A 121,896-nucleotide genomic window follows, 5' to 3' on the forward strand; every position below is an offset into this window, starting at 1 on the left:
AATTAGAGAACTAAGTGATTCAATGAAACATAATAATATCCATAACATAGGTTCCAGAAGAGTTCCAGAAGAAGAAGAAGAAGAGAGAAAGGGGTAAGAGGTTTACTTAAACAAATTATAGTTGAGATCTTCCCTAATCTGGGGAAGGAAAAGGACCTCCAAATCCAGGAGGCACAGAGAACTGCCTTCAGATTTAACAGGAGTAGATCTCCATGGCAGATCATAGTGAAACTAGCAAAATACAAAGATAAAGACAGAATTCTGAAAGCAGCTAGGGACAAACAGGCCTTAACCTACAAGGGTAGACACGTAAGGGTAGTAGCAGACCTGTCCAGTGAAACTTGGCAGGCCAGAAAGGAGTGGCAGAAAATATTCAATGTGCTGATTAGAAAAAATATGCAGCCAAGAATCTTTTATCCAGCAAGGCTGTCATTCAGAATAGAGGAGAGATAAAGGCTTTCCCAGACAAAAACTGAAGGTGTTTGTGACCACTAAACCAGCCCTGCAAGAATCTCTAAGGGGGTCTCTGAGTGGAATGCTGAAAAGACTACAAAGGACCAGAGACATCACCACAAGGATGAGAAGTACAGATAAACACAATGACACTAAATCCATATCTTTTAATAATAAATCTGAATGTAATGTGCTAAATGCCACAATCAAAAGACATAGGGTATCAGGATAGGTAAAAAACCAAGATCCATCTATGTGCTATCTGCAAGAGACTCCTTTTAGACCTAAGGACACCTTCAGATTGAAAGTGAGGGGATTTTTCATCTCTGGAAGATCTGTCTGTCATGCTACTGTAAGTCAAAAGAAAGCTGGAGTAGCCATACTTATATCAGACAAACTAGATTTTAAACTAAAGGCTGTAACAAGAGATGAAGAATTACATTATATCATAATTATGGAGTCTATTTATCAAGAAGAGCTAACAAATGTAAATGTTTCTTCCCCCAACTTGAAAGCACAAGTATATAAATCAATTAATCACAAACCTAAGCAATCTTATTGATAAGAATATAGTAATCTAGGCAGAATATAGCATCTAAGCAGAAAATCAATAAAGAAATAATGGCCTTGAATGATACACTGGACCAGATGGACTTGACAGATATATTCAGAATTTTTCATCCCAAAGCAGCAGAATATACATTTTTCTTGAGTGCACATGGAATATTCCCTTAGATAGATCACATACTGAGTCACAAAACACCTCTCAATAAATATAAAAAATTTGAGATCATACCATGCATATTTGCAAATAACACACTATGAAACTTGGAATCAACAACAAGAAAAATTTGGAAAGCCTCCAAATGCATGGAGGTTAAATAACATCCTACTAAATAATGAATGGGTCAACCAAGCAATTGAAGAAGAAATTTAAAAATATATGGAAGCAAATGAAAATAAAAACACAAGAGTTCAAATCCTTTGGGATGCAGCAAAAGCAGTCCTAAGAGGAAAATACATTGCAATCCAGACCTATCTCAAGAAATAAGAAAAATCCCAAAAACAAAACATAACTTCACACCTAAAGGAACTGGAAATAGAGCAGCAAAGGAAACCCCAAAGCCAGCAGAAATAAACAATATAGAATTAAAAACACAAACAAACAGTAGAACAGATCAATGAATCTAAGAGCTGGTTTTTTGAAAGAATAAACAAAATTGATAAACTCCTAGCCAGACTTCTCAAAAAGAAGAGAGAGAATACAAATAGATAAAATCACGAATGAAAGGCAAGAGGTCACAACTAACACCACAGAAATACAAACAATTAGAGAATGCTTTGAAAAATTATATGCCAACAAACTGGACAACCTGGAAGAAATGGACAAATTCCTAGACACCCACACACTACCAAAACTCAAATGAGAAGAAATAGAAAATTTTAACAGTCCCATAACTATTGAAGAAATTGAATCAGTTACCAAAATCTCCCAATAAATAGTAGTCCTGGGCCAGATGGCTTCCCAGGGGAATTCTATCAGACATTTAAAGCAGAGTTAATACATACTTTTCTCAAGCTGTTCCAAAAAATAAAGAGGGAAGGAAAGCTTCCAGACTCATTCTATGAAGCCAGCATTACCTTGATTCCCAAACCAGAGACCCCACTAAAAAGGAGAATTATAGGCCAATATCCCTGATGAACATGGATGCAAAAATTCTCAACAAGATACTAGCAAATCAAATCCAACAGAATATTAAAAGAATTATTCACCATGATCAAGTGGGATTCATTCCTGGGATGTAGGGGTGGTTCAATATTCGCAAATCAACCAATGTGATACATCATATTAATAGAAGAAAGGATAAGAACATGATCCTGTCAATAGATGCAGAAAAAGCATTTGACAAAATACAGCATCTTTTATTAATAAAAACCCTCAAGAAAATTGGGATAGAAGGAACATACCTTAACATCACAAAAGCCATATATGAAAAGCCCACAGCTACTATCATCCTCAATGGAGAAAAACTGAGCGCTTTCCCTTTGAGATCAGGAAACTGACAGGGATGTCCACTCTCACCACTGTTGTTTAACATAGTGTTGGAAGTTCTAGCCTCAGCAATCAGACAACAAAATGAAATACAAAGCATCAAAACTGGGAAAGAAGTCAAACTTTCACTTTTTGCAGATGATATGAAACTCTACATGGAAAACCTGAAAGACTCCACCAAAAAGCTGCTAGAACTCATATGAGTTCAGCAAAGTTGCAAGATATAAAACCAGTGTACAGAAATAGGTTGCATTTCCATAGAACAATAATGAGGCAACAGAAAGAGAAATCAAGAAAGCAATCCCATTTACAATTGCACCAAGAACCATAATTTACCCAGGAATAAACCTAACCAAATATGTAAAAGATATGTATGCTGAAAACTATAGAAAACTTATGCAAGAACTGAAGAAGCCTCAAAGAAATGGAAAAACATTCCATGCTCATAGATAGGAAAACAAATACTGTTAAAATGTCAATACTACCCAAAGCAAACTACATATTCAATGCAATCCAAATCAAAATTGCACCAGCATTCTTTTCAGAGCTAGAAAAAACAATCCTAAAATTTATATGGAACCACAGAAGACCCCAAAAGGCAAAGTAATGCTAAAAAAGAAAACCAAATGGGAGGCATCACAATCCTGGACTTTAGCCTCTACTACAAAGCTGTAATCATCAAGACAGTATGGTATTGGCACAAAAACAGATACATAGACCAATGGAATGAAATCAAACATCATCCAATGAAAAAAGACAGTCTCTTTAGCAAACGGTGCTGGGAGAACTGGACAGCAACATGCAGAAGAATGAAACTGGACCATACCTTACACCATACACAAAAATAAAAAAATGGATGAAAGATCTAAATGTGAGGCAGGAAACCATCAAAACCCTAGGGGAGAAAACTGGCAACAACCTCCTTGACCTCAGCCACAGCAACTTCTTATTCAACACCTCTCCAAAGACCAGGGAAATAAAACTTCTGCACTGCAAAGGAAACAATCAACAAATATAAAAGGCAACTGACAGAATGGGAGAAGATATTTGTAAATGACATATAGGATAAAGGGTTAGTATCCAAAATCTATAAAGAACTTATCAAACTCAACACCCAAAAAACAATCAAGTGAAGAAATAGGCAAAAGACATGAATAGACACTTTTCCAAAGAAGACACCCAGCTGGCCAACAGACACGTGAAAAGATGTTCAACATCACTCATCAGCAGGGAAATAAAAGTGAAAACCACACTGTGATACCACCTCACACCAGTCAGAGTGGCCAAAATAACAACTCAGGAAACAATAGATGTTGGCAAAAATGTGGAGAAATGGGAACGCTTTTGCACTGTTGGTGGGAATGCAAACTGGGCAGCCACCCTGGAAAACAGTGTGGAGTTTTCTCAAAAAATTAAAAATAGAATTACCCTACGACCCAGCAATAGCACTACTAGGAATTTACCCAAGGGATACAGGAATGCTGACTCATAGGGGGCACATGTACCCCAATGTTTATAGCAGCGCTTTCAAGAATAGCCAAAGTATGGAAAGAACCCAATGTCCATCAACTGATGAATGGATAAAGAAGATGTAGTTTATATATACAATGGAATACTACTTAGCAATGAAAAAGAATGAAATCTTGTCATTTGCAACAACATGGATGGAACTGGAGGGTATTCTGCATGAAATAAGTCAGTCAAAGACAGATATCATACATGTTCACTTCTATGTGGAATTTGAGAACTTAACAGAAGACCATGGGGGAAGGGAAGGGGAAAAAATAGTGTCAAACAGAGATGGAAGCAAACCATAAGAGACTTAAATACAGAGAACAAACTGAGGGTGTTGGGGGAGGGGCGGGAGAGAGTGGGAAATGGGTGATGGGCACTGAGGAGAGCTCTTGTTGAAATGAACATTGGGTGTTCTATGTAAGTGATGAATCATGGGAATCTACTCCTGAAGCCAAGCACACACTGTATACATTGTATGTTAGCTAACTTGACAATAAATTATACTTAAAAAAAAATAATAGGGGCATCTGGGTGGCTCAGTTGATTAAGTGGCCAACTTCGGCTTGGGCCGTGATCTGGCAGTTCGTGGGTTTGAGACCCGCATTAGGCTCTGTGGTAACAGTTAGAAGCCTGGAACCTGCTTTGGATCCTGTGTCTCCTTCTCTCTCTGCTGTTCCCCCACTCACTTTCTATCTCTCTCTGTCTCTCAGGGGTGCATAGACATTTAAGAAAATTGTTTTGAAATAAAAATAATAATAATAATTTAAAAAGAAAAGAAAAAAAAGAGAGACGCTAAATCACAAGGCCCATAAAGGGGTAGATCTGGAAGTTTTATAAGGTGTCTCTCTCCTGATTCAAGGGCCCTGCAGCTTGGTAGGCAGTGACTTGAACATCACAGCCATGTTTTCTATGCTGTGAATTCTGATTAACAGTTCCACGAGGGCTGATAGGCTTTTGGGAAACAAAATAGGGAGATCATCTAAGTCATAGAGTAACAATCTTACAATGCAAGGCTACAGGACCTAAGAACCCAGCAGCAGACCCGTGAACCTTTTTATTGAACAGAACAAAGATTCTGGCTTAACTGCTTACATAAATCATTATTGTTCTGCTTAATGGGGCTGCCATAAACCTAATAACCTGAAGGATTTGAAAGCAATTTAATGAAAAATACACTGGCATTTTAGAGGAAAGTAATTTGGCCCAGGGGGACGGTTTGGATACAAGGTAGATTTATCCTTTGTAGTCAACAATAAGCCCTGTTACCTGGGTGAAGTCACACATTAGCACAGATGAGTTTATCTGATAAGCTGCTGCCAGCAAAGAGCAAAACCCAAAGACATGTAGAAGGGCACAGGAGAAGTGGTTTTTATGGAGTCTGAGAAGCGGTAAGGGGGAAGGAAGGAAGATTAGCCGTCTTGCAGAGAGATAAGGACTCCCTCAAGAATTATGGAATTGCTAGGGAAGCTTATTGGTTTTGTTATTTGTTTTCTTGTTTATTTATTTAGGAGATTTCCTTTGTACTTATTAAATGCGTATTACATGATCTTCTGGTTGTCAGTCCAAATTAGAACGTGATCTCGTATGGATCTAAAGATTGAGTAATGTGGAAAACTGTTCTTGGATGATTGTACAACCGGCATCCACACATTCTGATCTTTATAGCCCGAAGGGTTAGTAGGCCTCAGACAATCCACGGTTATAGCTATTTCCCCTGGAGCCATATGACAGTGTTTAAAATTCCTGATTTACGGCTCTTTGTACTCTTTGTACTTGGGTGTTTTATTGCTTGCTTGTTTGTATTGTGGAGACCAGCTAGGCTCTGAATCCTCCTATGGGCTCTGTTTGGCCTCCTCTAATCTAGTATCAGGCCGAATCCCTACTCCACAACTGAACCATTAGAGAAACTTGCTCATTTGGCCACAGTGATTAATAAGAGATGATTGCGCACGCGCACACACACACACACACACACACACACACACACAAAGATGAGCACACAAATCAAGTCAAGCCCATCTGCGCCATCAGCTGATTTTTTCCAACTTAAGCTAATCACAAAGCTGTTAGGATATAATACTGTAAAGTGTTGACAGTCACATTATAGCAGATGGAGAAATTCAGTGAGCATCAGGAGAGAATGAAGCTGATACACTAGCAATAGAGAATCAATAAAGCATGTGCATCAGTGGTGTTTAAATTCTCCTTCAAGCTCCCAGGTCCCAGATTCATGCAGCTCAAACCCTTTCAACAAGTGCTTCTGTCACTTACAATCAAATTCCTTGCTTAAAATAGTTTTTAATGTGGGTATAAAGCTGGTGATTCTAATGTGAGTGAAATTTCCTAACCATCCTCCAACTCTGTTCTGAATCCATCACTTATGAAAACCAAAACCATACACAACCCCTCCAAAGACATTAGTCAATTCCTGCAAAGTTTACATTATCTCCACCACTCCTGCAATGGGGACCCAGCATTGATGGGGGCCCAACATCCTGCATATTTCATGTATCACTCCATGAACAAACCCCAGCACATGACAGCCTCTTCTATCAACAACCTCTCTAAAAATCACATTTGTGAGTTTAGAAGACTGCACTACAGGTTTGATGAAGGCTGTGTCCTGAGGCACAGCCATGTTGCATATCTCATTGCCTTTTAACATCATTTCATTCTCTCCCATCTCCTACCCTTTTCTTTCTCCTTTTTCCCTTTCTCATTAGTAATACTAAGAAAATTAAATCCATTTCCCTGTACATGGAGATTTATTAATCACAATCTGTTGCCTTTACATCTCACTTATTCAACTTCACTTCGAATGTCTTTTTTTTTAAAATAAAACATGAACAAAACTTTATAACCCATATAACAAGGGGATCTGGTGGTATAGTGTCAACATTCATTCATTTGTACATTTTTGTTACTAATTTAATGTATACCAGACAATGGTAAAAAATTTCAGTGGTTCCTGTTGTCTGTTAGATCTGTGGTTTTCAACTGTAATTGATTCACCTAGAAACCTGTATTTTTCTTCCAAGATTTTATTTAAATTAAAGTTAGTTAACATAATGTAGTGTTGGTTTTTATGGGTAGAATTTAGTGATTCTTCACTTTCACGTAACACCCAGTGCTCCTCACAAGTGCCCTCCTTAATACCCATCAACCATTTAGCCCATCCCCACCCACCTCCTCCCAGCAATCCTCAGTTTGTTCTCTATAGTTGAGCCTCTTATGGTTTGCCTCCCTTTCTGTTTTTATCTTATTTTTCTTCCCTTCCTCTATGTTCATCTTAGTGAACATATGAGTAACATCATATGTAATTGTCTCTCTGACTTATTTTGCTTAGCATAATATACTCTATTTCTGTCCGTGTCATTGCAAATGACAAGATTTCATTCTTTTTGATGACTGAGCAATATTCCATCTTACATACATATCACATCTTCTTTATCCATTCATCAGTCAGTGAACATTTGGGTTCTTTCCACAGTTTGGTTATTGTTGATAGTGCAGATAAAGATCAGGGTACACGTGTCCCATCAAAACAGTATTTTTGTAACCTTTGGATAAATACCTAGTAATGCAATTGCTGGGTGGTGGGGTAGTCCTATTTTTAACTTTTTGAGAAAAACTTTATACTGTTTTCCAGAGGGGCTGCACCAGTTTGCACTCCCACCAACAGTGCAAGAGGATTCCTGTTTCTGCATTCTCACCAACATTTGTTGTTTCCTGAGTTTTAATTTTAGCCATTCTGACGGGGGTGAGGTGGTATCTCATTGTGGTTTTGATTTGTATTTCCATGATGGTGAGTGATGTTGAGCATTTTTTCATGGTGTCTGTTAGCCATTTGTATGTCTTCTTTGGAGAAATGTCTGTTTATTTCTTCTGCCCATTTCTTAACCAGATTATTTATTTTTGTGGTGTTGAGTTTGATAAGTTATTTATAGATTTTGGACACTAACCCTTATGCAATATGCCATTTGCAAATATCTTCTGTCATTCTGTCAGTTGCCTTTTAGAGCTGTTGATTGTCTCCTTCACTGTGGAGTTTTTTATCTTGATGAAGTCCCAGTCATTTATTTTTGCTTTTGTTTCCCTTGCTTCAGGAGGTGTGTCTAGTAAGAAGTTTCTCCAACTGAGGTCAGAGAATTTTTGCCTGCTTTCTCCTCTAGGATTTTCATGGTTTCCTGTCTCACCTTTAGGTCTTTCATCCATTTTCAATTTATTTTTGTGCATGGTGTAAGAAAGTTGTCCAGTTGCATTCTTCTGCATGTTGGTGTGCAGTTTTCCCAACATTTGCTGAGGAGACTGTCTTTTTTCAATTGGATATTCTTTTCTGCTTTGTTGAAGATTAGTTGGTCATACATTTGTGGGTTCAATGCTGGGTTCTCTATTCTATTCCATTGATCTATATGCCTGTTTTTTATGCCAGTACCATAGTTTGTAATACAGCTTGAAGTCCAGAATTATAAGGACTCCTACTTTGCTTTTCCTTTCCAACATTACTTTGGCAATTTGGGGTCTTTTCTGGTTTCATACAAATTTTAGAATTATTTGTTCTAGCTCCATGAAAACTGCTGGTGTTTCCAAATGTCTTATTAGGATAACTTCTTAATAAAATTCTCTTCCAAAGTCTGATGCCAGCTAGGATTTTAACATATTGTATAACATTTTCTGCTAATTTCTTTTTAAAAAGTAAGGTTTTGGATATTTGAGGTAATAAATCATACCCAATTTCATATTCTACATTATTCACTTCACTTTAGACCATAAGCATTTTCCCATGTGAATAAAAGTTCTTCATAATAATATTTAATATCTTCATAGTATTTTATTGTATGAATATATGCTAGTGTACTTACAAAATTATTATTTCCATCTGAGTGAAGGAAAAAGCAAAATAATATCAATATATAATTGTTTTTAAAATATGATTTTAAATATAGTTCTTAGAGAAAATTAAGGAGTACAGTTGCCAAAGCCTCTCTTTAAACCACTTACAATGCTTATGGCAATGTTGAATTTTCTTATTTATTAAAAGTTACATTTCCAACTCAACCCATTATATTTGGTTTTTGATGACAATAACTGACTGCAGTTTCTAATTTCACATCAGTTTAAAAAGTTAGTATGCTTGCCTTCAGACCGAGGATCAATGCTGGTTAACACCAAAGTGAGAACACTTGCTAAGGGACAGATGAGTTGTACTGCTTTCTTTAGCTACCTACAATGAGTCAATTCTTAGGAGTCATCATTCCAGAGTCCTACCAGGAATGTTGTAGAAACCACTAGTTAAATTGCTACAAAGAAGTTCACTCCTTTCGAAAATCTGTCACTGCCTCCGACTCTGCAGTGGGCAGATTTGACAAATAGGTCAACAGGCTCTCCTGCTTTCTTAATGACTCATGGATGCTGGGTAAATCTGGGGGCTTAGGTGGCTGCTATCTTTGTAAAACATGGTCTTTGGGTAATTAAATCAGTACCTTTAGCCCAGTATTCAACATAGATTGAAATTATTCCTTGAGAACTAAAATACTCAAGGTTAAAATAGGGGGGAGATGGGGAGCCAAAACCTGGAGAAAAGAGAATAAAAAAACTATGCAAGAAGGATTGCTTAATGAAGGTTTTTCAGAAACAGTTGGATAGTAGTTTTTCTTCTCATCATCCCAAACTTTAATAACCCTGTTAGGCCTCATTAGGAATTATCATACAGCTGGGGCTGGCCATTTGTCAGATCACTGGGGAAACCATTAAAAAGCATGCACCTGGAAGAAATTCAAAAGCAATGGTATGGAAACCACAAGTGAAATTATCTAGACCCACTGCAACAAGCATGGGGTGAAATCATGAATTTCTAAAATCGTAAACCAAATTTTCTCATTGATTAAACATTTTTAATTTATTTTTTGACTTAAATATGTTTAATTACTCACTTTCCCAAAGCCTCTGTATCTGAAGATATTGAATACAGATAACCCCAAGAAAAGTTAACCAAGCAATAAAATAAAAGCAATAATTGAGAAATATGATTATGTCCAAAATTCCATCTGTTTAAAATTCTAGAGACTTGGGACATATATGACAAGAAATCACCACCACCACCACCATCATCAAGAAGTATGTGAACAATTCACTACCTGTGCACGTAAAGCAGATTTAAAAAGTGGTTAAGAGCTCCCTAGAGTCCATACTGCCTCGGTTCAAATCCAGGCTCTGCCACTTACTGCTATATAACTAAGGCAGGTTATTTAAATTCCATGTCCTAGTTTCCTCTTTAGTAGAATAATAGGATTGTTACGAGAAAAGAGTTAATATGTAAAGTACTAGAACAATGGCTGGTACATAGTAGGTGCTATTTACATATTAGCTGTAATATTGTTATTACCTTTAAGAAATAGATTTTTGAAATGCCTGTGGCTCCTATGTACTTTAAGGCAAAGATTCCAACCTGTAATTTAGATGAATGTGTAAATTTAACATAGTGTTGTTAGTCTATCTTCTATTTCAATATCCCAAGGGGTTTATTTGTTGTTTTTGAAAGAATTTTCTGTCCTTAACTTACAGAAAGTTTTCAAAGAAATTTAAAAGGTTGGACCTCTAGCACAGGATCTCCCAACTTAAAGACGATGTGTTCCTTCTACAACTTGCCCCTAATCTTGAGTGTATGAATCTAAGCAGTCTGGTTGCAGTAGCCAGGTGCTGAACCACTATATCATGATCTATTGCTGCTATTACTAACATGCAAATATCTAGCCAACTTCATTCCATCTCCCCTCATCCCTGAGACTTTTAGAATCAAGCTTTCTGGTTTTACCAGTTGCCCCTGTGAGATAGTCTACCTTACTCCCATATAACTGCACCCACTTTGCAGCTGCTCTCAGATACAGTGCTTCAATGTCACGTACTGTGTCTGTCCTTGGAGAATCTCTGGCTTCCAATCTCATTGATTCTCTTTGCTCCTAACACTAGTGCCTACAGCCATGAAGAGAACCTTTCTCCATGCCTCTTAGGCATCAGGAGCTCAGTTCAGTTCTTGTCCCTTTTCCTCACTGGTATCCCACCACTAAATCATCTGTCTACACTGCTCTTTACCCTGTTCCAATAGCAAAGGACAGGTGGAAAACCCGGATAGCTAAGCAGAAATCTGACTAGAAAACAAATGCAATTATTCTTCTTTGATACCTCCAAGCTTTACAAGGAATTCTCAGCATCTCCTTAGGGAGGAAAATTTGTCAGGCATTCTCTCTCTCTCCCTTCTCCAACTGGGAAATTTCTCTTTCCATCTAAGTTCTCTAAAATTACCTGGAGGTAGTAGGAGTATGAATGCTGGTAGTATAGGTTCTGGGAACACTGGCCTCTCAGCAAGCCCTGGTGCCCTCAACAGCTGGTTCCTCAAGGCTACAAGTAACCTGTTTAACAATCTTTATTCTCTTTCTGTGAGCTTAGAAGCCAATTATAGGGGAAAAAACTTATCTAACATCCAATATCATGCTGTTGTAATTATTTATTTATCAGTTGTGTATTCTTTAAGACACTATAAAGCCTTTTGAGGAAACCAGCATATATGGATAATTAGGCACTCTATATAATCTATAATCATCACAACTCTGTGGGGAATGTATTATTGTCCCCATTTTACAGAGTAGGTATTGGAGAAAAGCCAACTCCCTAAATCATGTTTATTTTACTAAACAAAACTTGAAGATCTGTGTTCACATTTTGATCATCTTTGACACTTAGCAAAGTTACTCAAAAACATAGCATATTTTCAAAGTTCATACATGCTGTAGTATGTATGCCTTTTTGTTGCCAAATAATATCCCATTGTATGGATCTATCACATATTTATCCATCCATCCATTTGTTATACTTTTGACTATTATGAGTAATGCTACTATGAATATTTATGTACTAGTTTTTATTTCTTTTGGGTTTATACCCAGGCTTGGGATTGGTGGGTCCTATGGTAATTCTGTGCTTAACCTTTTAAGGAACTGCCAGGCTGTTTTCCTTTTAGCTCTCTGTTTTGTTTGCCATTCTTGATTTCTCAGTTGTTTTTCCTCCTACCTGGTTCCAACTGGGTTCCCGAAGTACCAGTAAAATCTATTATACCAACATTAGAGGATACACTTCATACTTTTATTACCTTGTACTTCCATTAAGATATCCTCATTCTTTTTTCCTTTAGCAAGGTATGTATTTGCAGACAGAGAAAAACACTGAAAACATATGTGCTTTTGAGTAAAGGACCAGAGAAGAATAACATTTATTTCAGAGTTGTTCGTTTCATAATTTCAGTGACTGAATTAACATTGCATGCCAAACCATATTTTTCCTGGGGGAAATACACATGGCAGTTAAAAGAGCAATATTTGTTTTAATGTCAAGAATATATTCAATCTTCTTCAATATTCCCCTGGTACCATTTTTCCAGAAATAAATACCTTTATTGGATATTTTAGCAAACATTAAAATGAATTTCAAATTAAAAAAATAATTATAGAAAACATTTAAATGGCTTAAAAATACAATATTCTACAGATTTTTCTCCCATTTAGAGTAAATTTGTAGTGTGGGAACATGGAAAAAATGGCAAAGTCAGAAAATATAGTTTCAGAATTGAAGGATCTCATAAATCTTTTATCTTCCCTCCCTAGTACCAAATAAGTTGTTGTCTAAATTTATGTTCATAAATATACATTTTTGAGGGGAGTAGCAGAACTATTTTGACATGGAAAAAATTTCCCCTTTTCAAAAGCACTTGTAATTTATTTACATACCCATATTTACTGCTGCTGTTGATAAAAACATAATTTAACTATCATCCATAAACTCAGATGTAAAAATCTAGAATAAAATCTCAATGTGAAGAGCATAGTTACATATTAAAAGAATTTCTCATCTTGGAATCAGGCTTTTTTTGACCAAAAGTCTTAGGCAAAAAGATAACTTATGACTCAAATTACCCAAACATCCAAGAATAGATCTAGCTTTATGCACTACTAGGTACACTAGATGATATAATCAGGGTCTATTTTCTCTCACACAGCCTCTTAGCTCCATCCCTCTGTTGGTCCCATATTTTGAGACATTCCCAACTTACTATAGTGACAAATTTGGTTCTGTTTATATCGCTTTATTCTCCCATCCAGCAGCATGTCTTTGTGCCAGAAGTTACAGTAAATGCTCATCGTGAATCATTGGTTCTGAATGAATCAGGTGTCCTTTTATGAGCCAATCACCATAACCAGTGCATGGCAAAGTACTGATTAGTTTAGCTTCAAGTGATGGTGCTAAGAATGGAGCCAGTGACATACAAGCACATGGTTTCAGAAAGAAATTACGGGATAGCTACCAAAATAAAGGGGCATGGATACTGATGCCCAAAATATAGGAAACGTGTACTAAAATGCTATTGCAATACAAGTTATTAATAAAAGAATAGAGTAAAAAACATGATTATACCAATAGAATGACATTTTGATAAAATTCAAAACCTAATTCTTAAAATTTTAATAGCATTATGGACATAATTCATTGATATAAACTGCACATTTAAAGCATACTCTTGAATAAAGTTTGACTTACATATTCCCTCATAAAACTATCACAATTAAGACAACACATCTACTACCTCAAAATGTTTCCTTATGACCCTTTATAATCTTCCTTTAACCCCTCCCACTTAGCAACCTCTGATCTGTTTCTTATCAATATAAATTTGTTGGCACTTTATAGAATTTTATACAAATTAAGTAATTTAGTACATACTTTGGCTTGTTTCACTCAGCATAATTATTTTCTGATTCATCCATGTTAATTATATCAATAGTTTTTTATTACCATGTCACAGTCTATTGCATAGATATCTCACAGTGAATTTATTCATCTGTGATGGACATTTGGTTTATTCTCAGGTTTGACTATTACAAATTATTTGGCCATGTAGAAGTCTTTGCATGGGAATATACTTTCATTTCTCTTGGGTAAGAGAATGGGTAAGTGAAATGGTTCAACCATGAGGTAGATATGTTTAACATTCTAGAAAATTGCCTATTTTCCAAAGTGATTTTCCATTTCACAATTCCAGTCAACAGTGTATGAGAATTCCAGTTACTCCTTGCCAATGCTAGATATGGTCAGTCTTAAATTTGAGGCATTTCAATAGCTATGTAGTCATATCTTATTACATTTTCATTTTGCAATTTTCTAACAAGTAATAATGTTGAGTATCTTTTCATTTGCATACTTACTACTCCCATATCTCCTTTGATGTGATGTCTGTTTAATACTTTGGCCCATTTAAAAACATTTATTCATTTGATTATTTTTTTTAAGTTTATTTATTTGTTTTTGAGAGAGACAGAGCAAGTGGGGGAGAGGCAGATAGAGAGGGAGAGAATCCCAAGCAGGCTCTGTGTCAGCTGACTTGGGGCTTCAACCCACGAAATCATGAGACCATGGCCTGAGATAAAACCAAGAGTTGGACGCTTAACCGACTGAGCCACCCAGGTGCTCCTCGTTTGATTATTTTCTTACCGATTTTTGATGAGTTTGAGTGAGTTATTTATAACTTTGGATACTAGTCCTTTATTAGATAAGTGATTTACAAAAGTTTTTCCCAGTCTGTGGCTTGTCTTTCATTCTAAATCTTACAAAGAACGTAATTTCTTAAAGTTCAATTAATCAATTTTCTCTTCAATGGATCTTCCTTTTTGGTGTCCTAAGCAAGAAATCTTTGCCTAGCCTCATGTTACAAAGATTTTCTTTTATTTTCTAGAAGTTACAAAGTTAAAGTGTAAATTTTAAATCTATGATCCATTTTAATTTTGGTACAAGGCTGTTTCTTATGACCACTATAATAAATTACCACAAAATTGGTGACTTAAAATTATAGAAACATATATTCTCATAGATCTGAGGTCAGAAATTAAAAATCAACATGTCAGGAAGGCCATACTCTCTTTGCATGATCTGGAGGAGAATCCATTATTTGCCTTTTCTAGCTTCTGGTGGCTGTCAGGATACTTAACTTGTGGACATCACTCCAATTTTGGTGTGCATCTTCACATAACCTCTTCTCTGTGTTTATAATCTCCCTCTATCTCTTTCTTATAAAGGCACTGTCATTGGATTTAGGGTCCACCTAGATATCCAGGATAATCTCTCCATGTAAAATCTTTAACATCATCATTTTTTCTTTATATGGTAATATTTATAGGTTTCAGGGATTATTACCTGATACCTTTGGGTAACCATTATTCACTCTAATAAAAAGGTGAAAATAGATATCCAATTGTTCCAACACCATTTTGGGAGATGAAATTATCCTTTCTCCAGTGAATTGCCTTCATATTTTTGTCTAAATTCAATTGATCATGTATGTCCATATATCTACATCTGTACTTGGACTCTCCATTTTATCAAGCACTTCATCTGTTTTGATGCCAATACCATGTTGTCCATTGTCTTGATTACTATAGCTTTATAATAAACCTTAAAATCTGGTGGTTTAAGACTTTTTTATTCTTTTTGGTATTCTAGGTCCTTTGTACCATATTTTACCTAAAAAGAAAAAAGCATGTTAGGACTGTTTGATTGATTGAATCAAGTCTATAGATAAACCTGTGGAAACATCTCACCACAACTAACTGGGCTACTGTTTTTACATCAGTTTCTGATTGTTGGTTGGTAGAATATGGAAATAGTTGAGTTTTGTATATTGATATTGTTTCCTGCAACTTTAATAAACTAACAGTTGTAGTAGTTTGTTTTTATTTTGTATTTATTTATAAATTCCAAAGGATTTTCAACACAAATGATCATGTTAAATGTGGAGAAAGACAGCTTTACTTCTTTTCAAATCTGGATGTCTTTTATTTTTCTTGCCTGCGTGTACAAATTAGAACCTGGTAGTACAATTTTGAATAGAAGTGGTGACAGCAGACATTCTTACCCTGTTTCTGATCTTGGTGGGAAGGATAGGGGAGTGCAGCAGTGGGGAAAGTGCTAAGTCTTTCACCATAAAGTATTATGTTACCTGTATCAGGTTGAAGAATTTCCCTTTTATTTCCAGTTTGCTGTAAGTTTTTCAGGAGAATGTTAGATTTTATCCAAAACTTTTTAAATACCTACAGATAAGATCTTATGTTTGTTAGTTTTTTTAGTCCATTGATATGGTAAATTTCATTGAGGTGTATTTAAAATCTAAAACCAAACTTTCATTGCTCAGATAATCTCTACCTGGCCATAATGTAGTATCCTTTTTATATCCTTTATATAATCCTTTAAGTTGCTAAAATCGTGATAAGAATTGTTGCATTCATGTTCATGAAGGATATTATTATATAGTTTTATTGTATTGTCTCTGCTGGGTTTTGGTATCAGGATAATGCTGGATTTTTTAAATAGATGGGGAATATTCCCTCTTTTTCAATTTTCTAAAAGTTTGTGTAGAATTGATATTACTTCTTCAAATATTTGGTAGAATTCACTTGTGGTGCCATCTGGTCTGTGAGTCTTTGTGGGAAGATTCTTAACTATAAGTTTCATTTTAGACATAGATATAAAGCTTCTTGACTCAGCTTTGGTCACTTGTGTCTTTTAAAGAATTTGTCCATGTTTTATGAATTGTTCCAATTATTGGAATAAAGTTGTTTATAATATTCTCATATTTTAAAATATCTGTAGAATTTGTAGTAATTTCACTTCTCTCATTCCTTTATATTGGTAATTTTTTAATGAAATTTATTGTCAAATTGGTTTCCATACAACACCCAGTGCTCATCCCAACAAGTGCCCTCCTCAATGCCCATCACCCACTTTCCCCTCCCTCCCACCCCCCATCAACCCTCAGTTTATTCTCAGTTTTTAAGAGTCTCTTATTGTTTGCCTCCTTCCCTCTCTGTAACTTTTTTCCCCCTTACCCTCCCCCATGGTCTTCTGTTAAGTTTCTCAGGATCCACATAAGAGTGAAAACATAGGGTATCTATCTTTCTCTGTATGACTTATTTCACTTAGCATAACACTCTCAAGTTCCACCCAAGTTGCTCAAAAGGCCAGATTTCATTCTTTCTTATTGCCAAGTAGTGTTCCATTGTATATATAAACCACAACTTCTTTATCCATTCATCAGTTGATGGACAGTTAGGCTTTTCCATAATGTGGCTATTGTTGAAAGTGCTGCTATAAACATTGGGGTACAAGTGCCCCTATGCATCAGCACTCCTGTATCCCTGGGGTAAATTCCTAGCAGTGCTACTGCTGGGTCATAGGGTAGGTCTATTTTTAATTTTTTGAGGAACCTCCACACTGTTTTCCAGAGTGGCTGCACCAGTTTGCATTCCCACCAAGAGTGCAAGAGGGTTCCCATTTCTCCACATCCTCTCCAGTATGTACAGTCTCCTGATTTTTCATTTTAGCCACTCTGACTGGCATGAGGTGATATCTGAGTGTGGTTTTGATTTGTATTTCCCTGATGAGGAGTGACGCTGAGCATCTTTTCATGTGCCTGTTGGCCATCTGGATGTCTTCTGTAGAGAAGTGTCTATTCACGTCTTCTGCCCATTTCTTCACTGGATTATTTGTTTTTCAGGTGTGGAGTTTGGTGAGTTCTTTATAGATTTTGGATACTAGCCCTTGTCTGATATGTCATTAGCAAATATCTTTTCCCATTCTGTTGACTGCCTTTTAGTTTTGTTGATTGTTTCCTTTGCAGTGCAGAAGCTTTTTATCTTGATGAGGTCCCAATAGTTCATTTTTGCTTTTAATTCCCTTGCCTTTTAAGACGTGTCAAGTAAGAAATTGGTGTGGTTGAGGTCAGAGAGGTTTTCTCCTGCTTTCTTCTCTAAGGTTTTGATGGTTTCCTGTCTCACATTCAGGTCCTTCATTCGTTTTGAGTTTATTTTTGTGAATGGCATAAAAAAGTGGTCTAGTATCCTTCTTCTGCATGTTGCTGTCCAGTTCTCCCAGCACCATTTGCTAAAGAGGCTTTTTTTCATTGGATATTCTTTCCTGCTTTGTCAAAGATTAGTTGGCTATACTTTTGTTGGTCCAATTCTGGAGTTGGCAAAAATGGAGTCAAGCTTTCACTTGTTGCAGATGACATATTATACATGGAAAACCCAATAGACTCCACCAAAATCTGCTAGAACAGATACATGAATTCAGCAAAGTCGCAGGATACAAAATTAATGTACAGAAATCAGTTTCATTCTTATACACTAATAATGAAGCAACAGAAAGACAAATAAAGAAACTGATCCCATTCACAATTTTACCGAGAAGCATAAAATACCTAGGAATAAACCTAACCAAAGATGTAAAAGATCTGTATGCTGAAAACTATAGAAGGTTTATGAAGGAAACTGAAGAAGATACAAAGAAATGGAAAAACATTCCATGCTCATGGATTGGAAGGATATTGTTAAAATGTCAATACTACCCAAAGCAATCTACACATTCAGTGCAATATCAATCAAAATTGCACCAGCATTCTTCTCGAAGCTAGAACAAGCAATCCTAAAATTTGTATGGAACCACAAAAGACCCCGAATAGCCAAAGTAATATTGAAGAAGACCAAAGCAGGAGGCATCACAATCCCAGACTTTAGCCTCAACTACAAAGCTGTAATCATCAAGACAGCATGGTACTGGCACAAAAACAGACACATAGACCAATGGAATAGAATATATTGGTAATTTTTATCCTCCTTTTTTCTTTTCCTGATGAGCTTGGCTGCAGGTAATTTTATCAATTCTTACTAAGAGCCAAGTTTTGGTTTCAATGATTTTCTTGATTCCTATTTCATTGATTTATAATCTAATAATTACTATTTCTTTTTTGCCACTTACTTTGGGTTGAGCTTCCACTTTTTCTAGTTTTTGAAATTGGAAGCTAAGGTCATTGACTTGAGATCTTTCTTCTTTTCTAACAAAAGCATTCAGTGCTACAAATTGCCTTTAAATACTGCTATAACAACATCACAAATTTTAATAGTTCTCATTTATATTCATTTTGAACACTTTCTGATTACTGCTTGATATTTTTTATTTGAATTATTTACAAGTCTGTATGTAATTTCACAGTATTTGGCGATTTTCTAAAGGGCTTTATGTTACTGATTTCTAATTTAATTCTATTTTGCTCAGAGGACATGTCTTGATACTTGTTGATTTATTGGCTTTTGTTTTATGGTCCAGAACACAGTCTATCTTGATAAATATGATGTTTGCACTTAAGAATGTTTATTAAGATTAAGAATATTACTCGGGGCGCCTGGGTGGCTCCATTGGTTAAGCATCTGACTTCGGCTTAGGTCATGATCTTGTGGTTTGTGGGTTCAAGCCTCACGTCAGGCTCTGTGCTGACACCTCAGAGCCTGGAGCCTGTTTCAGATTCTCCCCATCTCTCGGCCCCTCCTCTGCTCATGCTCTGCCTCTCTCTTCTCTGAATAATAAATAAATGCTAAAAAAATTTTTTTAAATAAAAAAAGAGTATTCTGTTGTTGGATAGTATGTTTTTATAAATTTCAATCAAGTCAACTTGGTTGATAGCTTAACTTGAATTTTCTATATCCTTGTTGATTTTCTGCCTGCTTATTTTTATCAATGACCAAAAGAAGTGTATTCCAATCTTCACTGTAATTATTGATTTTTTGTTTATTCTTATAGTTTATTAGTCTTTGCTTTGTGTATCTTTAAGCTTTGTTATTAGATACATAAACTTTAAACATTTTTTTATGTCCTCTTGCATAACTGACCCTTGTCATGAAATGGTCTTCTTTATCCTTGGTATAATTCTTTGGTCTAAAATTGATTTTGTGTGATATTAATATAGCCACTCCAGATTTATTTTATAGTGATTATTTCACTAAGTATATATGAATACACATGTAATATACATTACATATTATTACATATGTATAATTTATACCAAAATGTATTAAAATGGATCCAATTGTACATGTTAAATAAGCATAATTTATTGTGTACAAACCATACTTCAATAAGGTTTAAAATTTCCAGTATAATTAACATGGTGTTGTGTTAGTTTTAGATGTACAATGGAGTGATTCATCAGTTCTGTATATTACTCCATGTTCATCATGGTAAGTGTACTGTTAGTTCCCCTCACCTATTTCACCTATCCCCTCACCCACCTCCCCCTGCCAACCACCAGTTTTCTGTTTTTAACAGTCTGTTTTTTTGGTCTGTAACTTTTTTCTTTGTTCATTTGTTTTGTTTCTTAAATTCCACATAAGTAAAATCATATATTTGTCTTTTTATGACTGACTGATTTCACTTAGCGTTATACTGTCCAGATCCATCCATTTTCCATCCAGATTTCATTCTTCTTTATGGCTGAGTAATATTCCGTTATATATAATGGTGTGTGTGTGTGTGTGTGTGTGTGTGTGTGTGTGTGTGTGTGTGGCACACACACCACTTCTTTCTCCATTTATCTATTGATGGACACTTGGGTTGCTTCCATAGTTTGGTATTGTAAATAATGCTACAGTAAACATAGGGGTGCATATATCTTTGAATTAGTGTTTTGGTATTCTTTGGGTAAATACCCGGTAATGGGATTACTAGATCATATGGTAACCTGCTTTTAATTTTTTGAGGAACCTCCATACTATTTTCTACAGTGGCTGCACCAGTTTGCATTCTCACCGCCAGTGCACAAAGATTCCTTTTATTCTACACCCTGCCAACATTTGCTTCTTGTGTTTTTGATTCTAGTCATTCTGATAGGTGTGAGGTGATACTTTGTTGTGGTTTTGATTTGCATTTTCCTGATGATTAGTGATGTTGAGCATCTTTTCATGTTGGCCATCTGTGTCATCTTTGGATAAATCTCTTCATGTCTTCTTACCATTTTTTATTTTTTATTTTTTAAGTTTATTTATTTTGAGAAAGTGTGAGTGGAGGAGGGGCAGAGAGAGAGGGAGAGAAAGAGAATCCCAAGCAGGCTCCACACTGTTAGTGTAAAGCCCAATGTGGGGCTTGAACTCACAAACCATGAGATCATGACCTGAGCCAAATTCAGATGCTTAACCAACTGAGCCACCCAGTTGCCCCATCTTCCCATTTTTTAATTGGGTTATTGAGAAGTTTTTGGGTTATTTTTGGTTGAGTTGAGTGTTAGTGGAGTTACACATTTTGGATACTAACCTCTTTTTGAACATGTTGTTTGCAAATATCTTCTATTATTGTTTTGTTGATTGTTTCTTTTGATGCATAGAAACATTTTCTTTTGATGTAGTCCCAACAGTTTATTTTTGTTTTTGTTTCTCTTGCCTCTGGAGGCACAACTAGAAAAATGTTGCTATGGCTGACATCATTGAAATTACTACCTATCTCTCTTCTAGGATTTTTATGGTTTCAGGTATCACATTTAGGTCTTTAATGCATTTTGAGTTTATTTTTGTGTACAGTGTAAGAAAGTGGTCCAGTTTCATTCTTTTGCATATAGCTGTCCAGTTTTCCCAACACCATTTATTAAAGAGATTTCTTCCTTTTGTATATTCTTGCCTCCTTTGTCAAAGATTAATTGACCATATAATTGCGGGTTTCATTCTGGGGTCTTTATTCTGTTCTACTGATCTATGTGTCTACTTTTATGCCAGTACTGTATTGCTTTGATTACTGCAGCTTTGTAGTATATCTTGAAATCAGGAATTATGATACCATGTTTTGTTCTTTTTCAAAATTGCTTTGGTTATTCAGGGTCTTTTGTGGTTCTATACAAGTTTTAGTATTATTTATTCTAGTTCTGTGAAAAATGCTGTTGATTTTTTGACAGGAATTGCATTAAATGTGTGGATTCCTTTGGTTAGTGTGGACATTTTAACAATATTTGTTCTTCCAATCCACAGGCATGGAATATCTTTCCATTTGTTTGTGTCATCTTTAATTTCTTTCATTGGTATTTTAGTTTTCAGAGTACAAGTTTTTCACATCTTTGCTTAAGTTTATTCCCAAGTATTTTAATATGTGGTGCAATTGTAAAAGGGATTCTTAATTTCTCTTTTGGTTATTTCATTATTAGTGTATATAAATGCCATGAATTCTATATATGGATTTTGTATCCTGCAACGTTACTAAATTCGTTTATCAGTTCTAGTAGGTTTTTGATGGAGTCTTTAGGATTTTGTATATATGTAGTGTCATGTCATCTGCAAATTGTGAAAGTTTTATTTCTTCCTTACCCATTTTTATGCCTTTTATTATTTTTTTTGTTTGATTGCTGTGGCTAGGACTTCTAGTACTATGGTAAATAGAAGTGGTGAGAGTGGACATCCTTGTCTTATTCCTGATCTTAAGAGGAAATCTCTCATTTTTTCACCATAGAGCAAAGTGCTAGCTGTGGGTTTTTCTTATATGGCCTTTATTTATTATGTTGAAGTAGGTTCCCTTTAAACCTAGTTTATTGTGGGTTTTATCCCTTCTGTACTTTGTTGAATGTGTTTTCTTTATCATTGAAATGATTATGGTTTTTATCCCTTCTCTTTTTTTTTTTTAATTTTTTTTTCAACGTTTATTTATTTTTGGGACAGAGAGAGAGCATGAACGGGGGAGGGGCAGAGAGAGAGGGAGACACAGAATCAGAAACAGGCTCCAGGCTCCGAGCCATCAGCCCAGAGCCTGACGCGGGGCTTGAACTCACGGACCGCGAGATCGTGACCTGGCTGAAGTCAGATGCTTAACCGACTGCGCCACCCAGGCGCCCCTTATCCCTTCTCTTTTGATGTGATGTATAACATTGATTGATTTGCAAATATTGAACCACCCTTGCATCCTAGGAATAAATACCACTTGAGTATGGTGGATTATTATTTTTTTTTAATGTTTGTTGGATTTGGTTTGCTAGTATTTTATTGAGGACTTTTGCATCTGTGTTTATCAGAGTTCTATGCTTTTTTATTTTTTGTAATATTTTTATCTGGTTTGGGTTATCAGGATAATGCTGACCTCACAGAATGAATTTGGAAGCTTTTCTTCCTCTTCTATTTTTTGGGATAGTTTGAGAAGAATAAATATTAACTCTTATTTAAATGGCTGGTAGAATTCACCTGTGAATCACTCTGGTCCTAGACCACTGTTTGTTGGCAATTTTTTTTATTACTACATCAATTTTATCCCTAATAATCAATATATTCAAATTTTCTGTTTCTTCCTGATTTGGTAGGTTATAGGTTTCTAAAAATTTATCCATTTCTTTTGGTTGTCCAATTTGTTGGCATATAATATTTCATAGTATTTTCTTATAATTCTTTATTTCTATAATGTCAGTTATTTCTCCTCTTGCATTTCGGATTTTGTTTATTTGAGGTTGGTCTCTCTCAGTGTCTCTCACTCTCTCTTTGAATCTGACTAAAGTTTTGTCAATTTTGGTGATCTTTCCTAAGAACCAGCTCTTTGTTTTATTAATCTGTTCTATTTTGTTATTGTTTCTGCCATTTATTTTGGCTCTAATCTTTAATATTTCCTTCCTTCTATTGGTTTTGGGTTTTGTTTGTTCTTTTTCTAGCTCCTGTAGGTGTAAGGTTAGGTTTTTTATGTGAAATTTTTCTTGCTTCTTGAGGTAGACCTGTATTACTATAAATTTCCCTCTTAGAACAGCTTTTTCTGCATCCCAAAGATTTTGGACCATGTGTTTTCATTTTCATTTGTCTCCATTTATTTTTTATTTCTTCTTTGAGTTTTTGGTTTCCTCATTCATTGCTTCATGTTATTTAACTTCAATGTAGTTGTGTTCTTCCCAGATTTTTTCTTGTGGTTGATTTCTAGGTTTATAGGATTAGGTCAGAAAAGATGCATAGTATGACTTTAATCTTTCTTAATCTGTTGAGACTTGTGTTTTGGACCAATGTATAATCCAGTTTGTTCCATGCGCACTTGCAAAGACTGTGTATTCTGCTGTTTTAGGATGGAGTGTTTTGAATGTATCCATTAAATTCATCTGGCCCAATGTGTCATTCAAAGCCCCTATTTTCTTGTTGATTTTGTTTGGATGATCTATTCATGTAGGTGAGGTGTTAAATTCCCCTACTATTATTTTATTACTATCGATTACTTCCTTTATTTTTGTTATTAGCTACTTTATGTACTTGGGTTCTCTCATATTGGGGGCATAAATATTTACACATATATTTGTATATTGTATATAATATATATATTTTATATATAGTTATATTTTTTGTTGGATTGTTTCCTTTATGATTATGTAATGTCCTTCCCTGTCTCTTGTTATAATCTTTGTTTTAAAATCTATTTTGTCTGGGGGCGCCTGGGTGGCGCAGTCGGTTAAGCGTCCGACTTCAGCCAGGTCACGATCTCGCGGTCCGTGAGTTCGAGCCCCGCATCGGGATCTGGGCTGATGGCTCAGAGCCTGGAGTCTGTTTCCGTTTCTGTGTCTCCCTCTCTCTCTGCCCCTCGCCCGTTCATGCTCTGTCTCTCTCTGTCCCAAAAATAAATAAACGTTGAAAAAAAAATTAAAATCTATTTTGTCTGACATAAGTATTGCTACCCCAGCTTTCTTTTCACTTCCATTTGCATGATAAATGCTTTTCCCACCCTCTTCATTTTAAATCTGCTTGTGTCTTTAGGCCTGAAATGAGTCTTTTCATAGGCAGCATATAGATAGATGGGTCTTGCTTTTTTATCCATTCTATCACCCTCTGTCTTTTGATTGGAACATTTAGTTCATTAACATGCAAAGTAATTATTAATAAGTATGTACTTACCACCATTTTGTTACTTGTTTTATGGTTGTTTTTGTAGTTCTTCCATGTTCTAGTTCTTGCTCTTCTCTCTCATGGTTTGCTGGTTTCCTTCAGTTATCTACTTGGATTCCTTTATCTTTATTTTTTGTGTATCTATTACTGGTTTTTGATTTGTGGTTACCATTATGTTTATATATAACATCTCATACACATAGCAGTCTATATGAATTTGATGGTCACTTAAGTTTGAACCATTCTAAAAGCACTAAACTTTTACTCCTCTTCCCCCAGTATGTAGTGTCATACTCTACATCATTTTATTTTGTGAATCCCTTGATGGATTTTTATAGATATACTTAATTTTCCTGCTTTTGTGCTTTCTAATTTTCTTACTCCTGCTTATGGTCTTTCATTTCCAGAGTCCCCTTTAAAATTTCTTGTAAGACTGGTTTAGTGGTGATGAATTACTTCCACTTTTGTTTGTCTGAGAAACCTCTCCTATTCTGAATGATAGCCTTGCTGGATAGAGTATTCTTGGTTGCAGGTTTTTTTCTTTCATAACTTGGAATATATCAGGACAATCCCTTCTGGTCTGCAAATTTTCTGCTGAAATATCAGCTGATATAGCCTTATGGGATTTCCCTTGTATGTAACTTTTTTCTTCCTGCTTTTAAAATTCTCTCTTTATCACCATTTTTGCCATTTTAATTACTATGTGTCTTGGCATGGACCTCCCTGGGTTGATTTTATTGGGGGCTTTCTGTGCCTCTAAGATTGAGATTTCTGTTTCCTTCCCCAGATCGGGAAATTTACAGCTATTATTTCTTAAAATAAATTTTCTGCCCTCTTTTCTCTTTCTTCTTCTGGAATCCCTATAATGGGAAAGTTACTACGCTTAATGGTGTTGTTGAGATCCCTTAATCTCTTTTCATTTTTTATTCTTTTTTCTCTCTCTTGTTCAGCTGGATAGCTTTCTATTACTCTGTACTCCAGGTTGCTGATCCATTCTTTTTTCTCTAGTACTATTTATTGAGTACTTCATCTCTGATTGGTTCTTTTTTCATCTTTCTATCTCTTTGTTGAGAGTCTCACTGAAGCCCTCCATTCTTTACTCCAGTCCAGAGAATAGCATTGTGACTATTACTTTAAATTCTTTATCAGGTATATTACTTATATCCATTTCATTTAAGTCTCTTGCTGTGCTTTTTTTCCCCTGTTTCCTCACTGGGGACATACTCCTCTGTCTTCTCATTTTGCCTAACTCTGGGTCTATTTCTGTGTGTTAGGAAAGTCAGCTATGTCTCCTGCTCTTGAAAATATTGGACTTACAAAGCAGAGGTCTTGGAGTGTCCTGCACTACAGTGTTCCCTGTTTACCAGAACCTGGCAGTTCAGGGTTGTCATCCTGTGTTTTGCATGCACCCTACTCTTGTGGCTGAGTTGCATTTGCCTTTAGTCCAGTCAGCTGCAATGGCTCTCTTTGTCTATTGTGGCAGGGTTTGGTTCCTGTGTTAGTGGGCCAGTATGGGACTGCTTTGGGCTTGAGTAGGGTCAGACCAGGCATTTGCCAGAGCTGTAGCAGCACAGAACTGCAGGGTGCTTCCTGGTGTTGTCCCTGAGACGTTGTCATTGTTAGGAGAGGCCTGCAGTCCACTGCTGGGACCACAGGAAGGGTGTGTGGTGGTGGTTATCTTTTCCTCTCCCTGAGCAGGAGTCACTTTATGGTGGTGCTGACCCACCGGGGCTGCTTGCACACTGCCAAGCTTGTGACGCATCTTTGGATGGACTCATACCAAGGGTGTTTTGGAGGGGGCAAGTCCATAGGAGAATGCAGGGCTTGGGTCATGCAGTGTTAGGTTGGTGCTGGTTTGCTGTGGGAGGAATCTGAGATGGGGGCAGAACTGCACAAGTATGCAGGTCCAGGGCATACTGTTAGCAAGCTAAGTGGAAAGTGTTCAAGCTATGCTCATTCCCACAGGTGTCCATGTATCTAGGCTGTGGGAGGGGGTGGGGAGTGAGAGGAGAGACCCCCCCCCCCACCAGCTCCTTTTTTCTTGGAGAACTACCCATCAGCATGGGCCTCAAGATTAGCAAACAAATCTCCCTCCTGTACCCCCAGGAGTCTTTCAATTTGCTGTTTCTGTGCTGTATCTAAGTGGGGCTGTTTGTGGTACTGCCTCTTCAAAGGCAGGGACAGTTTCCTGTCACTCTCTGGCTCTCAGAGCTGAGCTCATGATTTGTAAAGTTCCAGGTTTTAAGCCTCACTGTAAGAACTTCAAAAGTTAAGCCCCTCTGGTTTTCAAAGTCAAATGTTAGGGTGTTCATCTTGCCTGTGCAGGTCCCCTGTGCCTGAGGTGCCTGGTGCAGGGCCTGCTCCTTTTGCCTTTTGTGCCCATGGTGTCCCTCCTGTGGACAGTTGCCTAAACACTTTGGCTCTGAACCATGTCTCTGCCCTTCCTACCCTCTTCAATATGGCCTTTTCTTTACATTTAGCTAAGGACAGTCTGTTCTGCCAGTCTTTGGGTCATTTTCTGGGTTATTTACACTGATGTGGGTTTTATCTAGGTATGTCCATGGAACAAGGTAAGCCTAGGATCCTCCTATGCTACCATCTTCCCCAGAAGTCAAAAAAGTTCACTTTAAAAGCTGATGCAGGGGCACCTGGGTGACTCAGTTAAGTGTCCAACTTCAGCTCAGATCATGATCTCACAGTTCGTGAGTCTGAGCACCACGTCAGGCTCTTTGCTGACATCTCAGAGCCTCGAGCCTTCTTCAGATTCTGTGTCTCCCTCTCTCTCTGCCCATCCCCACTTGCGCTCTCTCTCAAAAAACGAATAAACATTAAACAATAAATAAAACAAAAGCTCATGCAATGACATGTATGAACATCTGAAATGGTAATAATTATACATTTTAGATATCAATGACACAGTATAGTTTTCTAAAATAAAAATTTTCAATAATTTTTTAAAGACAATTGAGTATAGCCCTTAATTATAAATGACATTCAGAGTATGCACATACCTCTTAGACTTTACATCAGTGTGTTGCAAATAGGTTACAGGTCACCTAGATATTTAATCCCTTGGTCCTTAGATAGCCAAGTCACTTCTGGCCAAGAGCACCCCTAGTGTGCTATAAGTATAATTTTCTGTGTGCCATGAAGTGAGGGGAAAAGGCCAGAAATCTACATTGTTTGGACATAGTATGGGGTACATGTAATAGAATTCAAAAATGGTTCCATTTCTTCGCCTTCCTCATATCTAGGTCCTCTGCCATGGAACTTTGCAGGGTACTCCACTCTAACTCTGGGATAAGCTATGTGATCTGCTTTGGCCAGTATGATATGAGAAAATGTGACACAAGCAGAGGCTTGATAAATACTTGTGCAACTGATCTTGCCGGTCACATTCTGACACAGTCATATTGTATGCCTGGGTTAGTCTGCTGAAGGAAAGGACAGGTGGAACAGAATCTCAAGATGGATGTGGCTGGTAATGGATCCAACACAAGTGACTTCTCTTGGAACATGGCTTGCCTCCTTTTAAACCCAAAACACTTGTTCAAAGCAAAGTCATGGGGTTGGCTCTTTTTATTTCCTTCCCATGGCAGAAACTTAGGAAACAAGGCAACATACAATCTTAACTTTCCTATTTCCTTTGAGGCACTAAGGGATATTTCCCTCTTTAATATATACATTAACGATTCAAAAAATACGTTTTTATGAACAAAGAAAGAGTTCTCATGGGCATATCTATCCTTTTGGAAAACACACAGATCCTGTTGTAAATTGCCCAGGTGTTAAAATTTAACTGCATCTTTCTCCTATGAGAAAGTGGAGAAGTATTACTTACATACTGGGTGTCAGGGAGTTTTCAGACCCATAAAGAGGGATGTAACTTCAAGCTTTTAATAAACATTGATATATACTATTCTAATGTAAAAATATTACAATTTAGTTACTTCCCTAAGATGGAAATTTAGATTTCTCCAAATTTTTATTAGAAACATCACCACAATGCATATTCTTATATATACTGCGCTGGGCACATGTTGAGTGTCTTCCAGTATTTCTGGGATTATGGAAAATGCACTATTTATTTGAATACATATTTATAACTGTCCTTTGGTACCCACTGACACTCCCACCAACAGTGTAGGAGAGTTCCCATTTTCCCCCACCTTGGTCAATATGTCGTATTTTAAAAATTTACATTTTTTTACCAATTTCCCTGATTACTTGGGAGACTGAGCATCTTTTTAAAAGTAAATTGGCTATCAATATCTTTTATCTGCTTCCCTATTTTGCAGTTTTTTTATTATGAAAAAATAGTGTTTTGACATTCTAGATTTTTCTAGATTTTAACCCTTCTCTATTATGCGTTGACAAATATCTTCTCTGTTTTCTTTTACCACTGTTATAGAATCAGGTCATAAAGAAATTTTACATCTTATAATCCTTTAGTTTCTCTCATATTTTTTGTTTTCTGGGTCTGAGATTATACACATTTAAGTAAATAAAAAAATATGTCTATTTACGGATCCAATGATATACCAACTTGTTTACCACTTCATAATGTATCTTGGTACCTGATTGGTTACCTTTTATCTTCATTGTTTTTGCTCATAATTCCTTCATACTAATTTGAGAGGGGTTATTTTTCATTTATTATTCCAACATTCTAATATTAGGCATAATTTTTACCAGCTAAATTACATTTACTTGTTTGGTAAGACACCCTTAGTACTAAGATGTAATTAAAATATTCTTCCAGTAATCAGCAATGACTAGTACAATACTAGTTTTATTATATTATTTGTCATACATAAACTTACCATTTGTTTTATCTCTTTAATCACATATAAAATGTTAGAAATGCCTGTGCAATGGTGATTTAATCTGTATAGTAATTTCATTTGTATGCAGAAACCTGACAGTTGTGTATTACTTGAAAGCATCAGTTTTTACCATTCTTAATTTTTGAATTCCCTTATCCTCTTTCTCCCCTTCCTATTGGCAACACTTCTGCCTGCTTCTTGTATGGGTTCCAGACTTGGTCAGACTTCTAACAGAACCACTACTCCACCTACCCCCTCCCACTTTTTTTTTTCCTCCAAAGAGAAATTTTACCTGGAAAACTCTGTAAGGTAGACTCTTTGTCTCTTTATACTTAGCAATGCATTATCCTCAACATTGGAAACATGAGGCTATGGTATATAGTTGATGCTTACTAAATGTTGAAATAATGATTTTTTTTTTAAAGAATATAGGGTTTTTAAAATTTTTTTAAATTTTAATTATTTTTTTCAATATATGAAATTTATTGTCAAATTGGTTTCCATACAACACCCAGTGCTCATCCCAAAAGGTGCCCTCCTCAATACCCATCACCCACCCTCCCCTCCCTCCCACCCCCCATCAACCCTCAGTTTGTTCTCAGTTTTTAAGAGCCTCTTATGCTTTGGCTCTCTCCCCACTCTAACCTCTTTTTTTCCTTCCCCTCCCCCATGGGTTTCTGTTAAGTTTCTCAGGATCCACATAAGAGTAAAAACATAGGGTATCTGTTTTTCTCTGTATGGCTTATTTCACTTAACATCACACTCTCCAGTTCCATCCACGTTGCTACAAAGGGCCATATTTCATTCTTTCTCATTGCCACGTAGTACTCCATTGTGTATATAAACCACAATTTCTTTATCCATTCATCAGTTGATGGACATTTAGGCTCTTTCCATAATTTGGCTATTGTTGAGAGTGCTGCTATAAACATTGGGGTACAAGTGCCCCTATGCATCAGTACTCCTGTATCCCTGGGGTAAATTCCTAGCAGTGCTATTGCTGGGTCATAGGGTAGGTCTATTTTTAATTTTTTGAGGAACCTCCACACTGTTTTCCAGAGCGGCTGCACCAATTTGCATTCCCACCAACAGTGCAAGAGGGTTCCCGTTTCTCCACATCCTCTCCAGCATCTATAGTCTCCTGATTTGTTCATTTTGGCCACTTTGGCGTGAGGTGATATCTGAGTGTGGTTTTGATTTGTATGAAATAATGAATATTGTTAAGTGACTCTTAATATGAAAAGTACATAAAGTACTACTTTATTACTATAAGTTCCTGCTCATAATTTACGATAAAAATCGACAAAATACGAGGTAGTTGTATTATGCCATAGACTTATAGCATATGCCTTATTATTTTTTTAAATTTTAGTTAACATACAATATTGGTTTCAGGAGTAGAATTCAGTGATTCATCACTTGCATACAATAGTGCTCATCATAAGTGCCCTCCTTAGTACCCATCACTCATCCAGCCCATCTCTCACCTACCTCCCCCTTTCAACCCATAGTTCTCTATCATTAAGAGACTCTTGTGGTGAGCCTTATTTGTGTGTTTATTTTTTAAAGTGTAGAAAATTGTTTCAGTTGATTTATAGGCTTATGGGATTCTTAAAACATTTCGAGAAATCAGAGCTTAGAATCACTGCTCTGGATGTATTACTCTCTTAAGATAGGTCAAGATGCAAAAATCAGGACTACTTATCCTGATAGTTTCCAATTCAACATTATGTTAAAGATCACAGGAAGAAAAGAAAATTTGTTACTACCTGGAACTTTGTGTGTATATGCATACATACACACATAGCCATATGGTTAACTAAGGAGCACATTAATCTGCATTTTTCTTATATTTCCTAAGAGGGTACTTATGATCCTTGGGGAAAAATTTAAAGATTTAAATCTCCTGTCACATAATAAAATTTTTAATAATTCACTGTCTCAATACTCTTTGGTGTCATTAAGTTCTACAGCACAGAAAAGTTCTGGAAATACAGTTTTGTGTCTTGTTTTTCTGTGTTCTGACCTTATGATGCTCGAAACCCAGTCCACCTCATTCCTAAATACTAAGAGCACTGTTAGGACTCTGGCTTTCATTACCAGTTCTCTGGACTTCCCCAATTTTTTATGTAGCATCCATCTTTTTCCTCCAAAGTAAACAATTTTCCAGGTAAATGCAAACCCCCAAAAATCCAAGGAAATGAAAAACTACAATTCATGACACAATATATTTAATGTATAAACAGGGTTATTTTTTTTTAATGTTTATTTTGAGAGAGAGAGCATGAGCAGGGGAGAGGCAGAGAGAGAGGGAGACACAGAATCTGATGCAGACTCCAGGTTTCAAGCTGTCAGCACAAAGCCCGACGTGGGACTTGACTCAAGAACTGTGAGATCATGACCTGAGCTCAAGTCGGACACTTGATTGAGCCATCTGGGTGCCCCAGGGTTATTTTTCTTGACTGTAGAAGTTTAAGGAGAACTACCAGGATAAATCATAATTTGTGTGACAGACTGTCACATTAAATGGTGCCAATGAATTATACCTCCTGCTGTATTCCTGTGCAGTCCCTCTCACACTGACTCTAGACTTGACCATGTGACTTGCTTTGTTCAATGGAAGAAGAGCAAATGTGATGGAAACACAGGCTTGATAAGCTCTTGTGTATCAGTCTTGCCCTCTTGCAATGTCTGCTCTATCACAGGAATAAGACAAGTCTAGCCTACTGGAGCCATGCAGAACAGAGACAGCCACATCAGTGAACCATAGATTTTCAAACAGTCTTGTTTTAATGAGTTTTGAGGTGGTTTGTTGTATAACAATGGCTAAGAGCTACACTTTATGGAACTTTATCATCTCTCTTTGTCTATGCCTGTTGGAAGAGCAAATGAATAAAAATTAAATAAATGGAAAAAAATTTTTGGAAAAAAACCCCAAATCTTAGTATTTCAGCAAACTTTAACAATACTGGACCTGCTGTACTTCTGTTCTATTTCCCCCCTCTACCTCAGCTATTCAGTCCACTTAAATGAGTATTTACAAGAACCAACAGTTTAACTGTAATCCAAAAGTTCTATAGGTACAGAAGGAAGAAACTATCAATGAACAAAGAGTATGTGATAAATATTTTTATTTTTAAACACTGAATTGTACATCTTTCATATAAAAGATGAAATTCCAGACTGTTTTTAAAAAAATCATTCTAATACTTTACATTTTTTACAGAAGTAAATTTTCTCTAAATTTGCAGCTTCATTCCATAGCTTTTATAGAATCATAATCTCTTGAATATACTTCCAATTTCCTTTAAAAAATAAAAAATTCATATAAGATAATTTATTTAACATAGTAAAACTTAACAGGCTATAGTATAACTACTAAGCTTTCTGGCTACCACTGAATACTTTTCTCAGTACAGAAAAGCCAACATGTTGGGGTGATCAATTCTCTGTATTTACTTTTATTAAAAACAGGTTTTTGGTAGTGAGAACAAATAATCTCTCATTTGTTGCTTGAAAGCCTAAAATAGGATCATTGGTTTCTAGGCTTGCTACTTGCTGCTTAGCAACCTGCCCTACTTGCCGGCCTTCCTTTCTGTTGTAAAGTACAGTGGACATGGGAGTGGGCTGGCGGTAGATGAACACTCGACGAAGGCACTCACACAGGGCTGCATACGAGTAGTTTGGAGCACAAGCAAAAAATTTTTTGTCTCTCTTTGATGCTTGGACGTAGCCTGTTATGAAACAAATAAAAACCCATATATTAAAAAGAAGGAAAATGTGATTACACATTTAGTATTTCCCAGTTTTTATTATAAATTAAAATGCCTCAATAAAATATACACCATAAATATTCAACAGTGTTTGAATTCTGAACCGTTAATGACTACTTACAATTTCTCCCAATTGGTGCCAAAATAGAGCTTTAATTCTTAAGGAACAAAATAGGTAGGGTTTTATCTCTTTAAGAAAAACACAATATAGTTCCTTATTTCTGTGAATAATTAGGACACTAAAAATCTAAAAATCAAAAGGACTAAAAACATGTCAAACTATCTTTAAATGCCAAATAATTAAGCTCATCAATCACAGATGTGGCATTACAGAATCTTTTTTATCAAATAAATGGGAAAATATTTATAGGATACCACTATAAAGTTATTTCAGGAGTGTGTTCATAACATAGCCCCCAAGCCTAAAAATGCTAATGTGACAATGCATTCTCTTATTATTTCTATTATGTTAGTGGTATTTTTATACACCAGTGCCCACAGTGTAACAGGATTTTGTTGTACTTCAGCTCCCAGAAGTAGAACCTTGAGATCACTACAAGTTGGAATGAAAATTTAAGCATCTAATTTTAAAAACTTAATTAGAACATCCCTTGAAAACTAATTAAACTCTGTAAAATCTTATTCTTGTCTTTTAAAAAAATTATTTTTACAGGTTAAAAGGGTATTTATGTTCTGAAGTATAAATTAGGATTTTCAGACTGGGACATGGTTACTGAATGTTATAACATGTGGGATAAAAACAGAATACTAACATAAAGTGATCTCATCAAATAACGAGCAAAGGAACTCTAGGTAGAGCACAGGAAGATCAATATTGGTTTTATCATTAAACAGGGTTTGAAGAGGAAACAGTGAAGAGGATGTAGATATCTGAGTATTTTAGAATTAGCTCTCTGGGCTAACCTTGAGAAAATTAACAATGTATATAATGAGACTACATATCAAATGTAATGTTGATTTAACTTAAGCAGAATTCTAAACAGACTTAGGGATACAAATGGAGAATCTAAGCATATAAAAATTATGTGACAGAGATTTCCTTACTGAAAAAAGATTCAGAATTAAAAAAGAGGAATTATATAGAGGCCAGAAATTTTATATTCAAATTTTTCAATAAAACTCTTTATTTCAGGTCATAAAAATCCATTTGGAGTCTGAATTAACCAGCTTAGCAGCCTACATTATTAACTATAAAGGATAATTGACCAATCTCCTCTATAATTAAGGTTGTATTCAGAATATATAATTTTACTTCCTGTTCCCAGTTTAAAATAATCACTCAATAAAGCAGTAACTGTGCCTAATTTATATAAAAAAACTTCTCCCATACAATACTAATATAGTTTGACATAAAATCAATTATTGCGTAAGTCTACAATTATGTATCTTAACATTTTTCAAGCCCTAGTTTTAAAATGCATTTCCTTAGAGCAATTCTATGTTTTTGATGATTACTCTGAAGAAACATGAATACAAGTTCCATGTAGGGTATTGTCAAACCCACTGTTCATATTCTAATACCACATAGCTTATTTGGAATAAACAAATGACTGATTAGAAGAATCAAGTGGTGAGATAACCACTTTGATTTCTATTCTGTGCTGATCTTCTGTACAAGCATAAAAATAGATTGGTTCTGTTCCAAAAGTACTAACATTCATCAACTATAGTAAAAGCAACCAAATACAGCACAAATCAATCCAAAGGTAATTAAGACAGATCAAATTAAAAAAAAAAAAGAAAAAGAAAAAGAAAAAAGAAATGAACTTAAAAAAAAATGACCCTACTTTCTGACATAATGGAAAATGCTGTCAAAGAGCTTGCTTTATACCTAAAGCATTGAAAGTTGCAATGTGCTCCCACATATCATCTTGTTTGCTGGAGTGTGGTTGCCAGAGTAGGGCATCAACATCATGGCGTAAACAGAAGCAGGGCATTTCTTTAGGATCCACTATGACAGAGAAAAGGTACTGGTTGCTTCCAAGATTCACCTAAAATAGTGACAAAAAATAATTTACTCAACAAATTAATAATGATGATGCCAATAACTGACACACAGCTCTATATGTCAGCAAGTTTTCTAAACTGTTTATACAGGCAGTTTGATTACCTCTTCAGAAATGCCCCTGGGAGAAATGTGCTACTGTTATATCCATTTTAAAGTTCAGCAAAGTCACTTGCCCAAGGTCAACCTGGTAATAAGTTGTGGAGCTGAGACTGAACCCAGCATCTATGTTCCTAACCACTACACTATGCTGCCTCTTAACTCTTAGTATCCTAGTTTAAAACACAATATAAAACACTCATTTATAGGCAGAATACTTTTTAAACCACAGAATTACAAATATGAAGTTCACAAATGGGAACTTGTAACAATTACTAAGTACAATGATAGCTAAGATTTATGAGCATGTGCTATATATACAAGGCATGTTATAAATATTCAACAATCAACACGCTTGTTATTATCTGCACTTAAGAGATAAAAGAACATGGAGAGTTTGAGAACTTGTTCTAGGCTACAAAGAAAAACCACAAAGCTGAGATCAAACTCAAATCTGTTTACAAATTATTTAAGTTGATGTACTGTTTAATTTCAGTATCAATGTCAAGAATGTTTACTATGCTAATAATTTTTATTGCAATACTCATGACTAAAGGAATTCATTTTTAATACAAAACCATCGGATTGAGATTCATATTTGAATTCTACCTATAGGAATACTTCTTTTAATGAAAATTGGTGAAATGATATTCTGTCTAGAAATGTTATCATCAGTTAAAAATGCCTAAATACCACACCAACAAAAATCACATCAAATGTAGAAAACATGCATAGTACTTGATAAATATTGAATTGCTTTCATGAGTTTCAGGGAAGACTGGAGAATAAAATGTTGGGTTCCAATGAGAGAGACCTGACCTGTATTCAGTAGGGAAAACTGTGAAGTGGCTCTCCAGGAAGAGGATTTATTGGTACAGCTGAGCAGGCATAGGCTCCTGGTCACAGGAGAATTCTGTGACAGAGCAACCCAATTTCTTTTGCCCCAGCAGTGCCTGGGGATAGAACTTTTGTCTTCCTCAGAAGAGGAAGAGGATAGCAGACAGTGTTCACAGACTATACATGTTTTTTATGTAAATACACCTACAACGATGTTTACTGCAGCTTTGTTTATATAACATTGAAACACTTAAAACTGGTACGTTTTTCTTGGGATAAAAAAAAATGGGCCCCTTATTCTGACTTAAATATTTCTTCTCTTCCACTCTCACTTACTTTATACATATCTCCATTAGAGTCAAAGTACTACATTTTGTTTATTTTTGAGAGAAAGAGTGAGCACGAGTGGGAGGGAGGGGCAGAGAGAGAGGGAGACAGAGAATCCCGAGCAGGCTCTGCACTGTCAGTGCAGAGTCTGATGTGGGGCTTGAACCCACCAAACTATGAGATTGTGACCTGAGCTGCAATCAAGAGCTGGACCCTCAACCAAAGGAGCCACCTAGGCATCCCAAAATCCCATTAAAATATTTTTCTTTTGTTTATTTTGAGAGTGAGTGAATGGGGGAGAGGGGTGAGGGTCGGTGGGAGGAGAGAGGGTGAGAACCCCAAGAAGGCTCAACACTGTCAGCATGGAGCCCAACATGGCAGGCTTGGACCCATGAACTGTGAGATCATGACCTGAGGCGAAACCAATAAGAATCGGATGCTTAACCAACTGAGCCAGGTAGGCACCCCCACCCCTGCAAAAGCCCATTTTATAGTAATTATTATTATTTATTTTTAATTGAAGCATAGTTGACATATAATACAATATTAATTTTAGGTATATGACACAGTGACCCAACAATCATATACATTACAAAATGCTCACCATGATTAGTTACAAAAGTCACCAAAGTTGTTATAATTTGATTGACTATATTATTCCCTATGCTGTACTTTTGATCCCTGTGTGTACTTCTTAATCCCCTTCACCTATTTTGTCTATCTTCTAACCCCCATTCCCTCTGTCAATCATCAGTTCTCTGTATTTAGGAATCTATTGTTGTTTGTTCATTTGTTTTGTTTTTAGAGATTCCATATATGAGATCATATATTTGTCTGACTTATTTCACTTAGCATAATGCCATCAAAATGCATCTATGTTGTCACAAATGGCAAGATTTCCTTCTTTTTCATGGATAAAAAGTATCCCATTGTATGTATATACATATTTTTAAAATCCATTGATCCATCAATGTACACATATTGTTCTCCTATGTTGGCTCTTGACTATCATAAATAATGCTACCATAAGCATGGGGGTTAGTACTTTTTTTGATTTTGTGTTTTTACTTCCTTTGAATAAATACCCAAAAGTGGAATAACTGGATTATGTGGTTATTTCTATTTCTAATTTTTTGAGGAACCTCCATTCTTGTATTTTGCATAATGGTTTCACCAATGTACATTCCAACAAGGAGTGCAAAAGCGTTCCCTTTTCTCCACATCCTCACCAACACTTACTTCTTTTTCATACTGGCCATTCTCACTGGTGTGAGGTGATGATTCCCTGTGGTTTTGATTTGCACAGGGCTCTACGCTGGCACACGGAGCCTGCTTGGGGTTCTCCTCCTCTCTCTGTCCCTCCCCCACTTATGCTGTATCTCAAAATAAATCAATACACTTAAAAAATAAAATAAAATGGGCTTTGGGAGAACATGCTGTGGTGGTGATTAAGAACATGGGTTTGGAAGCACATCTGAACTGAAATCCCAGTTGCCACTTACTAGCTTCCTAACTTAAATCTCTTCACCTCTTAAGTTTGAGCTTCCTCTTCTATAAAATGGGATCATATTCCTAATTCTTAAGTAGTGAAGATTAAATAAGGTAGTTGGTAAAATAATAGAAAATATGTATATATTGTGTTCTGCCTCTGGGTCCTGGCACACAGTTTCTGAAACTCTTATAATTTCCTAAGTGAGAAGAACACTAGGAACATCTTTTGTTGTAATATTTGATCTTTGATCCAGGTTCCTGACACATAGCTCCTAACCCCTTGGTATTTGACTCTAAGTTATAGGAGTGTCTTTTGTTCTAACGAGATGACTCTTGGTGGGCTCCTGGATGGCTTCAGGATAGGGGGTGTTTGCCAGAAAGACCACACCATGATTAGGAGCTTGGAACTTTCAGCTCCACCTCCCAACCTTTAGGATAGGATCATGACTGATCATGCCTGTGTGATGAAACCTTCACAAAAGTCCCAAAAGTACAGGCTTCATAGAGCTTCTGAGTTGCTGAACACATGGAAGTACTAGGAAGATGGCATGTCTGGTGAGGGAATGGAGGTTTTGTGACCTTCCTCTATAGTTTGCATTATGCATCTCTTTCATCTGGATGTTCATTATAATCCTTTATTGTATTTTTTATAATAAACTGGTCAATGTGCATTTTGTTAACTGTCTTGGCAAACTATAGAACCCAAGGAGAGGGTTGTTGAAACCCTGATGTATGGCCAGTCACAGGTATAGATGAACCTGGGATTTGTGACTGGCAGCTGAAGTGGGAGTTTGGGAGAGTCTTGCGGGAGTGAGGCCTCAGCCTGTGGGATGTGACACTACCTGCAAGTAGATTGTGTAGGATATCCTACTAGTCTCAGAAAACTACTTGATGTGTGGAAAACCCACACATCTGGTATCAGTAATGTTCTGTGTGGTAGCATTGTGAGAGTAAAGAAGAAACCCAGGGAATTGTTTTTCTTTATACAGTTGTAGATGCATATCAACCCAATACTTAATGCATAGTAAGAACAGTGTAAATTTTAGCAATTTATTCTATGTACAGAATGCTTGAATTCTGAATTCAATAATAAGCTTTGGAATTAAAGTTTCAGGTCATTAACTTTTCAGTCTGGCCTCATAAAAATACTCTGTTTCTGAACAGACAGAATCTTTTTCTTGATACTCATTTTTAATTTAATTTGGCAATAGCAGTTATTAGAGGTTCTTTAAATGTCTTTACTTTGACATTTAATCTTCAAAAGTCTTTAATTGCTAAGTGTTCTACAAAGAAAAAAAAAGTATCAATTGACTACTTGAAATGCATTTCAAAATTTTCTCTAGAGAATATTTTACTCTAATTGTCGTTTTCACTAGTACTTTAAAGATAAACACAATCTTTTCTTTAATAAACATGAAAATAGAAGGAATGTGGAATTGTATTTTATTGGCCAGTTTATGGGTTTAGGATTTTTTTTTAAGGCAATAAATTTGGCATTAGCAAAGAATGAGTTTTCCAAATTAGTAAATTGTCTAGTGTAAATGAGTTCTTCTAGGTGCTAAGACTATGTTTCAAGCCTTTTTAAAATGAAATCTTGCTAAAATTTATTATTTGTGCATCTTACATAGAACATTCTGAAGAGAAAGTAACATTTTATTGATGGTTGAATGTCATCAGGGTAAACATTAATGTATATGTCTATGATAATACCCTTAGAGACATCTGAAATGAGTAGAGTTCTTTAACACTACACTAAGTAACCTCAGCCTTCTCCATTTTAAAAACGTATTTTCTGGTTATGCGTGGTTTGTTTTTGTTCCTTCCTTCCACTGCTAATAAGCTATTGGGGGCTACTTCTTTTGTCAGCATTTGCCCAAAGCAGCCATCCTTTCCTTCTTTCTTATTTGCTGTCCCATTTTGCTCTTGGATACCAAATTGTGACCGTGGGCTTTGTGGTACCTGTTCCTGACTATCCAGGGAAACTTAGAGCATCTTACTCTTGACTCTTACAAGTTATTTGCCCATGCCAGGTAAATGGATAATGTTTCACTTTCCCCATTTTGTCTGCTTCAGATATTTTTGTTTTTCTGCATTTTCTTATGTTGATGCTTTTTTTTCTATAGGATCATACAAAAGTGCACTTGATTTTAAGTGTACGTTTTTAGTTATCACACTTCATTTCATTTACTTAATTCACTTAGCAAAACTAGTTACTTTAGTTTGTAACCTTAATACTGATTTGTTTTGCTTTTGGGTAAAATTATGTAGTGTGGATTTTTAGAGTTTGCAGGGAACAGAGAAAACCTCTGGAATTATCTTGAGGTGGATGTTTAACGTGAACATATGTGAAGATCATAGGGAACAGTGGAAACAATCAGATCTCATGAAGAACTGGGTCATTCTACAAACAAATGCACTGGCAAGTCAGGTCTAAAGGAGAAGTGGAATGTTGTTTAGAAAATAGTACCTAGTTTTGATGAACATGTAATCTACTTATCTCTTGAGAACCAAATGTCCCTTGTTCTGTACTTCACTGTGGTCTCATTGTGATCATATCACCATCTTCTTTCCTTCTGCTACTCATACCTGTATCCACCTCAGTCACTTTCTACCTCCTACCATGGTTTCTACTTACTTTATTCTCTCTGGGTATGTCTTTTGCCCTTCTGTTGGCTGAATAATTGTGTTTATTGTTCATTTTGGCATTTAGACTTCCCAAACAAGATTATTTTATTGTTTTGGCCAGCCAGCATCCAGTATGGGAAGCACCTGTTCAAGAAAACACTTTAATCTTGGATAAAAGACGGTTGCCTCTGAGATGCCCACCCTTGATTTTTTTTTTTTTAGCATAGGTCAGAGGAATGGAGTTTTACAGTACACAATTTGCCTACTTGTGTATATGGAACCTCTTGTGAATAATGAACCATCACTAATTTACTGATTATAAGTTGAAGTTCTAGGCTTTTTAGGCATGTTTATTGATAGTAAGCAAAGGAATTCCAGATTCTGCCTAGGATGAAGAAAGCTAGAAATAATGTCACTCCAAATGTAACAAGAAAAGGCTGGGTAATTTGTAGAATCATTACTTTTAAAAAATTCATCAGAGAGCTGAGGTTACAAGGAAACCAACTAGCTTGAAATCTGAGGAAAACCAGGTGTCACCAAGGAGATGGGCTAGGAGAACTGTTCCATCTGAGCATAGAAAGAAGAAAGAACTGCATAATTGAGAATTCAACTAACAAATTGCCAAAAGCCTAGTGTGGGACAGCAAGTATAGAATTCTTTGGATTTACACATTTTCTTATGATCCTTGACCAGTTCCTAGCAAAAAAGACCAGGAGAAAGGGAGCTGCTCTGATGGTACCGAGTTTTAGGAAGGAAGTGTCTTTCTCTGTGGAAAAATCAGAATGTCCTTCTTGGATTTTTTTCTGTAAGTGTCAAAAGTCTTAAACCATTGGGAGAGAGCATTAAATCTTAGCATCCCAACGGCTCAGAAGACGACCTGTTGCAGATGAGGCGAAAAAAAATTAAAATTTTTAAAAACACCATCTCTGTGCCTGGAGGAGAAATTAAATCATCCTGGGCCTAGACTATTACAAATTTTCTAGAGGAAGGACAGTATCACTAAAAAGTCCCAAGCCCTGAAACCCAAGAACACATGGCCCAGGACTGAGGCTGAGCCAAGAGTCTGAACCCCTCATCCGTGCAACACCCCCCACCCCCCAATCAGGCTGGGAAGCACCAAGTAAGTGACAACAGCAGTCTACCACTAGAGAAGGAGTAAGAGCATAGAGAGATTCTCTCTGAGAGGCAGATGTACAGTGAAAGCCCAAAGCTTAGGGCAAATTAGGAGAGTTGGGGAAAATCTTCCATCAACTCAGCCTCCACCAGAGTGTAACTTAACACTAGGGGAATTTGAAGCGAGGGATGCACTGAGGGTAACCATAACAACAAAACTCAAGGTTAGATCAGCCTTTTTACAACTCTCCTGTCATAACCACCCACATTAATGACCCAGCAGAAGTATGTCCACTCCCAGGCATAAATACTATTTACTCAGTCTCTACTGCTCTCACATCCAGTATTCAATCAAAAATTGTAAGGCACAAAAAAATGAAGAAAGTAAAAACATCCCACTGTCAAGAAACAAAGCAGACCAGGTAACCAGATTCAGATGATCTATATTTTGGAACTACAAGACAAGGAACTTAAAATAACTATGGGATTTTAAAGAGTTTAATGGAAGAGATGAGTTATGTACATAAATAAATGCAGAATTAGAGCAGAGAGAAACTGCAAAGGGTGAAAAAAAAAATCCTAGGGGAAAAAAAACACAGCAAGAGAAAAAGGCTTCAACAAACTCATCAGTATACTCTATGGAAAAAGAATTAGTGACTTTGAAAATAGGTTATTAAAAATTAGTAGAACCTAAACCAAAGTGGGGGATGGGGCAGGGATTAAAAACAAAAAACTAGGCATCTAAATGCTGTCAGGCAATATTAAACAGTCTAACACACATCTGATTGGAATCCTAGAAGAGATATGGAACATTCACCAAAATAGACCATATTCTGTCCTATAAAAAACACATTTAAAAAATAAGAATCATAAACACAATGTTCTCTGAGCATAACAGAATTAAATTAGATATTAGTAGGGGCACTTGGGTGGCTCAGTTGCTTAAGCATCTGACTCTTGATTTTCACCCAGGTCACAATCTCTCAGTTCATGAGTTCAAGCCCCACATCAGACTCTGTACTGACAGTGCAGGGCATGCTTGAGGTTCTCTTTCCTTCTCTCTCAGCCCTTCCCCACTCACACATGCTCTCTCAAAATAAATAAACATTTTAAAAAATTAGATATTAGTAAAAAAGAAAAATTTGGAAAATCCACAAATAATCTGGAAATTAAACAACATGTTTCTGAATAACCCATGAGTCATAGTGGACCTCACAAAGGAGATTAGGAAATTTTGTACTGAATGAAAATGAAGCATAGTACATGTGAGATGCAACTAAAACAATGTTTAGAGGGAATTTTATAGCATTACAGGTTATATTAGAAAAGAAAAAATGAAGTAGTATGAGCAACTCTTTCATATATTTGATAATTTAAGTTAAATTCCTTGAAAGACAAGCATTACATTTCACTCAAGGAGAAATAGATAACCTCAGTAGTCCTGTATCTGTTAACAGGATTGAATTTATTGTTAAAAACCTTCCAACAAAGAAATCTCCAGACCTAGAATGCTTCACTGGTGTGTTTTACCAAAGAAACAATATCAAACTGTTCCAGGAAACAAAAGAAAGGAACAACTCTCAACTTATTTTATGAGGCCAGCATTACTCTGAGAGCCAAAGATATGACAAGAAAAGAGAAACTATTATTCCTGATGAATGTAATGCAAAAAATCTCAGTAAAATATTAGTAAATCAAATCCAGTAATAAGTAAAAAGGATAATACATCATGACCAAATATAGTGTGTCTTGGGAATTCAGGGCTGATTCATCATTCAAATTATCAATCAGTGAAATTCAGCATTACCAACAGACCGAAGAAAAATATTTTAGCCTCCATTTATGATAAAAATGCTTGGCAAACTAGAAATTAAAGGCAACTGCCTCCCTGAGGAACCTAGAATTAACACTGTACTTTATGGTAAAAGACAAAATGCTCCTCCCCACTAAGACTGCTAAGAGGAAAGGGTATTTGCCCTCATTACTCCTAGTCAGTATCATGCTGGAAATCCAAGCTATTGAAGTAAGGCAAGAAAAAGTAGGAAAAAGCATACAATGGAATATTACTCAGCGATCAAAAAGAATTGAAATCTTGCCATCTGCAACAATGTGGATGGAACTGAGTATATTATGATAAGTGAAATAAGTCAATCAGAGAAAGACAAATATATGATTTCACTCATATGTGGAATTTAAGAAACAAAACAAATGAACACAGGGGAAGGGAAGAAAAAATAAAAGAGAGGAAGGCAAACCATAAGAGACTCCTAAATACAGAAAACAAACTGAGGTTGCTAGAGGAATACTGAGTAGGGAGGATGGGCTAAATGGGTGATGGGCATTAGGGAAGGCACTTGGGATGAGCACTGGGTGTTGTATTTAAGTGGTGGATCACTAAATTTTTCTCCTGATACAATTATTACACTATATGTTAACTAAATTAGATTTAAATAAAATATTGAAAAGCATAAATAATTATCAAGAGATTCTACTACTATCATGAGAAAGTGAAACCAGACTTTTTTAGGTGTTATCCTAAATCACCGTTTATACACAATTCCTTTAGCTACTCTTAGTTTGCAACCTTTGAATAGAATTATAAGCCTATTTTCCTATCATGGCCACTGACCAACTGAGGAGGGATCAAACATCTTTTAGTGGCATTTTTTTTTTTTTTTTTTAGTGGCATGACCTACTTACCTTGGGGAATACTAGGCAGGCTGGAATTTATTAAGTAAAATGAATATTATACAATCTCTTACTACACAGAGAAGAATTCTAAATTATTTACTTCATCTAAAGGGTATGTTTTGTCTTACAGTATACTATTATTTGCAGTTAGTATCATCAGACTAGTTAATCTTGATTTTAAAACTTCCAGAAACTTGGTTTTGAGTATATTTAAAGCATCCAAAGCTTATTTCAAGAATAACTTGTTCACTTTTTATCGGCAGATCTACAAACTACTGAAATATGTGCATTATAGGAAAGTATAAAATTGAAAGTGATGGGCCTACAGTTAGAATTATAGATAAAATATAATTTATTTGGCAATACAATGACAAACAGAATAATGAATTTTGCATTTCTTATTTTTGAAATGGTGCAAGATTTTAGAAATTTGTCTCTAAATTAAATATGCTAGATTAACACAGAGTCAGGTTTTTTTTAATAGCTATTCACAAATTTCTCAGGCATAAAATTGTTTAAATGCTTTATGACCTCCATGAAGATCACTCTAAAGTTGCCGTGTTTTCCCCATTAACGTTGCTCATTTCATTTGTTTAATTTGGGATGACTATAATATTTAAGGCAGAATGTATAGAAGATGCCTAGAATGGTAATAAAGGATATTTGCATTTACTAAGGTCTTTCTAAGTGCCAACCCCTGTGTAGGTGGCTTGAAATATATTTTACTCATTATAATAATTGTGAAATAAGTACTATTATTATCATCATATTTATAGAATAAGATAGGGGCTAAGTATCTTACCCAGAGTCATCTCAAAGAACATAAAAGGAAATGAGGTAAGTTCTACAGGAAAGGTATAAATTATTGATGCATCATTTCTTTTTATTAACACTGGAGAAAGTTCTCTTTGAATATGGCATACAGTACAGCATAGCTCGTTTTGTGCTTCACAGATGCAACTCTTTTTGTTTTTACAACGAAAGTTTGTGGCAACCCTGTGCTGAGCAAGTCTATTGGCGCCATTTTTCCAACAGCATTTGCTCAGTGTCTCTTAAGTCACCTTTTGGTAATTCTTAACATGTCAAACTTTTTTATTATTACTGTATTTGTTATCATCATCTGTGATTGGTGATCTTTGATGTTAACTATTGTAATTGTTCTGGGGTGCCACAAACCTCACCCATACAAGATGAACTTAATTAATAGTAAGGCATCTTAAAGGCTGAGAAAGGCCAAAAGCTAGGCCTCTTGCCCCAAATGGTTAGCCAAGTTGTGAATGCAAAGGAAAAGTTCTTGAAGGAAATTAAAAGTGGTACTCAAGTGAACATACCAGTGATAAGAAAGCAAAGCAACCTTAACTGATAGAAAGTTTTAGTGGTACAGATAGAAGATGAAACCGGCCTCAGCATTCCCTGAAGCCAAAGCCTAGGGAGACTCTTAACTCTCTGCAATTCTTTGAAGGCTGAGAGAGGTAAAGAAGCTGTAGAAGAAAAGTCTGAAGGTAGCAGAGCTTGGTTCATGAGGTTGTTTCATAGGTACCTTAGTCGTCTGTGTGTTTTCTTTAGAAAAATGTTCAGGTCCTCTGCCCAGTTTTTAAAACATTAGTTTTTTGGTGTTGGGTTCTAGGAGCTCTTTATATATTTTGGATATCAATCCCTTATTGGATATATCATTTACAAATATCTTCTCCAACTCAGTAAGTGACCTTTCATTTCGCTGATGATTTCCTTTGCCATGCAAAAGATTTTTAGTTTGATGTACTCCCAATTGTTTACTTTTGCTATTGTTTCTCTTGCCTGAGGAGACAGATTGAGGAAAATATTGCTAAGGCTGATACATAAGCCTTTACTGCCTATGTTTTCTTTTGGGAGTTGAATGGCTTCAGATCTTATATTTACATGTTTAATTCATTTTGAGTTTTTTGTGTATGGTGTAAAAAAAATGGTCTAGTTTCATTCTTTTACAATGTAGTTTTCCCAGCACCATTTATTAATTTTCCCCATTGTATAGAGAATATACATATTCCCTATTTGTCATATAATTTGTCATGTATTAATTGACAAGATCAGCTTGGGTTTATTTCTGGACTCTCTATTCTGTTCTACTAATTTATGTATCTATTTTTGTGCCAGTACCATACTGTTTTGATTACTATGGCTTTGTGTAGCATAGTTTGAAATCTGGGATTGTGACACCTCTAGCTTTGTTCTTTCTCAAGAATACCTGGGCTATTAGTAGTATTTTGTGAATCATACAAATTTCAGGATTTTTTTGTTCTAGTTCTGTAAGAAAAATGCTATTGGTACTTTGATAGGTATTTCACTGAATATCTAGATTACTTTGAGTATTATGGACATTTTAACAATCTAAATTCTTCCAATCTATAAGCATGGTGTATATTTCCATTTCTTTGTGTTTTCTTCAATTTCTTTCATCAGTGTTCTATAGTTTTTAGAGTACAGGTCTTTCACCTCTTTAGTTACATTTATTCCTAGGTATTTTATTATTTTGGTGAGAGTTTTACCTTTTTTTTTTTTAATTGAAGTACAGTTTAACATCTAATGTTCTATTAGCTTGAGGTGAACAACATAGTGACTTAACAAGTCTTTATGTTATGCTATGTCTACCACAAGTGTGGCTACCATCTGTCACCATACAGTGTTATTACAATAGCATGGACTATATTCCTTATACCTGTACCTTCCATCCCCATGATTTATTCTTTTATTAACTAGACCTGTTTCTTCCACTCCCTTTCACCTATTTTGGCCACCCCTCCCCTTTTCACCAGTTTGTTCTCTGTATTTACAGATCTTGTTTTGCTTTTTACTTATTATATATTATATATTCTACATATAAACGAAATCGTATGGTATTTGTTTTTCTGTCTGACTTACTTCACATACCCTCTACCAATGTCCATCCACATTGTCAAAAAATGGCCAAATTTTATCCTTTTTCTAAGATTTTTTAAAGTTTATTTAGAGAAAGAGCAAGCAAGGGAGTGGTGGCAGAGAGAAGGGGAGAGCGAGAATCCCAAGCAGGCTCCACACTGTCAGTGCAGAGCCTGATGCAGGACTTGAATTCATGAACCATGAAATCATGACCTGAGACAAGGTTGGATGCTCAACTGAGCCACCTAGGCACCTTTTTAAAAATTTTTATTTTAGAGAGAGACCACAAGTGGGGAAAGAGGGGAAAAGGGAGAGGAAGAGAATCTTAAGCAGACTACATGTTCAGCACAAAGTTCAATTTCACAATCTTGGAATCATGACCTGAACCGAAATCAAGAGGTGGATGCTCAACCAACTGAGCCACTCAGGTACCCCCAAGATTTCAAGATTTCACCCTTTTTTATAGCTGAGAAATATTCCAGTGTGTGTGTGTGTGTGTGTGTGTGTGTGTGTATTCATATACCACATCTTCTTTGTCCATTCTTCTATCGATGGACACTTGGGTTGCTTTCGTATCTTGGCTATTGTAAAAAATAATGCAATGAACATAGCGGTGCATTTATCTTTTTGAATTAGTGTTTTTGCTTTCTCTGGGTAAATATCAGTAGTGGAATTACTAACTTTTACTTCTTCCTTATCAATTTGGATGACTTTTTCTTTCTTTTTCTTGTCTGACTGCTGCAGCTAGAATTCTCAGTACTATGCTGAATAAAAGTGGCAAGAGTGGGCATCCTTGTCTTATTCCTGATCTTAAAGGAAAATTTTCAGTTTGAGTATGTTAGCTGTGGCCCTGTCATATATGACATTTACTCTGTTATGTTCCCTCTATACCAAACTTCATTGAAATTTTTTATCATGAATGGATGCTAAATTTTGTCAACAGCTTTTTCTGCATCTATTAAGATGATCTTAGCATTTTTATTCATTTTGTTGATATGATTTATCTCATGTTGACAGATTTGTAGATAATAAGCCATTCTTGCATTTCTGGAATAAATCCCACTTGATCATGGTGAATGATCCTTTTAAGGTATTGTTCAATTTGATTTGCTAATATTTTGTTGAGGATTTTTGCATCTATATTCATCAGAGATATTGGTCTAATTTTCTTTAAGTGTCTTTGCCTGGTTTTGGTATCAGGGTAATGTTAGCCTTATGGAATGAAATTTGTAAACATTCCTTCCTCTTCTATAATTTGGAAGTTTGCAAAGAGTAAGTATTACTTTTTCTTTAAATTTTTGGTAGATTTTACCTTTTGAAGCCATCCATTCCTGGACTTTGGTTTTTGGGGAGTTTTTTGATTAATGATTCAATTTCACTACTAGTTATTAGTCTGTTCAGATTTTTTTCTTTCTGATTCAATCTTGGAAGATTGTATATTTCTAAGAATTTACCCATTTGCTAGGTTATTCAATTTGTTGGCAAATAATTTTTTGCCATCATCTCAGTCCTTTCTATTTCTGTGGTGTCAGTTTTAACCTCTCTTTAATTTCAGATTATTTATTTGAGTCCTCTTTTTTTTCTTGATGATTTTGGCTAAAGGTTTATCAATTTTATCTTTTCAAAGAACGAGCTTTTTGTTTCATTGGTCTTTTTTTTATTCTCTATTTTAATTGTTTCTGCTCTATTCTTTATTACTTTCCTTCTACTAACTTTGGGCTTTTTCTTTTTCTTGTTCTTTTAGTTGCAAGGTGAGATTGTTTGATATTTTTCTTGTTTCCTGAGATAGGCCTGTATCACTATAAACATCTCCCTTAGAACGGCTTTTCCTGCATCCCAAAGATTTTGAACCTTTGTGTTTCTATTTTCATTTCACACAAAGTACTTATTAATTCAAAGGGGAAGATGATAACTTGGGAGGGAAACCAGGTGAATACCACCCAATTAAATTTCATGCCATAATAGTACGGAAAATTGCCATGAAGTTCTCCTTCATGTTAGACACTAAAAAGGAAATGTCATTTATGTGGTATTCCTGGCAAAAATGTAGCCAGTGAATCTGATCTTGAGGAATTATTGGAGACAGTCCATAAAAGGTACAAAATAAAGTCAACAACATAAAGACTGGGTAACTGGATGTTCCAAATTAAAGGAAACTAAAGAGACATCACAACTAAGTGCAATAGGTTTCCAAATCAGGGAAAAAAAATTGCTATGAACTATGTTAGATAAAAGTATTATATCAAAGTTAAATTTCCTGACTTGTATTGTGCTTATATAAGAAAATGCCTTCATCTTTAGTGCACATGTGAGATATTAGGGATGAAGGGACATGGCATGTGCAACTGTTCCTAAATATTTTAGCAAAACGGAGGCAGAAAAACAAAGAAAAAATAAATGTGACAAAATGTTAATAAGTGCTAAAATCTAAGTGAAGGATATTTTTATGGGCTAAGCTATATCCCTCCCAAAGTCATATGTTTAAGTCCTAACCCCACAGTACCTCAGAATGTGACGTATTTGGAGACAGAACCTTTAAAAGGGTAGTTAAACTGAGTCATTAGGGTGCGTCTTAATCCAATATGACTGGTGTTACAAGACATTAGGAAACAAACACATGCAGGGGGAGGACCATGTGAAGACTAAGGAAGACAGCTATCTACAAGCCAAGGAGAGAGGCTTCAGAACAATCTAAACACGCTAACACCAAGATCTCTGACTTCTAGCCTCCAGAATTGAGACTATAAATTTCCATTGTTTAAGTCACCCAGTCTGTGGTACTTTGTTATGGTGGCCATAGTAGCAAAATTGTATAGCTTAAATTTTTTTGCACTATATCAAATTTGACCAACTATTAGAAATTGATACCCCAGGGAACGTAAGAACGTAAAGGGATCCTGAGACCAAAAAGCTTGAGAACCATAGGCTTAGATACTTTTTATCTAAATAGTATTTCCTTTCTAAATGTATTTCTAAATACATTCTTTCTAAATGTATTTCCTTCCTCTGAACTTCTGATCTCATCCTTAATATCTTTTGGAAAGAATTAGTGTATCAGATACATGCCTTTTGTACTAGCTTTCATAATGACATTAACTTAGAATTATTTCCTCTTTGCAACTCCTCTGCTTCCAGTCTTGATGGCTTTATTTATCTATAAGTTGCAAATACTTTTTTCAGCTATTTTAATTTTCTGTTTTAAGCAGTATATGATGAATACCATCTCAACTGATCTTAGAAACTCACTGTAATTTAATTTTTAAAAAGATCCTATCACCTTTTGATTGCTCAAGCCTGTTTAATTTGATCACTACAGATTACTACAAACCACATATGTAATTTTGAATTTTCTAGCAGTCACATTAAAAATAAAAACAGGAAAAAGGAGTCTTAGTAATATATTTATTTAACCAAACATATAAAAACTATTATCTCATAAAAATCCATACAAAAGTGTTAACGTATTTTATATTTTTTATTCTAAGACTGCAAAATCTGGTTGTGTATTTCACACTCATAGTACATCTCAATTCAGACAAGCTACAATTTCAAATGCTCAATAACTACTAGGTGGCCAGGGGCTAATATTTTGTATAGTACAGATCTAGAGAGAAGCAAAAATAACTCATCAACTGTATTTGAATTCTGACTTGAGTTTTACTCAAGTGACCACATCTTATTACTTTCCTTTCTCAAATTTCAAATTTAGTATTTCTCTTTTGTGCTGCTGCATATATTCATTCACTATTTTATTTTCAAAATGCTAAATTCTAACCCTGATTCCCATTTCTTTCAGGGAACTTCTATTTTGAAAAATCTGTCATTTACAATATAGAGTTCTGACCTTTTTCTTACAGTATTGTTTCCTAAAACTATAAGGACATATACTGACCTTTCCATGTACAGCCAAAGTCATGAAAAATGAAATCAAGAGAGAACTTGGAGTAAACACTGCAGAAAGAAGTACAAATTGTTGATAAAGTACTATTTGATTCCTAGAATGGATGTAGCAGTGAACATCTGAAATATTATAGCCTCCTTTGTTTCCTTCTTCCAATGACAAGCCAACTGGTACCCCCCTGGGTATACCAAGAAAATACACATTTGACCAGGTAGACCTTGATTTTGATACAATACACTCACAAGCCAATTCTGCCTTTACAAAGATGTACTTATTAATTCGTTGGAGCTATTCCATTTATACCCATTCCACTTATACACAAACAGCAATGTTTATACATTTTTACTTCAGACAATCTTTGCATATTTATGCAAAATGTCTAATAGCAGAAAACTGTAAAAAGAAACTTTGGTCTCTGGTCTCAAAGACCAAACTTTGGTCTCAAATTTAACCCAACTGAGACGAAGACAAGATATTTAGGAGATTCAGTTCAAGATGGCAACGTAGAAAGATCCTGAACTCACCTCCTCACATGGACACACTGAATCTATAGCTATGTATGGAACAATCTCCTCTGGGACAAAAACCCATACCAAAGCAGGCAGGCATAATCTCACTATAAACCGTACCCCTGTTATGGTCACCTATAATCAGGAGGGAACCTGAAACACTGAGTTACTCCCTGAGGAATGACGGGTTTAACCCCACATCAGGCACCGCACCTTTTGAGACCTGCACTTGAGAGATGAGCCTCCAAAACTTCGATGTTTGAAAGCCAAGGGAGCTTGAATTGAGCAACTGTTAGTAAAGGGCCATGGGGCACAGACTCACCAGTCACAGAGGCAGCTGACTGCAAAGTACCCAGATTTTCTGTAAAAGAGGCTCATTTTAACACTCATTTAGAGACACACTGTAATATTCTCAAGGGACAGACACCAGCGGGTATCAACTTTACATTCTCCGTCTGCCTCACTCCAGAGCACTGGTACCTCTCAGAAAGGAGTTGTACCCCCATCTGGTGCCCCAATTTTTGTGGCTCCCATCCAGGGGAGACCTCTAGGGCACCTGGCTCTGGCAGCTAGTGGGGGTTTATACCTGCAGGTCCCATAAGCCCGTACAGGACAAAGAGTTAACTGGCTACCATCCCCAAGGCCAAAGCACAGAGGCAAAAAACTGCAGTATCCAGTCTTTCTGTAAAAAAGGCCCATTAGCTTATCTTCACTGCTGCAGACCAAGGGGGAAGGTTTCTCATTAAACACATCTAAGAGCTGGTTATAACTCTCTAGAGACCTCAGAAGGTGGGTGCTATCTTTGCACTCTCCTTCTGCTGTGCTCCAGGGCACAGCATTTCCAGAAGAAAGCTTGCCCACACATCTCACACCCCAGTTCTTAATCTGGTGGTCTCAGTTTTTATGGCTGCTAGCCAGTGGATGTCCCCCCTAATTGCCTATCCAGTGGAGCTTTAATTTCCAGGTCCCACCTGACAGTAAAAACTGGAGATACAGTTCTTAGCCAGCTACCACCATGAGGGCATTGCACTAACAGAATGAAACCTAACCCAAGTCTTTCTGTGAAAAAGGCTTATTTGCTTGGCCTGGAACCTCAGCCCCAGACTTTTAATTTAATATACAGGGGCTTACTGAGATACTCTTGGAGACGGAGACCAGCGGGCATTATTGCACTATCCCTCTGCATTCTTCCAGAGTGCCAGGATCCCCCGGAAAGATACTTGTACACGTTCTTGGCACCCTGATTTTTATGGCTGCCACCCAGGGGACACCTCTAGTTTACCTGGTTCTGGCAGACAGTGGGACTTCTGGTTATGACTATATATTTTGCATACCTTAAAAGCTGTTGCCTGAGGCTTCCAATCAGTCTGAATGTAGGTGCTGACTGAGATCCTCCCCTTAGGGACACTGACAGTTCTTGGTACACCCCTAAATGCTAGGAGCCACTAAAAGTAAAATAGGCTGCTTGGAATATCAAAAAAGTTTGAGAGAAAACCAAGAGGTAGGGAAGCGCTGAACAATAAGGTTCACTTCCTACAAGAGACCATTCCTTCAAGACCTGGAAAGTTGGCTGTTTTACCTAAGGCAGAGAAACCAATACAGAGTGAGGAAAATGAAGAAACAGGAATATGTTGCAAAGAGGAAAGAACAAGATAAGACCTCAGAAAGAGATCTTAATGAAATGGAGGTAAGTGGTTTGTTTACCCAATGAAGAGATCAAAACAGCAGTCATAAAGATATTCACTAAGCACAGAAGTATGGATAAACAAAGGGAAAACCTGGGGAAGGAAGGGAAGGTTCAGGAAGCCCAGAAGGTTGGGCTCCAGAAAGTCTGAAGTAATATCAACTCAAAAAGACCTACACCAAGACATGTCATGTTTAAAATGTCAAAAGTTAAAGACAAGGATAGAATCTTGAAAGCAGGAAAAGAAAAACAACTTGTTATGTATAAGGGACCGCCACCACCCCACCACAACTATCAGCAGTTTTTTTCAGCAGAAACTTTGCAGGCCAGAAAGCTGTAGCATGATACACTCAAAGTGCTGAAGGAAAAAACACCTCCAACCAAGAATACTCTACCTGGCAAAGATATCATTCAGAATGGCAGGAGAAACAGTTTTCCAGAGAAGCAGAAGGTGAAGGAATTCATCAGTCCTAGACTGGCCCTATAAGAAATGTCAAGGGACTTCTTTAAGCTGAACAAAAAGGATGCCAAATAGTAACAGAAAACCATATGGAAATATAAACCTCACTGGTAAAGGTAAATGCACAATAACTTTCAAAATCTAATGTGAAGATAGCAAGTTAATCACCTAGAAAGGTAGCATAAAAGTTAAATGACAAACGTTGCAAAAACGCAACTACAGTAATTTATTATGGGATACACAAGATAAAAAAATATAAATTGTGACATCAAAAACATAAAATGTTTCAGGGAGTAAAAATGTATAGCTTTAAAATGCATTCAGACTTAAGCTGTTATCAACGTAAAACAAATGGTTATAAATCTAAGCTTTTAAATATAAACCTCATTGGGGCACCTGGGTGGCTCAGTTGGTTAGGTGTCTGACTCTTGATTTTGGCTCAGGTCATGATCTCAGCACACAGCCTCTCCTTGGGATTCTCTCTCTGCCCCTCCCCTGCTCGTGCACATGCTCTCTCCCTCTCAAAATAAATAAATAAACTGAAAAAAAAAATGTAAACCTCATGATAACCATTAAGCAAAAACCGACAGTAGATACATAAAAGATAAAGGAGTTTAAGCATACCACTATAGAAAATCATCAAATCACAAAGGAAGACAGAGAAGGAATAGAAAAACTACAAAACAGCCAGAAAATTAAGTAGCAAAATGGCAATAAGTACACACCTATCGATAATTAATCTGAATGTAAATAGATGAAATTCTCAATACATAGAGTGACTGAAAGAAAAAAATAAGACCCATCTATATGCTGCCTAGAAGAGACTCCCTTCAGAAGTAAAGACACACAAAGTTGAAAGTGAAGAGACTGCAAAAGATATTCCATTCAGTGGAAACCAAAAGAAAGCTGGGGTAAGCTATACTTACATCAGACAACAGACTTGAAGGCAAAGATTGTAATAAGAGGCAAATCATTAACTAATGATAAAAAGGTCACTCTAACAAGAGAATATAACATTTGTAAATATTTACGACACCAACACAGGAGCACCTAAATATATAAATTTGCTTTACTGCAGGTAAACTGCAGGGATGAGGTTTACTGCAGGGATGCAAGGAGGGTTTAATATCTGAAAATTAATGAGATATTCCACATTAACAAAATTAAGAATAAAAACTGTACGATCATGTCAATACATGCAGAAAAAAGCATTTGACAAAATTCAACATTTACAAAAACTCTCAAAAAGTGGGTACAGAGGGAATATAACATAATAAATGCCATATATGACAAGCCCACAGCTAATATCAAACTCAACAGTGAAAAGCTAAAAGCTTTTCCTGTAAGATCATCAACAAGAAAAGGCTGCCCACTCTTACCACTTTTATTCAACATAGTATTGGAAGTCCTAAGCAGGGCAATTAGGTAGGAAAAAGAAATAATAAGGCATCCAAATCAGAAAGGAAGAAGTAAAACTATCACTATTTGCACTATTTGTGACATTATATAGAAAACCCTAAAGACTCTACTAAAAAAATGATTACAATTAATAAATTCAGTAAAGTTGCAGGATATAAAGGTAATACACAAAATGCTGTTGTGTTTCTATATATCAGTTACATACGTACAGTATACATACATACTGCTGGAAAGAGAAATCAACAAAACAATCTCATTAACAATTTCATCAAAAAGAATAAAATAGGGATAAATTTAACCAAGGAGGTGAATAACTTCTAAACTGAAAATTGTTAAAACTCCAATGAAAGAAACTGAAGACAAAAATAAATGGGAAGATATTCCACATTTATTTATTGGAAAAAATTGTTTAAATGTCCATATTACCAAAGCAATCTACAGAGTCAATAAAACTATCAAAATTCTAAATGGCACTTTTCCAAGAAACAGAACAAAATCCAAAAATTTGTGTGGAACCAGAAAATATCCCAAATAGCCAAAGCAATCTTAAAAAACGTTTCCTAAGTTCAAACTATACTATAAGGCTATAGTAATCAAAATAGTATAGTACTGGTATAAAAATAGACACAGAGTCCTGGGGCATCTGGGTGGCTCAGACAGTTAAGCATATGACTTTTGATTTTGGCTCAGGTCATAATCTCATTGTTTGTGGGATCAAGCCCTGCATAGTACAGAGCCTGCTTCGGATTCTCTCTCTCTCTCTCTCTCTCTCTCTCTCTCTGCCCCTCCCCTGCTCATTCTCTCCCCCCACCCCCAAAATAAGTAAATATTTAAAAAAGTAAAAAAATAAGAAATAGACACAGAGTTCAAAGGAACAGAGAGCCCAGAAGTAAACCTATCCATACATGGTCAATTTATGATAAAGGAGCCAAGAATATACAATGGGGGAAAGGACAGTCTTTTCAACAAATGGTTTTGGGAAAACTGGATAGCCACATGCAAAAAAACAAAACTGGACCACTATCTTTACATCATACACAAAAACGTACTCAAATGGATTAAAAAGTTGAACATAAGGCCTGAAATTCCTAGAATAAAACAGAGCCCGTGAACTTCTTGACCTCAGTCTTGGCAATGGTATTCTGGAGCAAAAGCAACAGAAGCAAAAGTAACAAGTGGGACTATTTCAAACTAAAAATCTTAACAGCAAAGGAAATGGTCAACAAAATGAAAACGCAACCTACTGAATGGGAAAAAAAATATTTGTAAATTATGTATCTGGATAAGGGGTTAACATCCAAAATTTATAAAGAACTCCTGTAACTAAATAGCAAAAAATAATGCAATTAAAAAAAATGATTAGAGAAACTAAACAGACCTTTTTTCAAAGAAGACCTAAATATGGTCAACTTGTACATATATGAAAAGGTGCTCAACAACAGTAAGCATCAAGAAACGTAAATCAGGAGTTCCTGGGTGGCTCAGCTGGTTAAGCGTACAACTCTTGATTTCGGGTCAGGTCATGATTTCATGGTCATGAGACCGAGCCCCATGTTGGGCTCCATGATGGGCACGAAACCTGCTTAAGATTCTCTCTCCCTTCCTCTACATTTCATATCTGATGGTGGCTGGGGGATGGATTAAGGGTGTCAAAGGCATAATCTTCCATTTATTATAAATAAGTATAGGGGATTATAATTTATAGCATGATGACTATTAGTTAATACTGTACTTAATATATGAAATTGTTAACAGAGTAGACCTTAAATGTTCTCATTATATGAGAAAGAATTTATAGGTATGTATGGTGAGAAAATTTAACTAGACTTATTATGTGGTCATCTTGCAATATATACAAACAGCAAATCATTGGAGTTAAACCAGCAATTAACACTGAACTGTGACGAAACAGTTTGAGTATGTGCAAAATGCTGGAAATGTTTTATCAAACATTGTCTCTAAAAACTATGGTACAATGAGGGATTATATGTACATTTCTTAACTTTCTGATGATAGAACCTACTTATAAGAGAAATCTATCATGCATGCTCTTTAGGAACACATTTTATGAAGAAGTAAGGTCACACAAGTCAGTCAGAAACACCAAAATAAATAAATGAAAAAATTCTTCACAAAATAGTCAAAGGTAGTATCATGAAATAGTCAACAGTCAACAGCAAAAAAAAACCAGACTAAAAATCCTGTATCTTGCACACCAATTAGTAAAGATCAAACATAAAAACGAAAGGACAGGTAAAGATGCAGTGAAATAGGTAATAACTGCAAACATTATTAATGAGAATATACAGTGGAAATCGACTTGTCAGAGTCTTAGTCCAGGACTCATTAATTTGACTTCTGTAACTCTATTAGATAAAACCCCTGAATACAGAAATGGCTTTACGTAAGAAGGGATTCTTAAAAAATAGCATATATGGCACAAAAACAGACACATAGACCAATGAAACAGAATAGAAACCCCAGAACTAGAGCCACAAACGTATGGCCAACTCATCTTTGACAAAGCAGGAAAGAACATCCAATGGAAAAAAGACAGCCTCTTTAACAAATGGTGCTGGGAGAACTGGACAGCAACATGCAGAAGGTTGAAACTAGACCACTTTCTCACACCATTCACAAAAATAAACTCAAAATGGATAAAGGACCTAAATGTGAGACAGGAAACCATCAAAACCTTAGAGGAGAAAGCAGGAAAAGACCTCTCTGACCTCAGCCGTAGCAATCTCTTACTCGACACATCCCCAAAGGCAAGGGAATTAAAAGCAAAAGTGAATTACTGGGACCTTATGAAGATAAAAAGCTTCTGCACAGCAAAGGAAACAACCAACAAAACTAAAAGGCAACCAACGGAATGGGAAAAGATATTCGCAAATGACATATCGGACAAAGGGCTAGTATCCAAAATCTATAAAGAGCTCACCAAACTCCACACCCGAAAAACAAATAACCCAGTGAAGAAATGGGCAGAAAACATGAATAGACACTTCTCTAAAGAAGACATCCGGATGGCCAACAGGCACATGAAAAGATGTTCAGCATCGCTCCTTATCAGGGAAATACAAATCAAAACCACACTCAGGTATCACCTCACGCCAGTCAGAGTGGCCAAAATGAACAAATCAGGAGACTATAGATGCTGGAGAGGATGTGGAGAAACGGGACCCCTCTTGCACTGTTGGTGGGAATGCAAATTGGTGCAGCCGCTCTGGAAAGCAGTGTGGAGGTTCCTCAGAAAATTAAAAATAGACCTACCCTATGACCCAGGAATAGCACTGCTAGGAATTTATCCAAGGGATACAGGAGTACTGATGCACAGGGCCACTTGTACCCCAATGTTCATAGCAGCACTCTCAACAATAGCCAAATTATGGAAAGAGCCTAAATGTCCATCAACTGATGAATGGATAAAGAAATTGTGGTTTATATACACAATGGAATATTACGTGGCAATGAGAAAGAATGAAATATGGCCCTTTGTAGCAACGTGGATGGAACTGGAGAGTGTGATGCTAAGTGAAATAAGCCATACAGAGAAAGACAGATACCATATGGTTTCACTCTTATGTGGATCCTGAGAAACTTAACAGAAACCCATGGGGGAGGGGAAGGAAAAAAAAAAAAAAAGAGAGGTTAGAGTGGGAGAGAGCCAAAACATAAGAGACTGTTAAAAACTGAGAACAAACTGAGGGTTGATGGGGGTGGGAGGGAGGAGAGGGTGGGTGATGGGTATTGAGGAGGGCACCTTTTGGGATGAGCACTGGGTGTTGTATGGAAACCAATTTGTCAATAAATTTCATATATAAAAAAAAAATAATAAAAATAAAAACCTAAAAAAAATAGCATATAAATAATGCAATTGGAAAAAATTTACTGAAGATACATACTATAATCTCTAGGACAACCACTACATATGTATACACACATGAACACCAACAATAACATTGTATAGTATTACCTAGCTGTTAAACCAGGTGAGAACATAAAGAAATATGTCATAATTTCAAATGAAAACATGAGGTTATTATAAATTAGTTGTAACCACATATAAAAACCTAAACAGAAAAAAGCTTACCACAAGATATCAAATGTGCAACAGTACCAAAATAAGGCAACAGTGTTTCATTAGGGATAGTGATATAAACTGCCACTTCATGAAGTAATGAGTTTTAGATGATAGCCACCCAACCCCAAACACCAAATATTATAAAACAGTCAACAGTAAAAAAACAAACCAAAAACAAAAACAGACTAAAAATCCTGTATCTTGCACACCAATTCGTAAAGATCAAACAAAAAGTTCAAGGGTTTTCTTGTCATTTACTTTGCTGTTCAGCTTTGCAATCAAGCCAGGTTTGCAAATTATATATGTGGCCAGTTAATTATTATCTCCTATAACTTGTACTTATTCATAAATTTTTAGAAATATGATGATCAAAAACTTACCACATGAGTAGTTTTTAATGTAATGCCATCGAATCTGCATAAACTGGAGCTCTCTTCAAAGAAAATATCACATTCTTCTAACTCTTGAGCATTACAAGGAGGTTTCTCTTTATCTGGATTTGGATTCTTAGGCCAGAAAACAAAATAAACAAACCATCAACAATAAGAGAATGGGTTTCTTCATACTTAAAATATCAAGATTACAACAGTAATTAAAAACTAAATTTCAGACCCATGACTGATAAATCCTAATCAACAAAACCCAGAAATGACAGAATGATGAAATCACCACAAAGACATTAAAACAGTTATTACAAAATCAAGGATGTACAGAAAAATACATATATGTTGAGAGAGGTATGGAAGATATAAAAAAAGAACCAAACTGAACTGTAAATATGAGAATATCTGAAGTGGAAAGCAAAAAAAGATGGGATTGACAGCTAATTAGACACGGCAGAAGACCTGTGAGCTTGAAACACAGCAAGAGTCTATCTAAAATGAAACACAGAGAGGACAAAAAATAAAAACACAACTGCAATGACCTGTGGAACAAATATCAAATGGTGTAACACATGGGTAACTAGAAGAGGGCACGAAGAATGGAAAAACAAAATTGAAGAAATGGTCATTAAATGATGAAAACTGTAACTCTATAAATTGAAGAAGGTCAAAGAAACATCTAAAAAACCCACTGCAAATCACATTATAATGAAATTGCTGCAAACTAGTAATAAAGAGAATATCTTAAAAGTAGTGAGAAGAGGAAAAAACACATTATGAACAGAGGAACAAAGATACAAATGACAGCCAACTTCTCATCAGAAACTATGCAAGCCAGAAAACAATGGAGTATAACAGAAGTTCTGAAAGGGGGAAAAATCCTATCGACATTGACTTATATACTTACCAAAAACATTAAAAAAGGAAGACAACCTAAGTATTTTTACAGCAAACAAAAGCTGAGAAAATTCACTCACTAAACCTACACTACAAGAAATGCTAAAGGACACTATTCAGCCAGGAAAAAAATGACAACAGATGGAAATATGAATCAACAGAAAGAAATGTAGAACAGAGGAAATGTGTAATATGTGGGCCAATGTAAGACCCCCCCCCCATATTTTAATCTCTTTAAAAAAGAACTGACTGATTAAAGTTGAAATAATAACGTTATTGAGTTTATAACATGTAAAAATAAAATGTCTGATGAGAATAACAGAAAGGATGAAGAAATGGAAATATATTGTGAAGCTCTTTAGTTACAGTGAAATGATGTAATAATTTTTGAAGAAAGATGGTGATGAGTTAAAGATGTACAGTGTAAACTCTAGAACAACCACTAAATACACACATACACACTAATACAAAAACAAAGGTGTAGCTAATAATAAGCCAAAAGTAGAGATAAACGTAAGGTACTTTTAGTATGTTCCATTGCTTAAATGCAAGAAGTACTCTCTGGCCTTATATCCCTCACAGAGTACAAGGATCACAATGCTGAAGTGATAAGTTGCACATATACATGCATTATGAATTATGTATACACATGTATGTAACAGAACCATAATTCTACAACTGACCAAATGTCCACACACCTCGTTTGCCAAAATGCAGTCATGTTATTGAAAACTTGATGAAATGACCTGAGAAAATCTCTGAAACTAAATCTCTGGAGTTATAGAAGTGATAGAAGATGAACCTTGTCCATGTCCACCTGGGATTTGGAGCCACCTAGTTTAGTCAGCCTAAATATCAATGGAAACAAGTCTGGTTGCTATGATTGGCTGGGAAGGCAATATCAGCAATTAGCTGGGGCCATTTTTTCAGCGATTCAAAATATATATGTCCAGTAGCATAGAGAAGGCACCCTCTGCACTCCTCCCTCCTTTCCCTTTTCCATTAACTATATGTTAAAGACAAGAGGACAAAAATGAAAAGTTCAGGACTATCAGGGCGCCTGGGTGGTTCAGTTAAGTATCCGACTTCAGCTCAGGTCATGATTGCACGGTTTTTGGGTTCAAGCCCTGTTTTAGGCTCTGTGCTGACAGCTCAGAGCCTGGAGCCTGCTTCAGATTCTGTCTCTGTCTCTCTCTCCCCCTCCCCTGCTGTCTCTCAAAAATAAATAACATGTTAAAAAAAAAAAAAAGTTCAGTACTATCAAGGCAGCCAGAATTTAACAGGACAAGTTTACAGAGAAAGGGGAACAGCAGAGAAGAGAACCCAAGATTCTGCTCCTTGTCTTTAGGCATTTACTGATTTTCAAGCTGTGCTGGAAAAGACAAGTGGAAAGAAGAAGGCAAGGGGCTCAAAAGCTGAGTGCTGATATTAATAAAGTGCTTGGGAGACAAAAATTAGAGATCAGAGCCCACACCAGAGAAGCCCTGGTAAACATCCTAGACTTTCAGTTGAGATTCATGAAAAGTTCTGCCCTAGTAGAAAGAACAAACAAGGAATAAATATCAGCCACATAAAATACTGAAATACAGCACCAAATCAAATCATCCTTAATGGGATTAAGAAGACAGGCTGAAATTTTGGAGGAGGTAGGTCAAGTAGTGTTTGGAATAAAGTATATAGCATTAAATGCTTTCAACAGAAAAGTAGGTTAAAAAAAATCAGTCATCTAAACTTTCACTTTTAAAAATAGAGCAAAATAAATCCAAAGTAAGCAAAAAGGAGAAAATAATCAATGTAATAACAAATGAAACTGAAAACTGAAAAAAAGCCAAAGGAAATAGATGCTCAGTATAATCCTGTATTTAATAAAGAAATTAAATTCATGGTTAAAAACTTCCAAAAAAGAAAACTCCAGTCCAGACAGTTTCACTGGAAAATTCTATATTTAAAGAAATAATGCCAACTCTACACAATCTCTTCCAGAAATAGAACAAGCAGGAAACACTTCCCTTTTCATTTGACATCAGCATTACCCAGATACCAAAACTGAATAACGACAGTAAAAAGAAAAAACAAAGACTACAGACCAATATTCCTCACAAATATAGATGCAAAACTCCTCAATAACATATTAGCAAACCCAAACTGGTAATACCTAAAAGGGATTATACATCATGACCAAGTAAGGTTTACACCACAAATGAAGTGTATTTGACAAAATTCTATACGGCGTTTCATGATTAAAAACTCAGTATAACAGAAGAAAATTTCCTCAACATGACAAAAATAATCCATACTTAACAGTGAAATATTCATTTTTCCAAGCTTACAAATAAGGCAAGAATGTCTGCTTTCACTATTCACCATTTCTATTTTACAATGGATTAAAGGTTCTAACCAATGCAGAAAGATAACAAAAAGTATAAAGATTTGAAACATGCAAGACAGCCTTCAGCTGCAGATAACAAGATTCTATGTTTTTCCCAAATACACTGGTGTTCAGACATAAATAACTTACTCATATATACCAATATTCACTTGAAATCAAGTTTAAAAGGCAGTTAGCAGCAATAATCTACAATATCATAACAAACCCCACTACTGTAACTATATGATTATATCCCAGAGCCCTATCACAAAAAATACTTGCTGAATGAATGAACATAGGGCAATGCAGTCTGCATGGGCTTGTTTTAACACCAGGGCTAGGAGATCAAAGTTTCACAGTCTTACAAATGCTTTCCAGTGATCCTGAATTTTTTTTTTCAACATTTTTTACTTTTGAGAGAGTGTAAATGGCTGGGGGGGGGGGGGGGGGGGGCGGCGAGGATCTGAAGCAGGCTCTGTGGTGACAGCAGTGAGCCTGATGTGGGGCTTGAACTCAAGAACCGTAAGATCATGACCTGAGCCGAAGTAGAGCACTCAACTGACTGAGCCACCCAGGTGTCCCCTGAAATTTTTAACTATTGCTGGCAGACATGAAACTTGGTTTCTCCATTTTGGCCATGTTTTCTTTTGACAGAGACATTTACTTTCAATATTCTAATTTCCTTTCCACTTTAGGATATAATTAACCCTATAGTATAAACTACCTCCTAACAGTTTTTTCCTCATCACTCTAACTCCAAATGGCAATAAGTCAGACATTGTACATGTGCTGATATAATTTTTGGTGAATAAACATATAACTGAAATTCTGGTATAATGTTTTATTCAATTAAAAAAAATTTTTTTAATGTTTATTTTTGAGACAGAGAAAGAGCACAAGCAGGGGAGAGGAGGAGAGAGGAAGACACAGAATCTGAAGCAGGCTCCAGGCTCTGAGCTGTCAGCACAAAGCCCACACGGGGCTTTAACCCACGAACCATGAGATCATGACCTGAGCTGAAGTTGGACACTTAACCAATTGAGCCACCCAGGCACCCCTGCTTTATTCAAATTGTTAACATTATCTTAAAAGTTATCAGATTGGAACATTTTCAACAAAATGTCACAGTTGAATGAGTAGTGTATTATCACTGTAATCATTACAATGAATTATTTTGTCAATCATAATTAACTGTAGTGTATATATATATACCCCCGTGATATCCTAAGATAACCTAGAAAATTTTACGATGACAAGAAGATTATTGGCATAGGTATACAGTAAAATCCTAATTTTGTCCCTGCCAATATCGGTCTGATTCTTCTAAAGGAGAATATATATGTATCTATGTGTGTGTATACATATATATAAATATACACATGCACATCCACCTTATACAGCAATCCCAGACACACAGATATGTATTCACATAGTGTAAGGAATGAATATTAGAATTTTAACCTACATTCAAACACCAGTCTGTGCCTCATCTGTGTCTCTAACATTAGTAAATGTAAAATAATGTTTGAAAAACATTGCACAACCCTCACATAACATACTTCCGGGCCTTTGGAAAGTCACCCTACTATTACAATTGCTTACCAGTTCTTCAGAGGTCAAATGCATCAAACGTTCAGCTATAGCAGCACACTGGGCTGAGTCTCTTATAAACTCTCCTTGTTTATCACCAACCACTAGCTCTGGCCATGTTAGTCCTTCATTCTTTTTAATCAAGAAAATCTCCAAGCTAGAAATTAAAAGAAGTTACTTGTAACATGCTTAATGTTACATTAACCAACTATACAAATTATATAACCAACACCAACCAGAAGAATCTTCCATTGAATCTACCCACTCTGGTGTCCAGAAGATACCAAAACTTGTGTTCATTTTGGTATTGCATATGATGGAAAATCTATAATCCAAGGGTAATAATTTATACTTACTAAACAATCAAGAAAGTACCACTGGAAATGGTATGCCACATGACTTGATGAGAACAGTGATTGGCAAGAGTAAGACCACCTAGAAAATACGGTTGTAGTCCAGGTATGCAGTGTATTACTGAACTTAAGAGACAGAAATGCAGGCACCAAGATTCTGAGATATTTTTACTAGGGAATGGTGGTGGTAACGAGGATGGTGGTTGGGGCGGGCATGTGAAATTAACTGACTATAACTAAAGGTACTTCTTTATGCATGAAGCCAATAATTAGCTTCATTTTCCTAAACTAGCCATAATATATATTAATGTAAACATCAGGCAGGTTAGATCAGCACAAATATCAATTCTTAAAATACAGATTTTAATGAATTGAAAAGAAAGTAGAAATTATAAAATAATTAAATTTGGTAACATAAGAAAAAAGTTGTTAATGTGGTCTGTATCAAATGAAAACCTAATTCTGTACATTTAAGACACTGAACAAATTCCAAATACACTAAAAGGGGCCTATCACGGAATACTGAGATTAAGGTTTCATGTGGCAGGAAAGAGAATGAGAGCTGAGCCAGGGCAGACCATGGACATAGGAGCACAGGGAGTTGCCCCACGTGCCTCTTGAATAGGAAGAGAAATTCAAGTAATAAGCTGCTTTAGGCGCAGCCGTTGCTAGAACACAGAGAAAAGTGGGGTGGTGGTAGCTGTCCCATAGGAAAGCAACCCTTCCCATGTGCCACCTTTGGTACATGTGTGCCATACTAACCCATGCCCTGGAACACAACTGCAAGGAAATAATTGCAAGGACACAATAATAACTATAATCATAATTATCAAATAGAACATGCAAACTTATCAGTTATTTTTCAAGGCTGTTATTATCTTCACCTCATGAATTAATTACAGCACTTTTAACTTTTTCTGAAACTACTTATTTTGAGACGACGCAAAACATCTTTTCTATGTAATGAGTTCCTATCATTAGCATTAAAAATTACCATCATAATCTATTCTCTAAAAGAGAGCTAATCTTGAAAAGGATGATGATGATGATGATGAAGATAATAATTGCGACAGCAACTCATACTTATCTAATGCTTCCCATATGCCAGGTGCTGTCTTAAGCACTTTACATGTTTTAACTCACTGATTGCTCACCACAACCAAATAAAGTAAGTACTATTTTCATCTTCATTTTACAAAGTAAGAAAAGCACTTAGAGGTTAAGTAACTTGCCAAGGTCATGAGTTAGTAAAGCAGTGTGGCTTCAAGTCAATGCTCTTCACTACTGCACTATTCTGCCTCTCTGAATAAATACATGTAAATATTAAAGAAATTTTACCATGACCAGAATGTATAAATACTGTTTTAGTCAGCTGCTACCTAAAGAAGTTAAAAACAGTTCACACAATGTCAGTTATAGAGAATTTCTGAACCATCGTTAAGTTTGCACGCCTAATCAATGCAATCTTGTAAGCACAACTGCATTTCTACATTTTAAAATTAGGATCATGTCCTACCATCCAGACAAAAAGAACATATAACCCCATACATTAATAACCTACAGACTAGTTAACAAATCCTCCCAAAGTGAGAAGGAACATTAACCATTTGAAAATGAAAAATATGAATAATCAAGCACAGAAAATCATGTTTTTAAACCAATGACCCCACCTACACATCACTGTAATTATCCTTTGTAATGTAAAATAGTAATCAAGTACCTCAAATTTAATGGGAAAACAACACAGGTTTATGCTCATGTATTAAATGCTGAAACTATTTGTGTGAGGTCCAGCTATTCTAAACCTTTGCTAAGTTACTGTTTGATGACCTACTTTAACAGTATGTTATAGCTGCTTTGCCAATTTATAAATGCTACCCTCAATCTCTCTCATGCACATAAAATATGTTTAAGTAGAATATAAAATGTTTCTTAAAGAACCGTTCACATAACTAAGCTTTTAAAGTATATTAAAAAGTGTAAAGGGAATTAAGGGTACACTTATCATGATGAGCACTGAGTAAAGTATAAAGTTGTTGAATTATTATACTGAACACCTGGAACCGATATAACAGCATATGTTAATTATACTTCAATAAAAAATAAAAATAGGGATGTCTGGGTAGTTCAGTTGAGCGTCTGACTCAAATTCAGCTCAGGTCATGGGATTAAGCCCCATATCAGGCTCTGCACTGAGCGTGGAGCCTGTGCGGGATTCTCCCCTTCTCTCAAAATAAAAACAAAATGTTTTGAAATAAAGAGTAATTTTATCAGAGTCTGTTACGAACTCAGTGTGTTAGTATGCCAAAGTTCATGAAGAATGAACCAAAAACCATGTGTTTTACTGTGGTAACCTAGCTATAGTCAGACGGTGATTAGTGGACACATTAGATTCCAGGGTACTTCTCATCTGGGTGTCCTTTTCCACATCTTCATTATCCAGGTAAATGGATACACTGTTAACAAAATCAGGTATTTATTCAATTGGTATAACTGAGTATTGGTCAGGACTCTAGAAACCACTTTTATCACCTTGAAGGTGAGATTGTCGAAAACTATCAAGCCCATGAGATTAGACTTTAATCTAGCTCAGATCTTTCACTCTCCCTCTGAAACAGTAATACTTTCCTGAGAATTACAATAAAAATATTTTTGTAAACATTTGCAGGAGTGATTATTAAAAATGTGGAAGGACTGCAGTGATTATTTAAATATACCATGATTAAAACTGGTTAGCAAGAATTATTAGAACAGTTAAAAAAAAAAATCCATCCAAACAGAGAGAAAGACAAAGCATCAGATTCATGGAAATCATTATTCTTTTTTTTTTTTTTTCAACGTTTCTTTATTTTTAGGACAGAGAGAGACAGAGCATGAACAGGGGAGGGGCAGAGAGAGAGGGAGACACAGAATCGGAAACAGGCTCCAGGCTCTGAGCCATCAGCCCAGAGCCTGACGCGGGGCTCGAACTCATGGACCGCGAGATCGTGACCTGGCTGAAGTCGGACGCTCAACCGACTGCGCCACCCAGGCGCCCCTCATTATTCTTTTTTTGTTGAATTCACTGAATATTGGATTCTTAGTTCAATAATTCTCAAAAAATTATAAACAACATCATTTACTCATGAATCTATTTATCTTACCACATTAAAAAAGAAAAGTCGCCAAATTTCCCCATCAATAAAATGAATTCAGGATATAAAAGCATATAGCTTCAAATTTTTTGAACTAGATACCTATTTCTCAGACTTCCAATATTTAGACTCAAATCAAAGACTCATATGGGTCCTATATTACAAATTGAAAATTATATTTAAAGTAAAAATAACTAATTTTAACCCACTTCTGACCAAATCTGACCATTTCTTTATTTTTTTTTATTTATTTTTTTAAACGTTTATTTATTTTTGAGGCAGAGAGAGACAGAGCATGAACAGGGGAGGGTCAGAGAGACAGGGAGACACAGAATCTGAAACAGGCTCCAGGCTCTGAGCCATCAGCACAGAGCCTGACGTGGGGCTTGAACTCACGAACCGTGAGATCATGACCTGAGCCAAAGTCGGACGCTTAACTGACTGAGCCACCCAGGCGCCCCCAAATCTGACCATTTCTTAAATTAAGTGCCCAAAACCATCCATTAACCCATCACAGAATGTAATAATTACTAACAATCTATAATGAAAGATTTACAAAGGGGCAAAAAAGTAGGAGCAAAGGGTTATAGTTTTATAAGAAACTTAATCTTTACCTATTTTTCTGCATATTCCTTTCACTGAGGTTTTTACACACTAAATTCAGATTTGAAGTATAGAATTCATGGAATTTCACAAATGCATATACCCTTATAACCCAAGGAAGCTATTCAATCATCCAGAAAGTTCCCTTGTGTCCCTTTTCTAGTCAGTCCCCCTACACCCTAGAGGTAACCACTGTCTTGATTTGTATCACCAGTTTGCCAACTCCATATGTTTGGACTCACACTGTATGCACATTTTTTGTCCCTGGCTTCTTTCACTCTGCATGTTTCTGAGATTCATTCACACTGTTGTGTTTATCACACCATTCTCTTGTATCGCAGAGTAGCATTCTATTGTGTACTACTGAGTACTAATATCTAGTAGAATTTCTGGGTTACTAAGTGGGTATATATATGCTTAGCCTAAGAAACTGCTAAACAGTTTGCCAAAGTGACTATCATTTTTCCCTCCCACCAGCAATGTACAAGAGGCTGGTGATCCACATTCTTGTCAACATTTGATACCATAAGCTGTCTAGTTTTAGCCATGCACTGGTGTCTCATCTAGCTTTAATGTGCCTTTCCCTCTATTTTTTCATATGCTTAACTAGCTATTCAAATATCATCTATCATGATACGTCAATTCAAATCATTCGACCATATTTAAAATTGGGTTATCTTTTAATTATAAATTTCTAACAAGGTTTCTTATATATGGAGAATGCAATTCCTTTGTTTTATATGCATAATGAAAATAATTTTTTTTTCCCAGTCCATGGCCTGGTTCTGTTTTCTTAATGGTTTTTTTAGAAGAGAAGAAATTCTCAGTTTTGCTGTACTGAAAAGTTCTGTTTGGATAAGCTGACCATATCATCTATTTCTCATGTCCTGAACACACAATTACAAAAAAATGTACACAGCTAACTTACATTAAAAAAATATTCTCTATAATTTTCAAAGAAATATTGACTCCACTTGTAGGAGTCCTCCATATATATATTCCTGCACACATGAAATTCTTTTATATACATATGAAAGTTATTCACTGTAGCAAAGGACTGCAGTCAAAATATCGAACAATAAAGGACCATTTTTTAAAAAAGATTGTGGGTGACAAAGTAAAATATCATAAATAGCCATAAAGGAGAATAAAATAAATCATTATATATACATTATAGAAAGTTCTTCAAGATTTGCTATTGAAAGTCAACAAAAGCAAGCTGTAAAACTATGTATAGTTATGTTTTAAAACCTTTTTTGTTCAAAAAACAGACATATATCTGCTTGAATATGCATAAAATACCTGTAGAAGGAAAACTATGAACAGTGGTTATGGGCATGAGGGGAAGGATGGCTGAAGGGTCTGGGCTGGAGGGAGCCTTCACACTGTGTACCCTTTTATGTATATTAAAATTTAAAGAATGGGAATGTATTATCTAGTTGGCAAACTGAAGTCAATAAAAAGAGATTTTTCTCTTAAAAAATTTTAGAGTATTAATTAAAACAAATAACCATTTTTATCTATTATTACTGTTACTACCGTCATTATTTTTCCAGAGCTGATAATAAAAACTCTACCATAGAATACAAACTATAACTTTACCAGCATTTTTCATCTTAATGATAATCATGTATTTTGATACAGTAATTCCATTTTTAATCTGTCTTAAGAAAGAATCAGCAATACAGACAGACCTATTGTAGTAGTAGTCAACTTTGGTGTAACCACTGTAGAAGGGATAAAAAAAAAGAAAAAAAATGTTTTAAATATAAATACAACTCTATCTGTATACCTATTATCTTTAATCATCCATGTACTGCTGTCTTGATCAATAGATGAATAGAGATTTCCTTCCAAAAACCTCTGACCCTTCAGCACAATGTTGATGTGATCAGGCAAAAACTGTACTTGAATGTCCTCCTTAGAACTGCCTTCTGGAAGTTGTATTGTTACTGTCAAATCATCCTCAGTCTGTTGCCAGTAATACAGAGGTTCTATGGGGAAAAGAAAAATACATTATGTAATAAAAAAGTGGAGACCAGAACACACAAAATGAGACACTGGAGCACACAAAAGAACACCTATCTAAAGGAATCTTAGCATAATTTCTAGTGATCTTCTTACAAAACAAAGTAATTATAAACAATTATAAACAAATTATAAATTACAAAATTATAAATTATAAACAAATTATAAAACAATTATAAACAAATTATAAACAAACAAATTATAAACAAATTATATTACAAACAAACAATTATAATTATAAACTATTATATATATATATAAATTATAAACAAAGTAATTATAAACACACAGATCTTTTGGGGGAATTTTCAGAGTTATAACAACTGCACTTGACATTTCCTCTTCCAGGCTTACCTAATGCTCCAAGACATAAGCACTCATAAAATACTAATGACAGCAATCCTTTATCCCCATTCATTCTCTCCCTGCCTCCCAGTTTCCCCTTTTCTTCCTCCTTTCTCTTCCCTTTACAAACACAGCAGATTCCTACTTCAAAGGAGTAACAAATATGTCATAAACCACTGTCTGAAACTTTCACCATTGCTTTGATTTGCCCTAACAATGTAACTCTGTGATACAGAAGACAACTATTATTTGGTGAGATACATACCCACATAAAAATAAAATATATATTTATAAATTCTACTCTGCAACTTTGTGCATGAAAGCAATTTCACAGGAAATTCAATGGTTGCCAGTGTATTTTGTCCAAGTTCCCAATAAAAGTATCCTCCCTTCACCTCCTTCTTGATCTCCTTGGCTTCTCTTAGAAAAAGCTTTAAACTCATCATGCTACAGGTTGAAATACCCATAGGATGAAATAAGAAAATAGGGCTTAAATGCAAAAAGAATAAATATTTGCTAAGAAGTAAATAATTATTTGCTTAATGATATCCATAAACATTAATCTGTCCACACACTCATCAGAAAGGAATATAACATAGTGGTTAGTAACTAGTACTCCAGAGTTGCCTAGTCCTAGGTCTTGAATCTTGGCTCAGCCACTTATTAATCTTGGTATGCAACTTTATCTACTACCCTCTTTTTCCTAATCTGTAAAATAAAATAACAAAATATGACATTATCTCACAGAACTGTTAAAATTTAAATGAGTTAATGCATATAAAATATTTAATAAATGAGTTAATGCATATAAAATATTCAATATCAATCTTGTTATTACATATAGTATAAACTCTCAGTAAATGTGGGTTATTATTCTTTTCTGAGGGGGGTATCATTCTTTTTATTTTTGTGTTGTTTTGTGTAAAAACTTTGTAAGTACTAGCTATGCTCAAAGATATAATAGTAAGTATGATGTATCTTCTTAAAGGGTCACTTCTATTTGATGTTAAATAAAATTTAACAAGCATGATACTATAGGAATAAGCATAAAAATGCATAAATTTTCAGGATAAAATTGTTACTTTGGATTAATTTCTAACTTGCATCATATTCCTTTAAGCAGGCTCTTAGATCTTCTCTGTTATCTCTTTAGAAGTACTTTTAGTATAAATTCACTGAGAAAGTTTGAACTACAGCTTAAAAGATTGATAACTATAACCTCCTTAAGGCAAGTTACCTGTTTTACTCAATTTTCTGTCTACCACAAAAGTTAACAAGGCAGTTTATATGTAACAATGATTCAATGGGTAACTTCTGCCAGATATGGAAAGGGGAGGAGTCTGCAAAATCACATGAGCTTCTACTAAAACTTAAAGTCCATGGAAGTAGACTAAATGGAAAGCCAGAATTTTTTAAGCTTCTCTCCACTAAAAGTTATACAAACAACTAAATAATTTTTTCAATTGTTGGTTGCTAAGTGCCTATGTTTTAGAAATTGTTTTAAGTCTTTCTAAGAAAATGCTCTTACTTATATCATTATGACAACACCAAATTGGCAACAGACAATATCAGTCTTCTTGAGGTTTATAGAAAATGAAACCCATATATATTCTCAGATGATTACTTAAAAGAAAGCATGCTATAAATGACAAACTATCCATAATTTTTTAAAAATTACATTTCTCCTTTATAGGTAAAGTGTGTTTATTACAAGGTACACAGAAAAATACAGGGGATTTGAGGTTCACACTAAAAGGGAAGGAAAGACGTTAATGTATTCAGAAGGAAATCAAAATATAACGTGAGATGTCAACAAGAAAAACAACACCTGATAGTTATGATTTAAACAGATGTTGTATCCCTCCTATGCTACAATCTGTCTTGGAACCACACAGTTTCAGGTACTAGGCAGAATGTTTCCAGAGATTAGGGCATTCTTTCATTTCCTTTGCAATTGCTCACCAAGAGTTCTAAGGGGCATATGGTCTAGAGATATGAATAGCTTTTTGGCTAAGCTGTGGAAAAGTTTAACAGTATAATTGAGACAGAGTAGTAGAACTTATTCAGAGAGGGATCTTAGAGATAATCTAACATTAAAACACATCACATGGGAAACCAAGTTGTTAAAAGGCTAAATAAAAGGCCATCAAAGCATAACTCTCTTATTCAAAGGTGCATATCATTTATGAACCTGTGGAAAATATTTTTAAAATATTTATTACATTAATGTTTTCAAATACTTTTCTTCTTTTTTTGTTTGTTTGTTTATTTATTTTTGAGAGAGAGACAGGCATGAGTGGGGGAGGGCAGAAAGAGAGGGAGACACAGTATCTGAAGCAGGCTCCAGGCTCTGAGCTGTCAGCACAGAGCCTGACATGGGGCTCGAACTCACGCGCCCTGAGATCATGACCTGAGCCAAAGTCAGATGCCCAACCAACTGAGCCACCCAGGCATCCCTGTTTTCAAATACTTTTCAAAGAATTTTTTTCTTTAGAAAGTTCTAAATAAATATAGTGAAACTAATTTTTATTTTATATAATTAACAAAAAAGGGACATTCAAAGATTAATATGTATAATTGAAAATATTGCGAAAATCTCAAGTAAAATATACTATTCTCTGGTTGTAAATATCAGGATTATGAATAGTAATGGTTACAGGGGGATATTCTCTTGAATGTAAGAGTATTCTTCCTATGTAAATATAAATTTTAAAGACTTTGTTACTGTCCTCATTCTAAAACATTAACTTCATCCGTTTATTCATTTAACATTGGAAAAACTTAACAATTAGGCCCTCAAGAACTTTTTTTTTAAAGCTTAGCACTAAAAATTCAGAAGACGTACACTAGTATATACCTATAATCAACACAGTTTAGCTTATTTTAAAAGATTAATATATTCAATACTAATATGCTAGCTTCACAAACACCAATAACAAACAGACATTATTTATTCATTTAATAAGTATTTACTAAACATCTCATAAAGGCATAATTTTTTAAAAACATTTTTGGTAATTACGAAATTACTGATTAAAACAATTCACACTATTTAGGTAGCACATTTTACAAAAGACAATTCTGAGAAATACAAAGGAAAATTAAGCCTCTATCTAGTCCTGGTAGAACCCATAACCTAACCAGTAAGACAAACCAGACATAAACGTACATAAACACACATGAGCTCTATGAACACTAAAATTACCTTTGATTTTCTCAGACAAGTTGTCATTCTTATTTTCTTCAAGATCTTGACCAACATGTACAAATGTGAAGGACTTGTAGGAGACAATCATCAGACCTTTCCCATCAGGCTCAATAGCGGCATAATGCGGCACTGACTTTCCACGGAGAGTATCACACTTAATGATTTCATATTTTTTATTGTCTGTAAAAAAAGAAAGTATTTTAGAACAAAAAATTATAAATAAAACACTATATTATAAAATATCCTGAAAATATTTGTATATTAATTTTAATTAAAATTAAGTATTTTTTTTAACATTTATTTATTTTTGAGAGAGAAAGAGAGCATGAGCACGGGAGGGGCAGAGGGCAAAGGAGACAGAATCCCAAGCAGGCTCCAGGCTCTAAGATGTCAGCACAGAGCCCAATGCAGGTGGGGCTTGAATTCAGGGACAGGAAGATCATGACCTGAGCCGAAGCTGGACGTTTAACCGAGCAACCCAGGTGCCCCTAAAATTAAGTATTTTAAGTGTACTATTAAAAGGCATGCTATCAAGAGTTTTTTCATAGGGCTAAAAAAGTTTATAACCTAATTTTCTATAAATTCACCCCTACTTTAAAATACCAGCTCTGATGAAATTTGCTCTAGATTGTGCTTTCCAATGTGGTAGCTACTGGCCATAGTGGCTATTTAACGAAAATTAAATAAAATTTAAAATTCAATTCCTCAGTCACATTAGTCACATTTCAAATGTTCTACAGCCACACATGGGTAGCTGCTACTGTATTAAATGGCACACACATAAAACATGTCCATTTTGCAGAAATTTCCATTGGATACCAGTGCTCTAGACTTTAAAGTGACTTACCTAAATATCAGCTTCTGAATGATCTACCTTTTCCTTTACTACAGCCTTTCTACTTCCCCAGCAGGTACATGATAGGCATCTGCTCAAAAGAGCCACAAACGAAGGATAAAGTAAAGGTATGGTGTGGACTATTTTTCTGCTCATTCTAGCTACTTAAGGGGGTTTCCTTAAAATGAAATGTTTATGGTAGAAATGATTCAGACCTATATGCCTAATGAATCAAGCATAAATAATGATACTTAATTTTTTTTAATTTTTTAAAATATTTATTTATTACTGAGAGACACAGCATGAGCATGGGAGGGGCAGAGAGAGGGGGAGACACAGAATCTGAAGCAGGCTCCAGGCTCTGAGCTGTCAGCACAGAGCACGACACGGGGCTCAAACTCACAAACCACGAGATCATGACCTGAGCCAAAGTCAGACGCTTAACCAACTGAGCCACCCAGGTACCCCAATACTTAATGTTTTAAAAAATGTTTATTTACTTAGAGAGAAAGCACGCATGCATACTCATGGGGGAGGGGCAGAGAGAGAGAGGGAGAAAGAATCTCAAGCAGGCTCCCCGCTGACAGCACAGAGACCAATGCAGGGCTCAAACTCATGAACTGTGATATCATGACCTGAGCTGAAATCAAGAGTAGGACAGTTAACCAACTGAGCCACCCAGGTGCCCCAATACTTGATTTTAAGATATAAAATTTAAGATATGAGATATAAAGAAAAGATATAAAATTAACTGTATCATGAAAATTACTGGTAAAATAACTGAATTTATTCTTGAAAACAGGTTTGGTTTTGTGTGTGCCCTTACCTTTACTTACACTGTTACTCTATTAGAGTGAGCTGTACTACTTTAACAAGCTTCACAATAAGTAGTCAAAAATTGTAACCCAATGTCACGTGTTATACATAATGATACAATCTGTTTTAAATATATGTCCTTGTTTTCCTCTAAATCTTCACCTACGTTCACCTTCATTTCACACATATTTAAGAAAAGACTTGTAAATTTACGAATGAACTAAAAACTCCTATGCTTCCTGCACAGGTACGTGTAAGGGAAAGAGTCCTACCGGACTCCAAACACCCAGACTTAGATACTACATGGTTTACAGGGTGGCTTTTCCCAACATGTGTGCAACAGAAAATAACATGTGGATTTCAAGTGAACTCCATGGTTAAATGAGCTGGGAAATGCTTGCTCTAATTGTCTTTTTTTTTTTTTTTTACTCAACATTTTTAGAATCTTCAACATGTTTAATGTGAAATAGGGCTATTATATGCCCATATTTTCAATTTAACTACAAAACATTGTTTATCAAATGTTCCACTCAACACAGTTTAGAAAAGCACTGCTGTTATATTCATTGAAAAATAAAAAGGAAAAGAATAATAATTATATAAATAATACTTAAGGGGGTGAAAAGAATGAAACCTTAAGAAATGACATGAGAGATGCTGGGTGGCTCAACTGGTTAAGCGTCTGCCTTTGGTTCAGGTCATGATCTCATGGTTCAGTTTGAGCCCACATCAGGCTCTCTGCTGTCAGCACCCAACCTGCTTCGATCCTTTGTCTCCCTCTCTCTCTTCCCCTCAAAGTTTCTCTCACTCTCTCAAAAACAAACATTAAAAAAAAAAAAAACCACACAGATCCCCCATGCAGCCAAAAATCTGCATATAACTTTTGACTCCCCAAAAACTTAACTACTAATAGCCTACTGTTGATTGGAAGATTTACTGATAACAAAAACAGTCAGTTAACATATACTTTGTATATATTTTATATACTGTATTTTTAAAAATAAAGTAAGCTAGAATAAAGAAAGGGTTATTCAAGAACTCATAAGGAAGAGAAAATACATTTACAGTAATGTCCTGTATCAAAAAATATCCATGTATACGTGGACCTGAACTCTACAGTTTAAACTACACAATTTAAACCTATTGTTGAAGGGTCAACTGTAATTTAAGGCCCGTAAGTTATGTAAGTTAATAAAAACTTAGAAAAAGGGCAGAGAGTCATGGAAACAAGCTCCCTTAGTTTTCAACAATAGTAAGAACTAAGCACTGGTGAAGAACAAGGCCACACCATTAAAGGAATCCTAATTAATACAGTGAAAAATAATTTCTAATGTCCAAGTTAGAAGTCTGATAGTTTCAAACAGCCCAAGAGTCAAGACTTTTCTACAATTTATAATTTACATTTATATACATAATCCTTGTATGTGATACATATACACATTAGAATATATGTGTACAGTCTTGTATATACTGAAATTATACACTTTAAATTCTTTCAAAATTATGTAAGAATGTCTCCTTTTATACAAAAAGGCATAACTGACTGTGGAAGTTATTGTTTCTTTTTTTTTTTTTTTTAACATTTATTCATTTTTGAAAGGCAGAGAGACAGAACGCAAATGGGGGAAGGGGCAGAGAGAGAGGGAGACACAGAATCGGAAGCAGGCTCCAGGCTCCGAGCTGTCAGCACAGAGCCCGACGCGGGGCTCGAACTCACGGACCGCAAGGTCACGACCTGAGCCGAAGTCGGCCGTTTAACCGACTGAGCCACCCAGGCTCCCCAGAAGTTATTCTTTCTATACCAATATATACCTGAGGAGAAATTATCTATAGGAATTCATCCCACTAGATGTGGGGTATTAGAATCACAGCAACAACAGCATTTACAGGAACAGCTTTGCATTTCAAAATCTACTAAATGGCACCAACCCCTGTGGATTCACATTGTAGTTATATTTTACCTTTATTTTTCTTACTGATAGTGACCCACTCCAAAGAAACGTAGAATCCACTTCCTTTCATATCCAATTCTTCTTTCTCTATTCGAAGAAGTAAGGTAGTTATTGAATGTTCTTCAGCGTTCATCAATGAGATACTGTGAATTATGATAAAAGGATTCCCAAGCTCTTCATTAAACATAATCTAAAATAAAAAAAGATTACACACACACACACACACACATAAATGTACATATTACAAACACAGCACAGCGGGAATGCACAAAATTCTGACAATATAACAACTAATTGGATGCTATTTATTACAAGGAGTAGAAAAATGCGAAAAGCCTTTAAATAAAGGTTGCAAGTTCAACTAATATTCTTTGAAAAAGAACTTTTGAAAGACACCTATTTATTTCACAGAGAAAACTGGCCAGTACTCTTGGCTTAAAAACATGGTAAACAATAAGGCATCCAAACAACATCAAAAGGAGAAAGAGAACTAGAAGTGACCTCCTAGAAAAGAATTACCAAGTTACAGTGCTCTACAGAAGAGAAGCAGGTCTCCCTCGTCTCTTCTCCTATCTCATATATGATTTATTTCTTTGTTCCTCTTACTTTCTGAATGTTGTGCATACTGGTGCACAGGTGTGCACATGTGCGTGTGTATGGTTTTTTCCTATTGTTTTTGTTTTGGTTTGTTCCTGTTTGTTCCTGGAAGTCTGCAAAGGTCAGAGGCAAAGGAATTGGAGAACATATCACTAAAACTCTTATTTCTCTAAAACAAAAGAGACCGTTTACATTTAAAAGTTATAATAAAAAAACTTATAATTCAACAAACTCTATTTAAATATAATATTAAAGTTTCTTTTTAAAGAGCAAGTTTAGGCATCATAGAGACACAAAATCTTAACAAATTCTTTTTTATATCACAAACACATAATCTAAAAGATTACTGTATTTTATTTAAGAGTAAATAACAAATAAAAGATGTTTTAAGACTGTCGACTAAGCAAGATTTTCAAATAAATGAGTTGAAGGAAAACATCCAAATGACAAAAATTAGTTAAAAAAAAAAACTTTTTTGGGGGGGGGGGGGATCCTTTTATCTAGAATCTCTTACTATCTGCTCCTAGTTGAAAGCCTTATAAAGAAAAGTGTGCTTTAATGTCAATTTCCCTAAATGTTTGAGCACCTCTTCTCAAATTATTCAAATGGTAGACCTTTGGAATCCATTCTACAGTCTTCCATAAACAGAAAACAGCAGTAACAACCAAAAATACCTCACATACTCAAAACTGAGATGATAAAGATAGGTTTCAGTTGGTTGACATTGGGAGACAAAAAGGAGGAAGGAAAAATGGTTGAGTTTTGTCAGGTACAAATAGCTAGTTTATTGCTTCCTCCTCTTCTCTATCTCTCATGTGAGTGAAAGGGGTGGAATGAGACCGCGGAGTCGATGTCTAAACTTTTATAAATGGTTAGGCTGAAGGCTCCTGTCTCCTGAACGAGCCTAGCAACTCAAACGTGGTACTGCTGATACACAGCAACCCATCATACTAGAGGCAACACATCTGTAAAGCAGGCAGTCTTCCTATCTCCCTTTGTTTCTCTTCCAACACTTCAGTCATCACTGCCCTTCCTTGGCCCCCGTATGCTCTACTGTGCCCCTTAACCACTCGCACCTTTAGCCTCCTCTGTTACACCAATTTCCCCAAAGTCTCAAAACTCTCCTAAGTTGCTTCTCTTAAAGTGACCAGTACTCCACAGTATCCCTCCCACCTCAGTGAAAGCCCAAGTCCAAACCCTATCCCATTCCCCCTCTTCCCAGACCCCTGTTAAAACTATTACTCACTGCAAACATCTCAGAGCGTACTTATTTCATTACACCAGTGTATACTAAAGAGGGCATGAAGTAGATTTAAATTTATGATTTAAAAAATATTACTAAAAACTAATATGCACCATGGGGATGTACACAGCAGAAACCAAATAAATTATAAACCCATATGAATTTCCTTCTGGCAGAGTATGTGGTGCCATTTTTAAGCTGAAGGTGAGTTTGGTCAGTGTGTCTCTTCCTGATCAAAACCAACAGAATCCACAGCTTGATAATAATAAGTTCTCATTCATATCTCTCCTGCCCATCACTTTCCTTCCAAGTGTTTCAGGTAGCTATGCTATATACCACACTGCCTCAGAAGAAAAGAAAGAAAGAAAGAAAGAAAGAAAGAAAGAAAGAAAGAAAGAAAGAAAGAAAGAAAGAAAGAAAGAAAGAAAGAAAGAAAGAAGAGAAAGAAAGAAAGAAGAGAAAGAAAGAAAGAAAAAAGAAGAGAAAGAAAGAAAGAATAGAAAGAAAGAAGAGAAAGAAGAGAAAGAAAGAAGAGAAAGAAAGAAGAGAAAGAAAGAAAGAAAGAAAGAGAAAGAAAGAAAGAAAGAAAGAAAGAAAGAAAGAAAGAAAAGAAGAAAAGAAGAAAAAGGAAGGAAGGAAGGAAGGAAGGAAGGAAGGAAGGAAGGAAGGAAGGAAGGGGAAAAAAGAAAAAAAAAATCACTGGAGGCCAAAGCAGAAAATGTCACAATGTCCAATTAATATCTGAATCTGCCACTACAAAGGCCTGTGAAGGTCCCCTCTAAACAGGTATCGTTGTTCTGGTTATTTATCATGTTTTTTGTTTAGTTTTTTGAATTACTACAATTTGGTAGTATACCATTTAATATAACTTAGGAAGGTAAGCCATTTGGTTCTAAGGCCTTCTTGGTTTTTCTCAAATAATTAAAGCCTGATCATTGTAGGTATCTGATCTGATAAAAATATTTTATAAGATATAAATATATTTATTAAGTTCATGTTTGTTTACCTGGAACTAAAGGCCACCTGCTGAGATTTAGACAGAAGTATCACAATATACTTATTAGTATAACTCTGTGTCATTCTTTCCCACCTTCAAAAACTGTGGCTCTGGAGAAATTAATTCCTTACTTACTAAAATCCTAATTTGCCCCTTAGATTTAAAAATGTTACATTGTTGGGGTGCCTGGGTGGCTCGGTCGGTTAAGTGTCCAGCTTCGACTCAGGTCATGATTTCACGGTTCGTGAGTTCGAGCCCTATGTTGGGCTCTGTGCTGACAGCTCAGAGCCTGAAGCCTGCTTCAGACTCATGCTCTGTCTCACTACCTCTCAAAAAATAATTTTTTAAAATATTACATTGCTTTAAGAAAACTGAAATAGGGGCACCTAGGTGGCTCAGTAGGCTGAGCGTCTTGACTTCAGCTCAGGTCATGATCTCATAGTTCGTGAGTCTGAGCCCTGCCTGCTTCAGATCCTCTGTCCCCCCCTTCTCTCTCTGCCCCTACCCCACTGGTGCGGGCACGCAAGTGCAGACTCTCAAAAATAAACAAACAAAACGAAAAAAAAAGGAAAACTGAAATAAAAATAGTATCTTAGAGACTGGCACATTACTATATGCGTATTACAGTGTATTTTTCTAAATGGGGAATACTCTGGTCAACTCACTGACCGATGGCAACTTACCAGACAGCAAGCAGAGTGGTTATGCAGAAGTGTGCTGGGCTTATAAAGATATCAGCAAATATAACATGAGTAAAGGAGAAAAGATATTCCAATGTAATTTTTGGCTAACTCTTCTTCAAGAAGGAGGCAATACCAATGCTTAGGGTACTGCTTTACACACATATAAAGCACTCAACATGCGATGAAAATATGAATGCAATTCTTGACAACTTGCAAAGACCCCTGATCAAACCAGAAATGGTTAACGTATCAGTTGTGTAAAAGGTACATACTATATAATTAAAAATTTCCAAAACATGATATATTATAAAAACAAAGAGGTCACATATAAGCTATGCCCAGAAAGTGTTATTTCAAAATCACTAAGGTCTATATTATATATACTTTCCAGACTTTGCATAAGTCTTAAAAATATATAACAAAAACCGCACCTCCCATTTCTCAGAAGCACTATTTCCACGTTCACCTGTACCAATGAGATACAATCGTCCAGTTCCATCTGACAAGGTAACCCAGGTAGAAGATGTGAAATGGATAGATGCACAAAGGCGATTGTCGTATGTTGTCAAATCTGTGGGAAGTCGAAACACCTCTCGTGGTTTTCCTAAAGCAGTATCCTAAAAAGAAGCCCAACATTATTAATGAATCCTTCCTCCCCCTTCATCCGTATACACAGAACAAATATTTGCAGTGTAGTGGTTAGTCTCTTAAGAGAAGGTGCCTAGAGGATGAGCTGTACTAGCGACTCTCTTCTAACTAATAAAATATGACTGAAGTGACGGTATGTGACTTCTCAAACTTGGTCATAGTTTCTATCACATCTTCTATCTTGCTCTCTTGGACCCACACGGAGAGGGCATAAAGGCTCCTGACAATAACCAGCACAGAGTGAGCTGTTTTGGGAGTATATCCTTCAGCCCTAGTTGAGCCTTGAGATCACTGCTCTCCAGGCTGACATCTTGGCTTACAATGTCATAAGAAACCTTCACAGGAACCACCCAGCTACACCACTCTGATTTCTGACCTACAGAAACTGAGTGAGATGACAAATGTTTTTTATTTCAAGTCACTACATGTTGAAGTAAGATACTACACAGCAACAGACAACTAATACATTGTAGTAATCCGGTCTTCATTCTTCTTTTTTAATTAAGTTTATTTATTTATTTTTGAGAGAGAGAGAGTTAAGTGCAGGGTGGAAAGAGAGGGAGACAGAGAATCGCAAGCAGGCTCCACACTATCAGTGCAGAGCTCCAGGTGGGGTTCAAACTCAGGAACCATGATTATGACCTGAGCTGAAATCAAGAATCAGACTGAGCACCCAGGTGTCCCTCCCTCTTCATTCTTAAGTTTAGAGTTAACGATCAGTATTTTTAACTAACTGGAAATACTACATCATGTTCTAAATGCCTCCCTAGACATCAGCCTAGATGTTTAGACTATTAACAACTTAGGTTATTGTTAACACATTTTTACTGTTATCTATATCCTTACCATTTAAAGCTGTAAGATGGCTCCATCATTAAAATGTTTTACAAGAAAATATATAAAAAGGTCTACATTTCTGGGGCACCTAAGTGGCTCAGCTGGTTAAGCATCCAACTCTTGACTTTGGTTCTGGTCGTGATATCTCAGTTTGTGAGTTCAGGCCCTGCATGGGGCTCTGCACTGACAGCACAGAGCCTCCCTGGGATTCTCTCTCTCCCTCTCTCTCTGCCCCTCCCTTGCTGGCACTCTCTCCCTCTCTCTAAAAATAAGTAAATAAACTTAAAAAAAAAAAAACAAAAGGTCTACACTTCAGGAAACAGACTTCACCTTATACATCAAAATGTACTCAGCTCAATAATTTGTTGTTGGTGGTGGTGGTATAGCTTTAGTTTTCAGTTAACAGATTTTCCTACAGGCCCAAAATAATTCTTGATTTATGTATTTTATTTTCTGTTCCTATAATTACTTAGATCTGTGTATATATTAACAAAATTTAAGTAAACCATACAAAATGTCGTTACTAGCCACAAGTTTTGTAGTGACCCACTGTCTTTTTCTAAAGCACCCAGTTTAGTTTTCTTTGAAATGGCACCTTCCCTTCTTTTTGTATTCATATTTTACTGATTTTCACAATACTGATTAAATAATGAAAATACAATGACAAGCACAGCCGACAGAAGGATTTTAGAATGACCAAATCTGAGTATTAGTGATGTAAAACTTCACTAGCAGAAACAGAATTGTTATTAGCATAGAAGTACTGAGTGGCCTACTAGCAGTAAACATTAAGCTTACTTTGGGCTTCAATCAGTATATTAAATAGAAGAAATAGAGAATACCAGTTACTCCAGTCACTCAGTTAAATGGAGTCAATAAAGAGATATTTTACTGCAGGTTGATGCCTACGTAGGCATTTAGAACATCATGTGGTATTTCCATTTAGTGAGAAAACAATGGAGTGGTCAACAAATACTAGAGACTTCTGGAAAAAAATTACTCTCTCCCTGACAGCATGCACAAATTCCACATTCCAGATAGATTAAAAATATAAATGTTTTAAAGAAAAAGTAAAGTAACTTTGTTAGAAGATTAATCATGTTTTAATCTCAGGGTGGAGAAAGTCTTCCTGTGAAAAATAACAGACATGTAGGAGACAGGGAGAAAAATATTTGCCACAAAAATAACACAGGACTAGTACGATAGCATATAAAGAGCCTTAACAACTCAACCAGAAATACATTATCACTCAAAATGTTTAACTGGAAAAAGAATATGAGTAGGAAAACTAAGGTTAAAAAAAATTAAGCAGAAAAAAAATCACCTAATACAAGCCCAATCCTATAATCCTTTCTAACATCCTCTTACTGAAACACTATGTGGTTCTCCATGGTGTGGATTCTCTTCTATTGTAAAACGTCATAAATACAATGTGTTCAACTACAGATGAGTACCTGGCATCTCTGTCTGGAGAGCACTGGTGAAGGAATGGCTAATTGTAAAATTCCATCCTTTGGAATACCAAACAACTGTTAAATACACTGAAGTGGATTTAAAAAGATCTCCAAAATAGTAACTGGAAAAAAAAGATGCAGAATATACACAGTAAGAATCCACATGTTTAAGCAACTAAATGTTGTGGTATGACAGCACAGAAAAAGGTGTATACAGACACACGCTAGTCTGTTAGAAAGGAAAAAAAGATCTTTACACAGAGCTTAAGCCTGTTAAATCACTATTCTTCACTTCATACAGAATCATGAAGGTTGTTTTAAACCACTTTCTTTTATTTTTTTTTTAATGCTTATTTATTTTTGAAAAAGAGAGAGACAATGAGGGGGGAAGGGGCAGAGAGAGAGGGGAAAAGAGGATCCAAAGCAGGCTCCAGGCTGACAGGACAGAGCCCAACGCAGGGCTTGAACTCATGAAAAGCAAGATCGTGACCAGAGCAGAAGTCAGACGCTTAACCAACTGAACCCCCCAAACCAATTTCTTTTAAATGTAAGGTTACACATAACTGAGATTGCTGGAAGTCTAATTATCAGATAAATGATTTCATATCCAATATAATGACTAAGACATTCAAATATATAAATATAAAGCTAAAATAAATTAAAATACAAAAGAAAACAGTATCTCTCTTACATAAGTTAAATGATAGTTTAAGTGAAAGCAATCTGAATGTTCCTAATTTTTGAAATCTAAGTCTCAAAGGGTACATCTAATTTTAAATGGACTGTATGCAATATTTTCTTCTGTAAATCTTAGAGTATTAAATTATTTCTGAATAACTTCCATTGACAGTTTTACACAGTGTCCTCATAATAATGCTTTATGATACTGGCATCTATAATGTCTTAGTCCCACCCAGTCATTTTCTTCTTCCAGACCAAAAAAAAAAAAAAAGGTTTATTTAACTATATTCAAACCTAGTGAAAATAATTCTGCAGTAACATTTCATAGCTGAATTGCAGAAGAATTAAAATTTCATTGATGAATGGAACATTTACTGAATGACTACATGTACAAGTGTTATATTAAATAAGTGCTTTGACTTTTTGCCATCTCATTTAACTATTACAAAATCTTATGAAATTGAAATCATTATGCACACTTTAAGAGAAAAAGAGCTCTGTTCAAAAAGATTAAATAATTTGCCTAGAATTCCACTGGTAAGAAAATGGCAGGGCTAAGATTCAAATCCTGGTTGACCCCAGTCCAAAAATTGTCTCTCCTGTATTCCACATGTTCTTGAGAAGAAACCACTATCCAAGTTTTTGTAAACAAATGATACCTCAGATCTCACTGCAATTTCTGGAATACTCCCCTCCCCCTGCAAGAACAAAGCAAAACAAAACAAAAAACAAACAAAACATTATGAATGCAACTACCATATTCAGTTTTTCTTCAGGCTAACACATTATATAAAATTTTTAATTAAATTCCTGGGTAAATAAAATGTAATACAAAAATTATAAGGTCAATATAGTATATATAAATGACACAGTAAATCATATATGAACTGTATTTAAGAAATGGATGTATTTAAGAAAAACATCTCTAAACAGGACTTTGAGGGCCTCTTAGTTAACAGCTAAGAAGATGAGGTTTGAATTGACGAGGCATTTTTCTAATACACATACGTTTACAGAAAGCACTACCCAAGTTCAAGGCAAAATGATCAAGCAAAATTAAGCAAGGAAGCCATTTACTAGTATTATTACACACTGACATTTAAAATTTTGCCCTTTTATAAGGAAGTGATCTTTTCTGGAGAAAGGCTTTCATCACTAATAACTGTTAAACTTATTTGAAAGAAAAACAAAACATCCTTTTTCCTTTTCCCTTGCTCTTTTTTATGCTAAAGCTTAAAAAAATGATGTTTAATTAAGTGGAATTTGAATGAGGAATGTCTCTATATAACATAAAACTTTTAATAATTCATGAAGAACATATAGTTCAACCTTACCCCTCCCTTTTTATTTTTGTTTTTAACCGGGTAAATAAGTGGCTCCCTATTAATAAATACAATTGTAGAAAATAAGGTAAGATGCAGGTTTAGAGATGCTAATCTGGAGATACTGGCAGGCACCTCAGCTAGACTAACAAGCAGTTAAGGCAGGCATGTCATTAAGTCCATGACAAAGCCTCACAAATGCTGGTTTCATATGGAATCCACTAACCCTCCTCCCATTCTAAGTGCAATTTAAAGACGCACTATGAGATGACACACTATGAGATGACACACTTCTTTAGGATAAACAAAGTAGTTTTTCAGATAAATGGAAACATAAAGACTGAATGAATTCTCTAAATATTAAGAAACAAAACACATTATTTTAAAAGAGGTCCTAATACCTAACAAAATGACAACATAAGAATTAAATTTTAAGAACTTTTTTTTTTTTTTTTTTTTGCTTTCTTAAAGGCATTTTCTACTTCTTAAAAGCACTCTTCCACCCAACTGGCATTTCTATAAAATTGAGGACTGTAAACACACAAATCACACGGACTTGGAAGTAGAACGCCTCTATAAACCTGTGTGTTGGGAACTGCTGCCATCTGCTGACTCCTGACAACATCTCAAGGTCAGACACGTGGATTTCCTTTCTTGGGCCCTTATAGCCTTCTCTTTGACCACAATAGTGTTTAGCGCAGATTTAACAAAGGGGAGGTGGGAGTTATTTATAAACCAGCCACGGCAAAAGAACCTCTCAGGGTTTTGTGCATGTGTGCCTTTGACTCAAAAAAACAAAACAAAACAAAAAACAGAAACAAAAACACAAAAATCAGACAGAAAAATGGGTATCAGAATAACTTTTCTGCTTAAAAATAAAAAAAAAAAAAGCCAATGTGTAGCCAGTGGCTAACACTCTCCACCTTTCTCCAACACATAACTTCAAACAGCAAGTCAATTTCTTGCTACTGATCCGAAAAATAAGCACGGTATTCTTTTACACCACAGTTGCAGAGTTTTTCAAAACTTGGTCACTGATGGGGCTCCTGGGTGGTTCAGTTGGTTAACCATCTGACTTCAGCCTAGGTCATGATCTCTCCATTCCCAAGTTTGAGTCCTGTGTCGGGCTCTAGGCTGACAGCTCAGAGCCTGGAGCCTGTTTCGGATTCTGTGTATCCCTCTTTCTCTGCCCCTCCACTACTCACGCTCTGTCTCTGTCTCTCTCTCAAAAGTAAATAAACATTTTTTAAAAATGTGGTCACTGGACCACAGTCATTTAACATACCTGATAAAATGCAGATTCTCAGACCATGACCAACCTGACATACTGAATCAGAATCTTTAAGAACCATAAACTTAAATTAGCCTTTTTTTAATCAATTACTCCAAGTGATTCTGATGTGCATTACATACAGTTTGAAAACCAAAGACAAAAGCGTCTGAACTAAGCAAAAAAACTAAAACAATCCCAGACATGGGTCTTTAAAAATAAAATAATAAAAATATCCTTCTAAAGTTTGATTAAGGAAAAAGAAAGAACAGAGAAAGGAAAAACAGAAGATAATCTTAAGAGCATAAACATGCAAATTTATAGCAACAAATCTGAAAACTTAAAAAGAAATGAATGATCTTCTCTAACAAAAAAATATATTACAAAATTACCCGGAAAACAGAGTTTGACTAAACCAATTACCATAGAATAAATTGGATAGGTAACTGGAAGACTAACACTGAAAAGGACAAAGGGATAGAAGACAGGTCCAAAAAGGATCTTTCTTTAACATATAAGGAACAGATCATTCCAATCTTAAGTTGTTCTAGCTCCAGAAAGCTCTCCTTTAGGCCAGCAAAACTTTAATAAAATTCTGACATATATCACCAAAAAAAAATTAAAGAAACCACTATAATTTGTGAAAGTACAAATATTTGAAAAATAAAATATCAGAAAAGCCAATATTGCATGAAAAGAATATATTCTTACCAAAAAAGGTTTATCCCAGGAAATTAAGCAATTTAATAAATGTATCAATTTAATTCACTACATTGATAATTAATGAAAAGCATATAATCATTAACAGTAAGTGGGTGCTGAAAAGCATTTGATAAAATACAGTGGAACAGAAACCGAAGGAAGCAACTTTAAAAAAATGAAGGGGCACGTGGGTGACTCAATCGGTGAAGTGTCCGACTTTGGCTCAGGTCATGATCTCATGGTTTGTGGATTCAAGCCCCACATAGGGCTCTGTGCTGACAGCTCAGAGCCTGGAGCTGCTTCAGATTCTATGTCTCCCTCTCTCTCTGCCCCACCCCCATTCATGCTCTGTTTCTCTCTGTCTCTCAAAAATAAATGTGTTAAATAAACAAACATTTAAAAAAATAAAATAAAAAAATAAAGGCTATTGATCAAAACCAACAGTATTTTCTTAAGTGAATTTAAAAGCCATTATAATTAAAATCAAGAGCTAAACAAGGATACCTGCAACCCCCATTATTATTCAACATTGTTTCAGAGGTTCTATCTTGTAACAGCAATAAGACAAAAATGGAATAGCAGGGGAATGTTATTTCCATGTTCAAAAACATTACAAAAAAGAGAGATAAAACTGTTTCTTGTTGCTGACGATATAACTGTACCTTTTGAAAACCTAAATGGGAGTAAGTAAAAATTACTAAATTATCAAATAAGGTGGCTGTTATTTCAATGTTTATACAATAAGCATCTAAAAAAATAGCAAAACTTTATTAACAATGGGCTGAAACCTCAAAATTCTTAAGAATAAATTTAATAAAATGAGCATAAAGTCAAAGCAAAACTATAAAACTCTTACTTAAGGACATAAAAGCATACCTAAATAAATGGAAAGACATACCATGTTCTGGGGTGGAAAAAAAAATCATAAAAATATCATTTCTCTCCAAAACAATATAAATTCCCACTGCAGGAAAAAACTGGAGACTTCTCTAGTTTTAACTAGACTGACTCTGGCCACCAGGCCCAGCTAAACATAGGGGTAAAGAACTCTACTGAAAGAAAAGAGGGGAATGAGTTAGATCCCCACATATTAAAAGATGGTACCAAAAACTTTTTCCTTTTGCTTGCATCTCAGAAAACAGGATCATGCCTTATACCCCTCAGACAAGAACCTAGAGGACTCCTCTCTGGGGACAACTCTCCAGCCCAGGAGATAAACCTGCAAAAACCAAAATTTGGAGCCAGGGATCCTCAAACATAGTGTCACCTCACCAGCTGAAAAAAAAAAGGTATATGGTAGGTCTTTTCCATACAAGATCTAATACATTACAAGATCTAGTAAATTAATATTAGAGTATGTACTATACACCTTTTCTTTTCTTTTTTTTTTAATGTTTATTTATTTTTGAGAGAGAGAGAGAGAGAGTGAGCAGAGGAGGGGAAGAGAGAGAGGGAGACCGAATCTGGAGCAGACTCCAGGCTCTGAGCTGTCAGCACAGAGACTAATGTGGGGCTCAAACTCACAAACTGTGAGATCATGACCTGAGCCGAAGTCAGACACTTGACCGACTGAGCCACCCAGGCACCCCTATTATACTGAATAATTCAAGGACCTTAGCTAAACAGAGAATGCATATGAAGTGCTCAAAGAGTTCAAGGATGAGATGATAAATGAGAACTATGAAAGAAAGCAACTTGAGGAAACTTTCAAGCCCTGTGTTCTAAATTATGATACCTTATTGCTTGTCAATAAAAATTAAAAAAAAAAAACTTCCTAATTTTATCAGGAAGCTAAACAAACTTAAATATACATTATATATATGGAAAGGTGTATACTTTTTTGAACAAAAGAGATTGTTATTTCAATGTCAAGTTCAAACTGGGGAAGCAAGAGAAAGAAATTCAGTTGACCCTTGGACAATGAAGGTTTGAGCTGCAACAGTTCACTCATAAGTGAATTTTTTACAATTCAGTACTGTAAACCTATTTTTTCCTCTTACGATTTTCCCAGTAACATTTTCTTTTCTCTAGCTTACTTTATTGTAGGAATACAGTATAGAATACATACAACATATAAAATATGTGTTAATCAAGGGGCGCCTGGGTGGCTCAGTCGGTTAAGCGGCTGACTTCGGCTCAGGTCACGATCTCGCGGTTCGTGAGTTCGAGCCCCGCATCGGGCTCTGTGCTGACAGCTCAGAGCCTGGAGCCTGTTTCGGATTCTGTGTCTCCCTCTCTCTCTGACCCTCCCCCGTTCATGCTCTGTCTCCCTCTGTCTCAAAAATAAATAAACGTTAAAAAAAAAATAAAAAAAAAATGTGTTAATCAAGATTTCTGGTCAACAGTATGCTATTAGTTAAGTTTTGGGGGAGTCAAAACTAGTACTTTTCTATTGCACAGTGGAGGAGGGGTTTAATGCTCAGATTCCCAGTGTTGTTCAGGGTCAACTGTAGTTCATATTCTGCTGTGAATTAATAAACTGGAAGAGACTATTTTGTATGATGCAGAATTCCCAGTGCCTATGACAATGTGTAACATATAGGCGGTATTCAATAAATATGTTGAAGATTGAGTGAATAGTACAAATCAGACTATGTGACTGAATTAGGCTCTGGAAGTCAATATTCTTAGGGAATTTACAGATACTAGATTTGTCTTCCTAAAAAAACAAAACACAACAGAATCTAAAAAATATAAAAGCCCTTAAAGTTAAAAGACACAATAAAATACAAATTATGCATATGTACAGTATGGACATGTATAATCATGTATAGGTAATACACTGCACATGTATGTCAGACATTTGGCTCATATGTACAGACTATCCTAGTACATAGTGTATATAGAATGTGTATGTATACAGTGTTTTTAATGAGCCTATAAGTAGAGAAACTAAACTAAATAAGGAATTGTAACTAGTTATTCTAATATGTCCATAGAAGCTAGCAAATAGGTCAGGAAAAGGGATTAAAGACATATTAGTCTTTGTCCAGATTCCATGTCAAATAAGCACTCTTATTAAAATTACAGTATTTGAGGGGTGCCTGGTGGCTCAGTTGGTTGAGTATCCAACTTCTGCTCAGGTCATGATCTCACAGTTCCTGGGTTTGAGTCCCGCATTGGGCTCTGTGCTGACAGCTCAGAGCCTGAAGCCTACTTTGGATTCTCTCTCTCTCTCTCTCTCTCTCTCTCTCTCACTCTCACTCTCACTCTCTCTCACTCTCACTCTCACTCTCACTCTGCTCCTCCCCCACTTGTACGCATGTGTGCTTTCTCTCAAAAGTAAATAAACACCAAAAAAAATTTTTTTAATAAAATTTTTTTAATTTACAGTATTTGATTTCCTTTGAAAACTTTCCAATGGGAGAAGAAAACTATATTGACCAGTCCACACTGCTTATACTATTTCAAATGCTACCATTAAACTTTCTTTCCACATTTCCAATCAATCTTGTGATTTAAATTGGAAATTAGTATCCCAAATCACAACTATCAACAAGTAAACTGATAAAACCAAGCTTCTGGCCCAAAACTGTGACCCTACCATATCCTCTCCCAGCCAAGCACAGTACAAAAATGAATCAAAGAATCAATTTTCTTTTTAATATTTCTCTTGGCTTAACACATGACTGTTCCTCCCTCCCTTCACACCCTGGCTTCTGCTCACCTTGCCATCCTCATCTCCAACCAAAGCCTGCATACATACTATTTTGGTCCTTCCATACATACACTGTGTTTTAGCAAACCAATCTAGAGCGCCCGTAGTGCACACATGTGCCTGTGGAAGTTTGCTGAATGTGCCTTTTAAGTCATGTGCAGACACAGCTGCCTCAATCTGCATGGCAAATTAACTGATCCTTCAAAATTCTGTTAAAGTGACAACTCCTCTGAAACTTCTTGGAACACTTCATCTCTCAACATTTATCATTTCCTCCTCTGTACTAGGTCTGCATCTTATCCCTACTTCCACTGTTACATGTTATCAATTTATTTGTGTATGTGGCTACTAAGCATAATAGCATTCAATAAATGTTTGCTGAGGAATATATATAAAGTATATATTTGTAATATATAATATTCATACGTATAATAAAAATATATAACTAAGTATATATAATATATGGGGCGCCTGGGTGGCACAGTCGGTTAAGCGTCCGACTTCAGCCAGGTCACGATCTCGTGGTCCGTGAGTTCGAGCCCCGCGTCGGGCTCTGGGCTGATGGCTCAGAGCCTGGAGCCTGTTTCCGATTCTGTCTCCCTCTCTCTCTGCCCCTCCCCCGTTCATGCTCTGTCTCTCTCTGTCCCAAAAATAAATAAACGTTGAAAAAAAAAATGAAAAAAAAAGTATATATAATATAGAAGTAAATATTTATTATTCAGTAAAGTTATTTATCTCAATAAACCAAAGACTCATACCTGAATCCAGAGAAGAAATAAGAAGAGGAAGATCCTATCAAGAATGAAAAGACAACTACAAAGGATAAGAACAAGCTTTAAACAGTTGTTATTTCAACAAACATACTGACCAAATCTTCTGCTGGATGGCAGGATTATAGAAAAATAAGAAAAACCCAGGGCCTAGACCAAGGGTTGGCAAACTATAGTCAATAGTTTGGAATTGAGCTTGGAATGCAGTCACATTCATTCATTTACATATCATCTAACGCTGTTTTCACACTACCACACCAAAACTGAGCAGTTGTGACATAAGACTGTCTAACCTACAAACTGTACAATATTTATTATTTGGCCCTATGCAGAAAAAGTCTTGCAAACCTCTGGCTAGAAGGAATTAAAAGTCCACATAGATCTGAGAGCCAATGGTTTGAATATTCCCAGAGGAGCAAAGTGAGGATGTCAGGGAAAGCTTAATAGAAGAGATGGTTTGCTAGGTCTTAAGTAAAGACCGGGAAGCAACCTGGTAAGAACTAAGAAAAATGTTCCAGGTAGAGTTAATCACATGAAAAATGAGCAGAGGACAACAGGATAGAGGGCATGTCTCAGTAACTGCAAGAGTTGGTATTGCTAGAGACTAGTGTACAAAATGGCAAAACACAAGGTTGGAGAGAAGAGCACAATAAACTGTATATACCAATGAGGAGTTTGTATTTTAAAAATAGATCACTTTGTGTTTACACTTGCTAAAAAAAATAAAAAACAGACATACAGAAAAAACAAACTACCTCTGGAAGGACACACCGGAAACTAATAAAAAGAATTTACAAGAAAACACAAATAAATGGAAAGATATTCCATTCTCATGGACTAGAAGAATCAATGTTAAAATGTCTATACTACCCAAAGCAATCTACAGATTCAATGCAATCCCAATTAAAACTCCAATGGCATTTTTCACAGAAATACAACAATCCTCAAATTTGTATGGAACTACAAAAGACCTCAAAAAGCTGGGGCGCCTGGGTGGCGCAGTCGGTTAAGCGTCCAACTTCAGCCAGGTCACGATCTCGCGGTCCGGGAGTTCGAGCCCCGCGTCAGGCTCTGGGCTGATGGCTCAGAGCCTGGAGCCTGCTTCAGATTCTGTGTCTCCCTCTCTCTCTGTGCCTCCCCCATTCATGCTCTGTCTCTCTCTGTCCCAAAAATAAATAAACGTTGAAAAAAAATTTTTTTTAAAAGCTAAAGCAATCTTGAGAAAGAAGGAACAAAGCTGGAGGCATCATGCTTCCTGATTTCAAAATACTTTACAAAGCTACAATCATCAAAACAGTATGGAAGTGGAGGTCAATGAGACAGAACAGAGTCCAGAAATAAAATCACACATATATGATCAATTAATTTACAATGAAAGAGCCAAGAGTATACAATAGGGAAAAGACAGCCTTTTCAATAAATGGTCTTCAAAAAACCGGACAGCCACATGCAAAAGAATGAAACTGGACCCCTATATCATACACAAAAATAAACTGGATTAAAGACTTGAATGTAACCTGAAGCCATAAAACTTCCAAAAGAAAACGTAAGTGGTAAACTCCTTGACACTGGTCTTAGCAATGATTTTTTGAATCTGACACCAAAAGCAAAGGCAACAAAAACAAAAATAAATGAGTGGAACTACATCAAACTAAACAGCTTCTGCAAAGCAAAGGAAATGATCAACAAAATGAAAAGTCAACCTAGGGAATGAGAGAAAATATTTGCAAATCATAGGGTATCAAAATATATAAAGAACTTATACAATAGCAACCCACCCTCCCCCCAAAAAATACCCACAAAAAATCTGATTAAAAAATGGGAGTGGTGCCTGGGTGGCTCAGTCGGTTAAGTGTCCAACTCTGGATTTCAGCTCAGGTCATGATCTCACAGTTCGTGAGTTTGAAACCCGCATCAGGCTCTGCGTTGACAGCACAGAGTCTGCTTTGGATTCTCTCTCTGCCCCTCCCCTGCTCTGCTCTCTCTCAAAATAAATAAATAAACATGCTTAAAAAATGGGCAGAGCATCTGAGCATTTTTCCAAAGAAGACCTAGAGACAGCCAACAACTATATGAAAACTTGCTCAATATCACTCATCATCAGAGAAATGCAGATCAAAACCACAATGAGATTATCACTGCATACCTACCAGAATGGTTATTATCAAAAAGACAAGAAGTAACAAGTGTTGGAAAAGATGTGGAGAAAAGGAAATTCTCATGTACTATTGGTGGGAATGTAAACTGGTGCAGCCACTATGGAAAACAGTATGAAGGTTTCTCAAAAAGTAAAAATAGAACTACCCTATGACCCAGTGATTCCACTTCTGGATATTTATCCCAAGAAAATAAAAACACTAACTTGAAAAGATGTATGTATCCTTATGTTCACTGCAGCATTATTTACAATAGTCAAAAAACAAACAAAAAAAACCCCTAGATGAATGGATAAAGGAAATGTGTCATTATATAAAAAGTGGAATATTTTATTTAGCCATAAAAAGGAATGAAATTTGCCCTTGGCGACAATATGGATGGTCCTTAAGGGCATCTTGCTAAGTGACATAAGTCAGAAAAGACAAATAACCTATTAATCTTACATGTGGAATCAAAAAAAAATTCACTCTATGATTCTGTAGATGCAATGTAGAGGTGTGCTAGAAAGAGCAGAGAGCAGTTAGGAAGCTATTATCATTCTACTGACAGTTTAAAGCAAATACATTAACAATCTATTGTGGAATTTACAACATATGAAGTAAAATATAGGACAAAAATAGCTTGAAGGGTAAAAGGGAAATAGAAGGAATTACTACCGTAAAGTTTTAGTGTTAGAGGCAGACTATTACCATTTAAGGATGAATACTACAATCTCTACATTAACCATTAAAAAAAAAATAATAGTACAAACAGGTTTAGATAAAAAGCCAAGAGAAAATTAAATGGAATTTTAAGAAAATTTGACTAATTCTAAAACAGGTAGGAACAAAGGGATAAAGAACAAAGAACAGATGGGACAAACTGAAAAGACAGGAAAATGGTAACATAAACCCAACCATATCAGTAATTACATTAAATATAAATGTCCTAAGCCCTTCATTTAAAGGACAGATTGTCATGCTAGATACAAAACAAGACCCAACTATATGTTGTTTATAAGAGACACACTTTAAAAATAACAACACTGTCATGTCAGGATGGTTGAGTGGTCTAAGGCATCAGACTAAAAACAACAACACTGATAAAGTGAAAGAAAAAAGAAAAAGATGAATACTACTAATAAAAAAAGCTATCACACTATATTAATATTGGAAGATTTCAAGACAAACAAAAATCATTCCCAGAGTCTAGAGATAAAAAGGGCATTTCATAATGCTAAAAGGACAAATCCATAGCAGACAAAATGTTTGTGCCTCAATTAGCATGATTAAAAATACACAAAGTAAGAATTAAAAGGAAAAATAAATTCACTGTCATAGTCAGAGTTAATACTTCACATTAGAAAAAGCAGACATGAACAGTTACATTAACATTGATCTATAAAATCCATTAGAATTGTTGCTCATTGGTGGGTGTGGAGGGGAATAATAAGTGATAAGAACAAAGGGAAAAATTAAAATTGAATTAAACAGAACAGAGCCTTATATAGATTAACGATAGGATTCCATAGATTAAAGATATGTGTACCTCAATTCTCTGGATATCAGATTTTTTTTTTTTTTTTACATTTGTTTATTTTTGAGAGACAGAGAGAGACAGTGCTAGCAAGGGAGGGGCAAGGGAGGGGCGAGGGAGGAGAGAGAGAGAGAGAGAGAGAGAGAGAGAGACAGACAGAATCAGAAGCAGGCTCCAGGCTCTGAGCTGACCTGAGCCAAAGTCGGACGCTTAACCAACTGAGCCACCCAGGTGCCCCTGGACATCAGATTAAAAATGAAAATTAAGAATCAGATTTATTGGAAAATCCTCTTATTACAGGTATTTTTCTTACCAGCATCACTGTTAAATTCATAACTCTTCCAAGGTTATCAATGTAGTAGACGCTGTCTTGATACCATGAATCACTGTGTAGGTAATTATACATTCCAAAAGCATGCATGTGTTCCAGTGTATATTGATCATCTCGAAGTTTTACTTCTGCCACAGCTGAAATACAAGAAAAATAAACATAAATACAGGTTTCACTTTTGATTATCTTTCTGCAGAATGCTCACAAGGTGAAGAAATCACAGAATGCTAATCACAAAGGCTTTAAGAACAAATTCACTATATTATTTATTCTAAAACAATTTTTAGATACCCACTAGGCACTGTGTGTAGAGGATAAACAGTGAATCAAACTGGCACGATCCCTGACAGTGGCCATAAGAGATAGGGTTTTTCATGCCATAACATCTTTTCTTTTAGGCACCTCTTCCTTATAATTATGAATAAAAAGAATAGGCAAATTCTAAAATTGGAGGATTTCCTGTCTCTGGGGCAAATATTAAGTCCATTTTATGTAGAGTTTTTATAGTTTTTAAAATGCTTTCACCTCTATATCTCATTAATTTTTTTTTACCACACATTAGGAAATAGAGAATGTTTTCATTATTTTGTTTCATAATTATGGAAATAAATGTAAGAACAAGTGGTGATTTCTCCAATGTTTTATCAAATTTCCCAAGAGTACAGAACAAAATATTCTACCTGGACTAGAAACGAGGCTTCCTGAAGAACAGTGTTTTGCACTGGGCATTAAGCGATTTCTGTAAGTTTATTTTACTTTTCTCCACCTTTATTGTGATATAATTGGCATATTACACTGTGTAAGTTTAAAGTGTATAACATAATATACTTTATATATGAACATATTGTGAAATGATTAGCATAGTAAGTTTACTTAACACATCATCTGTCACCTAGTTATTTTTTTCTTGTGATGAGAACTTTTAAGATCCACTCTCTTTACTATTTCCATAATTTTAATCGGCTAAATGTAATCTCACTCTTCCTTCCTTCACATGCAGATACGAACCCTTACCACTCAGGGCTGCCCATGACATAGAATTAGTTTCTGCTCTGACAGAAAATATAAAAGTAAACTATGCTGGGCCAATACCTTACCTTAATATAAAACTCAACTTACTGTATTCTAATTTCAAGTGTTTTCTTTTTTTTCCATAACGTTCATCTGTTCCTACTTCTATTACCTGCTTTGAGGCCTGGCCGACTTATATTTATTCTCTGATTCATTCAGCAATAATTCAATAGGCACCAATGACACAATGATGAGCAAAGAGCACAGAATCTACCTCTTCAGCACTCATGATTCAGTAAGGAAATGGACATTAGTCAAATAATTCATAAATAAATATATAATGAAACTGCAATAAATGTTTGGAAGAAAAAGTTACTGGGTACCATAACACTGGGCACTGATCTGTGGAGGAGGGGAATTAACGAAAGCTTTCAGAAATATGACCCACGCTAGAAAGGATATAAGGTAAAGTTAACTTATGAAGAAATATATCTATACACACACACACACACACACACACACACACACACCCCTACTTACCATAGGCAGAAGGAAAAGCAGGCAAAAGCAGGAGGAAAAATTTGTGTTCCAAGAAACAAAAGGTGGCTAACTACAAAGCACCATGGAGAACTATACAAGAAAAGGCTACAGATAAACAGCTAGGGAACTAGGAAGGAATTGGATCATGAAAGACCTTGTCTTTATCGGTAAACTTAATGTGATTCATTTAAGAGTTTTTAAGCAGAAGAGTAAAGTTCAGATTCAAATTTATAAAAGATTACTTATAAGTACAATATGTAACACAGACGAAAGCAAAGCAAGGTAAAATCCACTGTGAATATTAATAAAGGGAAATCTCACTAGAAGTACAGAAAGAAGGGAGGCCAGAAGGGGGAACCCCACCACTCAACATCAGTTACGGGAAGAACTGGCAATTGCAGACCACAACAGAGGAATATTCAATAGAAGAATCTTCAATTACAGGCCCCAACAGGGAAAAGATATACACTGCATCTCCTACAAGAAGCGGGACTACTCCTGTAACATAGCTAGTGAGAAATCAACATTACCCTGTAGTTTTGCTGTTCTCCAATGACTTTCTTTCATTCAAAACAATCCTTCCCAACTTCCTCCTCCTTCTCCATAAAATAACATTCTTCTCCTTTGTTTGCTGGACTTGCCGATGGTTTTGCCAAAGTTTGCATGTCCCGAATTACAATTATCTAATAATCCCAAATAAACCCATTCTGCTGATAAAATAACTTGGGTTTTTTTCTTTAATTTTTTTTAAAGTTTATTTATTTTTGAGACAGAGACAGAGCATGAGTGGGGGAAGGGAAGAGAGAGAGAGAGGGAGACACAGAATCTGAAGCAGGTTCCAGGCTCTGAGCTGTCAGCTTAGAGCTCAACACGGGGCTCGAACTTAAAAACTGAGAGTTCATGACCTGAGAGGAAGTCGGATACTTAACTGACCAAACCACCAGGTGCCCCGGGTGTTTTATTTTCAAGGTTTATGCCATAAAATCATTATAAACTTAGTTATGGATTTGATGAAGGTTGAGGAAATTGCTATTATATGATTCAAGGAAGTATTTATTTTATAAGGAACAGTTAGAAGTACATATTCCACTGATTAGGAGGGAAACAATCACCAATTCTTGGTTTTCTAGCACCACTGTGTGGATGAAACTCAATACTGCAAGAAATGTACATGGTAAAATAATGGCCCAAAGCAGTAATACCAGACAATGACACGACAAATACATTTACTTCATATTTGTGCCAAAGCCCCCGGGCAATCCCAAACAAGAGGCTTCTTAGCCTTCTGCCTTATTACAACCTCTCATCTGTGAACATAAGGATCTGGAAAACTATTATTAGATGACTATGATATAGTCTAAGTCTTTTGTTGTTGCATTCTGACAAGATAATTTATGTAAGTTATTTGGACACAGAAATGAGGATTGGGCATATTACATACTTAATAGTTTGTAAAAGCTGTTAGTGTATAGAAAAAAGCTGCATCTCTGGCCTCAAATGAGAAAGGTGAAGTTATCAGTGCATTTTTCATGTCAACCACCGTGAGTTTATAAAAGGAGAGGCAGAGTAATTGAAAGGCAAAAGCAGTGGAAAGCCTCCCAAGAAAGGAGGGGGAAAGCAAGGAGTATTAAATCTCTGCTGGGTTCGTGGAAATGGTGGAAGAAGGGGAACCTCTTTAACAGAAGGCTAAGAGGCCAGAGTAGTAAAAATTTTATTATTTATTATTATCTTGCATTAGAAATAAAAGAGCTTTGCTAAAAATTCCTTCTCTTTCAGTCTTTTAAAAAGAACTTAGGGCCTGACAAGAAGAAAATTTCCCTTAATCTTTACCTAAATTTCTTTTTTTTGTGTGTGTTTTTATTTTTGAGACACACAGTGAGAGTGGGGGAGGGGCAGAGAGAGAGGGACAGAGTCTGAAGCAGGCTCCAGGCTCTGAGCTGTCAGCATAGAGCCCAACGTGGGGCTTGAACTCACAGACTGCGAGATCATGACCCAAGCCAAAGTCAGGCACCCAATCGACTGAGCCACCCAGGGGCCCCATCTTTACCTAAATTTCTTACAAAACCTGTATGAAACCTCAAAAACCTGTATTTCTCATTCATAAATTATGTATTGAATGTCTACTATGTGTACTGTGCTTGGCAGTGGATATAACACTAGTAAGTATGAAACAGACATGATCCTTGTAATGGTGTTAACAATGGTTACAATTACTGCTTCTTGTCCTTTCAAAATACACTACTACATTGAACCACATGAAATTGCCAATATTCAACTCTTTTGGCCCAATTAAATATGATTCATTCTAATACTGACAGAAGCAAAGTATAGTACTTTTAAAAAAGCAGGGGTAAAGGCAAAGAACATTAAATGTTAACTTATGGAGGTCACTTCTTAGATTATTTATCTTTAATCACACCCAATAAATTAAGTCTTCTGGCCAAGTTACTTACTGAGTTTGCTATTTGTGTATAAAAAAAGATAAAAATGCAAAAAAAAAAAAAAAAAAAAAAGAGTACAGTAGCCCTCCCAGCCCACTCCCCTTATCTGCAAGGCATACGTCCTAAGATCCCCAGTGGATGTTTAAAATCAGATACTGATCCCTATATATATTGTTTTTTCCTATACATACATACGAATAATAAAGTTTAATTTTACAAATTAAGGCCTAGTCAGAAATTAACAATGACTAATAATAAAATAAAGCAACTGTAACAGTATACTATCATAAAAGCTACATGAATGTGGTCTCTCTCTCAAAATATCTTATTGTACTGTACTCACCCTTCTTCTTGTGATGACTTGAGATGGTAACATGCCTGTATGATCAGATGAAGTGATGTGAATGACACAGGCACTGTGATATAGTGTTAGGCTACTGCTGATCTTCTGACAGTATGTCAGAAGGAGGATCGGCTCTGCTTCTACACTGCAGTTGACATGGGTAACTGAAACTGTAGAGAGCAAAACTAAAACTGTAACTGCTGTGCAAGTCTGTATTATGAATTCTGAAGCAAGATTTATGGAACACAGCAGAAATAGAATTCAGAGCATTGTTCCCACTAACCTATTTTATACAATGTTTCTGCAAAAATTAACACAGTCATCTACCACTCTTCCCATATTTTCCACCCTAAGAGCAGATATCAATTTTACAGTAAACTCTACATAAATCCAACGGTGACATAGTTCTTTTCTTCCTTTAGTCCAACTATAGCCTAAATCTTCACCGGCTTCCATTCTCCCTCCCCTGAAGAAATAGCCCATAGATCATTAGAAAAGGCATGAGCTTTGGAGTCTGATTTGCCAGTGTCAAGTAGCTTTATTAAGTTATTAGCCTTTCCACCCCATCTCCTCATCTGTAATGAAAATCAATAACACTTGTCCTATGAAATTAGTAACAAGCTTAACTTTAAACATGTAAATGGTGGGGCGCCTGGGTGGCTCAGTCGGTTAAGCGTCCGACTTCGGCTCAGGTCATGATCTCACGGTCCGTGGGTTTGAGCCCCGCGTCAGGCTCTGGGCTGATGGCTCAGAGCCTGGAGCCTGTTTCAGATTCTGTGTCTCCCTCTCTCTGCCCCTCCCCTGTTCATGCTCTGTCTCTCTCTGTCTCAAAAATAAATAAACGTTAAAAAAAAAAAGTTTCAAACATGTAAATGGTATTCTAAACAAGTACCATACTTGTTATATGGTACATATGAAGAAAGAGAAGTGTGATTTTCCTGTTTCTCTTCTTCTGTCCAAGGTTAATTCTCACATGGTTGCTTATTATTCCATTCTCTTCTACCTCTTCTAGAATTAGAGAGAAGTTTTGGGCACTCACACAAGGCTCGGAACTGTGACTGTTACCAACAGGTAGAATGGAAAAAACATCTAATTCACGGGATAATGGGTAGAACACACAGAAAAGTACTGTCTCAGTAGTGGGGAATAATTAGCCCTTGACTGAGCATTGCTCCAGACCAGTGTAACAAATCATTAAAAAGACTAAATGAAATTAATGTTTCCAGTAACTCAACTGTAACCCAGAATCAAGTTCAAGAAGATTTAGAAGAATATAAATCTATTCTCCAGCCAACAAGGTAAAATTCACAATTTCTAGTGTCCAAATGTTACTCGGCAAAGAGGAAAAAAAAAAAAAAAACACAATGAAGAGAATAATCAATCAACAGAAGCTCAACATAACTGATACATAAGTTATAATTAGCAGAATAGAACACTGAGTTATTATATTAAAGTACATTCCATTGTCCAAAACAACAAAGACAAAAAAGATGTAAAATGTACATTCCATACATTAAAAACAGATGTGAAAAATGTAAAAGATGAAAACTACAACATCTATGATGAAAAATACACATGATGGGAATAACAACAAATCAGACACTGCAAAACAACAGTGAAGCTAAAGGCATGAAAATAGAAATTATCCAAAATAAAGTAGAGGGAAAAAAAAAGAATGCAAAAAACACACAAAAATCAAGAGCACTGATAACCTGGGGTCAATTTCCAGCAATCTAAAAATGGGCAACTGGGGGTGCGTGGGTGGCTTTGTCGGTTAAACGTCTGACTCTCAATCTCAGCTCAGTCAGGATGTCACAGTTCATGGGATCAAGCCCTGTGTCAGGCTCTGGGCTGTTAGCCCAGAGCTTGCTTGAGATTCTCTCTCTCCCCCCTCTATGCCCCTTCCCTGTGTTCTCTCTCTCAAAAATAAATTTCAAAAAAATAAAAATAAAAGATACAAATGGGCAACTGGATTCCTTAAAATAAAGAAGAGGAAGAAAAAAACTGAAAAAAAAATAATGGCTGGACATTTTATAAACTTGAAAACTATAAACCCACGGATCTAGACAGACCAACAAACTCAAAAGCACATGAAGAAAAAAAAAACCACAGCAAGGTAATGTAATCAAACTGCTCAAAAGCAATGCAAAAGAGAAAAAACACATGTCATACATAAAAGAATAAAGATGGAAAAACACCAGCTTTCTCATCAGAACCAATAAAAGCTAGAAGAGAGTGGGGCAATATCTTTAAAGTACATTTGACTTTTGAATGACACGGGTAAGGGGCACTGACCCTAGCACCTCGAAAATCCACATATAACTTTTTGACTCCCCGTAAACTTAACTACTAATAGCCTTCTGTTGACCAGAAATCTTACCAATAGCACAGTTAACACATATTCTGTATATGCAGTATATACTATGGTCTTAAAATAAGCTAGAAAAAAACAAAATACTATTAAGAAAATCATAAGGAAAACACAGTTACAGTCCTCCACTATATTTACTGAAAAAAATCCACATATAAATGGACCTGCATATTTCAAACCTACATTATTCAAGGGTCAAATGTACTGAAAGAAGAAAAGGTATAAACCTAGAATCCTACACATGGCAAAATGTCTTTTGAAAATACAAATTCAATAGCATAAAGGCCAGGGGGAAAGAAACAGAAGTATACTATTTTAGGGTCTTATATTATGAGCAAAGTGTAACATCATTTGAATATACCATGCAGTAAATTAAAGATGTATTATATTGGGGCACCTGGATGGCTTAGTCAGTTAAGCATCTGACTCTTGGTTTCCACTCAGGTGTTGATCTCATGACTCATGAGTTTGAGCCCCACATTGGGCTCTGCACTGGCAGCACAGAGCCTGCTTGAGACTCTCTCTCTCTCTTTCTCTTTGCTCCTCCCTGACTTGCACTCTATCTCTCAAAAATAAATAAACATTAAAAAAAATCTTTAAAGATGTATACCATTAACTCTAAAGCAACTAGTAAAATACAAAGAGCGATAGCTAGTAAACCAAGAAACGTGATAACAATGAATTCTTAAGAAAATACTCAACCCAGGGGCACCTGGGTGGCTCAGTCAGTTAAGTGTCTGACTTGGGCTCAGCTCATGATCTCACAGCTGGTGAGTTCAAGCCCTGCATCCAGCTCTGTGCTGACAGCTCAGAACCTGGAGCCTGCTTCCGATTCTGTGTGTGTGTCTCTCTCTCTCTGCACCTCCCCTGCTTGTGTTCTGTCTCTCTCTCAAAAAGAAATAAACATTTTAAAAATTTTAGAAAAAAAAAAAAGAAAATACTCAATCCAAAAGAAGGAAGAAAAATGGAAATGGACAAAATGAAAAAAAAAAAAAAAAGGAAAATTCCATTTTCCCAGAGTAGATAATACAAACAGAATACCACTAGCAAGATGAAAGATCAAACTAAAAAAAATCAATAATCACATCAAATATAAACAGCATAACGAAAAGGTAGAGATTGTCAGGTTGAATAAAGAAACAAGACTCAACTATTTCTGCCAGTAAGAAATACATGTTAGATACTAAAACACAAAAGGTTAAAAGTTAAAAGGTGGAAACAAATACACACATTATGGTAATATTTAGCAAAAGAGCTGGAGTGAGGACATAATAATCAATAGCGTTTATGCAACATAACAGAGCTTCAAAATATATGAAGTAAAAATGAACAGAACTGCAAGAAAAAAGAAAAATCTACAATCGTAGTCAGAGATTTCAATATCCTTCTCTTATGCAGGCACGAGGTAAAAGTAATTATGCTGAGTAAAAGAAACAAGACAAAAAATATATACTGTGTAATTCCATGCATATAAAACTCTAGAAAATGCACACTAATTTATAGTAACAGAGAACTAGTAGCAGTTGCTTAGGGACTGAAGGGGTATGTGGAGGAACAGAGTGCTAGTAACAGAAGGGCACAGGAAGTGCCCATTTTAAGTAGAGGAAGATCTGTACAAAATAGATGCCGAGAGGGGTGTCTGGGTGGTCAGTCGGTTAAGCATCCGACTCTTGGTTTCAGCTTAGGTCGTGATCTCACCGTTTCATGAGTTCAAGCCCCAAGTTGGGCTCTGTGCTGGCATCGCAGAGCTTGCTTGGGATTCTCTCTCTCCCTCCCCCCACTCATGCTCTCTCTCAAATAAATAAATAAATACATAAATAAATAAATAAATAAATAAATAAACAAACAAACAAACTTTATAAAACTTTTTGCTTGTTCTTTAGCATAGAAAAACAAACTGGAACGCCTGGGTGGCTCAGTCACTTAAGTGCCCGACTCTTGATCTCAGCTCAGGCCATGATCTCATGGGTTCATCTCATCAAGCCTGTGTTTGGCTCTGTGCTGACAGCATGGAGCCTGCTTCCGATTCATTCTCTCTCTCTCTCTCTCTCTCTCTCTCTCTCTCTCTGCCCCTGCCCTGCTCATGCTCTCTCTCTCTTTCAAAATAAATAAAATTTGGGAAGAAAAAGAAAAACACAAACTGACAGTTGTACTGTTTATATAGCAAAGGGAACTTTAGAACAATTTGCTAGTATTATTTAAAATAAGAGAATAAAAATGAGCCAGTACTAAAACTCCTCAAGATGAGAGCACATCTTCAACCTCACATTCTAAATGCAAAGCTTCACACACTGTCCACTAATGTTTTTGCTGAAATAATGTAAACTCCTTGGGTAGTATAAAAGAAATCAAGTTGCCAAGAGAAGCTCCTCAATCATACCTCACCATCTCCAGAAATGACAATTTTTAAACAAACTAATCTCAGGGCACCTGGGTGGCTCAGTTGGTTAAGCATCCGACTCATCATTTTGGCTCAGGTTCGACTCTCAAGGTTTCATGGGTTTGAGCCCCACGCAGGCTCTGTGCTGACAGTGCAGAGCCTGCTTGGGATTCTCTGCCTCTCTCTCTCCCTCTCTCTCTCTCTCTTTCTCTCGTTCTCTCTCTCTCTCTGTGCCCCTCCCCCACTCACGCTATCTCTGTCCCTCTCAAAATAAATAAACTTAAAAAAATAAATAAATAAAAATAAAAGAATTAACCTCTTCATCATCATTCTCAGGTAGTAATTCTTTTTTATTTTTAAATATTTATTCATTTTTTTTTTTTTGAGAGAGAGACAGATACAGAGCATAAGTGGGGCAGGAGCAGAGAAACAGGGAGACACAGAATCTGAAGCAGGCTCCAGCACAGAGCCCGATGTGGGGCTCAAATCCACAAACCATGAGATCATGATCTGAGCAGAAGTTGGATGTTTAACACACTGAGCCATGCAGGTACCCCATCAGGTAGTAATTCTTAATGCAAGCCCCTCACATAAACTATGGCAAAAGCCTCCAAACTGGTCTCCCTGCCTCTATTCCTCCAATCTCCCAAATTCAGCTGCCACAGATCCTCTTTTTTTTTGTTTTTAAACATTTTATTTTATTTTTTGAGAAACAGAGAGAGACACAGCACAAGCAGGAAAGGAGCAGACAGAGAGGGAGACACAGAATCAGAAGCAGGCTCCAGGCTCTAAGCTGTCAGCAGAGCCCGACACGAGGCTCGAACCCACGAACTACGCAATCATGACCTGAGCCAAAGTCAGATGCTTAACTGACTGAGCAACCCAGGAGCCCCCAGCCTCCACAGATGCTAAGAGTAAACCACTCAATCTCTAAATCTATCTGCTTTCTATTCTTAAAACCCTAAATGGCAGCTCATCACCACCTCCAATTGTGCATCCCAAACACAGATTCCAATACCAAAAATGGTGAAAAAAGGAAAAAACAATGACAACTTAGGAACTCGTTAATAAAGTTAATGTATTCAATTTAGAGGACTATTGTGAGAGTTTGCTTCCTGTTTTTTTGATGTTCAAATATCCTTTTACTTATGAAAGAATGGGTGAGGACATCACCGTGTTTAAGAAACATCTCCACTTAGGATGTATTATGCTAAGCTAAACAAGTCAGTCAGAGGAAGACAAATACCATACCATTTCACTCATATGTGGAATTTAAGAAACAAAACAGATAACATGGGAAGAGGGGGGAAAAGAGGGGGGCAAACCATAAGAGATTTTTAACTATAGAGAACAAACTAAGGGTTGATTGGGGTGGGGGGGGTGGATGGGAGGGATGGGCTAGATGGATGATGGGTATTGAGGAGGGCACTTGTGATGAACACTGGGTGACATGTAAGTGATGAATCACTAAATTCTACTCCTGAAACCAATATTACACTAGAATTTAAATAAACACTTGAAACAAACAAAAGAAACATCTCCACTTAGCAAATTAAAAAGTTGACAAACCTTTGACAGCTGAACTTTATTTTTATCTATTTTTTTTTAATCTTCATTCATTTCTGAGAGAGAGAGAGAGAGACAGAGTGTGAGCAGGGGACGGGCAGAGAGAGAGGGAGACACAGAATCCGAAGCAGGCTCCAGGCCCTGAGCTGTCAGCACAGAGCCCGACGTGGGGCCCAAACTCAGGTACCGTGAGATCATGACCTGAGCTGAAGTTGGACGCTAAACTGACTGAGCCACCCAGACGCCCCCTGAACTTTATTTTTAATTGTAAAAGCCCATGAAAAGAAATACTGACTTAGACACACCAGAGGTGCAAAGTCCACAAAACCAACAGTGCCCTCATCTATCTTTCTAACTCATCTCTCATTCCCCAGATTTTTTCCTCCAGCAATACAGGACTGCAGCAGTGTCCTACACCAAACCCAATTACTCTTTCCCTTTTTTACTCACGCTTTCTCAGGAATGGAGTGACCTCAATAACAACTTCTTTTCCTCACTCATTCAATTTATTGAGTACCTATAATCTTAAGCGTGAGGGATACAGTAGTGAAGAAAAGAGAAACATTATCTTCATGGAGTCACAGTCTAGTGGAGGAAAAAGATATCAAATAAATATAGAATTAAAAACTATGATAATACTGCTTTACAGAGAATGGAATGAAGGAGAATGAAATGGCAGGAAAGCTAGTCAATAAGCTACTATAGTTAAGGTAAAAAATAACTGATTTGGACAAGGGTGGAGGCAAGAAGTCAAATCTTGAGCTGACTGTACTTGCTGACAGACTGAACAAGGGGATAAAAGAAATACTTCATGACTCCAATATAAGCAATTATGTAGACTTGCACTAATAGTTCCAATTTTTTATGCCTCTCTGTCTTTGCTATGAGTTTGCTATACTGATTTTAAGGCTTGATGATATGACTTGCTTTGACCAATGGGACAAGAGCAAACTTCTTCCTGGCAGCAGCTTATAAAAGTGCCTGTGCACTGCTGGTTTTCTCTTGGAGTAAAAAGCCTGCTAAAGAATGAGACCACATGGAGAAAACCTAACTAGGTAGAAGCCATCTGAAATAATCCTACACCAATCTATAGCCAGAGAACCCCCAAACATATGAGGAAGTCCAGCCAAGAGCAGAGCGACAAAGCAGATGCATAGCTGAACAAAAATGCAGGAATAAGCCCAAGCCACGACTAGAAGAACCACCTACCTAACTTACAGACCTGTGAGCAACAATAACTGCTTACTCTTTTGAGCACTGAGTTTTGGGTGGCCTTTTCATGCATAAATTAAACATGATGGTACCATTTACTGACACAGGGTGGGAGAAGGAAAGGAAGGGAATGAAAAGAAAAACCAAGCTCATTTTATCTTACCTGAGTCAACTCTTACCTATTCTTAAAAACTCAACTTAGATACCAACTTCTCCAGGAAGCTTTCCCAGATCTCCAGGCTGGTTTGGAAAGATACTTAAGTACTAACATTGTGTTCTGTACATAACCAGATCACTGCCTTATCAGACTGCTCTAAATTTACCTGTTTATATTTTTCTTCCCAAGTACCCAACTGCACTTTTATGTTACAGACTGTACCTCATTTATCTTGATAATATCAGCAGGTAACATAAAACAAGGTCTTGATAGAGGTTTCTGAATTTTATAAATCAATTAATAAACACTTATCTGATAAAATTTATTAAGTCTAGATCAGTATTTCTCAAAGTGTGATGCACTCAACACGCATCAGAATCAGTAGAGGTGTGTTAAAAATGCAAATCTCTGGGCCCTTTATCTTTAACGAAAATACCATTCATTACGTTCTAAGAACAAGGATGAATATTTTGGTCAGCCTCAAATACACACAAATAGAAGTGTAGGTACTAAATCAACGTTTCCTCAAAATTTCCTAGAGATATTCTCTAAGATAGTGTCCTTAGACTGACAGCACCTATGCAACTGAAAATCCTCTGAATTGCAATGGAGTTTCTTTCTAAGAAATGAATCTCCGCCATCTGGGAGGTCCTCCAAGGTGTGGCTTCTCAACGCACACGGTTACCGAGGATGCTAGAGAGCGAAAGCGGGGCCCAGGCCAGGGACGGACAAGCGCCCAGAGGCCAGGCAGCAGTTGCGTGACGGACCCTGGAACTCGGGCCGAGCCAGGCGAAGGAGACTCCCACTGGGTTCCGGGATGGGCTTCCCTCTCCAGAGGCGGCCATCCCCGGTCCACGCTAGCCCGACGGGATATACGGAAGGCCCCGGTCGCCTTGCTTGCCCAAGACAGAAAGGAAGAAAATGAGGAAAGGGTCCGGCTGCCAGCAGCCGAAAGTGGGGAGAGTGCCGGGGGTCGCCGCCGCTTCCCACCTGCGTCAAGCTCCAGCTGGTAACAGGGCAGCGGCTCGAGGGAGAGCTTGTAACCCTCGAAGCGGGGATCCAACAGAGGTCTCTTCACGCGCAGAGAGCAATTAGCAGCCACCTCCATAGCCTTCCTAGGTCGCAGCGTGAAAATTAATAAAGCTCTTGTTGAAAGGTCCGCGCTTCGCTCGTAGCACCGAGGCTCGCAGGCGGCGTGGTTCCCATCCCAGAAAACACTGCGGTGTGAGGCGCCGTCTGGGAAATGTAGTGTCCATGCGAAAGTTGACTCTGTTGCATGCCGGGCTATGTAGTCTTTCGGAGACTTAACGCCCGCACGACTGCAGGGTATGGACTTTCTTACCCAGAGGGCTGAGCTACCAGGAGGCGGCCCGCGCTGGTTAAATTCTCACATTTATAGGCAGGGTGGCGAGACCCCGCCCCGGAAATGCGTGTTTTAGCTTTCTGTGTGCTTAGGTGCCCGAGCTACTGAGGGTCTAAGTCCGGGCAGCCGAAGAGTGTGGTAGGTAACGGTCGTCAGCGCAAGGGTCATTTCGTCGCTGGGAAGGGACGGCCCTCGCCCGCGGTGATGGTGGTGAGCTATGCCCGTGGTCCTCAGGGCCGGGACCCGGGCCCAGCCCAGGCTCCTTTCGATGTGCTGTCTTTCGTTAGCTTCCCCGACCCGCGCTCGCGGGCCTGTAGGGCTCTCCGACAGGGCGTGCAACCGGAGTTGGCCTGAAGCCAGTCCACGCTTTGTTTTCTGGCTCCTCCCCTCCCGCCTCTCCCGCTGTCTCCGCCCTATTCTATTTTCCCAAAGAATGTCTGAACTGGGAGGGATTCCCCTAGCGCCCTTGTTTTACCAGTGAGAAAACTGAGGCCTTTAAGAATTGACTTGTCCAAGGTCACTATCCGTATTTTAGGGGCCAAGGCGAGATCAAGTTCAATATTCTAGGAATGGTACCGACTAGACCTTAGAGTTATTTTGAAAATGTTAGCCTCCAACGACATAAGCAAACATTACTAAGTCCTTTCTCAACCCCTCCTTTTTCCTGTTCCACTCAAAAAAAATTTTTTTTCCCAACTCAAAACTCATTGCCAGCCTGAGTTTTCACATAGGCGAAGATGGGAGACAACAAAAGTGGTCCCGAGTTAGTGACAGATTAAGTGCAGTAATGTTACTGTATTCCAAGTTTTTACATTCTAACCTCCTTCTACCTTTTTTTTTTAACTGAAAATTGAGAATTTTCCGTGTTGGGAATTAGTTCGAGATTTGTTTTCAGCTTTGATGAAGAGCATACACAAACACATACTTGGAGCTAGTTTGAGAGTTGTACTTCTGGGTGCATCCTAGTGAAAAGTAAAGCACTTAGAACCTAATCTGGAAATTTTATTTTTCACCAACAGTACTTGATCTTTTATTGGTATTTAGGTTACATGGCTTCCCAGAAATTTTGAATGCAGTTAAAGTGCAGAAATTATTAGCAGTCAGTTATGATGTGCTGTTAAAGTGTTTGGGGGCTTCTCAGGTCAGAGTACCTGAGTTCAAATCCTGCCTTCACCACTTTCTATCTTTGTGCCTCAGTTTTCTCAATTGTAAAATACAAATTATGTTAATAATTCATACATAAAAAAATAAGTTTTGGGAATTAAATGAGGTTAAAAAAAAGCCCCAATGTGTTAACCCAGTACTGGGCACATAAGTGTTTCATAAATGTGACAATAGTTATTATTATCTAAGGACTCATTAATAAAGGGTATATGGGGAAAGAAAATTGTGAGTTAATCAGTATGACTTATTGGGATGCAGTAAACGATATTAAGAGTAATGACATTGTTAACACAATGTTGAAATTTATCACTCCTTCAGTTGATAGAATGTTAAATGTTAAATGGGATGCTTACCTAGAGGATTTAGAAGAAAATGCTTTGTGGGTGTTCTGTATCTGAAAATACATGTTGATGTTCAGGTTAGCAAGATGAACAAAGATGCGCAGATGAGAGCAGCGATTAACCAAAAGTTGATAGAAACTGGAGAAAGAGAACGGTAAGCAATGGATTATGTTAATAAATTACATTTAACATCTTTAAGTTACAGTTATTTTAATGTAAGAATCTAATATCAAGGAGCAAACTGATGTCAATGGAAGGAATTACAGAAAATTGAGATTATCAAAAGTTTCAATTCCTAACATCCATAAAAAATAGGTCTGTTCAGTATTGTATGACTTAAACGAAAATGAGTTCTCTAAAAAGATGAACAAGAAATGACTGTCAAAGAATGTATCATCTAACAGAGAAGAAAATATACCCAGATTACTACAGTTTTTAATAGGGAGATAATATGATAGAACCAGTTTCAGTTACCAAACTATTAATCTCAGAGCAGCTGTGCTGTTCTTACTCTCTGAGACATTCTTCTTCCCTGATCTTTAATTCTAGCTCATCTTTCAGGTCTTAATTTAAATATCATCTCTTACAGGAATCCCTTAAGTCCAAGATGCCTTGTTCTATCCTAGCATTTAATCACATTGTATTATAACCACCTGCTTTGCTTATTTGTGTCCTCCAGTATACTCTCAGTTCCTTGACAGTAGAACTACCATTGTATCCCCAGCATTATGCCTAGCACATAACAGACCAGGTAAATATTTGAAGAATGAACAGGTGTAGAAGTACTAAGCAGAGGCTCAGGAATCAAGAAAGGCTTCCAGAAGTAGGGTGAAAAATTGCATAAGAGAAATATATTTAAGGAAGAGGAGAGATCTTTCAACTGTACTTGGGGGTTAAAGTAATCAGTTAGAGTAGTATAACAGGTATTTCAGTTCTGGAAGAAAGATTAGCAGTTCTTCCAGCCAGTAAAGCAGAGAAGACATTCAAGGAACATGGAACAGAATGTGCAAAGTCACAGAGATTTGTTACAACATAATAATGTTCTGAGGAACTGTAAAATTAAAGCTGGCAGGTAAAGTATGAAAGTGATATTGCTGGAACAGTAGACAGGAGGAGTAGATTTGGTATAAGTCAGAATTCTTTCATTTGTAAATGGTAGAAACTGAACTCAAAAACTTGCTTAATCAGTGGAAATATATAAGCTCATCTAACTAAAAAGTCAAGAGCTTGAAATTACTTCAGGCTCCACTGGGTCCAAGCACTCAAAAATTGTTACCAAGAATATGTTTTTCTTTTTCTTTCTCAGCTCTTTTCCTCTGTGTTGGCTTTATTCTTAAGCAGACTACCCACAAGGTGGCAGAGATCAGCAGTTCAGGATTCACATCCCTCTGGCTCAGACTACCTTTCTCCTAGTAGTTCCAGCAAAGTACCTGGCTTGATTACCATCTTACTTAGGTACATAGGCCAGTTATGATCAGCCTTGCCTGGGTCTCATTTCCATTGCTGGAACCCTGCACAGATTTATTACACTGAGAGTGGTGTCAAAGAAAGGGCAGGAAAATGGGTGATGGGTTTGCAAAAACATCTGACTTTATCCTTGGGTGGGGGGAGAAGTTAAAAGATTCTAAGAAAGGGGATGACTACATCACATTTGCTCTTTAGGAATACTATTCTGGCAATGTGAGGATAGCCTTAAAGGGCTAGAGATACATTATAGAAGAATGTGTTAGCAGGTTATATCAGGTTAAAAATGAAAAACAGCAAAAATGGAAACAAGAACTTAAAAATTTTTAAAGTAAAATCAGCAGTCCTCAATATGAGAAATGAGGAAGAAGACATCCAGAATGGTGCCTTGGGGAACTGAGACGATAGTATTGGCAGTAATGTGTAAAGGGGATTATTTATTATTGTTTATTTGTCTCTTCATTCGTGCAGCTTAAAGTTACTGAGTTTCTAGCATATGCTATGTCCTGTTAAGGTGCTGGTGATACAGTAGTGAACAAAATAAAGTCTGTCCTTTCATGGAGCTTACATTCTAATGGGAGGAGACAGACACTACATCTGTTTTATGTAGATGGTGGTAAGTTCTAGAGGAAAAATAAAGCAGAGAATAATGGGTTGTGTATTTGAGACAAAAAAATAAAGAAGGCTTCACTGGTAAGAAATCAGAAGGATATGAGTGAATGGGGAGGACTTTCAGGAGCCAAGGATCTAAGACAGGAGCTTGCCTGGTTTTTTGAGGAGCACATAGAATTTCATCAGCCTGAGTAAATTGAGTGAGAGGAAGAAGAGAGACCTGGGGAGGGGGAAGATCATGGAGGGTTATTTAGGCTAGTTAGGTTAGTAAGCCTAACAAAAACTTGGAATTTTAGTCTAAGGAAATTGGGAAGCACTGAGCCATTTTGAGCAGAAGAAGGAGAGTGAAGTATATGAGCAAAGGAGTAGGGGGACAAGTTTAGGGGCATTGGCAGTGGTCCAGTCCAAGAGAAGAAGATGGCTTGGACTAGGGGAGTAATGGCAAAGATGGTAAAGAAAACATTTTGATTGTAGTGTATATTTAAAACTGGAACCAGTAGGAATTGCTCCTGTGGATTATACGTATAGTGTTAACAGAGTTGAGTGAAAGATGCTCCTAGGTTTTCTAGCCTGAGGAAACTTCAGGTTAAGCGTCCAACTTCAGCTCAGGTCCAACTTCAGCTCAGGTTAAGCCTGAGGAACTTCTGTTAAGCGTCCAACTTCAGCTCAGGTCATGATCTCACGGCTTGGCTCGGCGGTGTGAGCCCTGCTTTGGGCTCTGTGCTGACAGCTCAAGCCTGGAGCCTGCTTCTGAGTGTGTGTCTCTGCCCCTCCACCGCTCAAGTGTGCATGCTCTCGCTCTCTCTCAAGTATAAATAAACAAAAAAAACAAAAAAAACAAAAAAAGGAAGACCTAATTAAATACCAAGATGGAACTGTCACATAGGGGATGTCTAGGAATATTGAAAGAGAAATGGTTTGGTTTGGGACATGACGTGTTGAAGCTGAGACATGATTTAGGTTAAAGATTGAAGACTTGTAAGAGTGGGTATGGCAAAAGGATAGGAAATATTTTATTATACCCATGATGCAGTTAGTTGTAATACACACCATTATTTTTTTTAACCTGTAGGGAAAAAGAAAATTCTGCCAATTAAATTATGACAGGCATAGGGCGCCTGGGTGGCTCAGTCGGTTAAGCGTCCGACTTCGGCTCAGGTCATGATCTCGCAGTCCCTGAGTTCAAGCCCCGCGTCGGGCTCTGTGCTGACAGCTCAGAGCCTGGAGCCTGTTTCGGATTCTGTGTGTCTCCCTTTCTCTCTGACCCTCCCCCGTTCATGCTCTGTCTCTCTCTGTCTCAAAAATAAATAAACATTAAAAAAAATTTTTTAAATTATGACAGGCATACCAATTACTGAATTATTGGAATGTGGGGGAGAAACAGGCTTAGAATCAATGAAATACCATACTTAGTATATAATTTGGAAGCTTGTTGGAAAAAAATGAGGGGAAAGTTTTTGAGGTTAGAAATATGGGGAAGCAAGAGAGCTAAAGGAGAAGAGTTTGTAGTCAAAGAATAGATTTTGAAGATTTTGAGGTGCACCTGCTTCGAGTTCAACTAAAACTATCTAGAAATTGTACAAGACTCACAGTATTCCTGTTGGTGGAGGGGAATAGAAAGTGTATGAGAAGGCCAGAGAGTAGAGTTTCTTGAGAAGTACTTCTCCCTCATCCACTTCATTTAACTTTATAATGATGAAAATGAGGTCCAGAGTCTAAATTATTTGCATAAGATCAAAAAATTAGTAATAGAACCAAGATTAGGCCACAATTAAAGTTTTTGTGTTTAGAAGGCAGGGAATTTTTACTTGAACGTTTGAACTTTTGCTTCAAACATCCTATCTAAAATATTGTGCATTGTTGTAGTTTAATATCAAAATATTTCTTTTTCAACAGCCTCAAAGAGTTGCTGAGAGCTAAATTAATTGAATGTGGCTGGAAGGACCAGTTGAAGGCACACTGTAAAGGTAATCAGTTTCATTTACAAAATAAACTAATTCCATTGTTCTTGTTGGTTTGGAGTTCACTAGAAAAATCATAGGCAGTATTTTAAGATCTGCTGAGTGCCGAGCATAATTTGAAACATACGGAAAATTGAATCTTGTAGTAATGATTTCCTCCTTTTGTCTCCTTTTGGTAGATGTAATTCCTGAAACTTTAGAAATTTTGTTTGTATTTTTTGTAACCAAGTGAGGCAAGATTTTCTCTCTCATCAGAGTATGGAATCCAGCCTTTTTTCAGTGTCCCTACTCAAAGTGAAACATTAATTATTCCTATGTTTTAACTTTATAACAAATTGAACACTATCATTGGCAGACTTTATAGGAATTACATCTCTGGCTTTAACAATATTATTTTTTGAAGAATTTACCTACAAAAATCCTAGATAATTACACTAATTTTTTAAAATGTGGGGTGGAAGCTTGTTAAGTTACTGGGTGTTGATGAGGATACCACTAGATAAATTATACATGTCAAGAGATGAGCCTCCTTTTCTGGGTCAGCTTTGGTATAATGCAATTCTGGATATTTTCAATGAACTCCCATTATATTGCAATTGTTTCTACAATTAATGATAATAGAAACTATTTATATCATTAATCCTAAGAAGGCAATGTGGTGAGTTAGTAAAGGCATAGACTTTGAGGTCATACAGACCTTCACTGGAAGAGAATACAGCTGGACTTCAGCTTATGTTTGGATGAGTATTTAATCTTTAAGCCTCAGTAGGCTCACTTGTGAAGTGGAAAAATGCCTGGCCCATTAGATTGTTGTGAATATTAAATGCTGCAAAACACCCAGCACATAGCGTTCCAATAATGTTAACTCCTTTCCCTCTTCTTCTTTTGGCCTAGCCTAGAGAAGAGAAATGAACAAAAGAGTTGTTCTATAGTTTAATTTAGGGATATGAAATTACAAGTTAGACTCAAATAATAGCTTTTACCTCCCTCCATACATTCAGGAACTGCTATTATAGTGAAATAAGATCTGTACAGTTCTAAGTTTCCAGCTTTTTACACATTTTAGATTTGACTTTACAGTTCGAATTCATTCTGTTATATTTGTTAAGTTACAAGTGATTTAGCTGAGAGATGAATAGGTTTTTACGATTTTGATCTGGTGAATACTTAATGTGTTTAAGGTTGAACTAAATCTTCAATAGAAAAGAAAAAAAGAAGTGTCCTCTTTTTTTTTAAAGACCAGTCTGCACTCTAAAAACATGATCTTAACCCTTCCTCTATGAAAATCTTTCTTACAGATAATGATTTTAAATGATATGATTTGTTTTTTGCTTTTGCATAAGAGGTAATTAAAGAAAAAGGACTAGAACACGTTACTGTTGATGACTTGGTGGCTGAAATCACACCAAAAGGCAGAGGTAAGGAATACAGATTTTGTGGACGGAAACGTGTGAAGACATGATTTTTTTCTCTCTTGCTGGTTCAGTTTTTCTTTCTTTTTACAGGGAAAAATACCCTTTCTAAAATTATTTGGGTACTTGAACTTTCCTCAATGGGAAAGATAATTGCTACCTACCTCTCTAGCATAGTCTTGAGTAATAAATATGATGAGAAGTATAAAATGTTTTTGCACTCTAAAACAGTATAGAAACATAAGTTCATAATGGTTGTTAAGACAGTTTTTAAAATATGTGATTTTGTAGGGTCAAGTAGTACCTGAAGCTAGGATTCATAAGTTTTATTAGATATGGCCTGATTTCAGTAATCCAAAGTTTTACTGTAGCCCCACAGTGAATGCTCTGCTGTTGTTTTTCTTTTTAAAAATAAGTAAAGTTCTGGGGCACCTGGGTGACTCAGTGAGTTGAGCATCCAACTCTTAATTTCAGCTCAGGTCATGATCTCACGGTTGTGGGCTCCGTGCTGAGCGTGGAGCCTGCTTTGGATTCTCTCTCTCCCTCTCTCTGCCCTCCCTCACTTAACGCTGTCTCTCTCAAAAAAATAAATAAATAAATAAACATTTAAAAAAGAAAAGTTCTGTCTTCTTAACTGTCTAATTAAGAATTGGACAGCTTCAGGGGCGCCTGGGTGGCGCAGTCGGTTAAGCGTCCGACTTCAGCCAGGTCGCGATCTCGCGGTCCATGAGTTCGAGCCCCGTGTCAGGCTCTGGGCTGATGGCTCAGAGCCTGGAGCCTGTTTCCGATTCTGTGTCTCCCTCTCTCTCTGCCCCTCCCCCGTTCATGCTCTGTCTCTCTCTGTCCCAAAAATAAATAAACGTTGAAAAAAAAAATTAAAATAAAAATAAAAATAAAAAAAAGAATTGGGCAGCTTCAAAACTTCATATTCAGGGTGACCTGTATTTAAAATTCACACTACAAACATCTTTATTTCCTTTCAGAAGGCAAAGGAAGGAGAGGAAATATATTAACATTGGTGATATGTAATAAATACTGAGTTAGGAGTTACATTGTTACCTCAGATGCAGCTATGTCATTTTCATTTATTTTGAGAAAGGGGTTTTTCTGTTCATTTTAAGTGTAAGCAGATAAATGAGATGATTCATTATCTGTTTTTTCACATAGAAATAGTGAAAAGAATTTAAGTGTGAAAAGTAAATGAGTTTGAAAATTATTGCTAGAGAATACTAATTCTCTGAACTATCTGCTGGGAAAGAGCTACAGAATCCCATCGTCCTTTCCAGCCATCTGTAGGCCTGTTCACAGCTAAAAAAAACATGACTTTTTCATCAAGCATGTCTCAGGGAAAAGAAAAACAAAACAAGAAACAGTATGTATTGTTCTCCCCACGAATTTACACTTTAAAATCATTTTCTCCAATTTCTTTTTCTATTTTCTGTCTGTAATTTATGTTTAATCTATTAACATTTAGGAGCTGGTTATACAGGATGGAAATTTCCTTTGCTTCTCTTTCAACACTTGTATCCTGGACATTTCAATCCCGTATAACTCCACTGCTGGAAAATGAACAAATACAGAACAGAGAAGTCAAAATAAATCCTTTCTTTTATGTTCTTAGTCTTCTTTTATAACAGAAATATTTATTTTCTTTTTTTAAGATACAGTAGAATTGACTTTTTCTTAGTGTGCAGTGCTATGAATTTTATACACATGTGTAGATTCACGTAACTACCACCCCCTATCCCTCAAGCTATCCTTTTATGGTCACACCTTATCCCTAACTCCAAGGCAACTAGACTGATCTAGTCTCCATCACCATAAGTTTTATTAAAGTATGTTTAATGTACCTACTGATCTCATTTCTAGTGATCTTAATTATGTAGCCTTTGTTTCTCAGAGGCTTAAATTAAACAATTTGTCAAGGGGAATAGGTGTCTTATTTAACTTGCATACTTATTTATGGAATTCACTGTACAAATGTTGAACTGTACCTGAAGTTTTTAGTTTCCTTTAGATACAAGCAAGTAGCATTAGAAGTTCTGGTTCATTCCCGATTGTCCTTATTTATTAGTAGCCACAAAAGGAAAAATGATAGTGTAGATTCGTGTATTGACATTTAATAGTAATGAAAATTTCAAAGAGCAGGGCTTTTTTGTTTTTCATTTTTTGTTTGATACTCTGCATAGATAATAGTCACATGATTCAACATTGAAAAAGTAAAAATACCATAAATGTAACCCCTGTCACAGTTTTTGCATCTTTGCTGAGTCAGAGAGTATGTGCACTTACTTCTACAGTATTGCCAAGTTAGCTGCCCCAAAATGCGGTACCAATTTATATTCCCCACCAGCTAATACAAGAGCACCAGTTTTCCCTCAATCTTGCCAGCACAGGATACTACCGACCTTTGGTTTTTAGCCAATATGATTGGTAAAACATGGTATCTAAATGTGGTTTTAATTTACATTTCAACTATGAGACTAAACCCCTTCTGCATTCAAGAACTGTGTTCCTCCTTTTCTTTATCTCTTTTGCTTGTTTTTCTTTTAGTCTGATCTTTTTCTTATCAATTTGGAGAAATTATATAGTAGAGAGGTCAGCCCAATTCTGTAAGTGTTTTCCCACTTTTGTCTTTTGCCTTTGTTTATGGTGATTTTGACCAACTTCTTGAATTGTCACTGTTGCATTTAAACCAAATTTATTAACCTGCTGTACCTCTGTATTTAAAAAAAGCCTTTTCCACTCCTAGTTTAAAGAATTTTCTTATGTTTTCTCATCGGTGTGCAGTGTAGTTAGGTATTGGACAGTTCACTCAAATAATGAATTGCAGATATACTTTTTCAGGTATCTTTACCTATTTCTTTATTGAAGCATGTGGGTTATTCATGAAATTATTAATTCAGAATAAGATATCAAATATCAAATTGACATATATTAATTGGAATCTTCTTACTCTTATATTTTATTTTTATATTTCAGCCCTGGTACCTGACAGTGTAAAGAAGGAGCTCCTACAAAGAATAAGAACATTCCTTGCTCAGCATGCCAGCCTTTAAGATTGAATTAGATTGTGTCGTTTTGTGGTTTTATTTCTGAAAGTAAAACTTGCCATAAATTAGGAAACAATTTCCCAAAATAAAATCCTTTTTTGTATGATGGTATACAGTTTTCAGTAATGATGTATACATTGTATTGATTTTTTTCCCTAAATGTGTTATTTTAATAAATATCTCATGAATGAGTTTGAAGTTTCCTTGGATTTGCGAATAAAAGGGACTTTATTAATAATTTGCCAGATTTGTTGAAAAAGTCAGCAATTAATACAGTTTAAATGTTAAGTATGTGCATATATCTGTGCTAACAACCGAAGAGAAGTAAGCAGGCTCTTCTATTGTCTGGATGTGGTGTATTCCTCTTTTGAATCTCTATGATATTTTATAATACATGTCCCATCTTGTACTACAGATGTCTAATTTCTGATTTGTTATAAATGCTGAGGGTTGGGACTGGGTCTTAATCATCTTTATGTGCCTTCCTTATTCCTCAAAGAATTTACCATCCTATTGGAAGAGAGAACATTTGCAAACTGGCTTCATACCACGCTCCTCTCACATACTCTACTCATCTGAACTTTGAGAGCAGAAGCTCTAAATTGCATCCCCACATACTAAGGTCAAGAAAGAACTTACTGGGAAATAATCTCCACCTGTAGCTTTACTCTGACATCAAGATTGCCAAATCCAATGGACTCTTACCAATTCTTATGTGACCTCTGCTGGAATGAGAATGTTGACCATCCTGCCACTTGGAACTTTCTTCCCACTCCTCACATTGTGTTTTCCTACACTGGAAGTTCCTTCTGTTTCTTGTGGATACCTTTTGCTGTATGGGACTTTAAATAATGGTGTGTTTTAGTGCTCCCTCCTGGGCCCTCTGCTTGACTAATGATATACTTTTCCTGGGCAAATCCCAGGACACTTGGGTTGGACTGTGGCTTCAAATATAAACTTGGTGATAAATGGTAAATTGTATCTCCAAACCAGACTTCAACCCAGCCTCCAGACCCGAATACCCAACTGCTGTGGATCAGCTTTCTTGGATGTTCCATAAACACCTTAACCTGACCACATCTAAGACAGTGACTTCTTTTCCTCCAATAACTGCCCTTACTGTGTTCCTTATCTCTGTGAGTGGTACCTCCCAGATCTTCAGATTAAAATACTAATTCAGAAGGTAAGAGGTATGGCACAAGATTTCTCTATTTCAGACAGGTTCTCAGTCAAGGTTTATGCTGCTGAGGGAGGACACTGTGTAGCAAGGTTGTAAATTGTCCACTTCCTGCCCTCTTGACTGCCTTAGGTCAGACTGATAATTGCAGTAGGCTCCTATTTTAGTTGTCCATGCCTCCTCCAATGACTCTTCCACAGGATTACCTAAGTGATCTTATTAAAAGTCAAGCCTCATCATTTTTTTCTGCTTGAAATTTCTCAGTGGCTCTTAGTTTACAGAGTAAAATTCAAGCTTGACCATAGCACGTAGGTCTGACATTTACTTATTTCTAGTCGCTCTAAAGAGTCCCCAAAAGAATAAAATTACTTCATCCCTCAATAATTTTGCAAATCCATCAACTTAGCCCTTTTACTTTCATTCCTA

At 36.3% G+C, this 121,896-nt stretch overlaps 2 protein-coding genes across 3 annotated transcripts; one reads left to right on the forward strand and one right to left on the reverse strand.

The window, feature by feature from the left end:
• Positions 1-32,360: 32,360 nt before the first annotated feature.
• NUDCD1 (NudC domain containing 1) lies at positions 32,361-110,169 on the reverse strand. The gene is made up of 10 exons (XM_011291445.4): positions 109,914-110,169; positions 96,885-97,039; positions 81,989-82,174; positions 78,047-78,227; positions 74,432-74,614; positions 70,646-70,847; positions 64,776-64,920; positions 59,906-60,031; positions 35,217-35,376; positions 32,361-33,325 (listed from the first exon to the last, which is right to left on the reverse strand). Exons 1-10 carry the CDS (start codon positions 110,029-110,031, stop codon positions 33,033-33,035), a joined length of 1,749 nt encoding a protein of 582 aa, XP_011289747.2. The 5' UTR covers positions 110,032-110,169; the 3' UTR covers positions 32,361-33,032.
• A 121-nt stretch (positions 110,170-110,290) lies between these two features.
• Positions 110,291-121,367, forward strand: ENY2 (ENY2 transcription and export complex 2 subunit). Of its 2 annotated transcripts, none has more exons than XM_004000061.6 (5): positions 110,291-110,424; positions 111,869-111,945; positions 115,764-115,834; positions 117,172-117,246; positions 120,223-121,367. In XM_004000061.6, exons 2-5 carry the CDS (start codon positions 111,878-111,880, stop codon positions 120,297-120,299), a joined length of 291 nt encoding a protein of 96 aa, XP_004000110.1. In that variant the 5' UTR covers positions 110,291-110,424; positions 111,869-111,877; the 3' UTR covers positions 120,300-121,367. The 2 variants fall into 2 exon arrangements, with proteins under 2 accessions (XP_004000110.1, XP_004000109.1); XM_004000060.6 differs by having other exon boundaries at positions 110,350-110,496.
• Positions 121,368-121,896: the final 529 nt, after the last annotated feature.

The sequence above is a fragment of the Felis catus genome, chromosome F2, assembly GCF_018350175.1.
Source record: "Felis catus isolate Fca126 chromosome F2, F.catus_Fca126_mat1.0, whole genome shotgun sequence".
In the NCBI taxonomy this organism is placed as follows: domain Eukaryota; kingdom Metazoa; phylum Chordata; class Mammalia; order Carnivora; family Felidae; genus Felis; species Felis catus.

What these genes read in the sequence shown, in the direction of transcription:
- NUDCD1 (XM_011291445.4), bottom strand. Translation starts at nt 110,031, where the DNA reads ATGGAGGTGGCTGCTAATTGCTCTCTGCGCGTGAAGAGACCTCTGTTG. An exon ending in TATCAGTAAGAAAAATAAAG is followed by an intron (nt 74,615 to 78,046) that starts GTAAAATATAAC and finishes CTTTTTTTACAG; the next exon opens with ACAATAAAAAATATGAAATC. An exon ending in TGCAACTTTCAATGCTTTAG is followed by an intron (nt 33,326 to 35,216) that starts GTATAAAGCAAG and finishes GTTTCATAACAG; the next exon opens with GCTACGTCCAAGCATCAAAG.
- ENY2 (XM_004000060.6), top strand. An exon ending in GAAACTGGAGAAAGAGAACG is followed by an intron (nt 111,946 to 115,763) that starts GTAAGCAATGGA and finishes CTTTTTCAACAG; the next exon opens with CCTCAAAGAGTTGCTGAGAG. An exon ending in GTTGAAGGCACACTGTAAAG is followed by an intron (nt 115,835 to 117,171) that starts GTAATCAGTTTC and finishes CTTTTGCATAAG; the next exon opens with AGGTAATTAAAGAAAAAGGA.